Here is a 144,179-nt window from a genome sequence, read left to right on the forward strand (position 1 = left end):
CTAATAATAACATAATAAGGACTCACTATTAGTATTGCTTTCTACAAAAAGAAAACCAACAAACCATAAAGCTTATCATATTCCTTGGAGTCAGAAAATTATTCCCACTAGATGGATAAGTCTTGCGAGTACATTGTGTACTCAGGGTTTATTTACCCCTATTGCAGGTAACGCTTGAGGAGTACCATTGTGTGAAGGATTCTTCTGGTAGGCATAGACGGATCCTTATTCTTTATCGATAGATGTTTATTATCATTCCGTTGTTTAATGTTCCACACTCTGAATTTAGTAATGTAATAATGAATTTCTAAGAACTCTGGATGTATGAAATGTACTAAGTATTATAACTCGTTCTCATTATTGGATCCTTGGGGAAAAGGTGGATCTTTCGGGCTCTCCCTTAGGGTGTGCCCGATGAAAACCGTCTGCTGCAGCTTGCTTATGGGGTGCTTAGTGTCTGGTGGAAGACGAGCGTCTCTGTAAGTGCGTTATTTCGGGTAGTTCTGCCACACCCTTGCAACCATCTCACTAAATGAAGGCCTATCATTGAATAGCACAGTCATGCTTTGCATGTCAACAAACTCAACATATCCATAACGATCGCTTTCAACGGTGCCTCCATGATATATGGTCACTAGGTTGTTCATCTAGTTCAAACACATAACGAAACACATGTCCTTTAGTCCAAATTAGACGATAGATAGTACCTAACAAGTACTTTCTAACTACAAACTAAGTAAATAAGATAATAACTATGTATATATATACAGTGTACTTACTAAATAGCTAGATCCTATTTAGTTAACTAAATATATAACTATCTATCTAAGTAGTTATCTAACTATACCTATGTATCTATGTTTCTATCTATCTATATATCTATCTCACTAGATCACTAATTAAATCAATTACCTGAGTCATCACATTAACTAGTAAATAACAAATAATCGAACTACTACACTACAATCAAAGCTAACTAAGTACCTACATTGCATATTCACAATTTTTACCTGTTCGACGAGTTCAAGAGCTTGAGCAGGCGACGCTGTAGGCAAACAGCCCTATCCGAATTGTTCGGGCATGGCGGCTGCTGCGGCCTTCTAGGTGGACAACACCCCCTCCCCTCGGCCCTTGCCAAAGACCACCGACCTCGGCCCTAGGATGGCCGGCGGTAGGAACGTGGATGGGGTCACGGACGTCGACGGAGTCGCAGTGGACGCCGGGATCGATGGCCCTAGGACGGAGTTGCAGCGGACGCCTGGCGTGGGTGAGGACGACGAGCCAAACCGACGGTGGCGCGGTCGAGCGCTGCGGGGGCCGGGGCCGGCGGTGGCACGTGGCGGGCACGGGACGGTCGGCACTCAGCACGAGCGAGCTGGGGCCACGGGCGACCGGTACGGCAAGCATGGGCATGGGCGCGGGTGGGGACGGCCGGGGCAACGCACAGCGGCGGGCGCGGCAGTGCGACAGCGGTGGCTCGGGAGCGGTAGAGAGAGAGGAAGAGAGAAAGGAAGGGAGGGCCTATACGTAAGACAGGGCTTGGCGCCAATAATCACGGCGTCGAGCTGGCTGCCATGTCAGCGTCCACGCCACCAACGTGGCCCTGACCTAGACGCCAAAATCTATGGCGCCGAGACGTGTAAGCTCGGGACCATCAACGAAGGCACCGAGCTAAGGGTCTAGATTTTGAAATCATACCTCTAGGGGCATATTTGTGATTTTTTTTCAAAAAAATGATAAAAAATAAAAAATACCCCACGTCTCTCTTGTGCCCCGCCCACTGCACCGTCCGTGGCCGCGCACCCGCCCCGTACTCCCGTACGGGCCCTAGCTTCATCGAACTGGTCCGACCACGTCGGCCTCACTGGCTACGCGTGGGATAGGCCCACGGGCAACGGACAATTGCACGAGGCTTCAGCCTAGACCACGAACCACCGCCCACCCGCCCACAGGTAACCACCGACAAGCAACACATCACTACTCACTGTAGAAGAAGAGTAAATCTTATTTAGAGCGAGCCTAAAAATACAGCCGGCTTGCAGCTTTCTCTCGATCTACCCATATAATAGTTAGCTCTTTGCTATAAATGCATGGCCCACTTGTCTCTCTCATAGAGTTTCTTGATTCTTATGCTAAGCCAGCTGTAAGATTATAGCCCGCTTCTCTTCTCTCTCCTTTTCTCTCTCTTCCACCACAGCATTTAGCTAGTTTTACATCATGTTATTATACTTGCTCTTAGAACGTACCCACCTGACAGGGATGGTGGGGTGGTGTATTTTACATCCGCTCAGGCCCTGTTGTTAGAGAAAAATATTGTTCGTGGATTGTGTCAGATTACACGAGTCCACACAGCCATGATGAAGGAGATGCAGTTAAACAAACACACCTAATACAAGATTTGAACTTACATACTCCATCCATCCCATAAAAATAGTCATTATGGAATTCGTTCTGGTCAAACTTTCTTAAATTTAACTAGGTTTATAGAAATTCTTAGCAACATTTATATTTTTAAATAAGTTTATTATAAAAATTAAATAAGTTTATTATGAAAATATATTTAAATGGTACTAATTATGTACTAAAAATATTAAAATTTTCTTATATATATTTGGTTAAATTTGAAAATGTTTGATTCTCCGGGAAGTAAGAATGACATTTTTTATGGGACAGATGAATAGGCACGAATACACTCACCCCTATGAATGTACGCACACACATCATATTCTTGTAATCACTTTTAAAAGACTAAGCTGGTAGATCTTAAAATTAACGAATCATCATAGACATCTTATTGTCAACGGGTGCAACATCTATCATTGAAATAGCAAATGTTATTAAATTCTAGAATAGTTTAGGAAAAATGCAACCAAACCAAGTTAAAGGCATAAACTATGATGGATAGTTTTCACCCTAAGGATGCTAAGGAGTTAAGTTCCTCTTAGTTCACGACAATTTCATTACTCAATGGTGCCACAAAACTTTGATTGATGACATGTTGTGGTTCACTCGTTCCTATCTCGTCGTCTTATGAATGAAAATTTAGCTGATAATACTCTCTTCTTGGTTACGGCCACTAATTTTGGTTTAAGAAATTTTAAAAGACGACCAATAATAAATAGTCAGACCTTGTTTGGATGCACGTGTATCTATCTCAATTCATATAGGTTAAAGTAGATTGTGATGAAATTTAAATTAAATTTCACTCTAATTTACTCTAACATATATGGATTAAGTTAGATTCATGTGTGTCCAAACAAACCCAAACCCTGACAACGATGCATGGTACATGTGGGAAACCATTTCCCTCGTGTATAATCACCAAGAAATCAATTCAGCCGGCCGTTATACAGTATTTTGACAAATATATAAAACAGGTGGGCCATCTCGGAAAAGTACACCATCAGACAGAAGAAGCTACCAGGCCCACACGCAGCGGTCCAGGGTATAGATACAACCAAACTCTTCTCCCCCACAAAAGTTAAAAACTTTCGCAACACACCCCCTCCTAAAATAAAACAGGTGTGTCCCCGCTAGCCGCTAGCGAGCTAGTGCAGTGTCCCCCTCAACCTCTCCGCCAACCGCTTCGCCCCTCCTCTCCTTGGATTCTACTCCTCCCTCGTCCTCGGAACAGTTGCTGCAGCAGCTCCAGTCCCCCCCTGCGCCTCTCCCCTGCCCGCCCTGCCCCGCCCCTCCGCCGCCTAGGTCTTCCAAATCCCCTCAGCTTCCCCGGATTTCGCTTTCCCCCGGCGTTGTACGGCCCCGGGAGGTTCTAATCTCCTTTGAGCGCCGGCCGCCCGCCGTGGCCGTGTCTTGGTGTTTACCCGGTTCCTGCGCTCCTCCGTGCAATGCCGGGCCTAAGCGCGACTGGGGTTAGGGTTCTTGGCCCGCAGCTCGCTTCAATTTGAATATTTTTTTGAGGTTTTTAGGGACGGAAAAGAGTCCGGATTTGGAGGAGTTCTTGGTTGCGTGCTTGTCTCCGCGGAGGGGAATCTTAAGTTCGTGGGGGTTGGGGGGGGGGGGGGGGGGGGGCGGATTAGCTCGACGAGGCGGGTAATTTTCTACGGCCGTTTGGAATTCTTTGCTCGGTTCTTGAGGAGCGTCGAGTGGAAAACCCGGTAAATTTTGAATTTTTGGGCGGTAAAAACCTGCGGGCTAGGCTGTAGTGGTTTCCATGGCCAGGGCACCGAGGGTCCGGTCCCTGAACATCGCGGTTCCGGAGGCAGAGGCGAGGCCGGTGCTGGTACCGGGGGGCAACAAGGCCAGGTCGGGCCCGGCGAACGCCCGGAAACCGTCGCCGAAGCCCCTGAGGAAGGCGGCGGAGCCGGCGGCGGTGGGGACGCCAGAGAAGCCTGCGGCTGCCGCACCCAAGGCGGAGGAGGGCGCAAAGAGGAATGCAGTCAGCGGGGGCGGAGGTGGCGCGCCCAAGGGTGCGTCCCCTGTGCCGTCGCCGCGGCGCACACCGCCTGGGCCGCCGTCGAGGAAAAGCTACGCGCCGCAGCTCTTGCATCCGGGCTTGCCGCTCAGCGCGTCGTCTTGCTCCTCGGATGCCTCCGCGGAGTCGGTCCGCGTCCGGGCTTTCACTGGGAAAGTGGAGAAGGGCCGGTCGGGGCCGACGGCTGCGTCGAAGCAAGGCAAGGCTGTGGGTAAGGCGGCAGAGAGCAAGCCCGTCGTGGTGGAGTTTGTTGTTTCGGTGACACCAGAGGTTGTGGAAGGGAAGAGGAGGTGCGTGTGGGCGACTCCAACCACTGGTGAGCTTCTCTCTTCTGGAACTTGTTCTTTGCCAAAATCTTAGTTTGCTGTAAGAATTATTCTTCTTTCTTTTCTTCAGAAGAAGAATACAATTCTTGTTTCTTGATGTTTTGGTTACTGACTATATTTTAGAGTGCGTAATTTATGCCTGTTCGAATTATTGGCTAATCAGTCCATTCATGTGTCACAATTCATTATAACTTATACATTCTAGCATCCTTAACCAGGCACTTTTTATCACTCTTGTTCATATGATGTAGACATGTAGTAAAGCTATGCGAAACCCACAGGTTAATTAAGAATATATTCCCTTCTAGCCTTTCCTCAAGAGCAGCATGCTACTGAGTTGCTAACTGGAATGATGATATATCGTCTACTCCGTTAATAGCTTGTTAAACTCTAGCTGTTCTTGTTTGTCATGGGGTTGGATATTGGAACCATTTGAGATGGTAATTCTGCCTACATTAGATCTCTTGCAATTCCTCCTTTAGGTTGCCTATAAAGTGTAAAGAGCATATTCTCCTTTTTTTGTTTCCCTTTTGTTTTTATTTCCTTCATTCAACGGATTGGTTAGTCTCTTGCAATTTCACATCAACATCTGTAATTGACTATAGTTGCATATATAATTAACATTAGATATGCAATTTCATCTGAAGGATTGCCTTGTCATTGACACTTCCACAGAGTTACATATGTAGTTAGCTATAATATATAGTTTTGTCTCATCAACTAAATACCAGCCCGTTAGATCAATCTATGCTCTATTATGTACCATGTGCCCTTTGATTTTGATCCTGCTGCAGCAACCCACTGTAATTGCTTGAAACCATAAATTTGGTAAAAGGAATGGTTACATTACAACCTGAAAATAACACACTAGTAGTTTTAATAGCTCCATCTATACCGCCAATAAAACCAAACACCCCAAGCTTGAGGTACAGCTTTATTTGACAGCATCACATGCTATGGTTATCCTGTGCCTTTTTCTAGGCCTTACTGATGAAGTGTTTCTTAAGTTACGCATTTTTACGAACAAAGCTGATTTGTCATGTTTTCTACTGACCAGATCCTTGCTATGTCACTTTCCATGATGAGGAGTGGGGGGTTCCCGTGCACAATGACAGGTATGCAAAACTGAAAATTGCAAAATTCATCTTTGCTATTTATCTTCTGTGAATAGGAATCAGACTGCCCAAGGATATTTGACCATGATCGTTCTACAGGAGATTGTTTGAGCTACTTGTACTATCTGGTGCATTGGCTGAGCTTACATGGCCTGAAATTCTCAAGAGGAGGCAACTTTTCAGGTATAGGTCTTGCAATATTGAAAATAAGGCCCCTTTGGAATGCGGGATTGTTTCATGTTTTCTGTGTTTTTACTGTGAAAATAAACTGAATCCTGTGAAGTTCCTACATGATTCTTGTGTTCCAAAGGGGCCCTAAATAAAATTACTCTGCATGGTTTATTTTGTAAGATCCATGCTGAATCTTCCAGGGAAATTTTCATGGAGTTCGACCCTGCTGCTGTCTCTAAAATAAATGAGAAGAAGCTTGTGGCACCTGGAAGCACTGCCCATTCTCTTTTGTCAGAGCAAAAGCTCCGAGCTGTCCTTGAGAATGCTCGCCAGATACTAAAGGTTGGTAGTGCCTGCTTGATATACCGCCAATTTGGTACTTCCGTTGGTGTGGTTTTTTGCCTGGAACTATAAGTTTGTGCAAACTGATGCAGATTGTTGATGAATTTGGATCCTTTGATCGGTACTGCTGGGGTTTTCTGAACCACAAGCCTATAATGAGCAAGTTCCGATATCCAAGACAAGTTCCTGTCAAGAGCCCTAAGGCAGATACAATCAGCAAAGACATGATGAGAAGGGGATTCCGAGGTGTGGGCCCAACGGTCATATATTCCTTCATGCAGGCTGCAGGTCTAACAAATGATCACCTTGTCAGTTGCTTCCGGTTCGAACAATGCAATGCCATTCCAACTCTTTGCACGAGTGACATTGACAGGGTAAACATGAAGGCAGATCCGAAAAAAGATGAGATGGCAACGAAGATTTATTGTGAAGAGATTACCATAAACCCAGAGATGCCAAGGACGATTGATGCTCTTATCGTTTCGTAGCACCAAGTGGAAATTGGTATAGCAACGTGGCTACTGAACTTGTGTTATCTCTATGTAGACAGTGTGTTAGGTTATCCTTGAATTGAGGTCAGTAATCAAAATGCTTTTGTAAAAATCATTTATGTTGCTAATGCTTACTCTTTTGTAAATTGAATGGTTAGGGAAGCTAAGTATGATGACCTTTTCTTACTGATCTAGAAACTGAAATTATTGCTGTCAATCATCCAGCAGTTTTCTCTTGATCACTGCTGTTTATCAGAAAGATTTCCTTGGCATATTTAGCCTGTTCGCTTGTTGGTTTCAGTCAGGGTTTATCAGCCAGTCAACGGTGTTTTCCTCTCACAACAAACCAGCACCAGCCAGATTTATCAACCCAGAAAACAACCAGCGAACAGAGCCATTATGATTTGAGGTCACATTCATTATAACTGGATTCCCTGCGGCTGCTTGCTGCAGGGCTCATTTAAGCAGGTGACTGGGATTAATTTCTTGGGGGCTCAGGAACCTAACCATGGAGTCAGTTATGCATGACTACCGGATGCCTTCTTGTGAGGAGTGAGGACAACAGTCTTACTCTCACAAGGCTCGGAGGTCGATCTGCTTCATGCCAAAGATCTATGCTATTTATTCATTTTTAAAACAAGCAAGATTCACTTCTGCATAATTCAGAAGTAAACAAGCTGAGATTCTGGACTCTGGAGCAGTTTTTTTTTAAATAGATATAGAACATACTAGGTCACAAGCTGAGATTCTGGACTCTGGAGCATAGGTTTGCTTTTCAAAAAAATTCTGGAGTATACTCACTCCGTCCTAAATGTTAGTTGCCACGAATTGCATGCCGATAACTTTGACTCGATTAATAGAAAATACATGTAACATTTTTATCTCTAAATAAATTTATTAAAAAACTAGATTTAAATATCTATTTAATGATACTAATTATGTTTCATAAATATTAATATTTTTTTAATATATATTTAGTTAAAGTTATTTCTCGAAAAACGAAAACGATAACCATTTAGGGAGGGAGGAAGTAGTCACAAGGGGCCTACAGTGAAAACTGTCAGTTCAGCTTGTACATTGCTCTGTGCTGTCGTTTGTATGATGTGTAGTTATCCTGCCAATGTTTAGGCAGACAGATCGAGGCAACACGAATTACTATTATAACACTGTTGTATTTCAGTTTGCAATAGCATGCTCATGACTAATACGTTCTAAAAAGAATACAACTATAGGTTGCGTGTCACGAAAAGTGGTTCACATTTGACTAAATTTTTAGTGAATAATATTCACAGTTATGTCTTTAAATTAATTTATTATGAAAATACATTTCATAATTAATCTGATAGTATTTATTTAATATCATAAGCATGGATATTTTTTTACCTATAATTGATCAAACTTAAGGTACTAAAATGTGACACTGTGCTAAAATTGCATTCTTTTACAGACGGAGGTAGTACTAGTCTTCATTTAATTTAATCTTTAGTTATTTTTATGACTGGACAATCGTAATATTGTTTAGATGTTGTCATGGACATATATTAATTAATTATCTATCTTGTGGGTTAACGTTGATTGCTGTTGAATATTTGTGTCAAGGTATTTTATTTGTGTAACAAATATGAACAAAACACGTGCCCCTGTATTAAAAAACTATATCAGACAACCCAAAGGGCAAAATAGGCCATTCCAACCAAATCCTCGGTTTTGTGGATCTGGAGCTGCGGCAAGCCAAACAGTTCCCTGGTAGATCATGGTAAATTTTAGATCCAGATTCACTTTTTCTAGAGGTGGAGCTGTTCCAAACAGGACCTAGAAGATAAGAAAAGAATATAGTATAATGTATTATAATTTATAAACATCTTCAAAAGCTCCTTAAAATATGTGGAAAAATAGCTTTTGGCGTGGACAAAAGAAACACTTCCAATAGTTTCCCATATGGACTTCCAATTCTTGGGGCGCATTATAAAAGTGTCGTGTTTTTTATATAAATTTGATTAAACTTAGAAAGTTTGACTTTAGCCTAGAAGTTGATTTATTGGAGGCAGATTTAAGTACTATTCAAATCTAATGACATGACAGGATTTGACATAACACAGGGATACAGTGGAATGCACCCAACCTTTGGACATTGTCCCGGTAAGAAATACTCGAAACTTATACAGCATGTTCGTTTGCTCGTAAACGATCGTAAATTTTCAGTCGAGAACAGTGTTTTTCTCTCACACCAAACCAGCCAGCAGTAAATAATCCACGATACGATACGGCCTCCCGAACAGGCTGATAACCTTTGCCGATTCATCTTCCAAATTTGGAAGAGAAAGAAAGAGGATGAATATTTGCTTTCCTACGGAAAAGCGCCCCCGCCGCCCTCCCTACCCCACAACCGACACACACACACTCACAATGCAAGAATACAGTGAAAGGAGACGTATTTTCTTTAGTCTGATATGGAGTCTCTGATGTCACGAGTTGCACAACCAGACAAGTGCATTTACCGCCTAGTAAGCAGAAAGATTTGTCGTATTCATTATCCAAAATCACAGCCTCAACTATCAAAGGTGCTAGGTTGTACAAAACGTTAGCTCGCTATATTTTCTTCTAAGACCCATCATATCACAGGTGTGGAAACTCCAAAGTGGAGATTACATCTATTCATTCACTTAGCATTGAGGACAAGACTACATAGGTAAACACCCATCTTGTGTTGGAAGAAGGGGGCGGGGGGGGGGGGGGGGGGGGGGGGGGGGGGGGACCTCAAAGGAATCCCAGCCAAGAACAGTAATGGCTCTAAGAAACACAAAAAGAAAATAGAACGATTTATCAACTCTCGGACTCAACTGGAAACGACTTATCACAAATCCCCTAAATGTTTGGTTTTGCAGTATTTGCTGGAGCATTTGCACCACAGCTGATGTCCTTACTCTTGACTGTCACTGGCTGACTATCGTTTTTCGAATCAGAAGCCTTGCCCGGAGATGCTTTATCTTTCTTCGCAACCTCCGCTTTGGTCGGTAAATCAGGGGAAGAGTGTTTCCTTTTGTCATCCACAATTTCCTCAACGACAGCCTCTAGTGTATCTAGCCTGTCTAATACCTTCGAAAGCTTTGAATCAGCATCCTTCTTGGCACATTCTTCCTCAAGCTGTTTTTGTTTCTCAGGTTCCTCGTCTTTTTTTCCTTTTCTCTTCTGCTTCCTGAAATATGACATCAACTTTCAGTAAAATTACGTTTAATGGACATGCCTTCTATATTATCATAAGAAACTTCTTTCTTAGCGGATGTACTTTTTATGTTTGGGCATTGGCACATCTGAAAATTGGATACTTCATTTGAACTTGCTGTGGTTACAATGTAATAATAGACCATTATATTTGATAATTAGAGCAATTTGGTTGCAAAGCCACTTGAAGTCAAAAGCAAACATGAAAAATAAAGTTTTGTTTATCAAGAATTTTAAGATCATCATTGAGTACATTTTGAGAAACAAGAAAATATGGCATTCTACAGGGAAATGATCCATAATTGGTCGAGCAAGGGAAAAACTGCAAAACAACAACGTCATTCTGCATTTATACAATTATATACCACAGTGAAAGAGAAATCCAATATAGAATATATGGTTGCACGTTCTCCCAAGTAAATATAAGATGCAAATGCAAAAAGTCTAAAATGCATCAACTAACCATTTAACTGTCCTCATAAGCAGCATGGTTGATGCATATAGGATAGACTCCATGACAGCTCTATCCAAACAGACACGACAGACATAACCAACTCAAGTATGCTTTTCAAGTGAATGACAATGGTTAAACTCAATTAAATTAGCATTATTACCAAACAAATAACCTCTTTCAGTTTCAATTACTGTTGTTGCAGATAAATGCATCAGTTAAGTAGTATTTGGTCTATGGAAACAATTCGCACCACCATATTTTGGTGAGTACAGCTGAACATGCTTTAAGTAATTCATAGTTCAGCCCTTTGTTGTCAAATATCATATTTGTTCCAAAATAGATAATTTATTCCATTAAAATTGTTCATAAGAGGCCACAGTATATTACCCCCCTCCATCCTTTTGATCTCCCTCTGTTGTAGACGCTTTCATTGGGAAGCAATACAGCAGGAAGAAGAAGAAGGCGCCAACATCTAGTGGCTAGTTTTAGGCCATAGTTATCCTTTCCTATAAGTTAGGATCTGGGAGCCAGTTTGTTAGTGAGTTTGTTAGTGTATAGCCGGCCATTGGGAGATATAACAAAGGGCCGGCTGATTAGGGGAGTTAAGCAGAAATAGAGCGATTTATCAACTCTCGGACTCAACTGGAAACGACTTATCACAAATCCCCTAAATGTTTGGTTTTGCAGTATTTGCTGGAGCATTTGCACCACAGCTGATGTCCTTACTCTTGACTGTCACTGGCTGACTATCGTTTTTCGAATCAGAAGCCTTGCCCGGAGATGCTTTATCTTTCTTCGCAACCTCCGCTTTGGTCGGTAAATCAGGGGAAGAGTGTTTCCTTTTGTCATCCACAATTTCCTCAACGACAGCCTCTAGTGTATCTAGCCTGTCTAATACCTTCGAAAGCTTTGAATCAGCATCCTTCTTGGCACATTCTTCCTCAAGCTGTTTTTGTTTCTCAGGTTCCTCGTCTTTTTTTCCTTTTCTCTTCTGCTTCCTGAAATATGACATCAACTTTCAGTAAAATTACGTTTAATGGACATGCCTTCTATATTATCATAAGAAACTTCTTTCTTAGCGGATGTACTTTTTATGTTTGGGCATTGGCACATCTGAAAATTGGATACTTCATTTGAACTTGCTGTGGTTACAATGTAATAATAGACCATTATATTTGATAATTAGAGCAATTTGGTTGCAAAGCCACTTGAAAGTCAAAAGCAAACATGAAAAATAAAGTTTTGTTTATCAAGAATTTTAAGATCATCATTGAGTACATTTTGAGAAACAAGAAAATATGGCATTCTACAGGGAAATGATCCATAATTGGTCGAGCAAGGGAAAAACTGCAAAACAACAACGTCATTCTGCATTTATACAATTATATACCACAGTGAAAGAGAAATCCAATATAGAATATATGGTTGCACGTTCTCCCAAGTAAATATAAGATGCAAATGCAAAAAGTCTAAAATGCATCAACTAACCATTTAACTGTCCTCATAAGCAGCATGGTTGATGCATATAGGATAGACTCCATGACAGCTCTATCCAAACAGACACGACAGACATAACCAACTCAAGTATGCTTTTCAAGTGAATGACAATGGTTAAACTCAATTAAATTAGCATTATTACCAAACAAATAACCTCTTTCAGTTTCAATTACTGTTGTTGCAGATAAATGCATCAGTTAAGTAGTATTTGGTCTATGGAAACAATTCGCACCACCATATTTTGGTGAGTACAGCTGAACATGCTTTAAGTAATTCATAGTTCAGCCCTTTGTTGTCAAATATCATATTTGTTCCAAAATAGATAATTTATTCCATTAAAATTGTTCATAAGAGGCCACAGTATATTACCCCCTCCATCCTTTTGATCTCCCTCTGTTGTAGACGCTTTCATTGGGAAGCAATACAGCAGGAAGAAGAAGAAGGCGCCAACATCTAGTGGCTAGTTTTAGGCCATAGTTATCCTTTCCTATAAGTTAGGATCTGGGAGCCAGTTTGTTAGTGAGTTTGTTAGTGTATAGCCGGCCATTGGGAGATATAACAAAGGGCCGGCTGATTAGGGGAGTTAAGCAGAAATAGAGCGATTTATCAACTCTCGGACTCAACTGGAAACGACTTATCACAAATCCCCTAAATGTTTGGTTTTGCAGTATTTGCTGGAGCATTTGCACCACAGCTGATGTCCTTACTCTTGACTGTCACTGGCTGACTATCGTTTTTCGAATCAGAAGCCTTGCCCGGAGATGCTTTATCTTTCTTCGCAACCTCCGCTTTGGTCGGTAAATCAGGGGAAGAGTGTTTCCTTTTGTCATCCACAATTTCCTCAACGACAGCCTCTAGTGTATCTAGCCTGTCTAATACCTTCGAAAGCTTTGAATCAGCATCCTTCTTGGCACATTCTTCCTCAAGCTGTTTTTGTTTCTCAGGTTCCTCGTCTTTTTTTCCTTTTCTCTTCTGCTTCCTGAAATATGACATCAACTTTCAGTAAAATTACGTTTAATGGACATGCCTTCTATATTATCATAAGAAACTTCTTTCTTAGCGGATGTACTTTTTATGTTTGGGCATTGGCACATCTGAAAATTGGATACTTCATTTGAACTTGCTGTGGTTACAATGTAATAATAGACCATTATATTTGATAATTAGAGCAATTTGGTTGCAAAGCCACTTGAAAGTCAAAAGCAAACATGAAAAATAAAGTTTTGTTTATCAAGAATTTTAAGATCATCATTGAGTACATTTTGAGAAACAAGAAAATATGGCATTCTACAGGGAAATGATCCATAATTGGTCGAGCAAGGGAAAAACTGCAAAACAACAACGTCATTCTGCATTTATACAATTATATACCACAGTGAAAGAGAAATCCAATATAGAATATATGGTTGCACGTTCTCCCAAGTAAATATAAGATGCAAATGCAAAAAGTCTAAAATGCATCAACTAACCATTTAACTGTCCTCATAAGCAGCATGGTTGATGCATATAGGATAGACTCCATGACAGCTCTATCCAAACAGACACGACAGACATAACCAACTCAAGTATGCTTTTCAAGTGAATGACAATTGTTAAACTCAATTAAATTAGCATTATTACCAAACAAATAACCTCTTTCAGTTTCAATTACTGTTGTTGCAGATAAATGCATCAGTTAAGTAGTATTTGGTCTATGGAAACAATTCGCACCACCATATTTTGGTGAGTACAGCTGAACATGCTTTAAGTAATTCATAGTTCAGCCCTTTGTTGTCAAATATCATATTTGTTCCAAAATAGATAATTTATTCCATTAAAATTGTTCATAAGAGGCCACAGTATATTACCCCCTCCATCCTTTTGATCTCCCTCTGTTGTAGACGCTTTCATTGGGAAGCAATACAGCAGGAAGAAGAAGAAGGCGCCAACATCTAGTGGCTAGTTTTAGGCCATAGTTATCCTTTTCTATAAGTTAGGATCTGGGAGCCAGTTTGTTAGTGAGTTTGTTAGTGTCTAGCCGGCCATTGGGAGATATAACAAAGGGCCGGCTGATTAGGGGAGTTAAGAAGAAATAGAGCACCACGTTTGGAGCCTCCCAGGGAGGGCGAACCTGCTCTACCGTTGCTGATTATCTCTAGATTTAGCCATTGCTATTACCTCCAGTTCATCAATAAAGTTCAACCAGATTACTAGCTCTATCATCTGGTATCAGAGACCTCTCGATCCTCTCGCCTGTCATGGGTGACGAACTCAAGACCACTCTGGATGCCATCCTCGCCGATCTCTCCTCCATCAAGAACGAGGTGACGACGATCAAGGGCGACCAGAGCCATCTCAACGTGGCCGTCAACCGACTGCAATCGGACCACCACTCCTCCGGCGGCTCCCACAGTGGCAAGGACACGGAGCATGGCGCCCCTCCCCCACCACCCCCACGCGAGCACGGGAAGCACAAGCTCCGGTTTCCGCGCTACGACGGCAGCACCGATCCGGTCACATGGCTTCACAAGGTGGAGCAGTTTTTCCACGCCGATCGCACGGCGGATGACGAGCGCGTGTGGCTCGCCTCCTTCTACATGGAAGGCGCTGCCCAGGATTGGTACTACCGCCTGGAGCAGAACCACGGCGCTCCAACGTGGCCGGATTTCGTCGACAAGATGCAGCGGGCGTTCGGGACGCCGGCGCGCAGCAACCCGCTCGGCGCCCTCATGAAGCTTCGCCGCACAGGGACAGTCGAGGAGTACAAGGCGCAGTTCTTGCCCATGTTCGCGCGCTGCAGACCGCTTCAGGAGCAGGACCAAATCAACATCTTCACCGGTGGCCTCCGCGATCCACTACAGACGGACGTCGAGCTCCAACATCCGACCACGCTCGATGACGCCATGGCCCTCGCACGGGCTTTCGAACGGCGCCGCCCTGCCCGCGACTTCCGCACCGCACACGCCTCCTCCCGCAGCCAAAACTGTGCCGCCGACGCCGCCGGCTCCAACCAAAGGCCCACCTCCAGCAGGCCCGCGCTTCAAGCGGCTGACACCGCAAGAGATGGCCCAACGCAGAGCAGAGGGCCTCTGCTTCAACTGTCCAGAAAAATTCACGAAGGACCATGCCTGCATGAAGAAGGGCCTGTACCTGATGGAGCTCGATGATGATACACCATTTGAGGACGCTGCGGTGGAGTCTTCCCCTACCGACGACGTCGAGATCTCCATCCACGCCCTCACCGGCATCAAGACGGCGGACACCATGCACCTGGCCACATCCGTCGCAGGCACATCCATCCGGGCTCTGGTGGACTCGGGATCCACTCACTCCTTCATCGCCGCAGACACTGCACGTCGCCTCTGCCTCCAGCCCGCGCCGCGCCCTGGCCTCACCGTGGGCGTTGCCAACGGGGAACGCGTCCCATCTGCCGGGGTCTGCGCCGCCGTCCCCGTCACCATCGGCACCGAGGAGTTCCACATCGACCTCTTCATCTTGCCCCTCCACGACTACGAGCTCGTGTTGGGCTGCCACTGGCTCCGGTCCCTAGGCCCCATCCTCTAGGACCTCGCCCACCAGACCATGGCGTTCTGGCACCGGGATCGCCGCATTCACTAGACTGGCGTCACAGCCCCCAGGGCCCCTGCTCTCCACGCCGCCGAGCGCCTGGACCTCCTCCAACTGCTCTTGGTTGAGTTCGGCGATATCTTCGACACGCAGTCGTCACTGCCTCTAGTTCGTGCCTGCGATCATCGGATTCATCTCCTACCAGGCACGGCCCCGATCGCAGTACGGCCCTACCGCTACCCCCAGCTGCTCAAAGATGAGCTGGAGAGGCAATGCGCTGACATGCTCCAGCAGGGCATCATCCGCCCAAGCACCTCGGCGTTCTCATCGCCCGTCCTCCTCGTGCGCAAGAAGGACAACTCATGGAGGTTCTGCATCGACTATCGCGCGCTCAATGCAAAAACAGTGCGCGACGTCTTCCCCATTCCCGTCGTCGACGAGCTTCTTGACGAACTCCGCGGTGCCACCTACTTCACCAAGCTCGATCTTCGCAGCGGATATCACCAAGTCCGCATGCACGCCGATGACATCCACAAGACGGCGTTTCGAACTCATCATGGGCATTTTGAGTTCTTAGTAATGGCCTTCGGCTTGACCAATGCCCCGGCGACGTTCCAGTCCCTTATGAACGAGGTTCTCCGCCCCTTCCTTCGCCACTTTGTGCTCGAGTTCTTTGATGATATTCTCATCTACAGCACGTCGTTCGCTGCACACCTGCAACACATCCGTGCTGTCCTCTCCACACTGCGCGCCCACAGCCTATTCCTGAAGCGCTCCAAGTGCTCATTCGCGGAGCGTCGGGTGGAGTACCTGGGCCACTTCATCTCCGAGGCAGGGGTGGCCATGGACCCGGCCAAGATTGAAGCGGTGCAGAGCTGGCCCATGCCGCGAACCCTCCGCGCACTACGTGGCTTCCTCGGCCTCACGGGCTACTACCGCCGTTTCATCCACAACTACGGCGTCATCGCAGCCCCGCTCACGGCCCTCTTGAAGTGGGATGCTTTCCGCTGGAGTGACGCCGTCGCCGCCGCCTTCGACATGCTCAAGTCAGCACTGACCTCCGGTCCGGTGCTGCAGCTTCCCGACTTCACGGCGCCCTTCGTCATCGACTGCGACGCCTTGGGCTCTGGTTTCGGCGCTGTCCTCCACCAGAGCGTAGGACCAATCGCGTTCTTCAGCCGCGCCGTGGCGCCACAGCATGCCAAGTTGGCTGCCTACGAGCGCGAGCTCATCGGATTGGTGAAGGCCGTGCGGCACTAGCGGCCGTATGTTTGGGCACGACCATTCACGATCCGCACCGACCACTTCGCCCTCAAGTTCCTCTTGGACCAGCGCCTCTCCACCATCCCGCAGCACACATGGGTCAGCAAGCTATTTGGCTATGATTTCAAGGTGGAGTACAAGCCCGGCCGCCAAAACACGGCTGCTGATGCCCTGTCACGCCGTGATGAGGACACCGCAGCACTGACAACCTGCGCACTCTCCTGGCCGGACTTCGATCTATTCCACGAGTTCCGAGCGGAGGCCGAGACACTACCGGATATCATCGCCAAGCGCTAGGAAATTGACCAGGGCCTTGCTGGGGCGAACTGGACGTCCGTCGATGGCTTCGTCCTGCATCGTGGCCACATCTTCGTCCCCGACATGTCGGCTCTGTGGCCCCAGATCCTAGACACAGCTCACGGCGCCGGCCATGAAGGCGTACAGAAGACGCTGCACCGCCTGCGTGCCTCCTTCTACAGCCCGCACGCCGGCCGTCTTGTCCGCGACTTCGTGCAGGGCTGCACCGTCTGTCAGCGTAACAAGACGGAGCATCTCCATCCAGCCGGCCTGCTGCAGCTGCTGGACGTTCCCCACACCGTCTGGGCCGACATCGCCATGGATTTTGTGGAAGGCTTTCCCAAGGTCGGAGGCAAATCGGTGGTTCTCACGGTGATTGATCGCTTCTCCAAGTATGCACATTTCATCGCCCTCGGCCACCCCTACAGCGCCACCTCTGTTGCCTAGGCGTTCTTCGACCAGATTGTGCGGTTCCACGGGCTGCCATGCTCCATCGTCAGCGATAGGGACCCGGTCTTTACCAGCGCCTTCTGGACCGAGCTCTTTCGCCTGTCTGGCGTCACACTGCGCCTCAGCTCTGCCTTCCACCCCCAAACTGATGGTTAGTCAGAGGTCACCAACCATATTCTCGGCGTCTACCTTCGCTGCCTCGCCGACGATCGTCCGTGGAGCTGGCTGCGGTGGCTGCCCTAGGCAGAGTTCTGCTATAATTCATCCTTCCAGACAGCATTGAGGGCAACTCCGTTTGAAGTGGTGTATGGTCGACCACCGCCCACCCTAGCTTTGTATCAGCCAGGTCTCTCAAAGGTGGCGGCACTAGACAAGCAGCTGACGGCCAAGGATGAGTTCCTGGCTGCTGTCCGGGAACGGCTCCTCCAAGCCCAGAGTATCATGAAGCAGAGCCATGACTCGGCACACCGGGATGTGTCTTTCAGTGTGGGCGACTGGGTGTGGCTCCGCCTTCACCAACGTGCTGCGACAGCTATCAGGTCCACCCAGAATGCCAAGCTCGTGCCCCGCTACTTCGGCCCCTTCCAGGTGCTCGAGCGCATTGGCTCGGTGGCCTACCGCCTCCAGCTCCCTGCTAAGGCACGCATCCACAATGTGTTCCACGTGGTGTTCCTAAAGAAGTTCCATGGCAACACTCCTGCAGACATTGTTCCACTACCTACAGTTGTCCATGGCCATGCTGTTCCTGAGCCCAGTCACATTGCCCGCGCTCGCCTCAACCATGGTGTGTGGGAAGTTTTGGTGCAATGGCTCGGTCGAAGTCCAGCTGATTCAACCTAGGAGCCGCCGGAAGATTTCAAGGCCACCTATCCCAAATTCCAGCTCGAGGACGAGCTAATTCGAAAGGAGGTGGAAGTGTTGTAGACGCTTTCATTAGGAAGCAATACAGCAGGAAGAAGAAGAAGGCGCCAGCCTCTAGTGGCTAGTTTTATGCCATAGTTATCCTTTCCTATAAGTTAGGATCTGGGAGCCAGTTTATTAGTGAGTTTGTTAGTGTCTAGTCGGCCATTGGGAGATATAACAAAGGGCCGGCTGATTAGGGGAGTTAAGCAGAAATAGAGCACCACGTTCGGAGCCTCCCAGGGAGGGCGAACCTGCTCTACCGTTGCTGATTATCTCTAGATTTAGCCATTGCTATTACCTCTAGTTCATCAATAAAGTTCAACCAGATTACTAGCTCTATCACCCTCCATGCATATTGGGCCACTAAATAGACAGCTGCACAACAAAACAAAAGAACACAACATAAGATTCTCAAAAAGAAGAACCAAGATTCACAGTTGGCTTTCCAAAGCATGGCCAAGCATCAGAAAGGAATAGACTTTTCTCATGAAACAAACCTAGTGAGGGCATGCAGACAAAGAAGAGCTGCACAAGGTGGAAATCAAGCCTGAAATGGAACAAGAAAGACAGAAACCGGTGAAGCTTGTCACTGGAATTTGTTTCTTAATGGAAATCAACTCCAAAACCTACAATCCACGCAAATTCTACAGATTGAGTGGTACTCAGTTTGGAATGGTGGTCTAAATTTCAGACATCTTTGATAGAAGTATCAATGTATCACGTTAGATAACTAATACATACATCCCAAAGAGAATAATCAACAGAAACTAGAAACAAGTGGGATCAAGGCTTCTTTGGAGAGGAGCAAGTGACAATTTAAATACCATGAGGTGATATGAGATGCTAGTCTTAGGTATGCTAAATAGAAGGTTCTGAATGAATGTCTTCTCATTAAATGGATCTGGAGAATTGAAAGTAATTTTCAACACACATGGTATCAGTTGCTTTTTTTTCTCAAATACGCAAGAGAGTTGATATCATTGCATTAAGAAGAATAAATCAGAGAATACAATGCACCCAAGACTCACACCTCCACCCCTCGTACCAAGATTTTTTTTTAAAAAAAAGAAAACTCGACCCTAGGGGGAAAGACCTCCCGCGAGGCATTATAGTTAAGGTAGAAATTTTCTTGAACTGCAGGGTTGAGAAAAGCCCTGAAAACTAGCTGCCCAGGACACGCCTACAGCACACGCCTGCACAACGCGTATATCTGAAGACAGTTACACAACAAGGGGCCTTTTCTTCGTGCAAGCCAGGGCTCAAACCCTGACCGGCAGCCTACCGACTAGAGGTCCTACCGCTACGCTATCACTGAGTTTGCCACACCCCTCATACAGAAAAATCACATTTGTGCCTTTGATGAACTAAAACGACCCAACCAAACAGAACTGCCAGCCTCCTATCTAGCAATAACCTCTAGGTGAGCCAGATCCCAGGCAACCGCTAGGCACAAGTTGTATACTGGGACTGGGAGCAACTCCATTAAAGACAGCATCATTACAATGCTTCCACAAGGCCAAGCAGCCAAAGTCATCAATGAATTTAGGCCTCCCTTGATGTTGCCAGGGCCAAAACAAGTATTCTAAACCATCATTCCCATAAGATTTTTTTCATCAGGGAATGGTGATAAATCAGATAGTCCATATAAACAGAAGAGGAGTAACCACACTTGTCTTGCAAATACACAGACACAAAGGATGTGTCGGTGCACAAAGTGACCAACTAGTGAATATTTGTAGTTTTGCTGTACGTTGTGATCGGAGGTGGCCTAGCACTCAATGACATAGGATTTATACTGGTTCGGACAACATGACCTACGTCCAGTCGGGGTCGGTCGGTGACTTTATTCCTAAGCCCAGGTGCTCGAAGTCTGCAGTGGGGTTACAAACGAGAGGGAGAAAGATGGGGCGTACAAGAGGTCCGGTCGGCTCCGACCGGAAGGGCCGAGAGTGATAGGAACTTTGCTACGAGCTAAGTGTTCAAGCGGGTGCTTAAGGTCCGAACCTGGTGGTTCTGTGGTTGTGAGCTATCGATCTAAGGAACTCTGGCCTACTGGAATCGATCTCTTTGTTGGAGGAAGCTGTAGGATCTCCAGGAAGATAAAGGAGGCCTAGAGGGGGGGTGAATAGGCCTGTAAAAATTCAACTCAAAACTCTGTCAGAACAGAGGGCGGCAATGCCGGCCTGACAGGGCGGTACTGTCGCTCTACGAAAATAAATCTAACACAACTGAGATTTTACAGAGATGAACTTGACCCCTTTAGCTGCTTAATCCTGCAATAGAAAGATAAGATCCAGTTCGAAGACTGAATATCATAGAACCTCCACACAAGAGTGGATCGAGCAACCAAATCCTAACACCAGCTAGTAATGAGCTAAACCAGCAAGTAAACAAGATGAAGCACGCGAGACACAAGATTTATCCTATGGTTCAGCTCACCACAAAGGTTTGCCTAAGTCCACGTTGTTGAGGAAGCCATAACAGGCTTGGCTTGCCACAAAGGCTTGCCTTACCCTCGTTCTCAAATCAAGAGGATGAACTCTTGAAGTGAGGGGTGATTTCTTAGCTCTGAGAATGAGGTTACAAACCTCCCAAGGCTGCCACACGAGTTGGCAAGACCAAGGGCGACGCCTAGCCGGCTAGGAGCAAGCTTCAAGAGTAACAAACCCTAGAACCGCCGGCAAAACGTGAACCAAATGCTCTTAGACTTTGGGAATCAGTGGATCTTCTCTTCAATCGAGTTTTGCTGTCTTTTCTCTCTAGTTTTGATAGTTAGTATCAAGGATTTCCTTGAGGGATGAAGGAGCAACAATAGAGGAGAGAGGTGAGCTTTGGTTCTGTTCTGTTTCGAGCAGAATGACTGAGTGAAGAAGATGACCGTTGTGGGCTGGGCCAGAAGGGTATAAATACCCCTTGGGTCCAACGGTCAGTTAAGGGTGGCACTGCCGCTCTTAACAGGGCGGCACTGCCGCCCTAGGCAAAACAGGTAAGTTGAGGTGAAATTTGGCTGGCTGTTTTGACTAGGTGAGAGGATGTAAATCTAAGAATTTGAGCATCTGGTTCAACAGTTGACCAACTGTCCTAAAATTCCTCTTAATAGTACGGCTTTCCCTAAACTCAATTTCAAAACATAAAAGAATTTAAACCTCCTTTAAGCTAGGTCTAGCCACTTTTTGTAATTAGGACACCTGCAACCTGTACATCATCCTCATTTTTCGATTCCCTACTTGTTATCTCGATAAATCTCATTAGTTCTCTAATTTGGTGGTCATCAATGCCAAAACCCATAATAGGACTTAATTGCACTTACAATCTCTCACTTTTTGATGATTGATGACAACCCAATTAGAACTTACAAAAGATATGAAATCAAAACTGAGATTTTCAAACTATGGATGTAGGAGCCTCCCCCTAAATATGTGAATAGAGATTTGAATTCTCAATTTGGCCTGAAAGGCCATGATTCACATTTTAGGTGTGATGAGAACCTCCCCCTACATCCATGCCTGCTGTGGGGTGTTGAACAAAGTGTCACAGGAATAAACATGATGCATATGACAGGCTATATCAGTTCAAGCACACAAGACTCTGGCTGATACAGCACAAGGCGGCACTGCCGGCCCCAGAGGGCGGCATTGCCGTCCTGACTATATCGGTCAGGTAGCAATCAGGTTCCTACAGCAGATCATATGAATATAAAACAATCTAAACTCAGAATATGACAAGCTAAAACAGTAACCATGAATACATGTCTATATCCGAAGCAAATTAAGTCACAAAGCAACATATTTCTACTCTCATAGAATCTGGACATAAAGCGCAGCTGCAGAGAACTCATGGCGTCGAAAATTTGTTGACCCCTCTAATTTTCTCCCCCTTTGTCATCAAGTACCAAAAAGAGAAGAAAAAGAAGAAAAGTCACACGTCACTGTCGGAGTCGATGCGGGCACGTCCGGCGATGTGGGTGTGAGAAGTGAAGCGTGCTGAACGTCGTGGAGGAGATGCCCCAGCTGAAGTAGAAGGACCTGGCTGATCCGTCGAAGGACGCGGTCTCCTAGAATATGTGCGAAGCAAGACTGCCTGAACCTATGGATCTACCTCTGTGGAGTGAATCTCTACACCAAGGTCCTGCTACCGTGGGGGCTGCTCAAAATGCTACCCCTGTGGGTACCCGTAGTACTGACTGAATGCCTCATAAGAGTGCCCATACTGCTGATCATCTGGCTGTTCATAATGATGCTCATGTGGCTGATCCTGCTCTTCGTCCGAGGAAGAAAGACGAGGCAAGTTAGAAAACTGAGGTGCTGACTGCACTGGTGGAAGAGGTGGCAGCCCCGCCATCTCCCTAGCATGCCTCACTGCTTCCCTGTTTTCCATTCTATCCTCATAAGCAGTCGGTGACGCATATGCACAATGAGTAAAGATAGCCTTCATCCATGCACTCATCTTCCCTCACTTAGACTTCTTTTGTTCCCTAGCCCTAGACGGCTCAAGAATGTCTCTATGTTCAGCTCTAGAAGAGTGAAGGCCTGCTGCCCCACTATCTCCATGTCCTCTAGAACAAGTGCGCTGAGTGGCTGACCCAAGTCCCCCTAAGCCACCATGGGTCTTTTTCATCTTGTAAACAGTGTGCTCACAATCCTTAGGAAACCACATGCTAGTCACTCTCTCAATCACAAACATGAGGTAAGGAGCATAGAGCAAAGATCTCCTCCCATCATCCATGGCATATGCTAGCTCAACCCAAATAAACCTTGGAACATTAAACTTTTTACTACTGGGAAACCTAGACAATACATTGGTGATGTAGCCATTCAAATCTGTTGCATTGTCTTTGGAGTTAAGAGTGATCCTGAAAAGATTGTTCATGATATAATAGAAGCTCTTGAGATTGGTCCTTGACCAATCAGGAACTGCAAGATTTTGATTCTCCCATGTGAAGCTTACTTCCATTGGCTCAAGACGACGTTCATTATGAATCCTCTCATATCCCCTGTGGATATGTCCAAAACTAAGAATACGACAGAAGGTGACCAAATCAATGCGATAATGTCGCCCATCAGTCATCCAATGAAGCTCATCCACTTCCCTGTTCCAATAGTAAGTGGCATAGAACTGTGCAAGAATCTCCCTGTTCCAATCATACCTGAAACTCATGATATCTGTTATCTCAAAGCGGTCACAGGTCTTGATGGCTGCAGCAAACCCCTGATCATCCCTGCTCTTCAAGTCACCAAAATCAATGTACTGCATCTTGCTAATCTTGCCCTTTGACTTGGATAGGATGGCTATGGCATAAAAATCAGATTGGAAAGCATTCCAAAATCTATAATCAATGCCACTAGACCTATTAGAGGAGTAGGAATCAATCTCTCTAGCTTCACCTATCTTCTTCCAACTCATAGAATAATCAAGAACTGTATGATTGTCACTGTTTTGGGGAGGATTGGGGTTGAACCCATCAGTATTTTCTCTCATGTAGCTGCTATCAAACTCTGAAATGTGCAGAGGAGAATCATGCCACACACGAATAGTCATTCCCATCCTCTGAATTCTTTCTTCTTCAGCAAGGTCTTCATCAAGATTTCTGTCACTAGGAATATAGCTTGCCTGTCCCCTACCTCTCTTGACCTTTTGCTTAGTTGACATCACCTTTCTTTTTCCTCGGTTCATCTATGCAATTAAATGAGACTTGATAAGAAACTGTATAAGATAAAGAGTTAGAGACAGTTGCAAGCAGGCTTTAACAAGAAAAAGAATTTTGAAAATGACACAGGAAGCTTTGCTGGATTTGGAATCAGCATGAAAGGGCGGCACTGCCACCCTCAGTTGCTTCACTAGTTCATTTTCAACTTTCTCGTTCTGGCTAAATCCTACTACCAACAGTGTCTATCCATCATCACAATTTCATAATCATAGTCTAAACGAAAAATATATGAAACCCTAGCCATGGATTTGAAAGATTGAGTATGAAAAACTTTTAGAAACAATTTTTGATAAATGAATCCAATCCATTCTGAACTTCTAGATTAATGAGATTGAGTATAGCAGTTAGAATCTACTAGGGGTACCATTAATGGTCCCATGGGCGGCATTGCCGCTCTCCCCAAAATCATCCAACCGTTGAAACTCAAAATCATTTTGATTTACTCATCAAAAATCTTTCTAAACCCTTCATACTTCCCCTAGAAACAGAAATCCATGACTAAAACTTTCACATTGCATAGATCGAATGGGGTTAGGGTTTCACCTTGCTTCCAAAACGATGGAGTGGAGGGAGAAGAGGAGAAATGGCTCGGCCAGGAGCTTCCTGCAGGGGGCCTGCGACGAGGAGACTCGGCCAACTGCAGGGGCGGCACTGCCGGAGTGGCAGCCCGTAGGGAACGGCGACGGCGCGTGCTTGAGGGAGAAAGAAAGAGGAGCACGGGCGTTAGCGTCGGTTGAGAGAGAAGGAAAGAGTTGGGTCGAGGGCTAGGGAATGAAATAGATAGAAGAGAACGGGCCCCGTAACCCAGCCAAAATTGGCAGAAAACAGCCCAGTTTTCAGAGGGCGGCACTGCCGGCCATTATGAGCGGCACTGCCGCCCTGCCAATTTTGCAGGGATTACACTGAAACTTTATGACCTCCTTTACCTCAGATATGGATACATATTATCTAAATATCATGACCAATAAGCAATCAACAATACAGACAATGGTCATGACACTTAGTTGGCCTTTTTAAAAGGTTTTGAAACACAATATAACATCCTTTTTAAATCATTTTCCTATGTTGCTAGTGAAAGGTCCTAATGGTTAGAGGGGGGTGAATAGCCTAATAAAATTTCTACTACAACACTTAACAAAGTAGTTAGACAATTATGAGGCGAAGCCAGTGTTGCGCTAGCCTACTCAAAAAGCAAGCCACCTACCACAATTCTAGGTTGGATGGTATGATGCTACTCTATGTTAGTATGCTCTCAAAAGCTAACTAAAGAGCCACACCAACCAAGAAAGCAAGCTCTCACAACTAGGTACACTAAAGAGCTTGACAACTAGTTTGCGGTAATGTAATGAGAGTGATCAAGAAGGTTATACCACCGTGTAGATGAAGGAACCAATCAATCACAAGGATGAATAACAATGAAGACCAATCAAAGATGAACACAATGATTTTTACCGAGGTTCACTTGCTTGCCGGCAAGCTAGTCCTCGTTGTGGCGATTCACTCACTTGGAGGTTCACGCACTAATTGGCTTCACACACCAAGCCCTCAATAGGGTGCCGCACAACCAACACAAGATGAGGATCACACAAGACACGAGCAATCCACTATAGTACCTTTTGGCTCTTCGCCGGGGAAAGGTCAAGAACCCCTCACAATCATCACGATCGGAGCCAGAGACAATCACCCCTCTCTGCTCGATGATCCTTGCTGCTCCAAGCTGTCTAGGTGGCGGCAACTACCAAGAGTAACAAGCGAAATCTGCAGCGAAACATAAACACCAAGTGCCTCTAGATGCAATCACTCAAGCAATGCACTTGGATTTTCTCCCAATCTCACAAAGATGATGAATCAATGATGGAGATAAGTGGAAAGGCTTTGGCTAAGCTCACAAGGTTGCTATGTCAATGAAAATGGCCAAAGATCTTGGCTTCAACCGGCCATGTGGCTTAAATAGATGCCCCCACGAAATAGAGTCATTGTACCCCTTCATTGGGCACAGCGCGGGCTGACCAGACGCTCCGGTAAGTTGACCAAACGCTGAGCCCCCAGCGTCTGGTCGCTCGCAGTCAGCCATGTGTCCTGACTTCAACGGTCATTAGTCTTGACCGGACACTGCGCTTGAGTTGACCGGACGCTGAACACCAGCGTCCGGTCGTTTACAGTAAGGTTCCAAAACCGACTTTTGCCGACCGGACGCGTCCGATCATGCTTGACCGGACCCTTCCAGCGTCCGGTCACACTGTAACTTCTTACTATGCTAACCGACAACACGACCGAATGCAGCCCTGTAGCGTCCGGTCGCTGAGCGACCCAGCGTCCGGTCAGTTGACCGACGCCAGCATCTTTGCGACCAACTCCATTTCACCTCTAACTTCTTTACCCTTGCTCAATTGTGTCAACCACCAAATGTATCACCTTGTGTACATGTGTTAACATATTTTCACAAACATTTTCAAGGGTGTTAGCATTCCACTAGATCCTAAATGCATATGCAATGAGTTAGAGCATCTAATGGCACTTTGATAACCGCAATCCAACACGAGTTTCAACCCTCTTAATAGTACGGCTATCAAATCTAAATGTGATCACACTCTCTAAGTGTCTTGATCACCTAAACAAAATAGCTCCTATGGTTTATACCTTTGCCTTGAGCTTTTTATTTTTCTCTTTCTTCTTTCCAAGTCCAAGCACCTGATCATTACAATGGCATCATCATTGTCATGCTATGATCTTCGTTTGCTTCACTACTTGGAGTGTGCTACTTATCTCATGATCACTTGATAAACTAGGTTAGCACTTAGGGTTTTATCAATTCACTAAAACTAAACTAGAGCTTTCAGCTAGGTTGTCAAACAGAGGTATGTCATATTTCAAACCATGTTATAAGAATCAAGTATATTTAGCTCACTATGCAAAGCACAAAACCTTGACTCGTCGAGAGGCTTAGTGAAAATATCGGCTAGTTGTTTTTCGGTGCTCACATGACAAATTTCGATATCTCCTTTGGTTTCGTGGTCTCTCAGGAAGTGACGTCGGATGTCTATATGTTTGGTTCTTGAGTGGCTTACGGGATTGTTTACAAGCTTTATGGCACTTTCATTGTCACACAAAAGTGGGATTTTGGTGAATTGATATCCGAAATCATGAAGGGTTTGCCTCATCCAAAGTAGTTGAGCACAACATGCACTGGCTGCAACTTACTCGGCCTCGGCGGTGGAAAGAGCTACACAATTTTGCTTCTTTGAACTCCAAGACACTAGGGACCGTCAAAGAAATTGACATGTCCCCAAAGTGCTTTTTCTATCTACCATGCAACCGGCATAATCGGAATCCGAATAGCCAAGTAGATTGAACTTGGAGCCCTTGGGATACCACAAGCCAAGGTTAGGAGTGTGTACTAAATATCTCAAGATTCTCTTAACAGCCACTAAATGACACTCTTTCGGGTTGGCTTGAAATCTAGCACACATGCACACACTAAGCATTATGTCCAGCCTAGATACACATAAGTAAAGTAGAGAGCCGATCATGAAGCGATATACCTTGATGTCCACGGCTTTCCCTTCTTCATTTAGATCAAGATGTCCATTGGTTGGCATGAGAGTTTTGATAGGCTTGACATTCACCATGTCGAACTTTTTAAGCATATCATGGGTGTACTTGGTTTGGCTAATGAACGTCCCTTTCTTCATTTGCTTGATTTGAAATCCAAGGAAGAACTTCAGCTCACCCATCATGGAAATCTCAAATCTCTTAGTCATGATCCTACTAAACTCATCACAATACACATTGCTAGTACTACCAAATATTATGTCATCGACATATATTTGTCACACAAATATATCATTTCTAACTTTATGAGTAAAGGGTGTAGGGTCAGCTTTGCCTATTTCAAAGCCTTGTTTGAACAAGAATTCCTTAAGGCATTCATACCATGCTCTTGGTGCTTGCTTAAGCCCATAGAGCGCCTTTTGGAGTTTATAAACATGGTTGGGGAACTTGGATCTTCAAACCCCGGTGGCTGCTCCACATACACCAACTCTTGTATTGGGCCGTTGAGGAATGCACTCTTGACATCTATTTGGTATAGCTTGAAGTTATGATGGGCAGCAAAGGCTAGAAGCATTCGAATTGCTTCAAGTCTTGCCACCGGTGCATATGTTTCTTCAAAGTCCAAGCCCTCTACTTGAGTGAAGCCTTGGGCCACCAATCTTGTCTTGTTCCTTGTTACCACACCATTTTCATCTTGCTTGTTGCGGAAGACCCACTTTGTACCAATGACATTGGTATTTGGCCTTTCCACCAAGTTCCATACTTGATTTCTCTCAAAGTTGTTGGGCTCTTCTTGCATGGCCATGACCCAATCCGGATCTCCAAGTGCTTGTTCTACCTTGAGAGGTTCCAAAGAGGAAACAAACAAGTAATATTGATAAAAATTTGCTAAATGTGAGCGAGTTGTTACCCCCTTTCGAATGCTCCCAAGAATGTTGTCAATGGGGTGATCCCGTTGTATAGTTTGACGTAGCCTTGGATGCTCAACACCTCCTTGTTCTTCTTCTGAACCTTTAGCTTCTTCTTGTTCAAAGATAGGCTCCAAGTTGAGCTCTTGAAGTGGTGGAGTAGGAGTTGAAGGAGCTGCTGCTGAGGTGGATGGGGCGGCACTGCCGCCCTACTGATTTTCAGTAGGTGAGTGCTGCCCTTTTCGATAGAGTACGTCAATGGAAATTTATGCAGCCATTTGCTCATTATCAGTGGCTCGATCTTCTTGTGGCCTAATGTCGCCTATAGCCATTTGCTTGATTGTCTCACATGGTGGATCCTCCTTTTCTACAACACTTGAATCAACTTGCTCCACTTGAGAGCCATTAGATTCATCAAATGTCACATCTACCGTGACTTCAACTCTACCCATGGTTTTGTTGAAGACACGATTGGCATGCTCATTTGATCCATAACCAAGAAGAATGCCTTCATCAACTTTAGGTGCAAATTTAGAGGTTTTGGGTATTTTGTTAAGTATAAAACACTTGCACCCAAACACTCTAAAGTATGACACCTTTGGTTTGTTACCGGTTAGAAGCTCATATGAAGTCTTCTTGAGTTTCTTGTGTAAGTAGAGGCGGTTGATGGCATGGCAAGCGGTGTTGACGGCGTCACTCCAAAAGAGGTCCGACGTCTTGTACTCATCTAGCATTGTCCTTGCCATATCAAGAAGTGTATGGTTCTTCCTCTCTACTACACCATTTTGTTGAGAGGTGTAAGGAGTTGAAAACTCATGCTTGATGCCCTCATCATCAAGAAACTCTTCAACTAGAGTGTTCTTGAATTCAGTCTCATTGTCACTTCTTATCTTCTTGATAGAAAGATCGAACTCCCTTTGTGCTATTCTCACAAATATCTTGACTTTCTCTTGCACCGGGAACTTATCATAAACAAAGAACACCCAAGTGAAACGGGAATAATCATCAACAATAACTAGACCATATTTGTTACTCCTGATGTTTAGGTAGGCGACCGGCCCAAAGAGATCATGTGAATCAACTACAACGGTTGTGTGGTGGTCATGATGCTCTTTGGTAGGTGAGGTACACCTACTTGCTTTCTGGCTTGGCAAGCACTACAAATCCTGTCTTTCTCAAATTGAATATTGGTTAGTCCAAGGATGTGGTTGTCTTTTAGGAGTTTGGCCAAGTTTCTCATCCCAACATGAGCTAGTCGGCGATGCCATAGCCAACACATGCTAGATTTTGCCACTAAACATGTCTCAAGCTTAGCTTTACTTTTGCTGAAATCAACTAGGTAAAGCTTGTTCTTGAGGCGACCCATAAAGACAATAGAGGAATCCTCCCTCTTAGAGACTTCCACACCCATATCAGTGAAGAGACAATTATAGCCCATCTCACATAATTGAGAAACGGACAGCAAATTGTACTTCAAGGAATCAACATGTAAGACATTTGTAATTGAATGATCAAGTGTAATAGCTACTTTACCAAGTCCAATCACACCCCCTTTTGAATTGTCACCAAATATGATATTCTCATCTGAATTTGTAGTTGGGGAATATGATGAAAACATACTCCTTTCTCCGGTCATATGATTTGTACAGCCGCTGTCAAGCACCAACTTAACCCACCGGAGGAGTATGCCTGCAACACAAGTTTAGTTCCTAGTTTTGGGTCCCCAAATATTCTTGAGGCCTTGCATGTTAGTCACAAGAACTTTAGGAACCCAAATGAAAGCATTATGATAAACATTTCGACCATTGCCAACAAACTTGGCAAACACTTCGCCCTTGTTGTTGTGCTGCAAAACAAAATTAGAATTCAAACATTGTTGAGGTGTTTTTGCCTTTGGTTGATAAGCATATCTATTTGGAGTGACCCAGATAGATTTCTTTGGTTTTTGAATAACCTGCTCAGGATGAGACACCTTCTTCTTGGGCTTGACATGAGCAGAGGAGGAGGAGGTTGTCTTCCCTTTTCTGTGGGGGGCGGCACTGCCGCCCTTCACAGCGGCACTGCCGCCCGTAGGCTACGGTGCTGCTCTAGGTTGGCCTTGTGCCACCATCTATGCAGACCCATCTATACATTTCTTCCCTTTGCTCATGAACTGAACACACTCATATCCATTGATTACCTTTCTCCCATTGGTTTTACCTCCATGAGTGTGCCCAAGCCCATCCTTGATGCGTGGATTTCTTTCACCTTTGTATTGCAGCCTCTTTGGTTGTTCAACTTTACCACCAGCAGGTTTCTTGCCTTCCATGCATCTTTTGCCTAACATGGCATTGAGCCTAGCAATTTCCTTTTTCATAACCTCCATGTTTGCAAGGTTAGTGGAATAAACATTTAAGTCAAGATTATAGCATTTTTCACACCCTTGGCTAGTGGAGGGAATAGAAGTGTCATTTGTGTTAGAGGGCAGTGGGGTGCTCTCGCATAGAAGATTATATTGCTCCTCAAGTCTGTTGTGCTTTTCAACTAAGGCACAATACTTGTCATTGAGTGCAATATTTGCCTTCTTTGTGAGAGCATGTTCTATTTGTTCTTCGGCCAAGGCCTTATTCAAAGAGTCCACCTCACTTCTCTCTAACTCAAGAGCTTCCTTACAGCCAATATACATCTTTTCGGTTTCCTCAAGATTTTCATCTCTATCGGCTAGCTCGGCTTTGACACTTTATAATTCCTCCATTAGATTTATGATGAAGAGCTTAGTCTTAGGATCTAACTTTTTAGTTAATTTAGCATATTTCTCAACATCACTAGTTTAATCATCACTAGAATCACTAAGTTCACTACTAGAGATGTCACTAGGAGGTGGAGGAGATTTGGCTTTTCGTTTTACCTTCTCACCCTTTGCCATAAGATAAATGTGAGTGGAGTGGTGGTCATCATCATCGGACATGTTGTTGAAGAGCCTTGGTGTAGAGGATGGCTTTTGAATGGCCATGGTTGCTACCTTCACATCCTCATCACTTGACCCCTTAGTTGAGTCTCACTCATGCCCAATGTGTGCCTCTCCCATTTGCTTGTATCTCTTTTTGTATTCATGCTTGCCTTTATTGTTGTCCCTCTTGTATTTGTTGTCTTTTTTCTCATAAGGACACTTAGCAATGAAATGCTCGGTGCTGCCATAATTGTAGCAAGTCCTCTTCTTCTTGTCTGGGAACCTTCTTTGCACTGTTTTATACACATTCCTTTTCAGCCCCTTGTGATAGCTCTTCATGAACAAAGCCATATCATCAATCTTCATGTAATCAGCCCCATCATCTTCATCTTTACTTGAGGATGAACTTGAATCATCATTTTGTGGAGTTGACTTGATTTCCTTGGGCTGACTTGTTAATGCTTGCTTGCTGCCCTTCGCCTTGTTGGAGGTGCCTTGATTGCTTGATTTATTGGCCTTGAGAGCTACTTCCTTGATTTTCATGCCTTCTAGCTTGCCTTGCAACTCACTAAGTCTTCTCCTCTCATGGGCTTCTTCTCTTTGCATGTCAAATGTCAATAATCTTCCAAGCACATCATTTGGTGTGAAGTGCTCAAACTTCTTCTTATCTCTAATCAAGGTAACTACGGTCTCATTTCTTGGTGAGTAGGCTTTCAACATAACCTTCACCACTTTGTGATCATCAAGCTCATCACATCCATAGCCTCTAATCTTGCCCACCAAGGTCATTAATCTATCAAACATCTCTTGTGGCCCCTCTCCATCAACAATCACGAACCTATTGAGCTTAGCCATCAACAAATCAATCTTTGCTTTCCTCACTTTATCAACACCTTCACGTGCTAGATGCAAAGTGTCCCAAATCTGTTTTGCAACATTGACATTCATCACTCGGTTGTACTCATTTCCATCCAAGGCACTAAGAAGAATGCTTGTGGCTTAGCCATTGAGATGGACAGCAGCTAACTCTTCATTTGTTGGCGCTTTGGGATCTTCCGGTGGCTGCAATCCATTCACCACAATCTCCCAAATACCAGGGTGAAGACCTACAAGATAGGCACTCATCAAGTGCTTCCACTTGGCAAAGTTTGTCCCATCAAAATAAGGCAACTTGCTCACGGGTACATTGATAAAGGACCTTTTGTTATGGTTAGACAAATAAGAATAATTAAAGGATACGGCGACATATTTGTTCTTCTTGTTGTTGTTGCCCTTGTCATCGCTATCCTTCTTCTTGTCCTTGCTCTTCACCTTCTTACTATCTTTCGAAGCATGGTATGACACATCATCATCTCCATCATCCGAGCTACTAGAGAGCTCACTAGATGATTCATCATACTCATTCTTCTCTTGCTCTTGAGCTCTTGTTGCCCTTCTCTTGGCTCTTGTCTCTCTTGTGATTCTTCTAGCTTCTTTTCTTTTCTTCTTGTCTTTGAGCCGCTGCTCTTACTTCTTCTTTTCTCTAGCTTCTCTTGTTGCGATCTTGGCGGCTTTTCTTTCTTTTCTTGCCTTTCTTCTTTCGGCATCGGTGGTCTTAGGTTCTTTGATGGTGGCATCACTTGCTATTGACATGGACAGCTCGCTGCTGCTGCCGACATCCTCGATGTGCACACCACTTGCATCCGCATCGCGAATGGTCCTCGAACCTCCTCCTTCTTCCATACTTCATGCGGTGAAGCGTATACAAAGTAACCTTGCTCCGATACCACTTGTAAGATCTCCAGGAAGATAAAGGAGGAATAGAGGGGGTGAATAGGCTTGTAAAAATTCAACTCAAAACTCTGTCAGAACAGACGGCGGAACTACCGGCCTAATAGGGCGGCATTGCCGCTCTACGAAAATAAATCTAACACGGCTGAGATTTTACAGAGATGAACTTGACCCCTTTAGCTGCTAATCCCGCAATAGAAAGATAAGATCCAGTTCGAAGACTGAATATCACAGAACCTCCACACAAGAGTGGATCGAGCAACCAAACCCTAACACCAGCTAGTAATGATCTAAACCAGCAAGTAAACAAGATGAAGCATGAGAGACACAAGATTTATCCCGTGGTTCAACTCACCACAAAGGTTTGCCTAAGTCCATGTTGTTGAGGAAGACACAAAAGGCTTGGGCTTGCCACAAAGGCTTGCCTTACCCTCGTTCTCAAATCAAGAGGATGAACTCTTGAAGTGAGGAGTGATTTCTTAGCTTTGAGAATGAAGTTACAAACCTCCCAAGGTAGCCACACGAGTTGACAAGACCAAAGACGATGTTTAGCCAGCTAGGAGCAAGCTCCAAGAGTAACGAACCCTAGAACCACTGGCCAAATATGAACCAAATGCTCTTAGACTTTGGAAATCAGTGGATCTTCTCTTCAATTGAGTTTTGCTGCCTTTTCTCTCAAGTTTTGATGGTTAGTATCAAAGATTTGCTTGAGGGATGAAGGAGCAACAATGGAGGAGAGAGGTGAGCTTTGATTATGTTTTGTTTCGAGCAGAATGACTGAGTGAAGAAGATGACCGTTGTGGGCTGGGCCAGAAGGGTATAAATACCCCTTGGGTCCAACAGTCAGTTAAGGGTGGCACTGCCGCTCTTAATAGGGCGGCACTGCCGCCCTAGCCAAAACAGGTAAGTTGAGGTGAAATTTGGCTGGCTGTTTTGACTAGGTGAGAGGATTTAAATCTAAAAATTTAAGCATCTAGTTCAACAGTTGACCAACTGTCCTAAAATCCCTCTTAATAGTACGACTTTCCCTAAACTCAATTTAAAAACATAAAAGAATTTAAACCTTTTTTGAGCTAGGTCTAGCCACCTTTTGTAATTAGGACACCTACAACCTGTACGTCATCCTTATTTTTCGATTCCCTGTTTGTCATCTCGATAAATCTCATTAGTCCTCTAATTTGGTGGTCATCAATGCCAAAATTCACAATAGGACTTGATTGCACTTACAGAAGCGCACCCCTTTTATAGATGAAAGGGATGGCTTTACAAGTGAGAGGGTGAGGGTACGTATGCTGCCGAGCCTTGTTGCCCATGCCTACTGAGCCTTGTTGCCCACACCGGTGGATACAAGATAGTGGTAGGCGCCTACAACATTGTTGATGTTACTGTAGAATGTTAGATGCATGTGGGAGGTCGTGCTGCCTTCTTCAGGGACGGTGGACGTCGGTACCTACAAAATGCTGCTGGATGCCTAGAGGCATGTGAGGAGTCTTACCACGTTTTACCAGGTATGGTGAATCCCGGCGCCTACAACACTATTGATGCCCAGAGGCATGTGAGGGGCTTTTTGCCATACAGGAGTCTAGTGGCGCCTATAATACTGTACGGATAAATGTCGGCGCCTACAATACTTTTTATATCAGGTGGCTATAGAGTATTGTTCCGTGTAGGTTATGGTCCCTGGACAGTGGTTTTGACTTGTGAGCCTTGCCTTGCCTTTCTCCGCATGTCTTCTGGTTCCTACCGAGCGGACGTCCCCGGTCGGATGGCCCCAGTCGAAGAAGAGCGGTGAGCAGGGTCCTTACGTACCCCGGTCGGAGAGACGCGGGGTCGAGGTTGGAAGTAAGGCTCGGTGCAGGACTTCCGATCGGAGAGGCCGTCCGGAGACGGCTGGAGCCCAAATTGAGCGCTCCGGTCAGATAGGTGGGCCGAAGTAGCCGACGAGCGGGCGTTGCTCTTCTTGGGCCTGGCCTTCCAGTCGGTTGCTAGACCGCCCCTTTGCCCTGTTGTTTTTAGACTCTTGGGCCGAGTCTTGGCGCAGAAGTGGGTCTCCGAGGGACCCCGGGTTTATGAACCCAACAGGAGCCCCCGAGCCCTCAGGCGATTCGGCTAGAATCGTCCGGGGGATTTTAGTCTTGTCGACGGGTGTAGCCCCCAAGCCCCCGGGCGGTTCGGGCAGAACCGTCTAGGGGTGTTCTGTGTCATCAGGGGAAGTTTTCTGTTTTGTCGACGAGTGCGCGCGAGCGTACCCACGGGTGTAGCCCTCGAGCCCCCGAGCGGTTCGGGCAGAACCATCTGGGGGGTTTTGTTTTAGTGGGCGTGTGTGCGTGTTTTTAGTCTAAGATGGAATTTTGTCAACCAAGGTGTTGTTGTGCAGCCGAGACGTTTTTAGGCGCGAAGATTGGATTGAAACATAACTTACTGATCCCGGCGTCGATGCGCACCATGGATCGGGCGAGGAAGTTAGTTTGGACGCGAGAGAGCTCACTGATCCTGGTGTCGGTGCGCACCGTGGTTTTGAAATGGTTAGTTCCAAGGGCGGACGAGACTGAGCCCGTGGGTCCTGGTGTCGGTGCGCACCGTGGGATCGGATGGATCAGAGTCGTGGATCCTTGGCTTTGGCGCAGCCTGGGCAGCCGAGGTAGTTAGTTCAGTTAGTTTTCATGCGCGTTCGGAGTCGCGGTCCCTGGATTTTTGGAGCGCAGTCGAAAGTGAAGCCGTTACGCGAGTTCGGAGTCGCGGTCCCAAGCCGTAGCCGGATGTCGTAGATCCTGTCGACACGAGTTTGGGGTCACGGTCCCAGGGTTTTTTGGAGCGCAGTCGGAAGTGAAGCCGTTACGCGAGTTTGGAGTCGCGGTCCCAAGCCATAGCCGGATGTCGTAGATCCTATCGACGCGAGTTCGATGTCGCGGTCCCTAGATTTTTTGGAGTGCAGACGAAGCGTAGTTAGTTAGTTAAAGATCGGACGAGGCGGTGCTCGTGGATCCTGGCGTCGGTGCGCGCCGTGGGACCGAGCGAGTCGTAGTCGTGGATCTAGCGAGTTCGAGGTCGCTTCCTTGGCATTTGTCTTGAGCCCCCGAGCCCTATCGGGCCTTCGTGGGGGTCGATGTGAGTTGTGTGCGCTACCCCATCTGGTTCCTCACAAATCGGAGGGGCTGAGTTTCGTCGCTTGTCCCGATCGCTCGGGCTCGAAGACTAGCTCGGTGAGTTCGCTAACGGGTGTGATCGAGCGAAATCTGGGTTCGTCGTTTGTGATGGGGTCGGCATAGCCCCCTTGTGACATTCCACTACTCCTTTACCTACAACCCGGTAGATGCCTATGTCATTCTGGAGACCGACCCGGGTGGCCTAATGGCCTCCCCTCGATGGAGATTCTGTGGGTCTGGCGAGAGGTTCAGGATCAAACGAGAAGGTTGAGATGACCCGGTCTGCCAAACCGGGCTAGGGCCGCACGGTGCTCATCTACGGTTTTCTCCCCTGGCTCTGTTGGTTGCTCATGTCGAATGAGGCAACCGCCGCTTCGTGACACAACGTGGAGCGTTCTGATGCATTTCGCTGCACGTGCGATGCTTAGTTCCCGAGCCCCCGGGCGGTTCAGGGCCCTAATTGTCCGGGAGGCGTGGGCGTATGGAATGAATGCGCGTATGGATGTATGAAATGATTGTAAGGAAATAGAGGGGGTTGGTAGTGCTCAGTTTGATGGCTTAAGTGACGGGGTTCGGAGAGCTTCAGTCGGAAATGTCCGACCAGGACCTGCGCTCGTCAATCGTGGGTGAGCCCTTGTGTGAACAATTTTTGTATTAATGAACGCATGCTCACCTTGATGACCTGAGTGACGGGGTTCGGAGAGCTTCAGTTGGAAATGTCCGACCGGGACCTTGATGACCTGAGTGACGGGGTTCGGAGAGCTTCAGTCGGAAATGTCCGACTAGGACCCACGTTCGTGATAGAGTCGGTATGGCCGAGGGAGCGGAACCGAGCGGATCCTTTGCGGTCGTAGTAGTATTTGCAGTAGTAGAAAATGTAAAAGCTAAGTTTCTGGGGGAGCCCTGTGTAAATATTACTGTGTTTAATGACTACCGTCGGTTTTGTTTTCTATGATGGAATTGCTCCGTTCGGGGGAGCCTGTTCCCTTTCGTTCCTTAGTTTTTTATTAGCATAGTTTTGTTTTTTTATTCTTTCTTTCTCGTACCTGCCTGTTTGTCCCATAGACCGCGACCTTGGGAGCCCAAGGCGTGGCCCGCGAGGCTCGGTTGCTCGTAATCATAGGGAAAGGCGGGGTGTGATCGGTTGGAATGTTTTTCAAAGCAAAGCTATGTAAAGCAAAACTAAGGAACAAACTATCCCGTTGGTTGGGTAGGAAGGAATTCCACCATAAGTAAACAAAACAGGGAGGTAGTCATTAAGCATAATGATAGTAGTCTACCCTAGTGGAGCCCCCGAGCGACCCGGGCTAAAAGTGTTCGGGCCGGGGTGCTCTTAAAGGAGCATGTGTTTAACTAAAAAAAGGCGGTTAGACCAAATTTAGGGGAAAAACGACGTAGCTGTTCAATGTTCCAAGTGTTGGTGAGAGTATTGCCGTTGTTGTCCTCCAGTCAGTAGGTGCCCGGTCGGATTACTTCGATCACCGTATAGGGCCCTTCCCATGGCAGAGAGAGCTTGTGTTTTTTCTTCGTTGATTGGGTCCTCCGGAGTACGAGATCGCCAACTTCGAGTATCCTTCTCCTGATCTTCCTTTCATGGTACCTGTGGAGGGTTTGTTGGTAGCGAGCGGTGCGGATGACGGTCGTTTCACGGGCCTCTTTGAGTAGGTCGACCGCGTCTTGTTGAGCCTCCGCGGCTCGGTCGCGGTCGAAAGCCTTCACTCTTGGTGCGCCGTGGTCGAGGTCGGAGGGCAACATTGCCTCAGCTCTGTAGGCCAGGAAGAAGGGTGTGAATCCCATGGATCGGTTGGGGGTCGTTCTTAGGCTCCAGAGGATCACTGGAACCTCTACTACCCATCGCCCAGCATACTTATTGAGTCGGTTGAAGATGCGTGACTTAAGTCCTTGGACCATGCCATTGGCACATTCGACCTGACCGTTAGTTCGTGGATGTTCGACCGAAGCCCAGTCGATCCTGATACCGTATCTGTCGCTGAAGTCTATGAACTTTTTTTTGGTGAAGTTAGTCCCGTGGTCAGTGATGATATAGTTAGTAACACCGAACCAATAGATGATGTCGAGAAAGAATTTGACTGCCTCCTCCAACCAGATGTTGGTGATGGGTTTGGCCTCTATCCACTTGGTGAATTTGTCGACCACTACAAGTAGGTGAGTGAAGCCGCCTGGGCCCTTCTTGAGGGGTCCCACCACGTCGAGACCCTAGACCGCGAATGGCCAAGTGATCAGGATGGTTTGGAGCTCCTGCGTCGGTAAATGGGTTTGCCGAGCGTAGAACTGGCATCCTTCGCACCTGCGGACGACCTCCTCTGCATCTCGTAGCGTGGTGGGCCAGTAAAAACCTTGGCAAAAGGTTTTTCCAACAGAGATCTTGGGGTCGCGTGATGTTCGCAGATCCTGGCATGGACCTCGAGGAGGATCTACTTCCCCCGGCTGGCGGGGACGCACTTCATGAGTACCCCTGACGGACTTGTTTGTAGAGTTCATCACCGAGCATGATGAAGGTCTTGGCGCGTCAAGCGATTCATCGGGCTTCAGTCCTTTCAGGTGGGAGAACCTCCTCGAGGAGGTAGGCGAGTAGCGGTACTCGCCAGTCGGTTTGATCGAGTGCCAGTACGACGACGTTTGCGGGTGACGTAGAGGTACTGGGGTCGGAGCCCCCGGGCGCTGGCTGGGCATCGGGGTCGGAGCCCCCGAGCGCCGGCTGGGCATTGGGGTGTGTCCGGGTCAGACCTTCCAGGATGCGGGCGGACGGCTCATGGATGTCGTTGATGAAGACCCCGCTTGGGGATGGATCCCGCCTGGCGGCCAGTTTCGCGAGGAAATCGGCGGCATCGTTGTCCATTCGAGGGACGTGATGCAGTTCGATCCCCTAGAATTTATCCTCGAGCTTGCGCACCTCTTGGCAGTATGATGTCATGAGGGGGCTTTTGCAGGACTCCTTCATGACCTGGTCAACGACTAGTTCTGAGTCGTCGCGGACGTAGAGTCACGTAGCACCGAGCTCGATGGCGATGTGGAGCCCGTTGATAAGGGCCTCGTATTCCGCGGCATTGTTTGAAGCTGAGAAGTGGAGGTGGATGGCGTAGCGAAGCCTACTCCCGTCTGAGGAGATCAGAACCACTCCGGCCCCCGAGCCGGGCGCCATTACGGACCCGTCGAAGTACATTGTCCAGTACTCATGGGTGACGTCCGGGGTCGGTAGTTGGACCTCCGTCCATTCAGCGACAAAATCCACGAGAGCCTGAGAATTAATAGCGGTGCGGGGGCTATATCTGATGTCATGGCCCATGAGTTCAAGTGCCCACTTGGAGATTTGTCCCGTGGTGTCGCGGTTGCGGATGATGTCTCTGAGCGGGTATGAAGTGACGACTGTGACTTCGTGGTCGGTGAAGTAGTGTAGGAGCTTCCTGGTCGTCATTAGTACGGCATATAGGAGTTTCTGCACCTGGGGGTACCGGACCTTGGGGTCGGTAGGTATTTCTCCGACGAAGTATACGGGTCGCTGTACCTTGAGCTGGTGTCCCGGTTCCTCCCACTCGACGACCAGGGCGGCGCTCACCACATGGTTACTTGCCACGACGTAAAGGAGGAGGGGTTCTCCCCGTTCGGGAGCGACGAGGATTGGGGCTGATGTCAGAGACGTTTTGAGGCTTTCGAGAGCCTGCTGGGCTTCCTCAGTCCAGACGAAGGCGTCTGTCTTTTTGAGGAGCTTGTAGAGTGGCATCCCTAGTTCGCCGAGCTAGGAGATGAAGCGGCTTAGGGCAGCCAGGCAATCGGTGAGCCTCTGCACGCCCTTGACGTTGCGCATGGGACCCATGTTGGAGATGGCTGCGATCTTTTCGGGGTTGGCCTCGATGCCACGCTCGGATATGATGTATCCGAGCAGCTTCCCCTTTGGAACCCCAAAAACACATTTTTGGGATTCAGCTTGATGTTGAACCTTCGGAGGTTCGCGAACGTCGCGGCCAAGTTTGTGATCAGATCGCACGCTCGAGCTGTTTTGACCACTATGTCATCAACATAGACAGCGATTGTTGGTTTCGGCCATTCGGCCTGATCAGGCTGATCGGGCGGGTCGATTTGGTCGGTGAAGCATTGCTGCATGCACCTTTGGTAGGTGGTGCTAGTGTTCTTCAAGCCGAAAGGCATGATCACGTAGCAGTATGAACCATATGGGGTGATGAACGAGGTTGCGAGTTGATCGGACTCTTTCATTGCGATCTGGTGATAGCCTGAGTAGGCGTCTAGAAAGGAGAGGATCTCGCAACCTGAGGTGGAGTCGATTATCTGGTCTATGGGCGGCAAGGGAAAGTGATCCTTTGGACACGCCTTGTTGAGTCCAGTATAGTCGACGCACATTCTCCACTTCCCGGTCTTTTTTCTGACAAGGATGGGATTGGCGAGCCAGTCGGAGTGGAAAACCTCCCTAATGAATCCGGCTGCCAGGCGCTTGGCGATCTCTTCGCCTATGGCCCTGCGCCTCTCGTCGTCGAAACGATGCAGGCGTTGCTTGGCGGGTTTTGAGCCCAGGATAAGGCGTAGTGCGTGCTCGGTGACCTCATGTGGTATCCTCGACATGTCAGAAGGCTGCCATGCGAAGACAACGCGATTGTCGTGCAGGAAGTCGACAGGCTCGCATTCCTATTGGGTCGGGAGCTGGGTCCCGATTCGCACCATTTTGGCTGGGTTGGTGGGGTGAACACCCACCACCTTGGTTTACTCGAGCGGGTGGAAGGCTATCGAGGAGATCGGTTTGTTGCAGTCTGGGACTGCTGGGGTTAACGACTCCCCGAGCTGCAGGAGCTCGAATGAGTTGACGACCGTGGTGGTGAGCTCGTAGTGCTCGCGGTCGCACATGAAGGCGTGCGAGAAGGCTCTACTCACGGTGATGATGTCGTTTGGTACCGGCATCTTCAGCTTGAGGTAGGTGTAGTTGGGGATTGCCATGAATCTTGCGTAGCATGAACGCCCTAAGATGGTGTGGTAGGACCCTGGAAAGTCCACCACTTCGAAGGTGAGGACCTCCGAGCGGAAGTTGGCCCGGCTGCCAAACATGACGGGCAAATCGATCTATCCGAGTGGGTATGCCTACGCTCCCGGGATTACCCCATGGAAGAAGGAGCCCGCTGTACAGGATGTCGAGGTACAGGATGTTGAGGCCGCTGCCTCTGTCCATCAGCACCTTGGTGAGGCGCTTCTTGCGGACGATGGGGTCGACGACGAGCGGGTGGCGTCCCGGTCTTGCGACACAGGAGGGATGGTCCCTCTGATCAAACGTGATCGGGAATTCCAAACAGCTGAGGAAGGAGGGGATGGTCGTCTTGGCGGCGCATGCCTCCCTGTAGCGTACCTTATGCTGGCATTTAGTCCAGTTGGCGTCGGACCCGCCGAAGATCATGATGCACTCTTTAGGTTCAGGGAAACCATCTCCGTCCTTGCCTACCGTGCCTCCCTTCTTGGCTGTCGTCTCCCTCCTTTGACCCGCTGGCCTGCCAGAGGAAATGTTTGAGGAGCTCGCACTCCTTGTAGAGGTGCTTGACGGGGTAGACGTGGTTGGGGCATGGACCATCCATGAGTTTGTTGAAGTGGTCAGGCAGTCCCTGTTGGGGCTGCTTGGCCGCGCGATCGGCCACGGCGACCAGCGCGGGGCTGTCCGACCGGCGTCGATCTTTTTTGTTTTTCTTGCCCCTCTGCGTGGAGGGGCCTTCGCCCGAGTCCGTGCGCTTGGCTTTGAGCTTGTCTCGGCCTCCGCCGAAGACCGCTCTGACCGCCTCCTCGCCAGAGGTGTGGTTGGTGGCGACGTCGAGTAGGTCGCGGGTGGTACGGGGTTTCAAGCAGCCAAGCTTGTGGATCAGGGACTCGCAGTTCGTCCTAGAGAGGAACGCGCTAATGACGTCTGCGTCGACGACATCGGGGAGGGAGTTGCATCATTGGGAGAACCTACGGATGTAATCCCACAGGGACTCGTTGGGCTCCTGTTGACAGCTCTTGAGGTCCCAGGAGTTTCCTGGGCGGACATATGTCCCCTAGAAATTCCCGATGAAGACCCTCTTGAGGTCCGTCTAGTCGTGGATGCTGTCGTGCGGAAGAAATTCGAGCCATGCTCGAACATGTTCCCCCACGCAAATGGGAAGGTATTGAATGATGAAATAGTCATCATCCACTCCTCCGGCCCGACAGGCGAGCCAGAAGTCTTCGAGCCAAATGCCTAGATTGGTCTCCCAGTGTATTTGGTGATGTTGGTGGGCGGCCAGAAATGCTGCGGGAACGGTGCTCTCCGGATACGCCGGTTGAAGGCCCATGGCCCCGGGCCCTCAGGGTTGGGGCTCCGGTTGTCTGGCCTGCGACCGCGTCTGGGGCGTGTTTCTCCGCTTCCCTCAATGGTTTGGCCGGGGTCCGTGTCGCCTGCTGTCGTACGATGGACATCGTTATCGTGTCGAGCCCGACACCGGTTGTCGATGATGCTGCGAGCATCCTGGTGTGGATCGGGCCGCTCGTGTACCGGCGGTTGGTGTGGAGCAGGCGCCAGGTTGGACCGTGGCGCGGCTGCCGCATCCCGAGCTAGGCCTGACGGTTGTGGCGGCGAGCGAATGGAGCGATCCGTCTGGTGCGTCCTTGTCCCCCCGGTGGGGAGAGAGCGCGCGGCTCGGAGTCGCGACGCGGAGCTTTTCGCCTGGTGGACGGCGGCAGCTTCTACTAGAACCTGGAGGTTCCGATAGACTATCCGCTCCTGGGTGTCGGCGGGCTCGGGAACGCTACGCAGAAGCATTACCGCAGCGACGATGTTCTGGCCAGCCCGGGCAAATTGAGGGAGATCGTACCCCTCGTTCATGATGTCGTGTTGGACCTGACGGGCACGACCCTAGGCGCTGCCCACCGAGCCATGCGCATGGGGCGCAATGGGCTGTACTGACAGCGCCGGCGCAGGTGGCGGCTGGTTCTGCCATCGTTGTTGTAATTCCTCGGCGTGTGCTTGCGCAGATGCGAGGGCCTCCGCACGCGGGTCTGGAGGGATGTGAGTTTGCGCAGACTCCGCAACCACCGGCGGCTGTCCCGGAGCGTCCGCCATAGTGCACTCCTAGGACGGACGGTGGCGGGGCGTCACGTCACCGATGCTGGAACCATCGCTCTCGCCCTCACCATCCGGGAGTTCATGGGAAATGGCAGGAACACAGCCTGCCATTCCCACAAACTCGGACGTGAGGGGGGATGGTGCCAGCATCCTTCGGAGCCCCCGAGCATACACGTCCGCGGAGGACGCAAGGCCGTAGGGGAACCGATCGTACGGTGTTTGTGGCATGGGCGGTACATTCCCTCCGGGTGATTGGTGGGAGATAATAAATAAAGAGTAAATAGTAGTACGCATATTACTTACAGTGGGGTTTGAGCAGAGAGTTTGCTCGGAATGAAGCGCAGATGCCGTGCCGTCGAGGTCGTGCGTCTCGGAGTCGATGGAGGACGTCCCTCCGACGGGTGCCGGGTCGCGAGCCTCCTCGCGGAGGTGTAGCACGCTGAGCCGGTCGACGATGAAGTCTAGGCTTCCAAAGAGGAAGGCCTGGGATGGCTCGAAGACGGGTGGAACCTGCATCCCAGCGGGTGAGAGTGCGGGAAACTCCAGCGAGCCGAAGCGAATCGTATCGTCCGGGCCCGCCACGGCGAGGGTGGTGGAAAAGTGAGTCATCCGATGACCAAAAGGTGTTAAACGTACAGCGTCTTCCCCACGGACGGCGCCAACTGTCAGTGCAGAAAGTGACCAACTAGTGAATATTTGTAGTTTTGCTGTACGTTGTGATCGGAGGTGGCCTAGCACTCAATGACATAGGATTTATACTGGTTCGGGCAACGTGCCCTATGTCCAGTCGGGGTCGGTCGGTGACTTTATTCCTGAGCCCAGGTGTTCGAAGTCTGCAGTGGGGTTACAAATGAGAGGGAGAAAGATAGGGCGTACAAGAGATCCGGTTGGCTCCGACAGGAAGGGCCAAGAGTGACAGTAACTTCGCTATGAGCTGAGTGTTCAAGCGGGTGCTTGAGGTCCGAATCTGGTGGTTCTGTGGTTGTGATCTATCGATCTAAGAAACTCTGGCCTACTGGAATCGGTCTCTTTGTTGGAGGAAGCACACCCCTTTTATAGATGAAGGGGATGGCTTTACAAGTGAGAGGGTGATGGTACGTATGCTGCCGAGCCTTGTTGCCCACGCCTACCGAGCCTTGTTGCCCACACCGATGGGTACAAGATAGTGGTAGGCGCCTACAACACTGTTGATGTTACTGTAGAATGTCAGATGCATGTGGGAGGTCGTGCTGCCTTCTTCACGGACGGTGGACGTCGGTACCTGCAAAATGCTGCTGGATGCCTAGAGGCATGTGAGGAGTCTTACCACGTTTTACCAGGTATGGTAAATCCCGGTGCCTACAAAACTATTGATGCCCAGAGGCATGTGAGGGGCTTTTTGCCATACGGGAGTCCAGCGGCGCCTACAATACTGTAGGGATAAATGTCGGCGCCTACAATACTGTTTGTGTCAGGTGGCTGCAGAGTACTGTTCCGTGCAGGGTATGGTCCCTGAATAGTGGTTTGGACTTGTGAGCCTTGCCTTGCCTTTCTCCGCACGTCTTCTGGTTCCTACCGAGCGGACATCCCCGGTCGGATGGCCCCAGTCGACTTTGGTTGCGTCGGTCGGAGAAGAGCGGTGAGCAGGGTCCTTACGTACTACGGTCGGAGAGACGCGGGGTAGGGGTCGGAAGTAAGGCTCGGGGTAGGCCTTCCGATCGGAGAGGCCGTCCGGAGACGGCTGGAGCCCGAATCGAGCGCTCCGGTCGGATAGGTGGGCCGAAGTAGCCGACGAGCAGGCGTTGCTCTTCTTGGGCCTGGCCTTCCGGTCGGTTGCTGGACCGCCCCTTTGCCCTGTTGTTTTTAGACTCTTGGGCCGAGTCTTGGCGCAGAAGCGGGTCCCCGAGGGACCCCGGGTTTATGAACCCAACAGGATGTGTTGGATTATCATGTTCTCCTAGCCACATAGGGGGCAGTGAGCAGGGTGAGGCAAACCCCTACTGGCAAAAGTCCATCGGACGCCCAACATCTGTTATGCATTGTAAGCTAATCTTATGAAGGGACAGTGAGCAGGGTATCAGTTGCTGAGGAACAAATACATGCCAAATCGGGGTTCATTTTAGACACTGATCCTTATGGAGGGCCCATTTCTCGGTGGGGCTGTATCCCATATCTTGTTTGAAAAAGGGGTATCATATATTGTTCACAATAGCAGGTAGACAAGATCTTTGACTGATATTTGGACACATGATCTCTCTATTACAACCTTATTCTCCTTTGTCTTCTCAACTTGCAGGGATCAATTCACAAAACTAGTTCACTTTTACAAGGAGGGGGAATGAGAGATTGGGTTCTGGAGACATTTTGTCCAAAATAAATCTTCAGACAATGGGAACTACTTAATATGTTGAACTAAGTACCATATTATTAGCTGCGGATGGAAACAAGGGTTGAATGTGTTCAAGCAAAGTGCAGACAGTATAGAAACAGGGGCCAATCTATGTATAGATACTTGACTGTGAGGAATGTTTCAAGCTACAATGCACAGAAAATTTGGAACTGCAAAATGCCCTTGGAGGTAAATATTTTCCTATGGCAAGCATTGCATGAAAAGATCCAATCAGCTGCAGAAGAGAAGGGAAAAAATAACTGGCAGTGGGGTGAATTCTGTGCTCTATGTGGCAAGTTTGAAAGTGTAAATCACATATGTTTCATTGCTTCACAACATTCAAGTAGTCTTGCATCAAAGGAGAGTGCAACTTGGATGCAAACCCTAGGTCTCTGGTGGATTTTCTATATATTGGGAGTTACTTCTCTTTGGGGACAATTCAGTTTTGCAGAGGTTTTCTGGGCTATTTTGCACATCAGAAATAAAACAGGGTTAACAAATTCCCTAACAAATCTATACATATATTATTACTCATTTCTAGCTAATTTGGAGCGGTGGAAACTGCTTCTAGAAGGCTATTCAAAAGAGATTCCTAAATAACCTCATAGTACGTGCAAAACTAAACGACATACTTGCGACAACTCCTCAGCCAATGCTATAATTGTCAGGGTTGTAACTTGTATCATGAAGCAAAATCAAAACAAGCTAAAACATTCCCAGCGAAATGAGACTAGTCAACTTCCATCTCATCTCGTTGCCCTTATCCTACTCCCATTCCATCTAACCTCGCCTCGAGATGTAATTGCTACCGACACTAAAAAACCCATAAACCTTACGGCTTCATTTGGGAGGAGGGCCAGATATACCCAGGGTCCGGAAGCCCGCACGGGGATTTTAGTGGACCTCTGCTTTCCAGGGAGGCCTTCCCCCGTCCCCTCCCCCATCATTTGGAAGCAGGGCTGATTAGCCCAGGGTGTGTTTTGTCTATTGATTTGAACGAGGATACACAGCCTATCCTTGGGCTAATAAAGGCAAAGCACTTGTTTTCTCATAATTTTTTTCAACAAGGAAAGTGAATATGGGAGCAAGGAAAACAAGTGTACAAACATAAAAAAAAATTATATCAGAAAAATCGAAAAAAGATCAACGGAAGTTATGAGAAAAATAATACATCATTAGCACTGGTGATAGAAGGCTAATAATGCATCGACATGGACTTAAAAATACACATAGAAATATGCCAAAATCAAGGAAAAATGGAAAATTCAAAGAACGCAAGAGAGATAAAAAATCAGTTAACTTAGAAAATAATTACATGCTCTGTATCATCATTAGCACTTAAATAAAACTCAGTACTCTATACAGAACTTGACTCTGAACATAGGTTTCAACATGACATTCTTCAGTTTTTGTCTGAATAATGATGATGCGGTATTACTTCTGAAGCCAACTCAAATAGAGCATCAGACAAACTAACAAGTTGATTAAGGAGACACATCATGCGCCATCACAATACGTAATTAACAACTAGTATGTTCATCAAAATAAATGAGCTATGAATGCAATGTTGACCCAGTATTGTCCTCCTTTTGGGTGTTGGCCGACTCCATCTCTAATTTCCCTGCACCATGACAGCATACCTCAGTGCTTAGGATACACATACAAAGACAGAAACATACTTAGATCTTTAGACTCTTTATAAAATTGGAACTCTGTACAAGTAGAACATCTGGTCATGTTCTAACACTACACCAGGAGCTAAAAGCTAGGAGCCAGTGACCACTATGTACTTGCTGGTGATAGCACATTAACCAAACCTTACACCATTAAATTTAATACAAAAGTTACTACTAATTCTACCACTAGGCAGATCAAATCTTTCCCATGGAAATGCAGATAAGAATATAGATAACTCTATGTTGGTAGCACATCACCACTACAAGTCAGTCCAATGAAATCCAACAAGATATAATTGCACTGCAAGTACACTGCAGTTTCATAATAGATTAAAGCTTGCATCTTTCACTGGCCACACTGAAACAGGAAATATAGACAGTAGTGTACTCAAACGTGGGTTTACCTTTGAAACAGAATCGCACTTCTCCACCAGTTAGTCACTGGGACATCTGCAATTAATGAGGCAAGAATCATCTCAGAATACAAGTTTAGTTTAGATGATCTAATGCTACAAGAGAAGAACACTAAGACAACAAGCAAACATACCTGTGAAATTTTTTTCTTTAGCCAAACTAGTCGAACAGCTAGATTTTTTGTCATCATAAATATCTGTCGATTCATCTCAGATTGAAAGAGCTCATTAGCATCTGCCTTCTGCTCAATAGTTAGGTCTTCTATGGTATCCACGACAGCAATGCACTTTTCTACGGAATAGTCATCTTCTTTTTTCTTCTTCTCATCTAGTTTTTCCTGATTTTTCTCCATTTGGATCTTTCTCAAGTCTATGAATTCGCCGAGTTTAGCTGACATTTGACTTTGCTTGCGTTTTTTTCCACTAGCACTTGCTCCCTCCTCTAGATTGAGATAGGGTGGTGCAGATTGCACTTCTGGGCCCTCAATTTGAGAAAAAGGATTTGTACCAAAATTGATGCCAATAGAATCAGAGCCAGCAGCCGTGTTCTGTGTACTTTGCTCAGAGTGACTTCTTTCAATTGGAGGTTGTGCTGTCATGTTAGGTGGCTCGGTTGATGTAAAATTCAAATCTCCAGTGGCTATACTTCCTATCAATACACATCACAGATGCACTCTTAGGTATTATTCAAAGTTATTCAGCACCATAGGCACATGTTTATCAATTCAGATTTACGATACAGCTAGCTCATGAATACAGCACCACAAAAATTGTATTCATGAGGAAACAAAGGAAAATTACCTATAGGTGTTAGGATTCTAAAGACTGATGGGGCTCAATTACAGGTGCAGCAGTAAGACTTTGGTTTCACTGATTTCATAATGATATGTTAGCTGTTGATCCAATTGAAACCAGTAGCTTGATGCAGTGGTGGATTCTAAATATGACTATGTTGTGGCTTGCCTAGATCAGTGGTGGATATAAGAAAAAAAGAAAGCAAAAAGGGGGAAAACGAAATGACACTGTAGATCTACACTGCCGGCTTGGCATCAGGCTCGAACGTCCTCCGATGCGGCTGCAACTCTTGCTGGACGGCTAAAGTCGGTTCGGGCAGCGGCGAAGATTTGGTCAAGGCGTAACAGGGCGCCACTAGCCATTATACAAAACTGTAAATCCATCATTTTATTCTTTGACACGCTTGAAGAGAAGGAACAACATCGTGTTCAGGAATTATGCAGGGCTGGATTATGCAGGGCTCTGCACAAGGACAGATCACCTCCGGAGGGCCTCAACCAATATGTAGCTGGTTTCGAGGAGGCCACATTCGAGAAAGCCACAGACATGGTGAGCCATACTAATCTCCTCCTCACTTACACCAATCCAGTACCACGGACACAATGTGCTTCGGTTTCAGATTTCAGGCTAGTTTCCAGTGTTCTGCATTTGTTTACATGCTTCTGCTGATTAACATTATGCCCACTTGCAAGAAAGAAATGCTACGCAGCTGGGAGTCTTCTATATATAATCCACATCTTATTTCGGTTTGGATTTGATGGATTCAGCCTCACTTGCTTCCGGCCTAATTTAATATTTTGGTTTGTCAGATCGACTACATGAAAATGATATCTATCAGGGTCAGTTTTGGCCAGAAAGAGGCGGTACAACTAAAGGCTGCTGCTGCAGGCCGTCAACAAAAGATGCAAAAGGTGGACCAGATGCAGCGGGCTAACATGGTTCAAGCTATTCAGGGAGTCAATAATTCCCCGCTCATCACAACCCCTCAGGCAGTGCCCATGACGGCTAGTCCCTCATGGCCACCATTTCAGTCACCGAATCAGCCATACGCATCTACCAGTGTGACCTGCCTGCATGTGCCCAAACTCTCCATGTACTAGCTGCAACTATCAACAAGGAGTTCGTTGTGACATATAGCAGCGGCTAGCTCTCGTACTTGCTCCCTGCAGTGCCAATTGTAGCAGTGCCGGCCGAGACGACCGTAAGCTAGCTATAGCTTAAGCGAAGGTGCGAAGCTAGCTGTTCATCAGCTAGCTCGAAGCCGCTGATGCTAGCATCGATCTTGCATCATCAATAGATGCATGATTGCAGCAGCTTGCACCAACCACCGGTGTATGTATATGCATATATAGATTTTTATATACCTCCTAGTCGAACCAAATTAAGCTTGAGTCATCAAAGTACTATATGCTTATACAAAATTAGGTAGTGACGCCGCCGCGCATAAACAATTAGTACCAGCTAGTAGCATAAACTCCTATGTTAATTGAGATGTGATGACAGCAACGGGAAGAAGCAGGATTCTAAAAGGAACCCAATGGAATTTGGATTATGGTAATATGAAGTTTGAAGTTTGAGCAAATGTCACTGAGAAGCCTTACGCTATAGGCTAAGTAGTGTCCAGCACAATAAAAACTTAATGTATTCATGAGCAAACAAAGGAAAATTACCTGCATACAATGATGCCAGGTGTTCATAAAGAGGAAGTGGCTTCTTTTGGAACTTACTGACTTTGGGATACTTCTATTAAATGCAACAAAGCAACATTTTGGTTAGCTTCTTAAAATAGTGAAAACACAGTACTATATAATTGACAGAAAGTGACTAACCTCAATTAGGTCTTCCCATTTCTTTGGTTCGGCAATTATCATGCTTAATGTCTCATTCCAACCAACACCACTCTCTTTTCTGGCATCTCTAACTGTCCTATAGTTTCCTTTCAACTCCTTCTCCTTCTCTTGCATTTGTTGTTTTGAAAAATGAGCTAAAGGGAAGGTTTCATTGAAACGTTTAGCAATATTTCTCCAACCATCTGCTGTCCAGCCATTTTGTGCCCTATACATTGGGATATTGACATGCTCTTTCATTACATCCACCAGCCCTTTCTCATACGTGTAGGTCCATGCAGCCCTTGTACCCTGGGACGTTGACATTGCTGAAAAATGGTGAAAGATAAATATAAGCTAAAATTATAGAAATATAAATGTAAGGTAAAATGCTGAAAATGATGAACAATGCTCTAAATTACCATCTAATTATTATAGGCAGCCCACATCGCTTGCGCGATTTGATCTCGTAATGTGTTACCATCACTCGATTCTATCTCGCTTGGATAACTGTTATCCCCCTCCGGCATATCAACAAAAGTGGTTGGATTGATATATTGTGGTTGGTGATCTAGCCAATTATCTTGCCCACTGTGCGCTCTAATTATATTGTGAAATACCGCTGCTGCTGCAGGAATCTTGATCTGAGTCTCAATTGGATAGTGTGTTCCCACTTTCAGAATTGGAAACCGTTTTTTCAACACCCCAAATGCCCTTTCAATATGATTCCGAAGTTGTGCATGCCGATGATTAAACAACTCCTTGTAGTTTGCATACTCATTTCTCTGTGATGATCCACGCCTTCTAAACTCGCCAAGGTGGTACCTAACTCCTCGGTACGGTGCTATGAATGATGGAGTGTTAGCATATCCGCCATCTACAAGGTAGAATTTCCCTAGCGGTACATGAAAACCCTTCGTAAGAGCAGAACGTAGGACTCCTGCATCAGACGCAGATCCTTCCCACCCACAAGAGATGAAAGTGAATTTGAGATCAAAGTCACAAGCGAACATAACATTCTGGGACAATGTCCCTTTTCTGTTTCTAAAAGGAGGGGCCTTATCTTCATTGATAGTAATAGGGATATGTGTCCCATCAATGGCGCCAATGCAGTTCTGCACGTAAAAAGGAACCTAAGATTGTTGGAATAGTGTGTTTAGAATGATACAAGGGCAAGCAGCATATATGACTAACCTGGAAGAACGGCATGAACCGAGGGTTTGATAAAATCTTAGCATGTGTTTGGTTTGGATTTGGAAGCTTGATGAATCTATGAGTCAATGTTGGAATTATATCGAAGACCTCATTGACTTTCCTATGAATTGTCTCACCGCTGTGTTGGAATGCTTTCTTCAGCGTTTCAATGCTAGCATTATGGGAGAGCATGAACAAAAACATTCCTAATTGCTCCTCAATCTTAACACCGCGTGTGTCGCGTAATAAGTTTTCTGCTCTGAGAAGATTTGCTATAGCTCTAAAGATCTCAACCTCCATTCTAAACTCTGACTTGCACCAATTTTCGTGGCCTTCTAGGATTTCTTTGACCTTTGTGGCACCAGGAAGAGATGACGTGTGTTCTGGCATCTTTTCATCATAGAGACATGACATGACAGCAGGGACAATAACAAAGAAAAGTTCATCGTCCAATTCTTCCTCATCTAACATGAACTGCCTAACATCCTCCTCCCAAGAACCCATTATCTATTATATAGGGATAATATTATTAAATAGGATATAATATAACTAAAAACAAGAATTATAACTGATGTGCCAAACAGAAAAGAAGAGTTCTATGAACTGCAATACATAAAAGAAGAGTTCCCTGCAATACATCTCTGTAGCAAAATGTGATTCTTGTGTTAGGCATTTTCCTACTCATTTATTTCTTGTTTTGGTTCTTTGTATGTCCTAGTGAAATTCTTGCTTTCATCATCTTTGTCTGGTCTGCTATTATGTTTTTCTCTGTACAGAAATGAGGGGTTTTTTATACCAATATAATGAAATTTTGATAAATGTTAGCTGTTCATCCAGCATTTAGCCTGTTCCTGATGAACATATCAAGTACAGTAATGAACAAAGATTTGAGCAACCAAGAAGGCAAACATGGCTCGCTCATCCAGTCATCCTGTCATCCATCTTAATCAAAAAAGGGAGGGCAAAAGAAAACACAAAAGAATCTGCAAAAATGATGTGTGCAGGCACTGGGTACCGGTAGGAAAGCAAGAGCCCCCCCACATGCCCCTAGGCTGTTCCAGTCTTTGACCCCTTTCCTCTCCAGCTCAGGTGAGCTGCCTGTGCCTGTGCCCCTGCCCCTGCCCGGCCCCTTGCTTTCCTTTTTCTCACCCCTCTCTCTCTCATAGGTTCAGGATCAAAGTAGATGGGACAGGAACAGGAGGGTTGATATATTATTTGCATTGACTTGGCATATTCATAGGATTTGGGGTCAAGTAGATAAACGGGGTCTTAATCCTAACTAAATCTATCTATCCTTAGTTGTGATATATACTCTAACAATGTGGGCTGGTACTAGAATGAGCATACCAGATGTTTTTCTTTTGCCTTCTAGCAACTAGCAACTAGCAGCAGGTCTTTGCCAATGTTTTTCTTTTAACCATAATTCACAAATGTCATCAAAATATTACCAGATCCTCTGCTTTGTTGACAAATATTACCAGATGTCGTCCAAATATTACCAAAATTGAAACATATAACCAAAGCAGCAAATTCATGGAATCACAGCTCAAATGAACAAGGGAGAGGAATAAGTAACAGAGACAAACAAAAGTACCTAAGCTGCTAAGCAAGGAAGTGGAACTTGCTGGGTCACTTCTTGTCTTCACCCTGAAAACAATCTGTCAACTGAGAATTGTAGATGAAGCAAACTAAGATGACAAGCAAATATCTAATTTTAACTATAGGTAAATCTGTTGGTATTACAGCAATAAATAGAACAACATTCATTCACTGGTCAACCAGTACATTATAGCAAAAAATGGTAGATCCTTGATTTTTCTAGGATAATTTAACAGATCCAGATCCAGCTCCACTTTGAGTCTAGCTAGCCTAGCCTCGTTTACTCGTTATTAACTGCAGATTGCACGTAGAAACGATGATCCAGAAATAGTATGCAATTTAAATGGTCCTATTATGCCAAGATCAATCTTATTATTATGTAGTTTTTTTTTGGTGTGGGCAATATGAACTCCCATCAGAAATACACCCAATAGCCAGATAGTTCATCTCCTCCATTAGGTGATATAAAATTGATTTATTCTTTTTTTCTAAAAGTTTCATGTAACCTTTGATCATCCCCACTGCTGTTGAGATTCTCTGTTGTCAATGACAACCTTACTGATGTTGGAATTATTTCTAATGAGCTTGACATGCTCATCCCAAATTTTTATTGACCAACAATTTTAATTAGTTTACAAGCCTATTCACAGGTGTATCTAAAGGATACAGTTGCACAAAGAGATTGCAGGGAGAACATTCTGAGAGCACAAAGGTCATGCAGCAACAGTGGTTTCATTCTTGATGAACTAGTTTGGAGACGAGGGTCCAGCATCTATTGTTTTCCTACAATCCACACAACATGTCAAGCATCTGTACTTTTTGTAACGATTTCGAATGTTTGCATACTGTTTTCTGTTTTCCTGAAAGCATGTACATTTATGTAGCGATAATGAATAACTAATGTATATTTGAGTCTCTATAGACCAGTTCTTCACTCTGCTTTACATATGTAAATTAAATTAATGAATACTATCCCGTCGCTGCTGTTTACCTTGCCGTAGAGATGCAAGAGTATCACTTCAGACTTCACAAAGCACAAACAGCTATAGGCTTGTCTGTGCGAGTATGCAATTTAAATGGTATTGCGCTTTGGATCTGGCTAGTGCATCCATCGTGCACACTTCAATTCGAACTAGATCTAGGTGAGGAACTTGGACGGGTTCTTGGAGCTAACCTGGAGTAGATCTTTAAGCTCGGACGGTGGTGGTGGCAGTCGCGAGGCCGGCGACGGAGATAAGGAAGAAGCCGGCGGGGGCGAGCTCGGCGGCGGCGGGGACCGGGGGGGGGGGCGGTGGGGGGGGGGGGGGGGCGCGGCGAGCTCGGTGGTGGTGGCGGCGATGGGGGGTGAGCTCGGTGGCGGCGATGGGGGGTGAGCTCGGTGGCAGGAGGACGGCGGCGGCGGTGCTTCCTCTTCGTCGCCCTCGCTCGGGTCGGGGAAGAGCCGCCCGGACCCCTGGGTGCGGGACGAGCCACCCCGTGGAAAGTATGGGGCTCGGGTCGACCTCTCCCGGGTGACGGGCTTCCAAATACAAGGGGGCTTCTCCCCGTGGCCGAAATCCACGCGGGGGCCTGGCCCGGGGAAAACGCGGGGAAACCCCCGTGGATTGGGTCTCCCAAAGGAGCCCTACGAGAGGAAGATGGTCGTCTATTGATACTCACCCGAACTCCTTGCGCTTGGGGGGGACCGTGAAGAGGATGTTAGCGGTGGTCTTCCAGTCGGCGCCAGTGCTCCAATCGAAGTTTTCGACTTGCTTGTACGCCTCCGCCTGAGCCCGCGCTGCCGCCTCCGCCCGGGCCTTCGCTGCGGCCGCAGCCATCGCTGCTGCGTCGACGGGAAGATCGCTCTCGCCAGTACCAGAGGAGGAGGGGGTGCCGACTGCCGAGGAGGCGACGGAGGGATGCCACCGGGAGCCGGCAGCGAAGCCGCAGCGCCGGAAGCATCTGGTCGAACCGTGTAGTGGAGACGTGGAGTCAGGCCCAGTCGGCAGTATATATTTTTTTTTTCCGAATATGCAAAAGGTTTGTCTATATTGTATTAAGGGTAAAGTCCAATTTACAACCTCGAACTCTCGTCAAAGTCCGGACTTCAACCTCGAACTTCAAAACCGAATAACTTTGGCCCTCGAACTCTTAAAACCGTTCAATTTTCAACCTTGGGCTGGTTTCTAGACGGTTTTGGTGTATGAACAGTAACTTTTGATATTTTTGTGAGACGTCGAAATTTTATATTATTTTTTTTTAGTATCTTAACGTCCTCAAATGAAAAAACTCAAAACTACAAAGTTGTAGATCTCCTTGAGAGCTACAACTTTGGTATAAAAAGTATTTTCATTTAACTCCATATAAATAATATATTAGTGCTCTAATGCGGTAAGCGCCAGTAGACGATTATTATGGTGCTAAAATTTTATATTATTTTTTCGAGCATCTTACTGTCCTCAAATAAAAAAATATTAAAACTATAAAATTGTAGATCTCATCGAGGTTTACAATTTACATATAAAAATTATCTTCATCCGACGTCGTATTGAAGGGTTTTCTATTTTTTGAAATTTGAGTCTCATCACGCCATAGTATTATTTTGTGGCGTGACGAGACTCAAATTTTAAAAAATAGAAAACCCTTCAATACGATATCGGATGAAGATAATTTTTATATATAAATTGTAGACCTCGATAAGATCTACAATTTTATAATTTTAATTTTTTTCATTTGAGGACAGTAAGATGCTCGAAAAAATAATATAAAATTTCAGCATCATAATAATTGCCTACTCGCGCTTGCCGCATTAGAGCACTAATATATTATTTGTATGGAGTTAAATGAAAATACTTTTATACCAAAGTTGTAACTCTCAATGAGATCTACAACTTTATAGTTTTAAGTTTTTTCATTTGAGGATGTTAAGATGCTCAAAAAAAATAATATAAAATTTCGGCGCCTCTCAAAAATATCAAAAGTTACTGTTCATACACAAAAACCGCCCAGAAACCAGCCCAGGGTTGAAAATTGAACGGTTTCAAGAGTTTGAGGGCCAAATTTATCTGGTTTTGGAGTTCGAGGTTTAAATCCGAACTTTAGCGAGAGTTCAAGGTTGTAAATTGGACTTTACCCTTTTATTAAAGGTTAAGAATTTTTGTTACAACGACTAAATCGGCGCACTAGGGGGGCGGGCGCGCATGAGATATTGTAATAGCTTTCCCCCTCCTAGCGGACTTACGCTCACGTTACTACTCGCTCGCATACTCGATCCATTGGTCCGCTAAGGTTTTGATGTGCAGTAGGATCTGCGTGACCGTCGATGAAGCTTGGCGGAAACATCTTCCATTCCTCTCTTTCCATAGTTGTCAGGCAACCAAAAGCGAAGAGTGAGTTCGCCCCCATTGTCTTTGTGCCCGTCCATCTGGCTCGCCAAAAGTCCCACCAGGCCAGTAAGGTTTCATTGCCGACCTGGGAGTAGTCTGCCCCTAGGGCCTGCAGGATGCGGCACCAAACTTTCCCTTGAGTAGGAGCATGATGCAACGATGTGGTCCATGGTCTCGCTCTCCTGATCGCAGAGGAAGCAGTGTTCGTTGGCATCAAGTCCATGGCGTCGTCGTCGGTCGGCAGTCCATTGCCTTCTTCGCACCGCCAGCCATAAGAAGATCTTGACGCGAAGAGGTGCCCATGTGTCCCAAATCCTGCTGCAACCGTGATGCGGGTGCGAGCCAAGGTGCAGAGCGCGATATGCCGATCGCGACGAGAACTTGCCGTCGGCGGTCCAGCGCCAAACCAAGGTGTCCTCCGCGTTGCTGAGCTCGACACCACGGATCCGATCCCAAATGTCCAGGTATTCCTGCATGGCCGGTGCTGTGATTCCTCCGGCGATGTGCCTGACCCATGCTCTGTTCGGCAGAGCCTGTGCAACCGTTGCCGATTGTAGAATTCGACAGTGCACGAGGCTGGCCAAGGTTGGACCGTTGGAGCGAGCTCCTGGATGGAGCGTCCGTTGATCCATCGTCCCGTCCAGAAGAAAGTGGATCTCCCGTTTCCGAGGATGGTGAAAGTTGAGGCGTTGAAGAAGTCGGAGACCTCCCGTGAAGCTTGGATGGGGAGCTCAGCCCATGCCCGCTGAGAATCCGTGTGCTGCAACCAGAGCCACTTTGTCTGGAGCGCGATGGAGGTCAGCCTGAGGTCTGGCACCCCAAGACCGCCCAGCTCCTTGGGGCGACAGACTATAGGCCAAGCGACCATGCATTTACCGCGGCAAGATTGGTCCTTCCCGGTCCAAAGGAAACGGCGGCAGATGGCGTCGATCTCCTGGCGCGCCCAAGGTGGCAACCCGTCCGCGAGCATGGTGTAGATGGGCACGGCCGTGAGGACCGACTTCACCCAGACCAGACGCCCGCTGCGTGCCATCAAAGGTCCGTGGCAAGCCGGTAGCTTCCTGGCCACCGCGTCCACAGTTGTCTGTAGGCAGTTCTTGGGCAGCTTGCTCGTAGAAGGGGACCACGCTAGATTTTTCCCGTGCTGTACGATGGAACACCTTAACGGTCCAAATCGATGCTTCCGGATGAAAATCACATATTTATAAGGATCTACAGAAAGCAGGCCCAGAATCTGCTCCCGGCGAAATCCGCTTCAGGCATTCGTAGCCATCCGATGTAAAGATCAGACGGACAGTAAAATTTGGGACGACGTGGGTAGTGGTTCTGGGCGGAAGCTCTCACTTGTCTTCTAAACTTGCAGGGATCAATTCACAAAACTACTTCACTTTTACAAGGAGGGGGAATGAGGGATTGGGTTTTTGAGATATTTTGTCCAAAATAAATCTTCAGACAGTGGGAACTACTGAAGTACTGATCTGTGTGTCTGGCTGATTCGGCGGTGGCGGTGGATCTGACTCTGACCTGCTCTTTGCCGCTGTTGCTGTTGGCGAACACGTTGGTGGGCAGCGTGTACTGGCAGTACGGCTAGCCGCTCATGTTGCGCGCAGGAACTCGAGGTCGACCTCGTCGTGGACATCCATGGCCCCTCCAAAAAAAAACTGCACCATCATCAGAAACCCGTCATTAGGATCTAGAGGCGATACTCCATCGTGCATGCATCACTGAAAGGTGTGATCAATCGAGGAACGGAGTGAACGGACAATGCCGAGAAGCGTACGTAGAAGGTGATGACCGTGCCGGCGGAGTTGTTGGTGACGAGCTGCACGTCGACGCATGACCGTGCCGGCGAAGTTGTTGCTTGGAGCCTTGAATGTTTTTGGAGCGGCCGGGCAAGGAGTCCACGTACGGGCACCGAGTCGAGGCGTGGCGCGTGCGCAGTGACCGGTCAAGGCGGCGTGCACGGTGCCACGAGCGCCGATTTGGGACGATTCACGCATGCAGGCGCGGAGCTGCGGCGTACAGTGCTGCGATGCGCAGTGCCGCGAGCGCCGAGTTGCCGGGGACCTTGGGACCAGGCGTTCGGAATGCAGCAATTCAGTACACTGGGATAGGTGGAGGCCGGAGAGGATATTGGGTTTGGAAAGAATTAATTTGGATATATATATAGGGTAAGGCTATTCTGCAGCTGGCCATAGAATAATTTATTCTATAGTCATCTTGATTTACGATAATATTTATACCAATTTATGATAACATGAATATGCATTTACGATACTCGTGTTACTACAACTCACGGTGATATTTACGATAATGTTATAGTAAATCACTTAGTAAGGAGTTACTGTAATCTCATAAATTAGCATGGTAATTATCGTAACTCAAAGTGGCCACAGAATAAGTTATTATATGGCCAGCCGTACAACAGTATATATATATATATATATATATATATATATATATATATATATATATATATATATATATATATATATATATATATATATATATATATATATATAGGGTAAGGCTATTCTGCAGCTGGCCATAGAATAATTTATTCTATAGCCACCTTGATTTACGATAATATTTATACCAATTTATGATAATATGAATATGCATTTACGATACTCGTGTTACTACAACTCACGGTGATATTTACGATAAGGGTTAAGTCCAATTTACACCCTCCAACTTGCAGCAAAGTTTGGATTTCAACCTCGAACTTCAAAACCGGACAACTTTGGCCCTCCAACTCTCGAAAAAGTTCAACTTTCAACCTCGTGGGCGGTTTTGTGGGTGAACAGTAACTTTTGATATTTTCAGGAGCGCCAAAATTTTATATTATTTTTTCAAGCATCTTAACGTCCTCAAATGAAAAAACTCAAAACTACAAAGTTGTAGATCTCACCGAGGTCTACAATTTACATATAAAAATTATCTTCATCCGACATCGTATTGAAGGGTTTTCGATTTTTTGAAATTTGAGTCTCATCACGCGATAAAATATGGTGCTGAAATTTTATATTATTTTTTCGAGCATCTTACTGTCCTCAAATGAAAAAACTCAAAACTACAAAGTTGTAGATCTCATCGAGGTCTACAATTTACATATAAAAATTATCTTCATCCGATATCGTATTGAAGGGTTTTCTATTTTTTGAAATTTGAGTCTCATCACGCGTGAAACAATTTTGTCGCGTGATGAGACTCAAATTTCAAAAAATAGAAAACCCTTCAATACGATGTCGGATGAAGATAATTTTTATATGTAAATTGTAGACCTTGATGAGATCTACAACTTTGTAGTTTTGAGTTTTTTCATTTGAGGACAGTAAGACGTTCGAAAAAATAATATAAAATTTCAGCACCATATTTTATCGCGTGATGAGACTCAAATTTCAAAAAATAGAAAACCCTTCAATACGATGTCAGATGAAGATAATTTTTATATGTAAATTGTAGACCTCGGTGAGATCTACAACTTTGTAGTTTTGAGTTTTTTCATTTGAGGACGTTAAGATGCTCGAAAAAATAATATAAAATTTCGGCGCTCCTGAAAATATCAAAAGTTACTGTTCATCCGCAAAACCGCCCACGAGGTTGAAAGTTGAACTTTTTCGAGAGTTGGAGGGCCAAAGTTGTCCGGTTTTGAAGTTCGAGGTTGAAATCCGAACTTTGCTGCAAGTTGGAGGGTGTAAATTGGACTTTACCCTTACGATAATATTATAGTAAATCACTTAGTAAGGAGTTACTGTAATCTCGTAAATTAGCATGGTAATTATCGTAACTCAAAGTGGCCACAGAATAAGTTATTATATGGCCAGCCGTAGAACAGTAATATATATATATATAGATATATATATATATATATATATATATATATATATATATATATATATATATATATATATATATATATATATATCTATATATATATATATATATATATATATATATATATATATATACTATATATAGAGAGAGAGAGAGAGAGAGAGAGAGAGAGAGAGAGAGAGAGAGGGGAGGGGAGAGTAGTTAGATTGGATAAGCGGTAAAATGATGGGGAGCTATAACGCCGTTAGCTTAAAATGGATGGAATGACAATGAAGGGAGGAAAAAAAATCTATATAAATGGTAATGAAGGGATTGTTATAATTTCTAATGGTAATGAAGGATTTTTTTCCATCAAATTAGGCAGAAGGCCGGAGTGGACTCAGGCACTAAACAATCATGGTAGTCGACGAGATGATGATTTTAACGTCGCTTCGCTGAAAAAGACAAGCTAAAAAGTATTGCTCGCTGATTTGTTGTGAGAGAAAAATATTGTTTCTTCGTTGAAAAAGTAAGACCGATAAGACAAGCGCACAGAAAATGCAGGTTCCTTTCGTCAGCAAAAGTCAGGATCAGTAGAAAGCGTGGCTATGTCAAATATGCTAGGAATGGGTCCCGTCTAATGACAAATTAGATTTGGGGTAGGTTAACTATTTTGCCAGTCTAGGATGCAGAGGAAAAACTAGGAGCCAGTTTAGACCACCTAGAACTAAATTTGAGGTGGACTAAAGTATATACTTGGACTGAAGTTTAGGTGGCTAGAGTTTAGTCCAATGCTATTTAGATATAACAAATAGTTTTCCTAGACAAAGACTCATTTGCACCTCTTAGTCCACATTAGTTCACATTTACCAATTAATGAACAAATTGCTAGTCGGTTAAAAACTAAAAATTAGTCCACCTGTTTGGATACCTAGAACGAAAGTTTAATCCATAGTATCCAAACAAGCCCTAACATGTCAGTGTAAAACATTACAGTATATCTTAAGAAAATAAGGTTCAGAGTCGCCTGACCCCAACCCTGATTGCCTTTTATAATGACTGAAATACCGACTGTCTTTTCGTTTAGGACCATTTTACTGGCTCCTAAGACATACGTGTACAGTTGCTCTAGCTACAGGTGATCTGAGATTGAACTGTATTGTTGCCACTGATTCTAGGCTGACATACACAGTATTGTTCAAGCACGGAAGCCCATGGCTAAAAAGCCAGGCTGAAAAGTACTCTTCGCTGATTTGTTGTGAGAGAAAGAAAAATATTGTACCATGACTGATAAGCCAGGCTCATATGTTCAAAAGAACAGGGCAGGTCAGTCTAGAGAGTAGAGACCCAAACACTACCACTAAAAAATCACCAGTACGGCAGGTCAGCAACATCAACTTTCCTTTTGAGATTAGCTCCCCCGTCCCCTTCCCCCACCCCCACCCCCACCCCCACCCCCACCCCCCACACACACACAAAAAAAAACTCAGCAATGTACAACATGTTGGCCACTAGGCTTCACGGCAAAGACAAGGCCAGAGATTCTTATAAGAACAAATGGACTCATGTGGCATGCTGCTGATTTTGCACCTTCACCAGACATCACCTAACCTGGTTTCTTAACAAGGTGGCAAGCCAACCAACAAGTGATCCACATCTGACTGAGTGGCAACACCTAACATGCAGGTTTGAGGTCGATATCACCGAATCCAATATAATAGGAACACAACAGCAAAAGGGGAATAGTAAGTACTAAGTAGCGTACCTGGTCTATTTTGCTTGGAGCAGATGAGAGCCAACTCAATGGTTGTTGTGGATGATTTCCAGGGTCAACAAACTGCAGCACGTTAGTAGAAGACAAGTGGGCAACTACTTTCGCCTGCGTGTCACAACAGCAAAAAAGAAATCTGTTTTTTGCCGACAAAAGGCGGGTATGAATATGTAGTTTAGAAGTAAATGCATTTCTGATAATTTGGCAAGCAATATCATGGAATCAGTACATAGGTATACCAAGATGCAGATCAACCCAACATTGGACCCCTTTCAATTGGTACCAAACATGCCCCATTGCATCAGGTAGGCATAGATGGCCACTGGTTTTAATATTAAGTAGGCAAAAAATTAGCACAAAGGATAACTGTAGCCTACAGATAAAATGTGGATAGCTGATTTTACAAAATGAAGGAACACTGTGATTTCGTTGGACGGTTGTTTCTAGTTCCAAGTCACATATATATACACAACATATCACAAACAAATAATGTCAGATAGTAGCATATATGAAAATGCTTCAGAGTCGTGTGACATTTAAAGAAAAATGTGTATCCACTTTCCAGTCATTATAACTATACCAAAATTGTACAGATATACATACATTTTTGCTAAGAAGTTAGGAGATTAAAGAAGAGGACCTAAGCTCCAAAAGACAAAAGAAAAACCCATTCTATACCATGTGGTGTGATAGCCCTGTTCGCTTGACTGATAAGTCATGGCTGAAAGTACTGTTGGCTGATTTATTGTGAGAGAAAAATATTGTTCATTGGCTGAAAAAGTACGGCTTATAAGCCAAGCGAACGGGGCATACCTCTCGAGCAAGTCAAAGATGGAACTCTCACCAATCCTCCCTTTATATATCAACAAAAAATCTGAAACTTCTTTTATCCTGAGATGTATATGCCGCTTGTTCTATCTATAAAGAATTTTAGTTAGAATACTTTTATGTCCATAAGTATGCTGAAAATTTCGTCTCATCTTTTAAGTGGCTCAAGCTGTACTTCCATTGGTTCAGGTGACGAATTAGACTCCATTTTACTGACTACCCTGTCAGATTGCAAAAGATCGACTGTATCATCTTCCTCACTGCTGCCAAGCACCCATTTTCCTGAAGGACCATCAGCACCTGCTGTTCTTCGCTTAATCGCCATATACTCAAGGTAAGCGGTTACCAAAGTAACGCTTATAACCCATAAGATCAGCCCACATGTAAGTCCCTTGATGGTCTTACTGCCATATCTGTGCCCAAGATGCTGCAAACCAGTAAAGAGCGCCACGGTACCAGCAAGCGCAGCAGATCTCCCGGTCAGAACATGCAGATATTCCCAAACTACTCTGTTTCCAGGCGGAGACTCTCCATTCTCTGTTCTATGCGGTCGAAGATAGGCATTTATTGGCTGCATAGATGCGAATGTCAATGCTACTGCGCCAATTCGAGCATGTCTGGATTTAAAAGAAAAACCTCGGAGCTCAGCGACCGCAAACAGAACACCCAAGAACATGACAGCTATGCTTGAGTACTGCAGATAGGTGTGAGCCTGGAACCAGACCTCGCCTTTCAGATGTTTCAGGTATCTCGCAGCCATGATTCCCCCTGGCAGCAGAATAGCCCATGCCACAAACATCATAAACCCATGAACAGCAAGCACCGGGCGGAGGTCCTCCACTGCTTCAGCCAGGCCGCTCAGCAGAAGAATCCTGATAGGACGATTGCTTGTGTCCGAGTGCATGTTCTTCAAACTTAAGGGGCCCGGTGACCATTGAGCACCCATGGCCCAGATGACCTTCAGAGGAGTCGTCGGATCGATTATGTTCTTGCACTCCACCCTTCCGCTGCATGAAGGTGTTAATGGACGAGTGAACTCAAATACGACCGCACCATTTTCCGATCGGCATCGCTTATGTGTAACATTTTCATGTGTTTCATGCACACTCATCCCGTCCTTCCCGTCGATCCAATATGATTTGACATGCCCCTTGCCATTGCCATCGACCCACCCGACATAAGCATAGCTATTTACCATTGCGCTACCAAATCCAATTGCAAGGTATCCACTCTTCTTCTCACCCCGTGCAGCAATGTTAATGGAGTCACCAGAGAGAGTCCAGAAGAATGTCACCTGCTGATCATCCAGTAGCACGCTGTTGTTGTACATGTCGCTGAGGCCTCCATCGACTACCTGAATTTTCCAGCCCATCTTCGGATCGTACAAGGATTGGTAGTACACTTGGTCCGGCGTGTTCCGATCAGGCAGCCAGACGAGCTCTGTTGGTGTAGCAGGCACGCCCTCTGCCTTGGGTCCACCGGCGTAGATGATCTCTGACGCGTTCCTGAAAGTGGCATTGCCTCCGACGGGGTCAGACGTGATGTAGAGTGGCGCGTCGTGCCCGGCCTCGATGGAGAAGGTGACTGGCACGCCGCGCTCCACCTTGAGCAGAGGCGCCTCCTTCTTGTTGATGTAGAGCACCTTGTCGGGGTTGGGCGGATTGGGGTAATGCAGCGCCGGTCCAACCGTCACAACCAGCGGCGTGTTGCGCTCCGTCGTGATCCTGTCCTGATCCTCCTTGTCCTCAGCGTCCAGCGGCCCGACGCACCCGTTGCTCGCGTCCGACAAGTTGAGCTTGGCGAAGGTGAACGCCGTCCCCGGAGACCCGCTGCGGCGACTCATCAGCGGCAGGTAGTACGGCCGGAGCGAGTCCGGCGGCCGCAGCAGCCCGATCGCCCAGACCACCGTCATGTTCCTGGTGCCGTCCACGGAGACGTCGTACCTCTTGTCCTCGGACACCAGCGGGCGCGAGAAGCGCACGAAGGAGACGCCGTCGCGGCGGTGGCCGTAGACCAGCCGCGTGTTGTTGACGAGCCCGGTGGTGTTGTCGCGGTCGTAGATCGTGTCCGGGCAGACGCCCTCGACGAGGCCGTCCTTGCGCAGCAGGCACTCGCTGTACTTGGTGACGTAGTAGTCCTCGGCGAAGGGGAGGCCGTCCTCGGTGAAGCCGGAGACGGCGAGGTCGGCGCCGATCACGGACGGCTTGGCCGCGCCAGGCTTCGCCCACCCGAACGCCATGTAGTACTCTGATCCGACCGCCGCTTCGAGGGCGATGTCGATGGAATTGTTTGCCTCGTGGAGCGTCCACCGCACGCGGAAGCGCGGGGAGAGCTGGGCGCAGGAGTCGAGCATGGTGGGCGCCGACGCCGCGGACGAGGAGGATGAATCGGAGGCGTTGGCACCGGAGAGGCGCACGAAGCCGAAGAGGGAGGAAGTGACGGGGTCGAAGGCCGCGAGGACGGGGACGAGCGGCCAGGAAAGGCCCGGGAGGAGGCGGAACACAAGGGACTCGGACCGGAAGGTGCGGTCCAGCGGCTCGGCTGCCGCGGGCTCGCCGCGCGATAGGGAGTCGAGGTCGGTCCCATCCGCGCGCCACCACCGCGTGGAGGTGGAGCCTGGCAGGAGGTCGAGCGCAGCGACGCGGAACGAGCAGCCGTCGAGCACCTCCACGCGGCCGCGAAGCTGGTGCTGCGACATGCGCAGGTCCGCCTTGTACCCCGCTAGGCTCGTGTTCGATCCGCACCCCGCCGCTGCCGCCCTGGCGAGACGCGAGCCGAGGCAGAGGATGGCGAGGAGGAGGCGGAGGGCCGCGGGCGCCATGGCTGCGCGGCGCGGTCGGCGTGGGCGCGCGGTCAGGGAAATAGGGTGGCGAGGCGGGGACGATCACGCGGCGCGCAGGCGGCGGCGAGTTCGTCGGGGTCGGGGTGAGGGAGGAGGACGGGGAGGGAAAGGAAGCGGCTCCTCCTTCCGGTCCGGGCGGGTTCGATTTTGTTCCGTGCGCGGTTTATACTCTTGGTGCATGGTGGGACCCATGCTCATTTTTCTGGGTGTGATGAGTGGTGACTGTTTGAAAATCAGATGAGTGGTGACTTGTGTCATGGAGCATGTGGCTGACACCGTTCTTTTGTTACATAACCTTGAGATTTGCTGGCTCAATCATTTAAATGTGCTTATAGAAGTGGAGTTTCCAAGCATATTTTTGTGTGTTTGCATATGCTGAAATTCACAAAAAAATATAAGTTCTAACAGTGTTGATTTGATACATATGCTCTGAACTTTTGATGTGTATATGCAGACCTCGTTCGACACATGGTACCAATAAGCCAGTGAACAAGATATCCACAATGGTTCCTAACAATTTTGATAGGGATGATGAGATGATAGAGGGGCTAATCTAGGGCAGATGACCATCGGGGTCTTCTCTGAAAATGGTGGGTCCGCTCGGCTGCACTTTAATGCAGTGCTGCCACAGCTGCAGCTGGATGCGTAGTGAGAGTACAACACTGTAGAATGGCTGCCCAGTCGCTCCCCACGCAGCAGCTAAACGGGCCCGGTGTAGCCATTAGGAACTAATTAGCACTATATATATTCAGTAATATTGCAATAGAATTTCCAAAAGTTCGGGGTCAGTTGACCCTGATGACAAGCCATAGCTTCTTACCCTGTGGGGTGAAGAGGGGTTCAAAGAGCAACAGTTGTGTTTCATCATCAAAGAGCTAGGATGTCCAATAAAGCTAAATCTCACCGAAAGTCTTAGACAATTGAATTTTTTGTATATCATATTTGTGCTTTACAGATGGTGAATATATATGATAAGAAAAATTAAGTTCACAACTGCCTCCTAAGCACATGTGGCTTTCTTACTTATCCCTTGTTAAATGTGGTCACTGAAATCATATAATAACTTTATTTACACATGGTTATATATAGTCACTTTGAGGTGTGTAACCTTTTAGTGATGTAATAAAAAAATAGTTTTATCGTCTTCGAGAACACCTAATTTCTATAGTACTTTCTCTACTCCAAATTATAAGTCCTCGCTTTTCTTGTTATATAATGTTTGTTATGCATCCAAACATTTGGCAAGAAAAAACATGAGGAACGCTTGCTAGCGCAGGACCCGAAGGTAAACGCGAGCTAGAGATCCAAACTTGCTGCTTGCTCCAACTTCTACAGGATCCAAGCATGCCCATGTGTGTGTGTATGATAATAATAAGTGGATGCTTATTTTTATAGGAATGACGATCATGGATAGTACTAGTACCTCAGTACGTTTAGTCGTTTACTACACTAGTGCTAATAGTACAAGTGTACTAGAACTAGTGTTCTCTAATCTCTAGGCATTAGGTTGCTGAATTGGACCTGACGGAACTGTGCAGCTGGTTGTTTGAACATATTGTCTGGTATAAGCACTCTCGCTCCATGACTTGGATGCGACGTACCTCCAAAAAGGCTAGTCGCAACTGATCGTATAACGACATTTCATGGTTCAGTGGGTAACCATCGTGAAAGTGACTCCTTAATAGTCAATCTAGGACAAGGATGCAACAAAACTGTGTGAGTGTGACTTTGGACTATTGGAGTGGTTGGATCCAGAGAACACCAAACTCCTCTGGCTGAAACAGAAGATTGACAAGTCATCATCACTAGCAAATTTTCACCTCCAGAATGTGCCAAATGAGCTGGAAAAACAAGAACCAACCAAGGCTCTGATAACCAAGTTCAGCACCAATTGTTTATTTCCTTTTTCCGAAATCCATGCCCCACCAAACTCCAAAGGCACCAGACTCATTTGACAACCTGACGGAGTAAGAAAGGAATAGATCAATATGCATTACAGAGTTTGTGGTAATGACACTACACCATAATAATTGCTTGATGCGAGAGGATCCTCTGACTTAAACATGCATTAGGGTGACGTTTCGAGTCACTAGAATGTGAAATGTTCAAATCGCTGTCGTCAGTCGCGGCGACAATTTCTTACCTAACACGAACGGCCGATCGTTGGCTTCTGCCAAAGACCGAACAAAGATGATTGATCGGCACGAGAACGATTTCCAAACAAGGGCCGCCGCCCAAACAGCTACAGTGTACACGCTTGGTAGGAATGCAAGTTGGCTTGTCCGCAAACCGGTAACCCACATGGTTAAGCTTATTTGCAGGGGTTTGATGACAGACCCGCTTGCATCTCACTTTGACCTAAATCTCACCGAATCCCTAATTTGGCAAAAATCCAACACCACAACCGTCCGTCCGTCGACGTGCTAAGGGAAGGTGTTGTGGCCAATGGCGTCACGTGAAGAGAAAAATGAAGCTGTGATCAAGGTGAAGGGCACAACCAGGTTTCAGCAAATCGTGGATTGAACTACTACATAAATGTTTTTTTAGTAACGGGCCATTTTTAGTACAGCAGGCAGCTTTATCAAAACCCGCCTCTAAAAATAGTTCCCCAGTAGACCCATTTCTAGAAATTGATTTTTAGAGACGGCTAGAATTTACAACCACCTCTAAAAATGCACCTATCTCTATAGGCAACTAAATCTAGAGTGCCTTTAGAAATCGATTTATAGAGACGGTTGGATCTAAAGTCATCTCTATAAATCATTTTCTAGAGGTGTCCACTTCTAGGTCAGGGGGCGGGCAGGGGCCTGCCCCCCTAATGTTGCATAAAATAGACTAGTAATATTTATTAGTTCTACTAATCCTTGATATTATAGGTAAAAAGCCTACTTAAGTAAGTAACAAAAGTCCAATTAGAAATAACACATCTCCCTATTATATTTTTCTCAAGTTATATCTTCTAATTGTATAATTTTACGTGGCTAGATGGAATAAATATGATGTGAATTGTTGGTTTTACGAACAATGTCTCCTTTTATTTTCAATTTAAACAATTAGCACTTGTGTAAGATAAAGAAAAAAAAGAGACTAAAGATGATTTATAGATTTTAAGACAATATCAAGATCAATAATTTTTTTAAACCGACATCAATGCTTGACACTAATATCCTTTTTTTTTTGGTCTAGCATCAATGTCGAACTGCCCCCTATATCTGAATTTTGGCTTCGCCCATGTTGTAGAGCCGTTTCTAAAAATAGGTGCAATACAATAACATTTATATATATTTTTCAAACAAAGTCAGATGAAGACAAACTTACGAAGAAACCTACAGCTTTATAGTTGACAACCTTTTCATTTTAAGTCATTTAAAATCCCAAAAATTCTGGTTGAAGTTCTCACATTTTCAAGTTCATTTTTTTGAATGTTTCATACGACTCGGATGGAGAAATGACTAAAATCAAAGTTATAGATCTCGAAAATATCTAGAACAACACAAAATTCAGTGCTAGAACTCAAACATCAGAATAATTTGTGGTTCCATGGACAATATAATGAACATACTCACACTAGTATGCACCAATATATTTGCTTTTTTTCGGGAACGTGCTTAGCACGTGTTTCATTAAGGAGGAGTTAGAACGTTTTAATACACGCCCAGCACCGCTAGTTGGCGAGTTGATGCCTAACGATGGGGTGAACACACGACACAAAAGCACCGTGAAGACAATGGGGCGCACTTAGGTGTACTAGCTAAGGAAACCGTTTTGCGACTTAAGCGGAAGAGGATCCATGTGCACGGATGCTAGCATGCTGCACACAGATACAATGCAAGCTCCCAAGCTCCTATCGTCTATCGACCAAGCTCCTAGATCGTCAAGTGTTTGTTTTGAAATCTGTGCAGAGTTCAGCGCCAAGTGCACAATGCTAGCTTCAACCTATGCTTGCAGGGCTTCGCAACAAGTTCTATTTTCTCCACTTATTATTTCTGTTGCATCGACGTCCACCAAGTTATTTACTATGACATGGATTAACTTAATTGAGCGGTTCACAAGGTCGCTGCTACTCCTTTAGTAATGAATTAGTTGGAATAGGATCCTGCGCAGAAGATAATATCAAAGAAGCACCCAATGACTAGAACAAAATTGTGACACCCCAGTTATTTACTAAACTGGAGGCTACCATACAACTCCTAACAATCTACTAAGATAGGGATTTATTGAAAATTCCGACAGAGTTTGCGTTGTAAATTAGAGGTCCAAAACAAGAAATGCATAAGATGAACATAGTAATATCAAATGAACTAGAATTTAATCATCACAGCCCATTCCAAGAACTAGAATATATCGACCAAACCCTTTGCAAGATCGTCTTTACCAAAGCACAGTTAAAGCAACAAAATTTAAATTATTACATGTAAAGACTGGATTTTAGCAAGCTAAGAACATGAAATTTAAATGCGTGTGCTCAAGATGCCACTATCAATAGGTACCTAAAAACCAAATAAACATAAAGCATGAGTACTCAGCAAGTACAATCGGAACCAGAAGAGAAAATACAACATGTGAATCATAACAAAGGTCGAATAAATCATCAATGGAGCAGTAATTTTCATCTGAAACGGACAACACCTAAATACATCCTTAACACTTACCGATAAAGCCGAACAAGTAGGGCCAACACTTACTCACAGGAACATGAATATGAGAACCAAATTGCATATCCAGATCCACCGGAACATGAATGGAATGTAAGGGAATAAATTGGAACTTCAATCCTGATATATTCATGAATATATACCAAGAACATGAATGTTGAATAACACATTCAGAGAGCTTGAATAAACACGATCAACCAAACATGCCATTGCACAAGTTCATCATGCATTGCCTTAATTACGAAGAGAATCCGGTGCTTCCCAAACTTGTGAAGCAACACTATCTTAAACTACTCCACAATGATCACAACTCTATTTCACGAATACCAGAATAAATCCCTCACTAAAACCCTAAATTGCAAATTATCACGGTTTCTGAAAAATTGACTAGATTTCCATGTTGCTCATTGTTTCGGCCATATTTTTTAATCTACTACTCGACTAATCGCATCACAAAAATACATCTCGGACATCTACATAGAATTTCCAGCATGTTTCATTCAGGTTCCATGTCTAACTTTGGATCTGACTTGGTCAAAAATAAATGAAAATATTTCTGCACAGAAAATTCCTAACCTGACAGCAGCACTGTTTTAACTGTTACTCCTAGACTGCCTATCGGGTTTGAGTGAAACCAGCACCGTGGGAAAGATAAATGAGACCTACAATTTTTGTATCAACACTGTTGAAATTCAGCACCAATAATTCTTAGAAATTAAAATAATGTTGCTGTACATATTTACAGACTACCAATGACAAATTTGACAACCAATTGAAACACCCAAACCAATCTAGAACCGTTTAGGACCTAACTACTCCATCAGTCCTGACATAAGGTATGAGACATATTACGGGGTAAAACAAATTATGCATATGGAACAGAGGCACAGAGGGGCACAAGGCGGCATAGAGTCCGGAGGCGGTGTGAATAGGAGCGTCAGACAGAAGTAGCAGGAACAGTGCATGTATGGATACAATAGTACTTTTTCGTCTTTAATGACAAGAAGCCAGCCTTCCTTTCCTACTGATTTTTAATAAATTAAATGGCCTAACTTGAAATAAAAAAAAACTAGCATCCCATGGAGAAAAATCACTACCGAATACAGGAGGTTTGCCGAGTGCCAGGGGCACTCAGCGAAGCCCAAAAAACACTCGGCAAAGGGTTTGCCTGAGTGTTACACTTGGTAAACAACACTCGGCAAACCCTGTATCGGCAAACGCTAGTTTGCCGAGTGTTTTTTGTCGGGCACTCGGTAAAGGCGTTGCCGAGTGCCCAAAAAACACTTGACAAACTTTTTTTTCAAAAAAAATAAAAAAAGACACGTCGACACCACGCCCGCACCACCAGCACCGTCGCCGCCACCACGTCGGGGAAGAAGGGAGGGCCCCACCCAGGCCACCGCAAGACGCCCGCCACCACCACCACGCCCATCGCCGCCGGATCTGGAGAGGGAGGGCCGGGAGGGGGGGCGGTGCCGCCGGATCTGGAAGGGGGAGGAGGGGAGGGCGGGGCTGCGCCGGAGAGAGAGGAGGAGGGGGGCGCGCCGGATCCAGGAGTGGGAGGAGGAGGGGGGGGGGGGCGCCGGATCCGGGAGAGGGAGGAGAGGAGGAAGGCGCGCTGGATCCGAGAGAGGGAGGAGGGCGGGGCCGCGCTGGATCCTAGAGAGGGAGGAGGAGGGGGGCGCGCAGGATCCGGGAGAGGGAGGAGGAGGGGGGCGCGCCGGAGAGGGAGGAGGAGGGCGGCGCCGGAGGAGGAGTGAGAGGGAAGCTGGGAGGGGAGGGACGGAGGGGCGCACGGCGTGCGGGGTGACGGAGGGGGCGGTGTGCGAGGCAGTGCGGCTTTTATTTCCACGAATTTTTTTTGCCGAGTGTTGTAGATCTAGCGCTCGACAAAGGTTTTTTTATTGTTTTTCTTCTCCTTTTTTTCAGAAAAAAGATTTTATATTTCTTTGCCGAGTGTTGTATATCTAGCACTCGGCAAAGGTTTTTTTTATTTTTTTCTCCTTCTTTTCCAGAAAAAATATTTTATTTCTTTGCCAAGTGTTTTTTTGACACTCGGAAACCCGGTCTTTGCTGAGTGTTTTTTTACATTCGGCAAACCCCCTATTTTGCCGAGTGTTTTTTTTGTCGAGTGTTTTTAGCGCAGCACTCGGCAAGTCACTTATTCGCCAAGTGCCCGAGGGAATACACCCGGCAAACAAAAAACACTCGGCAAATTTGAGGATTCCGGTAGTAAATAGAACTATTTGATACAAAATTAGCTTGCATGGTCTTAAATTCAGTTCTTAATATTCTAAGACAACCAATTCCATACACTTGCAACTGCACACAAACTATGGTTGTGCATTCTCATGTAATGGTTTCATTGTCTACAAATACCGTGTACTCCACTAGCTAACACGGAGAGCAAATTGTTGTAAATCTTGGTTACATGCTAGAATTATCTCAATTTCATAAGACACGGTGGTTAGCGAAAATAAAACCAACCAAGCTGTATATTCTACAAATCGGCACCTCATTTTACCAACAGAGGTAGCCTCAGATGACAGTACTTGAAAGCAGGCAATCCATTCTATGTACTCAACGACAAATGCTAACAAATGGGCTTCTCTCATGAAATGGTCTTTCTACGCTCAAATAACTTAATTTCCAGCCATGTTTTGAGTAGAACGAGTGAACTTTTAAACGAAATGTTGCAACATATCAACATCCAAAGCTCCATCGTAACTTCGTCCATATCAAAATTCAGTAAACACTTTCCTAAAAAAAATCAGTAAACACATGCAACCACTGTAACAAGTTACAATCTACTAATTTATATTGAACCACAGAACTTTATATATATCCTCAGAGATAGCATTAGAGCTCATGCCAGTTAGCTAGTAGAAAGAAAAGGGTCTGTGCATGCATACCTTGGTCAAGTAAAATTTGCAAATGATCCCCATTAATTCATGATGCTCAAATCCATATCCTGGGAAAGAAGAAGACGACGATGGAAGCAGAAACAGCAGAAGAGTCAGCGAATAGCCATGGACCACAAGAAATGCATTGTGAATAGGTAGGTCACTCACTGTGAAGTGAAGCCATGAAACCAATGAAACAAAAGGGCAGTGACTCTTACCAACAACCCTCTTCATCAGTAACGAGCAGCAGCGTTGTTCTCTCTACCCCTGCGTACGTGCATCTGAGAGGTCGAGGAAGAGAGGCGAGGATATGTTATGAGTGGTAGAGAGAGGAGATGAAAATTCATGCAGAGTGGGGCAGCCCAAACCATGAATGAAAAGACCAAATGTGTGGACGGTGTGTAGACAGAGAGACAAGAAGAAGAAGGTACTCAGTCCTACTCCTACCTTAGATGCAAACCAGATCTGGCAGAAGCAAGTCGAGCCCAGGGTCTTTGCCAAATTTGGGTCATCACATGGTGCCCTCCACGCTCCATTTATGAGCCAACATGAGGTTATTAGCAAAGGCGCAACCACCACCTGGATCGCCATGGCCGCAGGAGGACCTAGCAAAGCAAGAACTCGAGACGAAGAAGAAGCCGAGCAAGCAAGAGCAGAAACAGCGCGAGCTAGCTAGAATAATGGCTACAGTGTCCAAAGACGACCTGCGCACCATGAGAAAGAAAGGAGAGGGAGAGTGAGAAATGATGCGGTCTTTGTTCTGTTAAATCCTTACAGTGCCGCAGTGTACTGTCGGCATGTGATGATTCAGCTCCCAAGGTGAGGTGAGGCAGCAAGACCGGAGAGTGAGGAAGTGGGAGAGAAAAAAATCTTGCATCAGGAGCATGCAAGCAAAAAAATAAACGGCAAATAAAACTAGTAGTACCAATCATTTTTCAGTGTACCACAAAACCTACCACGAACTGGCTCCTTCCTTGGAAGTGATTTTCAGTGTACTGCGAAACCTACCGCATGAGAGGCGTGGAAGTGGAATCCAAGTCTACACTCTTGGCTTGGCTGCTCGCTCCTGCTCCTCTCCATGGGCGGACGGCCTCATCCTCTTCCTCGGTAGTAGCCCCCCGACAGCCTGACCGAAAGGAATCAAATTGAGAGCAAAAAATATGGGAAATCTAGAAGATAATGAGGTGACATGTCCTTGGTGCCTGCAAAAGCCGTCGTCCCCTCGCAGCATGCGTGTCGTCCATCTCTGCGACTGCGTGGCACAGTTTTCACCGCGCGAGCCCGTGCCAATTCCTCCCCCCCTCACCCTCGTTGCTTCCTTCCAGCCTCGGTGGTGGCGTCTCAGCGTCTGCCGCCCCACTGGCACCAGTAGCCACTAGCCAGGCAGCAGCGGCTGCTGCCCAGATCAGAGCAAGGTAGCTAGCCTGCTAGAGTCACCCAGACCCAGCACCCCCTCGGCGGCGTCGGCCCAGGACGAGAGAGAGGCTGACAGAAAGAGAAGCGAGCACGCGGCGGGGACGGCATGCGCTCATGCCGGCCGCCACGCCGGGTGCTCGCTCTCTTCTGTCAATCTCTTCAGGGCCTAATCCACCGCTGCTATTTCTGCAACTAAATACAGTACAGCACGTACGAGCAATAAACACACAATCAAAGCATGGAGCAGTTCGTCGTCTTGGATAGGAGACCGATCGAATCCATCGGCCGTTCTTCTTGGATCCGGTGAGCGGCGGTGGCCGTACTTGGAGCAGGAGGAGGAAGCTAGAACGGAAAGAGTGGATGTGTGTGGGTGATGGCCTGAGGCCGCTCCGGTCGAAGATTATTTATTAAGCACGTACTAGGCTGACTGGATCAGCAGCAGAATCAGCGGGAGATTGGAGCAGTGCTTTGGGGCATGCAGTGGACGGCGTGCTAATCAATCTGAGCCGAGCTGCCAGAGGAGCAGTAACACACCCATCCAGAACCCACCCCCCCCCCCCCCCCCCCCCCCCCCCCCCCCCCCCGCCAGTGCTCCAAGGACGGCGAGGGGGGGCAGGAGCATCGTCCTCTCAACCTGAGCCGATGACGTTTCGGCCGTTGGTTTGCCCGCCCGTCGCTTGTGCTTGTGCTTGTGGCATCCAACTGCGTTCTTGCGGCACGTCGGCGTTCTCACTTCTCAGTCACTGCTGTAAAGCCGCCTGTAACTCGTCACCATTGGACTTTCCAAAAACTCAACACCATTGGTCCAGGAGAGCATTTTTAATGTTATCGGACTATTTTCTTCCTTCCTGTCAAAATCTGATACCGAAGACTCCCTCGGTCACCAAATAAATGTCGTTAGGGTATTTGTGTCGGACAATTTTTTTAAATTTAATCGAGTTTGTAGAAAATATTAGTAATGTTTGTATCTCTAAATAAATTTATTATGAAAATAGATTTACAACGATCTATCTAACGATACTATTTATGTACTATAAATATTAATATTTTATTGTATACATTTGGTCAAAGTTAAAAACGTTCGATTCTTCGAGAAGCGAGAACAACACCTATTTAGGGACAGAGGAAGTATTGCCTTCGTTTCAAATTATAAGTCGTTTTAATTTTTTTTTGTACATCAATTTATATGTATCTAGATATAATGTATGCTTAGATAAATAGCAAAATAGATATACCAAAAAAGTTAAAGCTACTTATAATTTGAAATGGAGGGAGTATTTCATTATAACGAATATACGTTACCATAATAACTTTATCACTGCCAGTTTTGCTCGTCGATAGAAAAAGTAAACGGTCACAATAGTGTTCATAACCCAGGGGTCGAGCGTGATGGAGTGCGGACCCAAGCGCCGGGCATGGCTGAGGGGTTGGTCTAGTTTCATGCGTTACCCCATCCATGGTTTCCACAACCGGAGAGACTGAGCTAACGTCGCTTACCTCGATGGCTCGAGTGACGCGCTTGGTGAGCTCTCTAACGAGTATGTCTGAGTGGAATCCGGGTTCGTCGTTCGTAACGGGGTTGGCATAGCCCTCATGTGGCATTCCACTGCTCCTTAACCTGCCTCCCAGCAGATGCATGAGCCGTTTCGAAGATTGACTCAGGTGGCCCGCTGGCCTCCCCACGATGAAGATTCCATGGGCATGGCTCGAGGATAGTATTGAACGAGAAGGTCGAGATGACCCTATCTGCTGAAAGCTCTAGTTTGATTTTGGTGAATTGATAAAACCCTAAGTGCTAACCTAGTTTATCAAGTGATCATGACATAGGTAGCACACTTCAAATAGAGAAGCTAATGAAGATCATAGCATGACAATGGTGATGGCATGGCGATGATCAAGGGCTTAAACTTGAAATGAAGAAAGAGAAAAACAAAAAGCTCAAGGCAAAGGTATAAACCATAGGAGCTATTTTGTTTTGGTGATCAAGACACTTAGAGAGTGTGATCACATTTAGGTTTGATAGCCGTACTATTAAGAGGGGTGAAACTCGTATCGGAATGCGGTTATCAAAGTGCCACTAGATGCTCTAACTCATTGCATATGCATTTAGGATCTAGTGGAGTGCTAACACCCTTGATAATATTTGTGAAAATATGCTAACACATGTGCACAAGGTGGTTGTAGGGTTGAGATGGGTTTGTGAAAATATGCTAACTCATTGCATATGCATTCGGCGCTTTCGGGAAAATGAAATGTCTATTTTCTATTGCGCCGGATGCAAAATTCTTGGTGATTGGCACATTCGAGCAAGGGTGAAGAAGTTAGAGTTGAAATGGAGTTGGTCGAAATGATGCTGGCGTCGGTCTACTGACCGGACGCTGGGTCACTCAGCGACCGGACGCTGAAAGGCTGCGTCCGGTCGAGCTGTCAGACGGCACAGTAGGCTAGGGTTGAGCACCGGACGCTGGCTGCGTCCGGTCAAGGTGGACCGGACGCGTCCGGTCGGAAAAACATGCCTCGGGGAGCTTACTGGAAACGACCGGACGCTGGGGCTTCAGCGTCCGGTCAGTTTGACCGGAGCGTCCGGTCAGCGTCATAACCGTTGGGATCTGACGAACAGTGTTTGAAGGGGATGACACGTGGCGTCCATCGGGCGACCGGACGCTGAGGGCCAGCGTCCGATCAGTTTGACCGGAGCGTCCAGTCAGAGCGCGTTTTGCCCAGTGAAGGGGTATAACGGCTCTATTTGATGGGGGCTCTATTTATAGCCCCATGGCCGGCTCAAAAGACGACTCTTGCACATTTTCATTGACATAGCAACCTTGTGAGCCTAGCCAAAGAACTCCCACTCATCTACATCATTGATTCATCATCATAGTGAGTTTGGGAGTGATCCAAGTGCATTGCTTGAGTGATTGCATCTAGAGGCACTTAGTGATCGTGTTTCGCTGTGGATTTCGCTTGTTACTCTTGGTGGTTGCCGCCACTTAGACGGCTTGGAGCAGCGAGGATCGTCGAGCGGAGGTGGTGATTGTCTCCGGCTCCGATCGTGGTGATTGTGAGGGGTTCTTGACCTTTCCCCGGCGGAGCGCCAAAAGGTACTCTAGTGGATTGCTCGTGGCTTCTGTGATCCTCATCTTGTGTTGGTTGTGTGGCACCCTATTGAGGGTTTGGCGTGTGAAGCCAATTAGCGCGTGAACCTCCAAGTGAGTGAATCGCCACAACGAGGACTAGCTTGCCGGTAAGCAAGTGAACCTCGGTAAAAAATCATTGTCTTCATCATTGATTCTGAGGTGATTGGTCTTCATTGTTATTCATCTTTGTGATTGATTGGTTCTTCATCTACACGGCAGTATAACTATCCTAACCACTCTCTTTACTTTACCGCAAACTAGTTGACAAGCTCTTTAGTGTAGCTAGTTGTGAGAGCTTGCTTGCTTGGTTGGTGTGGCTCTTTAGTTAGTCTTTGAGAGCACACTAACATAGGATAGTGTCTTTGCTATTGTGTGAATAGACACTATCTAAACTAGAATTGTGGTAGGTGGCTTGCATTTTAAGTAGGCTAGTGCAACACTCGCTTCGCCTCATAATTGTCTAACCATTTGGTTAAGTGTTGTTGTAGAAATTTTTATTAGGCTATTCACCCCCCCTCTAGCCATTAGGACCTTTCATCTGCTTCTAAGCAGATCAGGCGAGGAACACTAGGGCTCATCTTTGTTTTCTCCCCTAACTCTGTTTGACGTGTGGCGGCCTCGAGCCCTTCATGGGCCGGCCTTTGAACCCCGGTCGGTCGTCGCTCATGTCAAATGAGGCGACTACCGCTTCGTGACGCAACTCGAATGAGGCGACTACTGCTTCGTGACGCAACACGAAGCATTGTGATGCATCAATTGCATATGCAATGCTTTGGATGTATGGGATGAATGTGTGAATGCATGTATGAGGAAGGATGAATGAATGATTATGCATTAGAAAATAAAATAAAGTATGAAGGTTTGGTAAAGATACCTTGATGACTCAAGTGGTGGGTTTGAGGAGCTCTTTATCAGATACGTCTGAATGGGATCCCTATCCGTCATTCGTGACGGAGTTGGCGTAGCCCGTATAGGGCATCCCACTGCTCCTTACCTGTCTCTTGGTAGTCACCTGAGCCGTCCGATCGACTCAGGTAGCCCATTGGTCTTTCCTCGATAGAGATCCTATTGGTGGGCCCTTCCAAACCCTACCTAGGAAGGCGGAGGGTCATTTTGCATGCGGTTGCGCCTTGTTTCCTGTGCCTAGGTTGTGGTAGTGGTGGGCCCTATCCAGGCCACATCCCATTTTAACCGGGTGACGTTTCGTTGGGTAGGGCACGTGCCATCAGTCAGGACGTGTCCCACCACATGCCTATCCGCATTAAATAGGGGAAGGGAGAGGGTTTTCGTCCCATTCCTTCGCCTTTCTCCACCTATCGCCTCTCGTCCTTCTTCCTTCTCGCCAAGCCCATTCGTGTGGCTTGGCGGTTTCTAGGAGAGAGAGGGTAAAGCGAGGGAGAGGAGAACTCACAGATTCATTCGTGAATCCGGAGCACGATGTTGAACTGGAGGCCATCCAATGTAGACGAGGCGGTGCTGGCCGCCTTCACCGAGAAGTGGTTGCTCCCACCAAAGGAGGTGGTGCATTGGAGGGCTCCTATGCTAGGGGAAGCTGTTCCGCGACCACGGGCCGATGAGGTTGTCTCCTTCCTTGCCTTCCATGAGCATGGGCTTGGATATCCCACGCACTGGTTCTTGTGCGGGCTCCTCAATAAGTGGGGCCTGGAGCTACAACACCTCAATCCAACTGGGCTACTGCACATTGCCAGTTTCATCACCGTCTACGAGGCCTTCCTCGGGATGGATCCGCACATGGTCCTCTTCCAGTGGATCTTCACCGGGCGAGCCTTGTCTAAGGGGAAGCCACCTAGAACCACACCGATTGGGGGCTTTGCCTTGTAGAAGAAGCCGAGGCCGTTGGGCTCCTACCCCACGTACTCCCCCTGTGACTCCAATCAGGGGTGGCATGGCGAGTGGTTCTACATCAGGAACCTAGTGGAGGTGCCATTCCCGACGTTCAATGGAAGAAGGCCGGAGAGGCGGGAGAGCTGGTAGTGGGGTCCCTCTAGTCAGTAGAACAAGCTGGAGGTCATTGAGGCAGAGCTTCAGAAGCTAGTGCAGCACGACCTCGATGAGCTATGGGTCTTCCACACCTTCTTTCACCGTCGAGTCGCCCTACTGGCGGAGAGGAGGTGGCCAATGTGGGCGTACTCCGGCCCAATGGATCCCGACCATGCATCATCGGAGGAGTTGCCGAAGGATGAAGTATGGAGTCGACTCGACCGGGTGTTGCAACTAAAGGACAAAGAGTCCCTTGAAGGAAAGCCCAAACCTCTTCAGGCCGTGAAGCTGTCCAATTTGGTATGCTCCCCTCTTCTTATTCTATGTCCTTTTCCCTCTTGCTTTCCCATATTTCAATTTTGAGTTGTCCGTTTCGTTGGGACTCGTGGGTTATAGATCCTGGCCACATCTTTCGAGGGGGCCAGAGGGCGTATCTCAACAAGCTGCTCTGAAGGAGGCAGTGCTTGCCAAAAAGAAGAAGAGAGCTAAGAAGGCCTAGAGGAGGTTCAAGAAGGAGAAGAAGATCGGCTGACGGGTCTAGGTGGGCAAAAGTAGGAGCGACGTGGAGGTAGAGCTCGAGTCGGAGGAGCCCACAGAGATGGGTGGCAACACGAGTACCTCCAAGGATGAAGGAGATAGGGGCATCGCCGCGACCTCGGTGGAATGTCGTGAGCTTGCGGCTACGTCTGTCGGTGGTGGGCGGGATGCGGAGAAGCGCAGCGACGTTCCCGAGTCGAGGAAGCACGCCACGAGCAAAGATGATGCCATTGAGCGAGAGGTGAAGCGAGCGTGGTCGCCGTGCCCTTCAGAGGCATCGTTGGCTTCGCACCCCCCTACTCTAAGCGTGGCGGGGCACTCAGGCCGGTCAGAGGAGCGCGCTCGTACCCCCACATCTTTGGGGTCGGTGCGTGTGCGTGACCAATAGCAGGTAGATGCCCTGTTAGTTGCTTCGGTGGGTGCACCATGAGCCGACGGTCATGGCCATTCACGGGCCGATCAGGAACCGGCCGGGTCGGCTCCTCCCTCGGCTGATATGAGGGGACGCGGGTCATGACCCATGAGCAGTCCGCATCCAATGGTTTCGTCGCCAGCGGGTTGGGGCTTCAGGGCCCTGCCGCTTTCGTCTAGGTATGTATCTATGTTCCTTTTTAATCTCACAGTTGAGTTTTTTGAGTGTGGCTGACCTGTACTCATTTAACAGCGGCCACGGACTGGCAAGACTAGGCATCCCCCCACCTCCCATGTGGGAGGAGTGGAGACCCAGCCTATAGCGAGTCATGATGAGCGGCGGGGAAAGCCGATTGGTGGTGGTGCGAGCTTCCCTTCTGGGGGTGGCGTCCTCCTAGCCAGTCACGAGTACAGTGGCAGCGGCAGCCGCGGTGATGGCAGCGATCCTCGTGGCGACGATGGAGGTTGGGTCAGAGGTGACCCTTGCGATCCCTCCCCCAACAGCTACGATGGAAGAGAGGAGGGAGATCAGGCTCCCTGTCTCGCTCGGGGGAGGAACGCATGGTTCACCCTCCTAGTCGGAGCTAGAGGGGTCGAGAGAAGATGTGGCCAGGCCAGAGGTAGAACATCTGCCAGCAAGCCACGGAGTCTAGATAGTGGAGATCCCCTGCTTCGGCGAGGCAAGCACTTAGGTGGAGCTGCCAGCCATCCCGCCATCGTAGGAGTTGGTGATGATCCGGTCGTCACATGATATTACGATGGTTGGATCTTCCAGCGGGTCGAGGGCGACCATGAGCTGATGTGGCCCTACCCTAGCGACCCGAGGAAGGCTCGGTTCGTCCTTCTCAATGAGGAGGAGGTGGGGCTCTGGCACTTGCTTGAGGAGAGAGGAATGTCGATGGAGTCCGATCTCGCCCAAACCAAGGCGAGGCTCAAGGAGGCCTTGGTGTGGGTTGAGCTCATCCATCAGGTGGTCTTAGTCGACCTACCACATGTTGCAAAGGTAAGCTTTTTGCATTTTTAGCATTTGTCCTTGACTCCTTGGTCTTTCACTTTTCAGCATGTTTGCTTCTCGCTATACAGGATTTAGAGGCGATGTCGATCCGCAAGTCATGTTTCCTTCGGGAGGAAAACGATTGAATGGGGCAGGAAGCCATGATGTCATGGTGGGTTGATGAGCTTCAACGCCAACTAGAATCCACCTATCGTGAGTCCTAAGACTGGGCAGCTGAGGCGACAGGAGCACAGGCGGCGAAACTGCTCATGGCAGAATGGGCGACTGCTGCCGAGCGGGGACTCGACGCAGTGAAGGTCCACCTGGCAGAGACCAAGGCAACGCTCCAAAAGTCCTTGGAGGCTCTGGAGATGAAGCGGAGGGCTCGATCAGAGGCTGATCAAGAAGTGCTCATGCTCGAGGAAAGGTGCTTGGGGTGGAGGAGTCAAATGCTCGACTGCTCGAGAAGGTGACCCAGCAAGAGGAAGGACTCTCCATCCTTGAAACCACCTGCCTTAGTATGTATCTATTCTACCTTTGGTTGATGCCTTGGTTTTTCCTTTGCTTTACTTCTGAACTTGTAGTCCTTTTTCCAAAACTGGGTGGAAAAATTGGTTCTCTAGATCGTGAGGTGAAGACAGCCAAGGCGGCGATCGGTCAGAGCATGGAGGCGCTAGACAAGTCCCTTGAAGAGCCTATCGATGGGGAGCTTGACCAGATTCACAACATCGCCCAGGTGGTCATTTCTAAGGTGTTCGGGTCGGCGTCAAGCACCAGTACGCCCGTTGTCTAGCTGGTGGAGGTCCTGAATGAAGTTTGGGCACTCATCTCCGATGGCATGTTCTACGGGACGTCAGGGGTGCTGACCTTAATGGCAACGCACCACTTAGATCTAGACTTCGCTGCCATCTATAGAGGGTACGCTAACAACTAGAGTGCGGATGCAATCCATGTGCTTAAGGAGAGCTTGGTGCCATACACACAGATGGTTGCCGAGCAAGTCTCCATGTAGTGGGTGATGGAGGCTCGCTGTTCGAGCGTGGCTAAAGGCGTGCGCCAGGAAGATGTTATCTAGCCTACAGATAGAGTGGAGACCGAGTTGGAAGCGAGCGTCATCCCACCTCAGACTGAGCCGAACATCATCCCATCGGAAAGCGAGCAGCCCTTATCCTCGTCGGTCGTGCCGTCAGCCAATGCCGCCGGGTGGCCACAATAGAATTTAGAGTAGAAGCAGTCAGTATATGTAAAAGATAAGTTCATGGGGGAGCCCCCGTGTGAACAGTTTTTTGTATTCATGAATACTTCAATTTTGCTTTGTGATGGAATCACTTGTAAGGGGAAGCTTGTCCCATCCGTCCTTGTTTTTTACCCTAGCATAGCTTTGTTTTTTATCCTTTCTTTTTCGCACCTACCCATTTGACCCATAGGCTGCAAACTTAAGAGCTCGAGCATGGCTCATGAGGCTTAGCTGCTTGTAACCATAGGTCATGGCGGGGTGTAATCGGTCAGGAGTTTAAAACATAAGTTACATAGGGTAAATAAAGGAACGGACTACCCTTTTGTTTGGGGGAAAAGTATTACTATATGATAGTAAAAAAGAGGGGTGGTATCACACCCTTGTGGAGCCCCTGAGCGAACTAGGCCAAGAGTGTTTGGGCTAGGGTGCTTGTAGGAACAAACATTGATTGAAAGAAAGCGGTAAGACCGAGTTTTAGGGAAAGAAACGACATAACTGTTCAATGTTCCATATGTTGGTAAGAACATTGCTGTTGTCATCCTTTAGTTTGTAGGTGCCCGGTCAGATCAACTCGGTCACCGTATAGGGTCCTTCTCATGGTGGAGAGAGTTTATGTTTGTCCTTGGTTGATTGGGTTCTTCAGAGCATGAGGTCTCCGACCTCGAGGAACCTCCCCCTAATTTTTCTTTCATGGTACCTACAGAGAGTTTGCTGGTAGCGAGTGGAGTGGATGACGATCATCTCACGAGCCTCCTTGAGCAGGTCAACCACATCCTACTGAGCCTCCGTGGCTTAGTCTTGGTCGAAGGCCTTCACTCTTGGGGTGTCATGGTCGAGGTCAGAGGGCAACACTGCTTTAGCTCTGTAGGCCAGGAAGAAAGGTGTGAACCCTGTGGATCGGTTTGGGGTCGTTCTCAGGCTCTAGAGGATCATTGGGACCTCTGCAACCCATCGCCCGGCATTGCTCGGCGGGCTTTGAGCCTGGGACGAGGCATAATGCGTGCTCGGTGACCTCTTGTAGTATGCCCGGCATGTCAGAAGGTTTCCATGTGAAGACATCACGATTGGCGCATAGAAAGTTGGCGAGCTCACATTCCTATTTGGCCGAGAGCTTGGCCCCGACCCACACCGTCTTTGTTGGGTCGATGGGGTTGATTTCCACCACCTTAGTTTCCTCGATTGGGTGGAAAGCAGTCGAGGAGGTTGGCTTGTTGCAGTCCAGGACTGCTGAAGTCAATGAATTTTCTAGCGAAGGGAGCTTGACTGAGTTGATAACGGCAGTGGCGAGCTTGTAATGCTTGCGGTTGCACATGTAGGCATGCGAAAAGGTGCTACCCACAGTGATGACGTCGTTCGGTACTAGCATCTTCAACTTGAGGTAGGTGTAGTTGGGGATCGCCATGAACTTGACATAGCATGGCCACCCCAAGATGGCATGGTAGGACCCTAGGAAGTCCACCACCTTGAAGGTGAGGACCTCCGAGCAGAAGTTGGCTTGGTCACCGAACATGACGGGCAGGTCGATCTGCCCGAGCGGGTATGCCTGTGTCCCTGGGATCACGCTGTGGAAGGGATAGCTCACTAGGCATAGCTCTGACCAGGGGATGCGCATGGGCTTCTTGAGGCCGCTGCCTCTGTCTATCAGCACCTTGGTGAGGCACTTCTTGTAGACAATGGGGTCAACGATGAGCGGGTAGCAACCGGGTCTAGCAACATGGGAAGGATGGTCCCTCTGATCAAAAGTGATCGGAGATTCTGACCAGCTAATGAAAGAGGGGACGACCATTTTGGCGATGCATGCCTCTCTATAGTGCACCTTGTGCTGGTGCTTAGAGTAGATGGCATCGGATCCCCCAAAGATCATGAGGCATTCCTCGGGGTCAGGAAAGCTATCATCATCCTTGCCTGCTGCCTCCTTGTCCTTTCCTTCCTTTGGACTGCCAACCTATTGTAGAAAGCACTTGAGGAGTTCATAGTCCTTGTAGAGGTGCTTGATGGGGTAGGCGTGGTTGGTGCATGGGCTCTCCATGAGCTTGTCGAAGTGGTCGGGTTGACCCTATTGGGGCTGCTTGCTCGCACGATCGGTCATGGCAACCAAAGCGGAGTTGGCCGGTCGGCGCCGATCCTTCTTTTTTTTGGCCCTTTGCGTGGAGGGGCCCTCGTCTTGGTCCTCATGCTTGGCCTTGCCCTTGTCCTGGCCTCCACTAAATACAGCCCCGACTGCCTCCTCACCGGAGGCGTGGTTCGTGGCAATGTTGAGCAAGTTGTGGGTGGCACAGGGCTTCAGACAGCTAAGCTTGTGGATCAAGGACTCACAGGTTGTCCTAGAGAGGAACGTGCTGATGATGTCCGCGTTAACGACATCAGGAAGGGAGTTGCATCATTTTGAGAACCTATGGATGTAATCCTGCAGGGACTCATCGGGCTCCTGCTGGCAGCTCTTGAGGTCCCTGGAATTCCCAGGAAGGACATATGTCCCTTAGAAATTCGCAATGAAGATCCTCTTGAGATCCACCCAGCCGAGGATGCTGTCAGGCGGGAGGAATTTGAGCCATGCTCGAACATGTTCCCCCACGCATATGGGGAGGTATTGAGTGATGAAGTGGTCATCATCCACTCCTCCGGCTCAGTAGGTGAGCCGGAAGTCTTCAAGCCATATACCGGGATTCGTTTTCCCGTTGTATTTGGCAATGTTGGTAGGTGGTCGAAAGCGCTGTGGGAACGACACTTTTTGGATGCGACGGCCAAAGGCTCGTAGTCCTAGGATGTCTGGGCTAGGACTCCAGTGATCTGGTTGGCCACCATGCCTTGGGTATGTTTCCCCGCTCCCCTTGATGGTCCAGCCAGGGCCCATGCCGCCTGCTCTCACTGCCCCTTGATGGATGTCATCATCACGCTGGGCTTGACACTGATTGTTGATGATGCTGCAAGCGTCTCGGTTTGGCCTGAGCCATTCATGCACATGTGGTCAATGTGGAGCGGGCACTAGGTCAGGCCATGGTGCAACTACGGCCTCCTGTTCCATGCCCTATGACTATAGTGGTGAGCGGATGGGGTGATTTGACTGGTGCACCCCATTCCCCCGATAGGGAAAGAGGTTGCAAGCCGGTGTCGCGACGCGGAGCTCTCCGCCTTTTGAACGGCGATGGTTTCCACCAGCGCTTAGAGGTTTTGGTGAATCTCCTGCTCCTAGGTGTCGATAGGCTTAGGAAGGCCACGCAGAAGTATGGCCACAGCGGTGATGTTCTGGCCAGCTCAAGTGAACTATGGGGGGTCGTTTCCTCCTTCCATGATGTTGCACTAGACCTAACGAGTGCGACCCAGGCATCGCTCGTTGGGTTAAGCACATGTGGCGTAGTGTGCTGCGCTAAGCGTGCTAGCGCAGGTGGTAGTTGGCTCTGCCACCTTTGTTGCAACTCTTCGCCATGTTCCTATGCACGAGCGAGGGTCTCCGCATGAGGGTCCAGAGAGGTGTGAGTATGTAGAGACTACGCTACCACCAGCGGCTATCCTAGGGCGTCTGCCATAGCACACTCCCGAGACAGAGGGTGGCTAGGTGCCACGACATCGCTGATGCTGGAGCTATCGCTTTCAACCTAGTCATCCATGAGGTTGTGGAAAGAGGCGGGAGCATAGCCCGCCATCCCCACAAATTTGGATGTGAGAGATGGCGTGTCAGCATCTTTCAGAGCCCCCGTGCATACGCGTTTGCAGGGGATGTGAGGCCATAGGGGAACCGGTCACAACAGGGGCAACGGGGCCCCTTTGGAGAATCGGTGGAAGGTATTCAACAGTGAGTAAAGAATAATATGTACGTTACTCACAGTGGGGTTTGAGCCTAGCGTGGGCTCGAAGCGAAGCGTAGGTGCCTCATCATTGACATCACCGGGTGGCTCAGAGCCGATAAAGGGCGCTCCTCCTCCGACGGGCGCTGGGACAAGTGCCTCCTCATGGAGGCAAAGCATGCCGAGCTGGTCAGCGACGAAGTCTAGGCTTCCAAAGAGGAAGGTCTGGAGTGGCTCGAAGATGGGAGGGACCCACATTCTAACAGGCAGGAGCATGGGAAACACTAGCGAGCCAAAGTGAATCGTATCGCTTGAGCCCGTCATGCCAAAGATGGTGGAAAGGTGGGCCATCCGATGACCAAAAGTGCGAACGTACGGCGTCCTCTCCACGGACGGTGCCAATTGTCGGTGCGAAACATGACCAACAAGTAAATATTTGAAGTTTTTTTGTACGTTGTGATAGGATGTGGCCTAGCACTCAATGACACAGGGTTTATACTGGTTCAGGCAATGTGTCCTATGTCTAGTTCCAATCGGTCGAAGACTTTATTCTTGAGCCTAGGTGCTCAAAGTTTGCTGTGGGGTTACAAATGAATAGGAATAAGAAGGGGGTGTCGAAGCTCCGGTCGGGCTCTGAACCGAAGGGTCAAGAGTGACGGGAGCTCCAACATGCGCTAAGTATTGGAACATATGCTCTGTGTAGCTTTAGATTTCTAGAGCTATGGAGCTGTTTGAGTGCTCAAAATGTCTAAAGCTTAGCAGAGAGAGAGTCGGAATGGGGCCCTTTTGTTGGGAGAGAGCGTATCCCCTTTTATAGGTGAAGGGATTGATGAGGACATGGCACCTTCGGATACGAACAATGATTATAAGGTGCGCTCATTCCTACATTTGCATAGTGGCTTTGGTTATAATTCACTTGGTTCCACATGTACATGTCACTATTTGATTGTAGGTTCAAATGTGTTTCATAATGGAAGTTCATCAAAGTTGAACTTTTGGTTCGTCGGTAGCCCGACAGTGCCTCATTGGGAAGGCCATAACTCATCCATTCGGAGTGCGATCGAGGTCAATGAGCACTTGATGGAAAGCTTGTTTGATAAGATTTCAAATAGATCTGGTCCCATCTCAATATCACGTCGGCAAGGCCTTCAAATCACCAATATATTCTGTCACTATTTCTGGCGGGAGCTACACTGTCGTCATGGGCTTGTTAGACATCCTTGGGACCCAGGCCCAAGTTGGAGCACGCCCCAAGAAGATGGAGAACACCTAAAAGATGGCCTTGGACGTCCTCCTCCTTGGCCACCACCTTAGGAGGCCAGCAAGGACATCCAAGCCAAGCCAGAGGCCCAGTCCAATCCGAGTTCGAGTCTGCCTCGGCAGTCAGGACCAGTCTACAATAAAACGGACGCTCAGGACGCATCCGAACTCCGTTTTCGATGATCCACATATGGATGGAAAGATAATTTGATAAGGAAGCCAATCCAAATGGTTTCACATCAAAACCTCTTTGGAATCAATGGGAATCATCAAAACAAGTTGACATCCAAAATCTGTCACGGCGCTGCGTCGTCGTCTTTTGGGCCGTTGGGCCTTGTAACGTGTTGGGGCACCTTTAGGACGTGAAGAGGGATCCTTGGACATCCCTTAGGCTATATAATCAGTAGCCACCACCTACATTAGGTTTGGGGTTTTGTTTTAGATCAATCTGTCATTGAACAGTCGCCGTTATCGGTTTGCAAGACCCCAACTTCGAGTGCTTAATCATTCATCTGCAATTGTCACTTTAATTGAGTTGCTCTTTATCTTGTTCTTGCTTGTGTTCTTCGATTCGCAGCAGGGATTAGCCTTCTTGGCGAGGTCAACCGGATTGTGACACGGTTGATAACCAGAGGAGACGTGGTGCTAAGGTTGTAGGGTTTGGGTCTTTGTGATCTGAAGCCGGATCGGTGTGTCGCTCTCCGAACAAATCGTTGTTTATCTTGAACCTGATGGAAGATCGGGATCCCCGTCTACATTAAGTGGTAATCAGATCTAAGGTATACCGTCAGATTCACTTTTATTCCCTAGTTTGAGAGTTTCGAATTCGTCCTATAGTCCAGTGCCATACTTTTATTTCCTATCCTAGAACCTTCCGCGCCATAGCCTTTGCATATTTTAGTTTTAGAGTTCGCTTTGTTGAGTTTATGTCCTAGGTCAAAGTCTTGTTGCTGGTTTAGATTGTGTTCTTTTCTAGTTTGTGTTGATCCCTTCACCCGCCGTTATTCCATATCACCATCGGTTTGCATCTTGTGTCCACTAAATCCCTGATTCGAGCAGCTTCCTTAAAACAGTCATAACAATTGCATCCGAACTCGAAACGGAGAAAATTTTATATCTACGGAGAACGCCAGAAAATTTTAGATCTATTTCATCCCAGCATAGCTGGGTTCGCAAAAATTAGATTTGCGAAATTCGATTAGGAAAATTGAGTTTCTGGGCCCACAAGTTTTGGTATGCTTTTTAGAGCACAGTCCTAATTTTCTGTAGGCCACATCTTTTATTCAATTGAGCTCAAATTTTTTGTGGTTTATTCTTGTGTGCTCCTTGCTGAGAAAAAAATATCAAAAGAGCAAAAGCAAGAAAAAAAGATTGGACAAAAAAAATAAAAGAAAAAAATAGTAAAAGAGAATAGAAGATATCGAAAAGGAGCACATAATGAACACTCAATAGCTCTATTGTTTGTGGTATCTTTTGCCTTGTTCATATCCGTTGCTACCTTTAATACTTGTTTCCTTTCATCCTTGTTTCCTCTCTTGTTTATCACAACTGGTGATAGAAACACGTATAGGCCAGCAACTAGGACAAGTGCTCTGGACATTTATTCAATATTGCTGTCTGTCACTGACTTGTGTGCCACATATACATATTTGTTCTTTTGCGTGCCTCCCAAGCTCCACATATACTTTAGATCGGTACAGAAAAAGACCCTTGCAATCTCGGTACCACTGCCTCACAGGTATCACGAACCAGCCGCCGGTTGTACCGCCACTACTTGCGTTGGTAAGAACTTTGTAAGAGCTTGGTAAGACATTTCCACTTGCTGTGAAAAGTGACACCACTGCAACCACATAGTCATTTGGTAGGGATAACTTTCACCGTTTGTTCCTTGTTTTTGTGTTTACAATGACAGGTTGTTCGTATCCACCGACTTATGATGGCATAGGTGCTGATGAGTACATGGAGTGGGAAATTGCCATCGATAACATATTTGCTACTCGCTTTATGTGTCCAAGGAGAAAGGTAAAAAATGCAGCTAGTGTTTTGCGACATTCTGCTTTATCTTGGTGGGAGTCTTTAGATCCTTCTGATAAGCCTCAAACTTGGAATGATATGAAACTTCTTATGCGAGAAACCTTTGTTAATCCACCTCCTATTTTGACTTCATATGATGAGGTGCACCATTTAGAGAAAGAGTCAGTTGTTATTCCTCCTGCTATGCCTAACCTTTTGCAGGACAATGTAGAAAAGAGCAAGGATGACGTGACAGAAAATGAGAAGCTCACAGCCTCATGTGAAAATTCAGAACCATCAACTATTACCCCTGCTGAACATGAGAGCAAAGGTAATGCCCATGATGCTAAACTCACAGAAGGTGAGAGTTCTCTTGATGTGCTGAATTTTTCCACCAATCATGCTATGATAGAGCAAATTTTAGTGGAGCATTCGCTTGATTTACCTTTGTCACAAGATGATTTGCTTGATGTTTCTTGTGACGAAGATGACTTGCATAATGATATTTATGTTATACCCATGCAATCATTGAAGAATGATCACGCTATATGTGTGCTGAAAATGAGCACTTGTGCTGAAAATAGACTTGTTATTCATAATGCTAGTGAAGTTGACGAGCTGAAATTATTGTCTTCTTTAAATACTTTGGGTTACATTGAATTTGATGTTCCGTGTAATCTTAGTTCTTTAGAGGAGAAACTTTATACCTATGCTGATTTGCCATGGTTCTCTAGACATACATATCATTTTATTGGAAAATATAATTGTAAAGGAGAGTATATGGTGCATAGTGTCTATATTTGTTCAAATCTGAAATCTCCTTATATTGTGCAAAAGTATGATCAACTAAAGGATTGCAATTGCTATAATCTTGTCATGTCGAGTTTCCCTAGTTTTGTTATAAAGAAATATGTTAAATTTCAAGAAGGGGAGCAATGTTGGCTACTACCAACAATGTTTTCTTCATCTAATCCCAAACCGAGGACGGTTTGTTGTCAAGAAGGGGAGGATGATGAGGACATGGCACCTTCGGATACGAACAATGATTATAAGGTGCGCTCGTTCCTACATTTGCATAGTGGCTTTGGTTATAATTCACTTGGTTCCACATGTACATGTCACTATTTGATTGTAGGTTCAAATGTGTTTCATAATGGAAGTTCATCAAAGTTGAACTTTTGGTTCGTCGGCAGCCCGACAGTGCCTCATTAGGAAGGCCATAACTCATCCATCCGGAGTGCGATCGAGGTCAATAAGCACTTGATGGAAAGCTTGTTTGATAAGCTTTCAAATAGATTTGGTCCCATCTCAATATCACGTTGGCAAGGCCTTCAAATCACCAATATATTCTGTCACTATTTCTGGCGGGAGCTACACTGTCGTCATGGGCTTGTTAGACATCCTTGGGACCCAGGCCCAAGTTGGAGCACGCCCCAAGAAGATGGAGAACACCTAAGAGATGGCCTTGGATGTCCTCCTCCTTGGCCTCCACCTTAGGAGGCCAGCAAGGACATCCAAGCCAAGCCAGAGGCCCAGTCCAATCCGAGTTCGAGTCTGCCTCGGCAGTCAGGACCAGTCTGCAATAAAACAGACGCTCAGGACGCATTCGAACTCCGTTTTCAATGATACACATATGGATGGAAAGCTAATTTGATAAGGAAGCCAATACAAGTGGTTTCACATCAAAACCTCTTCGGAATCAACGGGAATCATTGAAACAAGTTGACATCCAAAATCTGTCACGGCGCTGCGTCGTCGTCTTTTGGGCCGTTGGGCCTTGTAACATGTTGGGGCACCTTTAGGACGTGAAGAGGGATCCTTGGACGTCCCTTAGGCTATATAATCAGTAGCCACCACCTACATTAGGTTTGGGGTTTTGTTTTAGATCAATCTGTCATTGAACAGTCGCCGTTATCGGTTTGCAAGACCCCAACTTCGAGTGCTTAATCATTCATCTGCAATTGTCACTTTAATTGAGTTGCTCTTTATCTTGTTCTTGCTTGTGTTCTTCGATTTGCAGCAGGGATTAGCCTTCTTGGCGAGGTCAACTGGATTGTGACACGGTTGATAACCAGAGGTGACGTGGTGCTATGGTTGCAGGGTTTGGGTCTTTGTGATCTGAAGCCGGATCGATGTGTCGCTCTCCGAACAAATCGTTGTTTATCTTGAACCTGACGGAAGATTGGGATCCCCGTCTACATTAAGTTGTCCAAGGAGGAGGACGTCCAAGGCCATCTCTTAGGTGTTCTCCATCTTCTTGGGGCATGCTCCAACTTGGGCCTGGGTCCCAAGGATGTCTAACAAGCCCATGACGACAGTGTAGCTCCCGCCAGAAATAGCAACATAATATATTGGTGATTTGAAGGCCTTGCCGACGTGATATTGAGATGGGACTAGATTTATTTGAAAGTTTATCAAACAAGCTTTCCATCAAGTACTCATTGACCTCGATCGCACTCCGGATGGATGAGTTATGGCCTTCCCAATGAGGCACTGTCGGGCTGCCGACGAACCAAAAGTTCAACTTTGATGAACTTCCATTATGAAACACATTTGAACCTACAATCAAATAGTGACATGTACATGTGGAACCAAGTGAATTATAACCAAAGCCACTATGCAAATGTAGGAACGAGCGCACCTTATAATCATTGTTCGTATCCGAAGGTGCCATGTCCACATCAGGGATGGCCTTACAAGTGAGAGAGAGAGAGAGTGTGTGTGTGGGCTCGTGTTTTACTAAGTCTTGTTGCCCACGCTATCAGGTACAAGACGGTCATCGGTGCCCACAATACAGTTTATGTCAGACGCGTGTGGTAGGCTTTACCATGTTCGCCTGGTATGGAAAATGATGGTGCCCACAACACTATAAGGCAAATGCCGTTTCCCACAACATTGTTCGGGTTCTGACATGCTTGGAAGGTTACAAAGCACCCTTCTGGCATGGCCTAGCGGAACTGTCCTGCAGGTGTGCAGGATATGGTCCTTGGTATTGTGGTTGACTTGAGCGTCTTGCCTTATCTGCTCTACCTATTTCTTGGGTCCCCTTCGAGCGGGCGTCTCCGGTCGGTCATTCCTAGTTGGCTCCTACCGCATCGGTCGGAGAAGAGCTATTAGCAGAGGTTCGGTGTATTCCCGGTTGGAAAAGAAGGTCGGAGTCAGAAGCGAGTGTTGTCCCCTCCTTGGCCAGGCCTTCTGGTCGGAGACTAGATCGCTCTTCCGGCCTATCGTTAGGTATCTGGGCCGGCCCAGGAGTCGTACGTTTGTTGTAATGCCGTCTACTGGGCTGAGCTTTTGCTGGAAAGTGGGCCCATCGGGGACCCTGGGTTTATGAACCCATCCATTGGTGTCTTGTCAGGGACCATAGGATAAACAATACTATGCGCCACCAAGACTGTGGCACCGGTATTTCCTAAGGGAATGTGCAGCTCACATGGCTCAAAGGCACGGTGATGTCATCCACGGGGAATCGCTGCAATGCTTCATCTTAATTTGGGAGCTCAGTGGAAGGGCAGCTGCTTCTTAGCTTAGAGGGGCTAATATTGACTGCATGCTATGATGTTTGATGACTGCCTTTGGCTACTTAACTGTAGTGCCACTCACCATTTGATTTCCTCTTGCATTCTCGCCTCCATGCTTAGTTCTCGCTCCCACAATTGAAACACCGCCTCCTCTAACCTATGGATCAGCTCTGCCTCCTTATCCTTCCTTCGCTAGCAGCTTCTATAGGTAGCGGAGTCCTTATGAAAGCCATGCTGCCATGAAATCAACCCTTTGCCTCATGTTCGCCTAGGGTGTTCAGGAGTCTGTAGGGCGTACGTGAGCTCTTGCTTCTCTCGGTTGGCCACAAAGGCAGCATTGGTAGAAGCATCTACAATATGGAAAAGTCTTTGTGTTGCTGTTCCAATTTGCTCACCAACAACCGGCTCCCCGATCTCTGGGTCCAGTGATCCCCCATGCAAGAAAAACCAATTCTTGGAACGTTCGGCGAATCGATTGAAAATAGATTGATCCTTTTGGCAAGCAGGTCTTCTTCCATTCTTTGCCACTTTGGAATGTCACTCCTATAACCACCTAATCCTGTTTTGTGATGGTATCACTTCTGTCATGCATTCTATTGGTTCCTTCTCACCCGTTCCTCACCCCCTTTCGAGGTTTTGTACCTCATAAATTTAGGCCAGTCGTCCCTCAACTTTTTGTATGGGCTATTTTCACTGAAATCTAGAGTCAGATTCTTCTTGACAAATTTAGTGTACAGCTACTTCTTCTAGGTTTGGAATTGTGTGGCCATCTTCTTGAAAGCCCAACTTTTAACTAGATTTCTTAAATCTTCACCTGTTGGTAGAGTGAAATGTGCAGTGACTGAATCTCAAAGAATGTCCTTTTCTTGCTCAGAGACAAAACTGATCAGAGGATCGTCCTTCCTCTTTTTCCATTCATGGACGTTGATCGAGACCCTATCCCTAACAAGAACCCCACAGTGGTTTACAAACTTCTTTGCATTATTTTTTGGCAGGAGCGATTCACTGGTTTTAGGATCGACTTCTGTGATTATGTAGTGGCCCTCCAATGGTTTTGTCGGGCCTTGTACACTTTTCGTCGACATCATCGATCTAGAGGGCTATGTACGTAGAAACACAAAGATTCAATAATACACACACACACACACACATATATATATATATATATATATATATATATACAAATTAATGGAATTATGTTTAATTTCATATATATAAGAGATGCAAGATTATTAACAAATATACCTCGCCAGCATTTTCTTGCACAGGATTTTCTTGCACAAGAGGTTCTTGCTCATCTTCAAAATTTAGTAAGTATTGAGATCCGTCATCAAACTCTGGGTCAGCCTCGTTCTGGTTGTTGGGGTCATATTGAGTGCCAACATTGATAATGTTCATCATGGCCTCATTCTGGTCGTAGTCGTCTTGCAGCTCGGCCATCTTAATTACCACAACTATATATAAATGAAAACCATACACTAGTCATGCAAATGCTTATTAATGGATAGAGCCAGGGGCTTAAACTTAAATAACTATAGAATTCAGGGTTAGCTTTGGTTAGAGTTTGCATGCATGGAACTCGATCGGGATATATAAAGGGTTTGGAGCGCAGCTCAGCCGTGTTAGGGTTAGGAGCGAGTTCAAGATATTAGGATATATACATATATCATGATCTACATTGGTGTATATAAATATATCAACATTCATGTCACACTAATTATGAAGAATCAAATTCAAATATATATAACTATAGAATTTAGGGTTATTATTTACACCTTCCTTAGGGTTTGGAGTGGAGCTCGGCTGGCTTAGGGTTTGGAGCGGAGCTTAGGATATTAGGATATATATCAACATTAATGTGAATATATCAAAATTCATATATATATATACCGAAAAATTCATAGCACTAATAAAAACAATCTTTTCAATTGTGACGAAGATTGTAATATATTTCTACAACTATATATTGTAGTACACTACTACATTTTTTCTACAATTCATACCACTCAACATTTTTCTATATATATATTATATTTAAGTAAACTACTATAGTTTTTCAATTTTGTCTACAAATAAAATCTATCTAGTGTTTCTATATTTTTCTAAGCCAAAAAAATAATATGCACACACACATCACACACACACACACACACTCATACACACACATTGTTGCTCACATATAGCACGATGACGAGCACGAGCATGAGCCCGAGCATAGCGAGGAGATCGAGGATGATGAGCATGGAGGACGATGAGTGCGTGCGCGCATGGAGCCGGCCGGGACGAGGCACGCATGTGCGTAGGGCTAGCCGCCAGGGACGAAGGACGAGCTCGAGGCGGTGCTGGCCGGAGGTGATCTTGATGATTAGGACGACGCACGCGTGGCGACGGTGATGACGACGAGCGATCCGATGAAGGGGACGATGACAGCATGGTGAGGCGTGCATACATGTGGAGCCAGGGACAAAGCTGGTGAAAGGTCCTAATGCCTAGAGGGGGCTGAATAGCCTATTAAAAATTTCTACAACAACACTTAGAAAACCGGGTAGACAAATATGAGGAGAAGCGAGTGTTGTGCTAGCCTACTAAAAATGCAAGCCACCTACCACAATTCTAGTTTCTATAGTCTCTATCCACACAATGGCTTTGTCACTACACTAATTTAGTGTGCTCTCAAAGGCTAACTAAAGAGCTACACTAACCAAACTAACAGGCTCTCACGACTAGCTACACTAAAGAGCTTGACAACTAGTTTGCGGTAATATAAAGAGAGAGCAAGATGGTTATACCACCGAGTCAAGGAATCAACCAATCAATCACAGGAATGAATATAAATGAAGATCAATCACCTTAGAATCAAATGATGACACAATGATTTTTTACTGAGGTTCACTTGCTTGTCGACAAGCTAGTCCTCGTTGTGGTGATTCACTTACTTGGAGGTTCACGCACTAATTGCCATCAAACGCCAAATCCTCAATAGGGTGCCACACAACCAACACAAGATGAGGATCACACAAGCCACGAGCAATTCACTAGAGTACCTTTTGGCTCTCAACCTGTGTTCATCTTGTTCCTAGCTCGACGATCCTCGCAATCACCACGATCGGAGGCGAAGACAATCACCAACCTACACTTGACAATCCTTGCTGCTCCAAGCCATCTAGGTGGTGGCAACCACCAAAAGTAACAAGCAAATCCCACAGCGAAACACGAACACCAAGTTCCTCTAGATGCAAACACTCAAGCAATGCACTTGGATTCACTCCCAATCTCACAAAAATGATGAATCAATGATGGAGATGAGTGGGAGGGCTTTGGCTAAGCTCACAAGGTTGCTATGTCAATGCAAATGGCCAAGAGAGTCAGCTTGAGCTAGCCATGGGGCTTAAATAGAGAGCACCCACGAATAGAGCCATTGGGTCCTCTGTCCAGTGAAACATGGGCTTACCGGACGCGCTGGTCAGGTTGACCAGATGTAGGACCCTAGCATCCGGTCGCCCGATGCTCACCACGTGTCATCAGCCTCAAATGCTAAGCGTCTGATCTTAACAGCTAGTCTGCTTCACGCCACATGTTAAGTTGTAACCGAACGCACTGCTCAAAGTGACCGGACGCTCCATCACTGGAGTCCAGTCATTTCTAGTAATGCTACCTATCTCATGTCCACTTAGATGAACTAGGTTAGCACTTAGGTTTTCATCAATTCACTAAAACCAAACTAGAGCTTTCAATCTCTCCTTTTTGGTAATTGATAACAACCCTTACACAAATATATGAATTAAAATTTAATTGAATCCATGTTGCTTGCCTAAGCATATTTGCCATATGTAAAAGGATATGGACAAGTTTCATGAACCCTGAATGGTAGCAATTGCTCTTACATATGTGCTAAGAGTTTGGATTGTAGCTTACACATATGCTTAGATAGGAAATATAGGAGACAATATCTACCAAATGATGCTAAGGTATAAGAGATGGACCTTTAAAGTGTGATACCAATTGAAGTGCACCAATATACCATCCTTAGCACCATTAGTAACTACACATACACAAAAACTAGAATATCCATGAGATCAACATTAGAAGCAAGGGTCTAGTTTCCATAAAATGAACATAAGTCTAGTTTCTTAACCTATGCATGCTAGTTTTTCATTTCATCATTCAATCCTACAACTAGCATATACCACACAAGCATGGATATTGAAATTTAAAACCTGTGCCATGCAAGCAAATATTTGAAATGCACATTCAAATGCACCATACAAGTTTATGAGCTTGCCCCCTATTTGTGTGCTTAAAATTTTAATTGATCTTCTTCCTTTGTCATTTCTCTCCCCCTATGTCAAATTTTCTCCATATCACTTACATCTTTGTTTCTCTCCCCCTTTGTTGTCTTTTCACTATCTTTGTACACTATTTCTCCCCCTTTATCATCAATGACCACAAAGGTTCAAAATGTAGATAGGTTGAGATTACCAATGTCAATCAATGGGCTGAGGACCATTTTCCCAAATTTGGTTCAATCTAGAACATTTGCCAAAGATATTTAACTTGGTTTGATCCAAGGATAAGCTTCTTCACACCTCCAAATAAGGGTTATCTTGTACCACGTTGAGTTAAACACTTATAGCTCATTTTCTAGATCAAACACTAGGTTTACAAACCCACAAGCATGTCATATGCTACCACTAGACCAAATTAAGCATAGAAGCAATAGTGGTACCATACACACATCAAAATTATTTGATTTTCATGAATGAGCCTATTAAATGTGAAAGATGACTAGATGCCATGCCAATCAACTTTTACCTTGGATTGCTCGAAGGAGAGGCATGTCATATAAGTGGGGGTGCATCAACACATATTTGAGAAATCCAATATGTTCAACTCATTCCTTAGTTTGCAAAACCTTTTCTCATCCAATGGCTTGGTGAATATATCAGCAAGTTGATTTTCGGTGCCTACACTCTCAATGCAAAAATCCCCTTTTTATTGGTGATCTCTTATGAAATGGTGGCGGACATTAATGTGTTTTGTTCTTGCATGTTGAACTGGATTGTTGGTTAACTTGATTGTACTCTCATTGTCACATAGCAATGGAACTTTCTTGAACTTGATTCTAAAGTCACTCCAAGTGGCCTTTATCCAAAGTATTTGTGCACAACAACTACCGGCGGATATGTATTCAGCTTCGGTGGTTGATAATGCAACACTATTTTGCTTCTTTGATGACCATGAAACTAGTGATCTTCCCAACAATTGACATGTGCCCAAGGTGCTCTTCCTTTCAACCTTGCATCCCGCATAATCCAAGTTAGAGTAACCAACTAGCTCAAACTTTGCTCCTTTGGGATACCATAAATCAACATTTTGTGTAAGCTTCAAGTACCTCAATATTCTCTTTATAGCCTTCAAATGACTTTCTCTTAGCGAGGTTTGAAATCTTGCACACATGCATACACTAAACATGACATCTAACCTTGATGTGGTCACATGGAGTAGGCTTCCAATCATAGACCGATATAATTTTTGGTCCGCCATAATACCACTTGCATCACTATCCAAATTACCATTTGTCCCCATTGGTGTGCTAATGGCTTTGCCATCACTCATGCCAAACTTCTTGAGCATGTCTTTGATGTACTTGCCTTAACTCATGAATGTACCATTCTTCAATTGCTTGATTTGAAGACCAAGGAAGTAACTTAACTCTCCAATCATGGATATTTCAAACTCATTAGCCATCATCTTTCCAAATTCTTCACAAAAGTCTTGATTGGTTGATCCAAATATGATGTCATCAATATAGATTTGCAACACAAATAAGTCTTTGCCAATCTTCTTGGTAAAAAGAGTGGTGTCAACCTTGCCCATCACGAACCCTTTAGAGAGTAGGAAGTCCCTCAATCTCTCATACCATGCTCTAGGTGCTTGCTTCAAGCCATACAATGCCTTCTTCAACTTGTACACATGGTCGGGCTTCTTGTCATCTTCAAAACTGGGAGGTTGCTCAACATATACTTTTTCATTGATGTAGCCATTGAAAAATGCACTCTTGATATCCACTTGATAGAGCTTGATGTTGTGGGCACAAGCATAGGCTAATAAGATTCTAATTGCTTCCAATCTAGCAATTGGAGCATATGTTTCTCCAAAGTCAAGACCTTCAACTTGTGTATATCCTTGTGCTACCAATCTTGCTTTGTTCCTTACTACTATCCCATTTTGATCTTGTTTGTTTCTAAAGACCCATTTGGTTCCAATCACATTGTGTCCCTTTGGTCTTTCTACTAATTCCCATACTTGATTTCTTATGAAGTTATTTAATTCTTCATGCATAGCATTCACCCAATCGATATCCTTCAATGCTTCATCTATCTTCTTTGGTTCATTGGATGACACAAATAAGAAATGCTCACAAAATAAAGCCAATCTTGATCTAGTTTGCGCACCTCTTGGAATTTCACCAATGATAGTGTCCAATGGATGATCCCTTGCAATATTGGTTGGTTGGAGTATTGGAACTTGATTGCTTGCACTTGCTTGATCATTGGATTGAGATGATGTGCTAGCCACTTGATTTTGTTCATTTTCATGAGAGCCATTTGTACTAGCTTGATTTGTATCATCTTGCAAATTTATGTTAGAGAGCACTTGCACTTGATCATCTTCATCGTCATTTATTTGCCTAGGCTTCAATTCACCAACATCCATGTTCTTCATGGCTTTTGAAAGTTGAATGCCTCTAACATCTTCTAAGTTCTCATTCTCATCTTGGAAACCCTTGGTTTCATCAAATTCAACATCATGAACTTTCTCAAGAGTACCACTATCCAAATTCCAAACTCTATATGCTTTGCTAGTAGTTGAGTATCCAAGTAGGAATCCTTCATCACATTTCTTGTTAAACTTACCCAATCGAGTGGCTTTCTTCAAGATATAGCATTTACAACCAAAGACCTGAAAATATACAATGTTGGGCTTTCTACCATTCAAGAGCTCATATGGTGTCTTCTCTTTTAATGGGTGACAATAGAGGCGGTTGCTACAATAGCAAGCTATGTTGATAGCTTCGGCCCAAAAAGATTGACTCACATTGTACTCACTAAGCATAGACCTTGCCATATCAATGAGTATTCTATTCTTCTTCTCAACAAGGCCATTTAATTATAGAGTGTACTTGGCTGAGAATTGATGTCTAATTCTAAATTCATCACACAACTCATTAATTCTAGTGTTCTTAAACTCACTACCATTGTCACTTCTAACTCTCTTGATGGTTGTTTCAAACCCATTGTGAATGCCCTTGATAAATGATTTGAATGTTGCAAACACATCACTTTTGTCCACTAGAAAGAATACCCAAGTGTATCTAGTATAATCATCCACTATCATAAAGCCATATTTTTTACCACAAATGCTAGTGTATTGAGTTGGCCCAAACAAGTCCATGTGCAATAACTCAAATGTTTTACTAGTGCTCATCATGCTTTTCTTAGGATGGGTGTTTCTAACTTGTTTTCTGGCTTGACAAGAGCTACAAAGCTTATCTTTCTCAAACACTACATCTTTCAAGCCTTTAACCAAGTCATGCTTGACCAATCTATTCAATTGTTTTATTCCAACATGACAAAGCCTTCTATGCCATAATCAACCTATGCTAGACTTAATGAACAAGCATCTTGACAATTGAGCTTCACATTGAAGGCATCACATTGACAATTGTTTTATTCCAACATGACAAAGCCTTCTATGCCATAATCAACTTGCTCATATAGAAGGCATCACATTGAACAAATTCACTTGATTTTTGTATAAATAATATATTAGATCTTCCATACGTACACCAACTTGATATATATATATAGCAGGTCAAGTGAATCAACGTATAGTCAGACTCCAATATTGGCTGAGCTTTTCAATGAAAATCGAAGACCCACTAATGTTTTACATCATTAATGCTATGTATACAAAGACTGAGCTTGTTTTACACTACCAGCCTTTCAATACTTGAATCAGCATGGTTCTTCCACTTCAACAAAACCTGTAGTGGAATATTCTGCTGTTAGAGATCTTGCAAATGTCATGGGACTTTAAGCAAAACTGATTTACTTCTTCATATAAATAAAGCATGTTAGGACAATCACTAAGAAATGCATTGTTGCCATGTGCCATAGTATTTGGGAACATAACCTCATTGTTTTCAAAATAGCAAATGAAATTTGGAGCTAGACTACGAATTTAATTATTTAGGACAAATTTCTACCAAGCAGGAACAAAAAAATCATTCAGAACAGAAAAGTATTAAACTGAACATGTTGTCATTCACCATCTCAAACTAGGTACGTCATAGCACTAGGGATCATGACCTAATCACCTCATGGTGTTTAAAATAAGCGAAGGGAAACCATTATACCTTCAATTGCTTCCCTGGGAGTCTTTGAAGCCAAGGCCAATGCTCTTCCAGAATCGGTTGCCACCCTTACCTGGCTTCTTACCCTTGCCAGATTTCTTTGTGCTATAAAATATAGAAATCTGCTTGAGGAAAGCCTTCTCAATCTAGAACATGGATAGATAGAAAACATTAGAACTACTTTACAACTAGAAGGAACCTAGCTACTGAAATTGCTTATACAGAAGAACAAATAAAAAAGATTGCTAAATCCCTCACTAATGCAGTGTGACAATACTGCTATAAATGCATTACATCAGAAGTGCACAAAACTAGAACTGGCACTGTACCATCATAAGGGATATTTAGGAATCCTAAAACCGCGTGCAATGGATCTACAACGATAAAATTTACACCAAAATGTCTCAAATCCATTGCTGGTCACAAATTACAATTCCTAGTACCACAATAATAATGTCCCCCTAATTACCAAGTACCGCAGAAGGATAGAAAGAGTGTAAGTTTCTATTCTTAAGCTGGCCAAATTAGCTAACTAGATAGACAATTACCAGATTACACAATTATCAGATCACTGGATGGAAATAAGAAATGGTTGACAAAGCAACCATTAGTAGTGTCCCAATGATCACTTTAGACAGAAGCAGTGTAAGTTTCTATTCTGGAGCTGTATAGATTTATTGCTTAAGAAACATTTTTTAATGGGACATTGACATGGTAGCATGGTGGAAATTTAAAGAGTACAAGTTATACTAACAGAACGGCAAACTAGACTATGCTTAAAATAGAGAAAAAATAGTTCATGGGGCCATTGAGCTCCGGTTGTCACTAAGGCATTGAAAAGAAAATTAGTTCAGCACAAACCTTGGTTCAAGGGTCAGGTATAGAAAGGAAGAACTTGCACTTCTTCCTCTCTGCAAGTCACTCAACCAGGTATCTACCAAACAAGAACCACCGTTAAGAGTTCCTGGTGTCATTAAATTCTGTGTATTGTTTGATTGCAACATTATCATGGTCAAAGAATTATTGGAGTAAATATTATTGGTCTACATTTGTGAGAATTGTATTGTTCTAGTGTACATCTGTTGAGCCATTTTTTTGTCACGACAACATGGGTGATAATGATAAACTGTTTGCCACAACATCTATTGTCCACACAATTGAGACTTATCTTGCGGCAAAACTTATCATAACTAATATTTTCACACAAATGTTATGTTTTTTGTGATGAAATTATTGATATAACCCTTTGCTTTTGTGATGAATTTTTTTGCCACAAAAACCCTTTGCCATTGTGGTGATAAGGTAGATCCAAGTAATATAAAATTAAATCAATGTCCTTACCTCCTTGTTGACCTTAAGACACTGAACAACTTTTGATAGAACATTTGCTCTCCCTATATTGAAATTTTATACTAGACATCAGCATCACTGTTGCTCCTTCGATTGTTCCTAAAATTAAAAATTCCAAACCCATGAGAATCTGGTCTAAGTATTCTAGAAAAAAGGGCTAATATGAGCCAACAAAGTCGAACAACTCCAAAATGAATCAGTTTGCACTTCTCCTGATTTCTAAAGCCTGGTTGTCAATGGTTAATTGGAAAAGAAAAACAAGAATTCACAATTGCACAGAACAACTAGTTGCATATATAAATAGCATACATGTTAATGGGTTAAGCCTGCTTCTCGAGCAGTTTTTAGTCAGCACCGATTCTACAAAGAATTGAAGTTGCTTGAATACACTTCATGCAACCATGTTTATAACTTCAGGAAATATACAGAAGTTGCTATTTGATGTATCCGCACATGCTTGTATCTGTATGGCAACTATGAAAGAGCGGGTCCATGAGTTATGATGCCAATAAAGATGCTCTTATGAAAAAATAAGGCACCTATTCAGAATGATAAGCACTTAAAAACATGAGCCCCATAGTTATTATTAACTATAGGAGAAGTTGTAGGAGCATCAGAAATTCAGAATTGAGAGCAGAGGTGGAACTGAATGCTAGACAAAACGTCAAGATGCAAATACACTATAGCAGCAAGAATAAAAGAGGCATTAATCTACCTTTCAAGCAGAACCCCTCCTCCTTTGTGTGCCCATTTCACTATTGTAGCCTCCTACACTGCTATCAAAACTAAGCATAAGCACTGTGATGCACCAAAACAACAAACATAAACCAAAGAGGAATGGACTACACTGTAATGGCCTAGTGGGTGAGGCAACGAAACAAACACATGGCATGCACAGCATCACAATACGCACGGCCGCACCAATGGCATCAGGGGGACCCCAAATCGAATGGCTACTTGCTCATGGACACTCATATGCGGCTCAGAGACAATCTCAGATAAAAAAGAGAGCAAGGGATACATCAATCGAAGAAGAAAGCATGGACTGAGGTCTAAGACTGCCACCCACATTGTCCTCACCTCAAGGGGGTGACACGGGCGAATGGGCCAACGAGTCAGACCCGCCGCCGGCCCCCTCGTGCCCCTCTCTCCTACCTTGTTGCCACTGGAGAAGGCCATCAGACATTCATGCAGTTGCCAGTTAGGCGGCGGTGGGGCCTTCTCCTCTGGGTTGAGAGAGGTTTGGCTGGATCTGGCTCAGCAAGCCACGCATGAAGCTCTGGCGGCAGTGATATGCTGGTGCATCATTGGCTATAGCATCCCACGTCTGACGAGCTCGGTCACGACGCGGCCAAGGTGAGGGAGGCACTGCCAGATCTGGTGCAGGCAGCCACATAGGTGAGCTCCGCTTAGGGTGTGGCCCCGGCAAGCAGCCCTAGCAGCGGACGGTGTGGGGGCGGCACTTTGGCGCGGTGGACAGTGGGGACAGCGGCATCGGGGGCAGTAGGCGTGTTTTTTTCTTCTTTTTGGGATTTGACTGAGGGGCATGGAAGTGGAACCGAGAGGGTGGGAAGGTAGCGACGTTTTTAGCGCGCGACTCAAATATTTCGCTCCCGATCAGGTCTTCTTTGGGGTGAGATGATATTTTAACTTCTGTCCCACACACACATTGTACTCTTGGCGAACACTACACCGACACTTATTAAGTCTAGAAAAGTTTCATCAACAGTTTTTATGTCAGCAAGGAAATGCCAACAGATAACTTGTTGTCCTATAGTCCTTTTACCGACAGATGAATTGACGTCAAAAACTCATAGAATTGCCAACACATAAAGTGTAGCTGAAACCCGCCTTTTGCCAACAGATAAGTGTTGGCACATGTGTGTCATGGTGTAATGCAACCAAGTATAGATTCTCATATCTAAAGCCTTTGAAGATCAAGTTAGAGCCATCTACACTTATGATTTCTACATCATCTACCCCAAATATGCATTTGAATCCAAGATCACACCATTGAGCTACGGATAGCAAATTGTAGTTCAAGCTCTCAACAAGCAACACATTGGAAATGCTCATGTCATTGGATATTGCAATCTTACCAAGCTCCTTGACCTTGTCTTTGCCGTTGTCACCAAATGTAATACTATCATAACCATCATTGCCATTGGTGTTGATTGAGTTGAACATGCATCACCAATTATGTGTTGAGTGCACCCACTATCAAGAACCCAATGCCTACCTTCGACTTTGTAATTGGCCTACAAAAGAAGATTAATTCTTTTTAGGTACCCAAACATGCTTGGGTCCTTGAAGGTTAGTGATCAAGCTCTTTGGCACCCAAATGGCTTTCTTCTTTGAGCCCATCTATGGTGTACCAATGAACTTAGCTTTCACACCATTTGTACTACATGACCAACTTGCTTGCAACTAGTGTAGAACCAACCATTATTCTTCACAAAGCTAGTCTTGTGAGGAGCAAAGGCCGTCTTGCCTTTCTTGGGGGTATAGCCTAATCCCTCTTTGTAGAGAGAAGCTCTTTGGCTACCCAAGCACATAAGCAAGCAGTCCTCACCACCATAGGCTTTGCCTAAGGCGCAAGTGAGCTCATTGACCTTCTTCTTGAGGGTCTAATTCTCAACCATTAGTGAGGCATCACAAGTGAAACCATCACTACTAGATAAGGTAGAAGTATATGTACTACAAGAAGGGTTAGTGGGAGCAACAATGATAGGCTTATAGAATGATTCATCAATTATATCACAAGTTAAGCCTTTGTCACATGTTACAACATGCTCCTTCTCATTTTGCTCATTAAGTAAAGAGGAATGAGCTTTTTCAAACTTTTTGTGAGCCTTGCCAAGCTTCTTATGGGCTTCTTTTAGCCTCTCATGAGATGCATTGATCTCACCAAAGGCTTGCTTAAGGGCTTTTAGTTCCTTACGCAAGCTTTTGCATTCCCTTCTCTTAATGTCAAAGTGTTTTTAGCATCATCTAGCATGTCAAGTAGTTCATCCTTAGTTGGTTCATCATCATCACTATCACTTTCATTTTTATTTTCATTATCATGTTCCTCATCACTTCCATCATTACAAGTTTGTACCTTAGTGGCCTTAACCATGAAGCATGATAGAGTGTCGAAGAGAGAAGGCTTCTCATTGATAGCAATGCTTGCAAGAGCCTTCTTCTTAGTGGTCATGTCATCATCACTATCATCATCATCACTTGAGGAAGCATCACTATCCCAAGTGACCACATATGAACCACCCTTCTTCTTCTTCTTCTTGATGGTCATATTGTCCTTCTTCATGCTCTTCTTGTTGTCATCATCATTGTCACTATTGTATGGGCATTGAGCAACAAGATGATCCATGCTTCCACAATTGAAGCACCTTCTTGACTCTTCCTTGTTCTTGGATGAAGACTTATTTCTTCTAGCATGGTAGCCCTTCTTCATCATAAACTTGCCAAATATCTTGACAAAGAGAGCCATCTTCTCATTAGCCATCTCATCAAAGCTCAAGTCTTCATCTTCACTTGATGATTCTTGCTTTGCCTTGCCCTTGGATGATGTGGCCTTGAATGCCACACTCTTCTTCTTATCATCCTTCTTGTTATCTTTCTTCTCCCTCTTTTCTTCCTTCTCATCATCATCTCTATAAGCATCATCAGTCATGATATCTCCTAAGATTTTGTTTGGTGTCATTGTGTCCAAACCGGTCCTCACTAGCAAGGTGACCCACATGCTAAATCTTGCGGGTAAGCATCTCAAGAACTTATGAGAGAAGTCATTGTCCTCCACCTTCTCACCAAGTGCTTTGAGATCATTGACAAGCACGTCCATTCGATGGAACATGTCTGGCACACTCTCATCTTCCTTCATCTTAAAGCCAGCAAATTTCTCCTTGAGAATGTATACCTTTGCACCCTTTATTGCCTTGGTGCCCCCAAATGATTCTTCCAACTTCTTACAAGCCTCATGAACCATCTTAATGTTCTTGATTTGCTCAAATGTTCTCTCATCAATTGCATCATGAATGGCACTTATAGCAGTATCATTGTTTTGGAGAAACACTTCTTTGGCCATGGTGGAATTCTCTGGATTGACAATCTCAATTTTGGTTTCTACCACCTTCCACACCCTTCTATTGACTGACTTAATATGTGTGGTCATCTTTGACTTCCAATATGGATAATTTGTGCCATCAAATTGGGGTGGCTTCTTGGTGTTGTTGATTTTAGCCATTTTGACACCGAAGGTTGTTAAGCCTCAAATCACGATGACCTCGGCTCCGATACCACTTGAAAGGTCCTAATGGCTAGAGGGGGGTGAATAGCCTATTAAAAATTTCAACAACAACACTTAACAGACCGGTTAGACAAATATGGGGCAAAGCGAGTGTTGCGCAAGCCTACTAAAAATGCAAGCCACCTACCACAATTGTAGTTTCTATAGTCTCTATCCACACAATGGCTATATCACTACACTAAGTTAGTGTGCTCTCAAAGGCTAACTAAAGAGCCACACTAACTAAACTAACAGGCTCTCACGACTAGCTACACTAAAGAGCTTGACAACTAGTTTGCGGTAATGTAAAGGGAGAGAGCAAAATAGTTATACCGCCGAGTCGAGGAATGAACCAATCAATCACAAGAATGAATACCAATCAAGACCAATCACCTTGGAATCAAATGATGACACAATGAATTTTTACCGAGGTTCACTAGCTTGCCGGCAAGCTAGCCCTCGTTGTGGCGATTCACTCATTTGGAGGTTCACGCGCTAATTGGCATCACACGCCAGACCCTTAATAGGATGCCGCACAACCAACACAAGATAAGGATCACACAAGCCATGAGCAATCCACTAGAGTACCTTTTGGCTCTCCACCAAGGAAAGGTCAAGAACCCCTCACAATCGCCACGATCGAAGCCGGAGATAATCACCAACCTCCACTCGATGATCCTCACTACTCCAAGCCATCTAGGTGGCGGCAACCACCAAGAGTAACAAGAAAATCTCACAGCAAAACATGAACACCAAGTGCCTCTAGATGCAAACACTTAAGCAATGCACTTGGATTCACTTCCAATCTCATAAAGATGATGAATCAAAGATGGAGATAAGTGAGAGGGCTTTGGCTAAGCTCACAAGGTTGCTATGTCAATGCAAATGGCCAAGAGAGTGAGCTTGAGCCGGCTATGGGGCTTAAATAGAGAGCCACCACGAATAGAACCATTGGCTCTTCTATCTAGTGAAACATGGGTTGACCAGATGCGCCCGTCAGGTTGACCGGACGTAGGACTCCAGCATCCGGTCGCCCGATGCTCGTCATGTGTCATCAGCCTCAAATGTTGAGCGCTCAATCTTAACAGCTAGTCTGCTTTGTGCCACCTGTTAAGTTGCGACCGGACGCATTGCTCAAAGTGACCAGACGCTCCATCATTGGAGTCAGGTTGTTTCCAGTACGGCATCAGAGTCGGGTTTTTCTACCGGACGCGTTTGGTCCACCATAACTGGACGCACCAGTGCATCCGCTCCTCCTCCTCTTCTCTACACGCCGCCATGTCAGTAGGACCGAATGCTAAACAGTGTTCAGCCTGAGTCTAGTCACCTGTGTCCGGTCTCAGGCCGAGAGTAGCCCGAGCACACCACTAACTTTATAAATGATCGGACACTGCTCCCCCGAGTCTGGTCACCACGTGACTGGCGTCCGGTCAATGTTTTTTAGTGACTATCAGCTCCTTCACTTTGCCAACTTCTCCACCCTTGCTCAAATGTGCCAACCACGAAGTGCATCACCTTGTGCACATGTGTTAGCATATTTTCACAAATGTTTTCATGGGTGTTAGCACTCCACTAGATCCTAAATGCATATGCAATCAGTTAGAGCATCTAGTGGCACTTTGATAACCGCATTTTGATATGAGTTTCACCCTTGTTAATAGTATGGCTATCGATCCTAAATGTGATTACACTTGCTAAGTGTCTCGATCACTAAACCAAAAGGCTCCTATCAATTTCTTTTATATAAATATGTAGAGAGTTGTTAATTATCTAGTAAATAAAATATTAGCCAAAAAATTACAAAAAAATCTTGGACCTAGTTGCATTATTATACACAACAAAAATCTGTAACCTAAACTCTTTTGTTTTATCGTATAAATATTTAACATAGTGTAAATAATAATCACAATTTGCACCATGCAAAAATGTACTACTTGATTAAAATCATTAAAACTATTATTTTTTGATAGGAAATTAGTTTTCATATCTTATTAACGTTGATCATTTGGTTTTTCATCACACATTCTCCACAAGAAATCCATCGTCAAGCAGAAAATTCATTTAAACTGTAGAAAATATGAAAACACGACAAAAAAAATCTGAAGTCACAATTACATAATAGGTCTAATACATCACCATATCAAGAGGGAACATCAATGAACTTCTTAACATATGTCCCTTGGTTATGATCGCACTGTAACCATAGAGTGTTCTCATTATTTAGAAGGATGCTTGGGTCACTATTTACTATGAAGGGTGGAATTCCATTATTCTTTTCATAATCTTCTGACATGTCAGACCTATCCTCGATTCCCATGATGTTTCTTTTCCCTAAAAGAAGTATATAGCGCTTTGGCTCATTGTCTGAGCCATTGTTGTTGGTTTTCCCTTTCTTAGGTTTGATAGACATGTCCTTCACATAGAAAACTTGATTCATATCCTTGGTTAAGACGAATGGTTTGTCTCTATACATGTTGATAGAATATCATCGACAGTCCTCCAAGGGGTATCCCACGAAGGTAGATTGATCGATAGAGATGCGTGTAATTGAGAACAAGAAGGCAACAGAGACATAAGAGTTAGATAGGTTCGGGTCGTCAGCGCGATGTAATACCCTACTCATGTGGTCTATTGGATTGTATTGGCTTCATATGATGTTTTGTGTATTTGGAGGGGGTCCCTGCCTGCTTTATATAGTCTAGAGGGCAGGGTTACAAGTCGTTTAGATCTAGGAGATAACCAGAAAGTAATAACAGATTACATGAATCATGGGATCAAGCGTATCCTAACAGATCTCATAGTATCTTCAGGATATCTTCCTGGTGTCTTATGGGGCACACCGAGCAGCACCATACTCTGCAAGGCTTCATCTTGTGGGCTAGACCGCCCCTAGGAGCGTAGCCCATGTAGTCTGCCATGGATATCCAGGGTCGTACCCCCACAACTAGTCCTCGAGCACCTTGTATCCGCTGTGCAACGTCGTCTTGAACTTGTCCGAGCAGGTGTGAGCCAGGCTAAGCAGTTAGACTCATGGTCCGACCACCATGATGAGTCACCAAGCAGTTGTGAACCGTCGTCGAGCAGTGTATCCCAAGTAAGGCTTGCCATAAGGATGTAAGGAACTCAAGTTCAAAATAAAAAATTTCCTCATAGTGGACCAAGTGTGCCCACTTAGAGTCCGACCATGAGAAAGGGAGATAGTCTTCTTCAACTTTAGGAGGTGCGGAGTATTCTAGATTAAAGCAAACACACTCACTGCAAGGTGAAGTGTGTCCACTTAGTCTCCGAGCCTAACAGTAGGTGACGTAGTCACGTGGTGCCAGGGTCCAAAGTAGAAGAAAAGTAGAAGACCAGCCGGGTAGGTAGCTAGTCCTTGGGTGAAGCCCTGAAATGAGAAAAACACATTCTCTATAAGGTGAAGTGTGCCCACTTAGTCTCCAAGCCTGACAGTAGGTGACGTGGTCACATGGTGCTAGGGTCAGAAACAACAGTAACTAGGAGAAAAGTCCCTAGTATGGTGAAGAACCAAGTCGTAGTGATGATGTAGTCCCCAAGCCACAAGTGGAAATCTTGGAGGAATCAAATCATAGAGAAAAATCTAGAGTAACGGCTGTACAGTAGGAGTTACTAAGCCTTAATGGTATTGCGGAGAAGCCAATGAATATTCGGTGTGTAGTGACAAGTTAAGACAAAAAGTGGGTGATATGGGCTGCAGTTATGTGGAAGCCTAGGTAACGGCCCACCATGCCGCTTTGGAGAATTCGGAGAGGCACAAATAGTGGAGCGGTTTCCCAAAAACTCTTGAATGCAAAAAGTGGGGAGGGTGCTTTATAACTGCGTTGCTGCACTCTGCGCTCCCACCTTTACCACTTTGCCACTTTGTCTTCCTCCTTAGCCCTCGTGCTTCCCAATTCACATCCACACGCACTTCTGCCGCCAGTCCCAATCCAAATCTGAGAGATGGTGCTGAAGAGGGGAGTTGGTAACCCAAAGAAAGCACCCGTCGGAGCAAGCCATGATAATGAATGGGTGCCATCACTCATGGGGGAGGCGGAGCTCAATGGGATGGTGTAGGTGGGAGTTCTTCCTGACCATGTCACCACCAGATGGCGTCCGGTCGATGGTGAGCCCTACCCGATGCCGTATATCGATGAAGTCATAGTATTTGAAGATTATTTCTGGCGTGGATTAGGATTTCCTGTTCATCCTTTCTTGCAAGATCTGTTGGAGTTCTAGGGAGTGAGTCTGTGTAATCTGCATCCCAACACCATCTTGCACATCTCCATTTTTGTCCATTTCTACGAGGCGTATCTCAGAATTCTTCCCCACTTCAACCTCTTCTGACACCTGTTCTGGCTGAAGAAGGGCGGTGGTTCCAGAGTGGTCGGCGGCATGTATCTACAACTCCACGATGGGATGGTAGGCAAGTACATCATTGTGCCACTGAACACCTTGCTAAAGGGGTGGAACGTCAAGTGGTTCTACATGAAGTAGAGTCATCCTGCCATCCACTACGACATCGACCACATTCTAGAGAACCAGAGGAGTTGGTCAGAGAAGCCAAGCAGTGCTAATATGGATTAGGTGAGGGAGCTCCTTGGCCTAATAAAGACCATAAAGATGAACAACGTACTGGTGGTGGCGAGCTTCATAGTGTGCCATGTTCAGCCCTATAAGGAGAGGGCCCATGCGGGTTTTGACTTCAAGGGGACACTGACGGCACCCAGAAGAGGACAGAGAGGCTATCTAAGGAGGTTGTGCTACGCTGAGCAGCTAAACTATTTGCTCCAAACACGCCGTTCAACATGCCAGGATAGACGAGAGCCTTCAACTACATGAACCCACCTCCTCAGGTAAAAATCTCAAATGTTGTTCCTCATGCTTTTTATCCTGTACCGGTGCTGAGCAGTGAACTGATTCACTTGTGGAAAGATCCATTCATAGGAACAAGCAGAGTACTTCTTAGGCATGCCGAGGAGCGACTGGCTGAAGGCAGTGGATGCCCGACTGACCACTCAGCCAGAGAAAGGTGTCGTCAGCACCTCATCGGAGTCCAAAGGCGAAGGTGCTAGTCGGAAGGTGAGTCTCCCCCTAGGTGTCGGAGAAGGTTTAGGGGAAAAGGACGGTGGCAGATGAGCTGGCCCACAAGAAGAGGAAGACAGTGGGTGTAGCCCCCCTCAAGCTAGGTGGCATCTCGCTTGGTGGCAATCAGACCACTCAGATGCGGAGTGCGGCGATGTCTGAGTGGTCGAACGACTACGGGGCTTTGGTAGCTCCTACTCTGAGCACTGAGGCGCCACCGCGCAACATGCATGCGGAGGTGCAGTTGAAGGGAGGAGAGGGAGTCCCCGAGCAGCAGGTGGAGGAGAGGTCGATGGTGGGTGCCACAAGACCTCCAACCTAGGGCACGCGGGTGGATCCCAGAGCCACACCTGGGTGCTCGAGGAGGCAACGCCGATTTAGAACTATCTACTGGGAAGCCACCATGTAAGTATCCTTACCTTGGAATTATTTGTTGTCTGGTCTTTTTAGTTGTGGTGATTGATGAGCTGATCTGATGTAGATCGGGGCGCACGGAGGATCTAAATCCTCCTAGCTAGACTGGTGAGTAGCTAGGGGCTACTCCCAACATGGAGACCATGCCGATAGGCTCCATCCTGTAGTCCCCGAGTGCTCAGTAATTTGTGGAGGAGTCGACCATCGCTGTTGATGGAGTTGAAGGCAAAGAGTAGGTGGCGATGACGGCGGACGAGTCGGTGGTGATGCCAGGGACAATAGCGGGAGCCACCGGGTCTTCAGAGGTGGAGGCTAGAGTTGTCGATGCCATGTTAGAGTCTAGGGCAGAGAGGTTGGTGGTGCCAGAGGAGTAGGCGACACTCCCTAAGATGTCAGAGGGCATGGTCGAACACGTTGTGTGGCCACCGAGCCCCTAGGTGGCACCACTAGCTACGGAGGAAGAGGACAAGGTGGAGGAGATTGAGCATGAGGAATCATGACCTCGGCCGTCTAGATCCTCCACAAGCGAGGAGACGAAGTGGTGGTCATGGAAGAGGAGTACACCACCACGGAGGTGAGGAGGCTAGAGTCCTCCCTTTCCATAGCTATGAAGCAGATCAAGGTTAGTATTGCGTTAGCAATGTCTATCTTTGGCGTTGGAGAACAGGGTTCTTTAAAATCTTGATGCTGTTGCAGGGCATAGCATGAACTACCAAACAACGGTGGCATGTAATCAAGAGAATGGAGCCCCTCGCTGAGGAGAACATGAAGCTGAAGGAGGCTATGAAGCTGATGGAGAAAAACGTCTAGCGGGCCTAGCGTGAACGAGATCTTGCTGAATCAAACGTGAGGGACCTAGAGTACCAGAATGGGGCTTTATCTGAGTAGTTGAGGCACAACTCCGAGCAACTAGAGTGTAGCTTCGAGTAGCTAAGAAGTGTCTCTGAGTAGAAGAAAGGTACGGTAGATCGGTGAACTTATTCTATATTGCCAAACAGCTTTAATGTTGCAGATGATCATCACTTTTGTAGAGCAAGATGTGGAGCTTAGCCAGTTGCATTAGATCATCAGTCAGCTCTAGAAGGAGAAAAGGAAAGCGTCTGGGCAAGCGGAGAAACTGGATGAGGAGCTGAAAGGTGAGTAGTTCATGGTCGGAGTTATTGCTGAAGTGACTTCTTCGTTTGACGGATCCTTTTGGTGCCTGTAGAATACCGCCAAAGGACCAGGGCATAGTTCAACATGCTAGAGCTAGAGTCGCAAACCCAGAGGAGAAAGATTGACATCGTGGTGGCTAGAGTTAGGCTGGTGCTTCACTGCATCGACTTGGAGGCAGCCCCTCAGCCCGATGATAGGCCACCTCGTCCGGACACCATCATCGATAGATGCAAGGCGGCGTGGGAGAACTTCAAAATATTCAACCATGATGCCATTGTCTCCGTCGTGATGCTCACCCTGGTGGTGGTTCGGTCCAACTACCCTATGATCAACCTTCAAGTATAGGGGCCAGATTTGCCAGAGGGACAGGTGCGACAAGATAGGAGCAACTGAAGGACAAGGTGCAAGACGCGGTGAAGAAGGTGGCCGGCAACATCGACTTGTTCGGCAAAGTGGATGGTGACGACCAAGCCCAGTGACCTGAGTGGAGAGTACCTATATGTAACACCAGGAGAGGAGGGTTAGATGCGTGAGGGCATATGCAAACACTTATGTTTTTGTATAAATGTTGTATGTAGACATGTGCATGTTTATGTGTCTTGCTAACCCTTTCAGCGAAAAATAGATGTATTGTTAACCCTAACGCATTTATACGTGGTATAAGTAGTGTCTGAGTAGTTAGTTCATTACTAGGATCTTGGCCTTGGCTAGCCTGTATTCCATAACGTTGAGCGCAGACCCCGTGCATGTGTAGGAGGAACAGACATGACCAAGGAACCACAGCCGACCACCCATAACGCAAAGCATGAAGCTTGTAGCACGTCTAGGGAGAGATCAGAGATTGGGTTTTCTCCAAAGAACACAGAGTGGAATGTGTGCTGCTCGATGGTTGGCGAAATATCTTAGAGATATTTTAATATGGAGAAACGTGGTGGAGTATTTGTGGAGATCTCGTATAATTGTTGGAGTTTGTTAAGGAGTAGCTTAGAGCTGGCGACTACAAATGGAGATTAAACCATAGTGGAGAAATAATGGAGACAAATTATAGTGACAAAAACTTCATTCATTATGGAGTGGAGAGTACATATCTAGAGCGTTTCAAGGATAGATACGTATAAGGTGCTCGATGTGCCACGAATTAGGGATATCGATTCTATCCAAGTCACATAGCTAGTAAGACCCTAGTCGGGTAACCTCTTTGACATGTAAGGCCCTTTCCAGGGGTAGGAGAGCTTGTGCATCCCTTCTGTTTTCTATTTTCAGTGAAGAACGAGGTCACCGACAACAAATGAACGACCTTTGATGTTGCGATTGTAGTATCTTCGCAAGCCTTCTAGGTATCTGGCTGTGTGGATGCAAGTGATCAGGTGTTCTTCTTCAGCCCTGTCATCATCCTTTGTCTAGATAGCTGTGGCTTGCTCTTCATTATAATGTTCCACCCTAGGTGCTCGAAAGGAAATGTTCGTTGGAAGTATGGCTTCTGAGCCGGAGACTAAAAAGTATGGAGACACACCAATGCTGTGACTAGCTTGAGTGCGCAGTCCAGACCATAGCTAGGAGCCCTTTGAGCCATCTACCCAGATGCTTTTCCTCTTTCTGATATAGCCTCTTTTTTAGGGCATCGAGGATCTTGCCATTCGCCCGTTCGATCTGGCCATTGGCTCTAGGATGGGCAACAGAGACGTATTTGATGGAGATGCATCGGTCTTCATAGAAGTCCCAAAAATGATGACTAGTGAATGTAGTTCCGAGGTCGATGATAATGCTATTCAGGAGACCAAATCTGTGGGTGATATCTTCGAAGAGCTCGACTGCCTTCTTTGCAGTAGCCGAAACAAGCGGTTTGTATTCAATCTACTTGGAGAACTTGTCAATGGCGACATATACATACTAAAAACCGCCTGGCATAGGCTTGAAAGGCTTGATCATGTCCAGTCCCCAGCATGCAAAAGGCCAAGAAGCTGGGATGGTCTGCAATTTCTGCGCCGGCACGTGAATTTGCTTGGCGAAAAACTAACATCCTTCACAACGTCGGACGAGGTCTTCTACATCGGCGATGGTCATGGGCCAATAAAAACTAGCTTGGAAAGCTTTGCCGACCAAGTTTCTCAAAGCTGCGTGATTGCCGCAAGAACCAGAGTGAATTTCAAGAAGTAGTTTCACTCTGTCTTCTTGGGTGATGCATTTCTACAGTATCCCTTCCTTGACACTTTTCCACATTAAGTTCCCATCTACCAACACGTAATGCTTGCTATAACAGATTAGGCATTCAGTTTTGGTCTTGTCGGTGGGTACGTCAGCGTTGGTGAGGTACTTAATGAACTGTTCCCTCCAATCGGCGACCAACGAAGGTACTATAAGTACTAGCTGCTCGACGGGGGAGATTTCTTGAACTTCCTTCTCTTCCTTAATAGATGGTGTAAAGAGATCTTGAATGAAGACCCAAGGTGGAATCGCAGCGCGAGAGGATCCTATCTTAGATTTGGGGTCGGTGAGCTGATTTTGATCTCGTACCACAGGTACTCGATATCGTAGAACTCACCCTCGAGTTTCCTAATTTTGGCGCAATATGCGTCCATCTTCTCACTAGAATAGGACCAATCTTTGTTGAGCTGGTTGATGACCAGCGTAGAGTCTCCGTATACCATGAGGCATTTAACGCTGAGCTTGATGGCTATACGGAGTCTGTGGAGACATGCTTCATATTCGGCAGCATTGTTGGAGGCTAGAAAATGAATTTGGAGAACGTATCAGAGCTTGTCCTTGGTCGGCGTAATGAATAAAATGATAGCACCAGCACCGTTGATGTTGAGGGCATAGTCGAAGTACATCACCCAGTGCTCAGGGCAAGTAGCGGGGATGGGCTCTTGGATCTCAGTCCACTCAGCAACGAAGTCAGCGAGCGCCTGTGACTTGATGGTGAGCCTTCTTCTAAAATCAATGGAGTAAGTTTCAAGCTTGATAGCCCACTTGATGATGCGGCCATTGGCCTCTTTGTTATGGAGGATGTCCCCTAGAGGGAACTCGGTGACCATGGTGATCTTGTAGTACTCGAAGTAATGGTGGAGCTTGCGCAACGTGACCAGAATGGCATATAATAGCTTCTGAACCAGAGGGTAATGAGTTTTGGACTCATTAAGAACGTTGCTGATGAAGTAGACTGGACATTGCACATTATAGGTGTGTCCTGCTTCCCCATGCTCGACAATGATAGATATGCTAACGACGCAAGAAGTGGCTACGATGTAGATCAGTAGGGCTTCGTCTGGTTGAGGCGTCGTCATGATCGGAGGCTTTGTTAGAAACAACTTGAGCTGCTCGAAAGCTATATCTACCTCCTCTGACCAAGAGAAGCACTTGGAGGCCTTGAGGAGTTTGAAAAATGGTAGACCCTTTTGACCGAGGTGCGATATAAAGTGGCTGAGAGCAGCCATGCACCCTATAAACTTCTGTATATCCTTTACACAGGTTGGCCGTTTCATGTTGGTGATGGTGGTTACCTTGTCGGGGTTGGGTTCGATGCCATGGGAGTTGACCATGTAGCCTAGGATTGTGCCGGATAGAACTCCAAAGATGCACTTTGAAGGGTTCAACTTTCATCTGTATCTTTTTAGGTTGGCAAACATTTCTTTGAGGTCGGCGATAAGATTGTCGGCGGTTTTGGATTTGACGACCACATCGTCGATGTAAGCTTCGACATTATGGCCTATCTGTTGATCTAGGCACATCTAGATGGCCCTTTGGTAGGTCGCCTCGGCATTCTTGAGTCTGAAGGACATGGTGGAATAGCAATATGCACCAAAAGGCATGATGAACGACGTTTTGATCTGGTCATCCTCTTTTAGGGATATCTGGTGATAGCCAGAGTAACAATCGAGGAAGGAGAGAAGTTCATAGCTGGCGGTGGAGTCTACAACCTCATCTATCTGAGGTAGTCTGAAGGGGTCTTTAGGGTAGTGTTTGTTGAGATCAGTGTAATCAACGCACATTCTCCATTCTTTATTCTTTTTTGAACAAGAACAAGATTTGCTAACCACTAAGGATAATATACTTCTTTAATAAATCCGGCAGCTAGGAGCCATTTTATTTCCACACTAATAGCCTCCTTCTTGTCTAGCGTGAATCATCGGAGTTTCTGCTTGATCGGTTTGGCGGTCGATGAGACATTCAAGGACTGCTCGATCTTCTCCCTCGGTACCCCCGACATGTCTGCAGGTTTCTAAGCAAACACGTCGGTGTTGGCATATAGGAAGGAGACGAGTGTGCTTTTCCTATTTGGGGTTGAGGTGAGCCCCAATCTTCACGGTCTTGGTGGGGTCGTCGAGGCCAAGGCCGACCTCCTTCGTTTCCTTGGACTTGGTGGAGGCACATGGAGGCTCTAGCGCTAGGATCTCCAGGTCATCGGTGGGCACCGTCTTAGCGTCGGTGACCACGCTAGCCATCTAGATGGAGAGGTCGGTGGCTTCAGTGAGGGTGAGACTCTCTATCTCGTAGGTGTAGGCGATGGAGAGGTTGGCCCATAGGGCTAGAACTCCTATAGTCAAAGGCATCTTCAACACCAGATAGGCATAGTGTAGTATGGCCATGAACTTGGCCAGAGCTGGCCGACCAAGTATGGCGTGGTAGGCGGTGTTGAAGTCGAAGACGTAGAAATTGATGTGCTCGATGCAGTAGTTGCTGGCCGTGTTGAATTGTACTAGGAGGGTGATCTCTCCAAGCGGCTTGGATGCCCTGCTAGGTACCACACCCCAGAAGGAGGAATTAGAGGGTGTGAGGTCTCCTATCCCAAGGCCTAGCTCCTTTAGGGCTCCGACGAAGAGGAGGTTCAGAGCACTTCCACCGTCGATGAGTACTTTCCTGAAAAGCACTTTCCTAACAGTTGCATCAAGAACGAGGGGGAAACGCCCTATGTAAGGGATGTCCGCCCACTGGTCGGCCCTGCTGAAGGTGATAGGAACCTCAGACCAGGGACAATAGATAGGGTTGGCGATGGTGTCTTCTATGTTGACGGCGAGCACCCTGCGGTGGTAAGCTTCCGATCTCTTCTGCTCTCAGCGGCGGCGAGGCCCCTGAAAATGGTGGTGACCACTTTGTTGTGATCCTAGACGGCATTGTCGTTGTCCCTAGGTGGTCTACGGCCTCTTGCCCCATCATTATTGTCGTCATTCGGCTTTTTAGCCTAGAACTCTTTAGCCAAGCTGAGGTAGTCCTTCATCTTATGCTTGTTGTTCTTGTGGAGAGGGCATAGGTCCTCAAGGATCTTCTTGTACTGCTTGTCATAGTTGCACTTGGTGTGAGGTTCATCAATGGCGGAAATGAAGAGGTCTGGTCGCCGGTGACGATATTGACTAGATTTGGACCCTTTTGGTGACTGCGGTCGTCGTAGCGGTGGTCGCTGTGGCATCGGTCGTTGGGTCGCTCGTCACTGTGACAAGTTGGGCGATGAGTGCCCGCATCCTCGTTGAAGCATACTTTGGCCTCTTCGGCATCGGCGTACTGATTGGCGGTCGTAATAATCTCGCCAATCCCCTTTGGTGGCTTGCGATTAAACTTGGAGTGGAGGTCACGGTGATGGAGTCCTCGGACGAAGGCGGTGATGACTTCTGCTTCCGTGATGTTGGGAATAGAATTCCTCATCTCAGAAAACATCTAATATACCTACGGAGGAGTTCAGACGGTTTCTGGTAGATGCGATTCAGATCATGCTTGGTGCCCGGTCGAGTACACGTAGCCATACTATTGACGGTGAAGACTTTCTTTAGCTCTTCCTAGGATCCGATGGAGTCCAGGGCGAGGCTTGTGAACTAGTTCATCGCAGTTGACATGAGCATGATAGGAAGATAGTTCACTATGATGCTGGTATCTCCCCTGGTGGCGCGCACAGCAGTGGCATAAGCGTGTAGCCACTATGTGGGGTTCATCCGTCCCTCGTACAGCTTGACCCCAGTGATTTTGAAACCACGGGGCCACTAGAGTGTTCAGAGTGCCCTCGTGAATGCTCGAGGACCTTCGGGATCATCGCCGTCATGATCTACGACGTTGCCGATGTTGAGTGACTGGAGGGCTGAGTCTAGATTACTGAACACTTGCTCATATTCTTGACGCTGGTGTACTTCTTCATGGTGAGAGAAATGACACCCGTCGATATGACGTCACGTGTCTCTGAGATTGTTGATGTGCGCTCGGACGTCTTGGTTGACTTCTTGGTCGTGTTGGCGAGGGTAGTCGATGCGGTTCCCCCTAGCTCCCCCCTAGAGGGGTTGTCCATCATCGCGGTGCTAGTCGGTGAAACAACTTCTGCTAGGGTGGTGATTAGATCTTGGCACGGTAGATCGGTGAATTGAGCTCGTCGAGTAGAAAGGTCTCTGATCTTGGTGGATCTCGTTTTCCTAGCAGTGTGCAGCTTTGAGCATTGTGGCGACCTCTGGTGTTTGCTCGAGCTAGGAGAGCTCATTAGCAGCCACGACCAAGTTGGCATTTGGGTCTTGTAGATGTCATGGCCATCAACATGGATAAATTTGTCATCGAGGTTGTGTTGGAGTGGGTGTGGCCTCCCTTGCGAGTCGAGCTATTCATTGCAAGCAGCTTCGGCTAGCACAATGGTGGCCTCATTTGCTTGGTGCTACGCATGGTTGGCATTTCTATTGACATGAGCGGTGCGGTCCTCACTGATTTCTCCATCCTGTGGAGGGCTATCGACGCTGACGTTTAAAATCCCACCTCCTTGGAAGGGTGGGAAAGGAGTTTGTACGGCGGTAGTTTCGGCAACAGTCTCCGTAGAGCCCTGAGACTTGGAGTCTAGATTTTCCTCTATGATGGTTTGGAGGGATGCTTCGGGGTGTCAGCCGATGTGCAGCATGTTGACAGTCGATGGGAACTAGTCGACGATCTGGCCGGTGAGAGGATAGATGTCTCCTACCTGGTCGGCGAATTTGCCCCTTAGGGCATCTTGATAGGTGGCGGCGATGTTGGTCAGCCCAAAGGGTAGGGCCGAAACCCCTAGAGTTTACTGATTAGCCTCTGATAGATCTAAATCGGAGGGAGGTCAGCGTTGAACCAGAGTGGTCAAAGCTGATTCCACGATGGAGAGATAGTCGGTGAGTTTCTGGACAACCTGATCGATGGATGCGATCAAATCGTCATTGTTGATCTACCTCCTCGGGTAGCTTGGGAGCGAGCAGTGAATTGTCGATGAAGACAACCTCAAAGGCAGTTTCGAGATCAGATCTGCAGTCGGAGGTGTTGGGCTGGTCGGCACAGAATTGATCTGCACTGGCTCGATGAGCTCTCCGTCTCTATCAGCGTTGATGACCTAGGAGATCGATCCGACCGTAAAGATCTAGCTAGGCTATGGGAGGGATAAAGAGCCTACAAAATATACCATCTTGTTCGACATGGAAACAGCATGCACACCCCTACCTAGCGCGTGAACTATCGATAGAATATCGTCGGTAGTCCTCCAAGGGGTATCCCACGAACATAGATTGATCGGCAGAGATGCATGTAATCGAGAACAAGAAGGCAATAGAGACACAAGAGTTAGACAGGTTCGGGCCATCAGTGCGACTAATACCCTACTCCTGTGGTCTATTGGATTGTATTGGCTTCGTATGATGTTTCATGTGTTTGGAGGGGGTCCCGCCCGCCTTATATAGTCTAGGGGGTAGGGTTATAAGTCGGTTAGATCTAGAAGATAACCGAAAAGTAATAACAGATTATAGGAATCATGGGATCGAGTGTATCCTAACAGATCTCATAGTATCTTTAGGATGTCTTCCTAGTGTCTTACGAGGCACGCCGAGCAGCACCGTACTCTACAAGGCTTCATCTTATGGGCTGGACCACCCTTGGGAGCGCAGCCCATGTAGTCTACCATGGGTATCCAGGGTCGTACCCCCACAATACCCAAGATTGTTGAGGTCCACTGATGTTATTCCATACTGATGGTCCACTGTTACCCCACCTTTGGTCACCTTCACCCATTGGCACCGAAACAAAGGGAGCTTAAAATAAGGTCCATAGTCTAATTCTCATATCTCCTGTATGTGGCCATAATATGTTTCCTTATTCCTATTTGGGTCTATGGCATCTATGTGGACACCACTGTTTTGGTTGGTGCCCCTTTTATCTTGGGCTATCATGTAATATGTATTGCCGTTGATCTCATACCCTTTAAATGTCAGGATATGCCAAGATGGTTCCCTAGACAACAAGTACAGTTGGTCATCCAGACTCTCGTCACCCTGACATCATTTTCACAACCAACCACCAAGATATTCCATGTGCTGACGCATAATCCAAGCTTCAGTCCTCCCCAGGAATTCGGATCGTACAATGTCCTTGTGTACCTTGATATATGGATCCACCAAGGATGAGTTTTATAGAACTATGTAGTGTGCTTTAGAGAAATAATCATCCTCCTTGCCAATGTATGCTTTCTTTCCTAGTGTTCCCTTTCCACTTAGTCTTCCCTCATGCAGTGATTCAGGAACATCAATCAGGTTGAGGTCAGGAATAAAATCAACATAGAACTCAATGACCTCCTCTGTTCCGTAGCCCTTGGTGATACTTCCTTCTGGCCAGCATAGTTGTGAACATATTTCTTCAGGACTCCCATGAAACTCTCAAAGGGGAACATGTTGTGTAGGAACGCAGGACCAAAAATAATAATCTCTTTGATCAAGTGAACTAGGAGGTGCGTCATAATATTAAAGAAGGATGGCGGGAACACCAACTCAAAGCTGACAAGATATTGGACCACATCATTCTATAGCTTTGCTAGATGCATTGGATTGATCGCCTTATGAGAAATTGCGTTGAGGAATGCACATAGTTTTATGGTGGCTAATCGTACATTTGGAGATAGAATCCCTCTCAATGCAACCGGAAGCAATTACGTCATAAGCACGCGACAGTCCTGAGACTTTAAGTTTAGGAATTTCTTCTCTGCCACATTTATTATCCCCTTTACATTCAAGGAGAAGCCAGATGGGACGTTGATGCTATTTAGGCATTCAAACATACTTTCCTTCTCTTCTTTGCTAAGAGTGTAGCTGGCAGGACTTAAGTACTGGCATCCATCATCTACCTTCTCTGGATGCAGGTTCTCTCATTCCTTCATACGCTACAGTTCCTGTCTTGCTTCTAGTGTGTCCTTAGACTTCCCATACATACCTATGAATCCTAGTAGGTTCACACAAATATTCTTCATCGGGTGCATCATGTTGATCACGCTACGGACCTCTAGGACTTGCTGTAGGGCAGCTCCCAAAATATGAACTTCTTCTTCCGCATGGGTGCATGTCCGTTAGCATCATTCAGAACAGGTTGACTGCCAGGTCCCTTCCCAAAGACTACTTGTACATCCTTGACCATATTGAATACATCCTCACCACTATGGTTGTCAAGCTTTGTTTGGTGCTTTGCCTTACCTTTAAAATGCTTGCCTCTCTTTCTTAGGGAATGATTCAATGGAAGAAATCGATGATGGCCCATGTACACGACCTTTTGACATTTTTTCAAAAATATACCTTCCATGTCATGAAAACAGTGCGTGCATGCATTATATCCCTAGTTTGACTCTCTTGAAAGATTACTAAGAGCAGGCCAATCATTGATTGTTACGAACAATAATGCTTGTAGGTCAAAGTGTTCCTGTTTGTACTCATCCCACACCCGTACGCCTGTGCTGCCCCATAAAAGTAGAATTTCCTCAACTAATGGCCTTAGGTATACATCAATGTTGTTTCCAGGTTGCTTTGGGCCTTGGATGAGCATTGGCATCATAATGAACTTCTGTTTCATGCACAACTATGGAAGAAGGTTGTAGATACATAGAATAACAAGCCAAGTGTTATGACTGTTGCTCTGCTCCTTGAAAGGATTCATGCCATCCGTATTTAAAGCAAACCTTAAGTTTCCTGCGTCATCTACAAACTTTAGGAATTCTCTATCGATTGCTCTCCACTGGGACCCATCAGCGAGGTGTCTCAACATATCGTCTACCTTACGGTCTTGTTTGTGCCATCACAACAACTTTACATGCTCTTTGTTTCTGAACAAATGTTTCAAGCTTGGTATTATAGGAGCATACCACATCACCTTGGCAGGGATTCTCTTCCTAGGACATTCATTGTCGCCCTCAACATCACTAGGGTCATCTCGCCTGATCTTATACCGAGATGCATGGCATACCAGGCATGCATCCAAATTCTCGTACTCCTTGCTGCGATAGAGGATGCAGTCATTAGGACACACATGTATCTTCTGGATTTCTAATCCCAGAGGGCAAACAACCTGTTTTGTTGCATATGTAGTGGCGGGCAATTCATTTGCCTTTGAAAGCATCTTCTTTGTGATAGTTAGTAACTCCCCAAATCTCTTGTTGGATACACCATTCTTTGCCTTCCATTGCAGCAATTCTAGCGTGGTACCCAACTTTTTTACCCCTCTTCGGCAGTCGGGTATAGCAATTTCTTGTGATCCTCTAGCATGCACTCGAACTTGATCTTCTCTTTATCGCTTTTGCATTCTCTTTGTGCATCACGAATGGCCTAACCAAGATCATCATCGGGCTCATCTTCTGCCGCTACCTCTTCTTCAGCAGCTATCTCTTCTTCAGCAGCTACCTCTTCTTTAGCTTCCCCCATTGCAGTATCATCAAAGGCACCGTATTTAGCAAAACCACGAATAATCATGTTGCCATCATTCCCTTCTTCTTCTTCATCATCTTCTTCTGTTATAACACCTCTTTCTCTGTGTTAGTCCAACAAATATAGTTTGGCATAAAACCCGACGTAAACAAGTGTCCGTGAATTTTCCTTGAGCAAGAATAATTCTTATCATTCTTACATAGAACACATGGGCAACACATTAAACCATTCCACGTGTTTGCCTTGTCCACATTTAAGAAATCATGCACACCCCTCATGAACTCTGGGGAGCGGCGGTCAGCGTTGTACATCCATTGCCAATTCATCTGCATTACATGACGTACACCATATCAAAAACTTGTAATAACCCATATTATACAACATGCATGGTTAGTAGTTAATTACAAGATCCAAAATATCCATCAATCAATCTGATTAATTAATATCCTATACCACATAGTTGTTTCACTTACTCTTGAACATTAATTTATTAAAGCCTTGATACAATGTAGACAATCCCAAATAGCACTAAACAAACTAAACCAAGAATGCACTTCAGTAGAATAAGAATTTTGCGACCAATTCTAACTAAAACAGACAGATCATTCTTCTGCTGGTTCACTGCCTCATCATACACTAGTGCACTCTCATCAGCCGCCTCAGTCTCCTTTGCAAGAGATTTTTGGACGTGTTTAACATACTCTTCCTCCTAGTACCAACCGTCATATGATCCAGTGCCATCCCACTAAAATTACAACAACAAATCAAGAACTTTAATTAAAATCATCATGAAAAATAGCTACAAACCATAGCAAAACGTGACAAAAAAAATTACTCACTTCGCGATCCGAACACGTGTAGGAGATGCGCCCTTGGTTGGGACCCTTCTTCTTCACCCTCTACTCCCTCACAATCTTCTACCCACACTTGCCACACGCAATGAGAGGGAGGTCCAGCCTCAGTCGCTTATGGACCCCATGCGAGGCCGAGGACCCAGAAGCAGTCACCATCTATGACTCTCTATACTCATTTTCAACAACTACTATAAGTTTCTCATTTTGTGAACCATAAAATTAAATGAGCTATATACTAAAAAAATCTTTTATTTCTCAATTTCTAAACCATGCATGAAATGAGGCAATGAAAGGTGCATACTAGTTTTGATGAGCTACTATAAGATTCCTTCATCTACATATGCAAACTATCAAGTGATTTTGAGCTCAAACGTCATATAAATAAAAAATATCCACCATTATTCCCAATCTAGAAAAGTAAAAAATTCTCTATTCTAGACTATGAAATGAGGCAATGAAAGGTGCATACTAGTTTTGATGAACTGCTATAAGCTTCCTTCAACTTCATATTCAAACTATCAAGTGATTTCGAGCTTAAATGGTATATAAATAAAAAAATCCACCATCATTCCCAACCTAAAAATCCATAAATTTTTCTATTTCTAGACCAAGAAATGAGCCATGCTAGTGATGAAACATGGAAGGATGAAGTTGGTAACCTTTAGAACCGAAGAATGCGTGGAGGAATGAAGTCTTCATCAATCCCGCAAGCATGAACTCCTTCTACGAGCAAGAATAGAGAGCAGGCAGAGAGCTTGAAATGGCTTGGGCTGGAGGAGGAAGAAGGAGAAAGTATATAGCCCGGGACATTTAGTTCTGGTTTGTGGTATAAACTCGGACTACAGGTAGAGTTTTAGTCCCGGTTGGAGCCACCAATCGGGATTAAAGGTTTAGTCACGGCTGGTAGCTCCAACCAGGACTGGAGGGTGACCTTTAGTCCCGATTTGAACCACGAACCGGGACTAAAAGGTCCCTTCCTGCAAAAGTTGTGTCTCTAGCTGTTGGGCAGGGAACTTTAGTCCCGGTTGGTTGCTTCAACCGGGACTAATCATGTTTGTAGTTCTGAGCCCAAAAATGGCTATGACTAAAGCCTAGAACTGAAAGTTTGTTCTCTACTAGTGTTATATACTCATGACTGGTTTTTACTGTCAGTTTGTGTATTGAACCGACATCGAAAACCAATCCAGCAAACTGGTGGTCAAAATTATTTTCACGACCGATTCTATTATAATAAACTGATGTACATAATGATTTTCATTGTGGATTTGTAATGAACCAACGGTGATAATATATCATTGTTGATTTTAATACAACCGATGTGAAAATAGCATTCTAAAAATGATTTTGTACTAGTGATACGTCTTGATACAATTTTTTTTTGGTACTTACAAATGTTTGCACATGTTGTTCTCTCTCCGTGCACTAATGTACCCTAAACAGGATACAAAAGGACTCAACTACCTCTTGTTAAAGCTAGGTGCCAGATTCTTATTGATCCACTAAATGGAAATTAGCTGAGCATATCAGTGCTTGAAGCTAGAGGATACAGAGTTCTTATATGTAGGTCCTCTTAGACATAGCTCTTTGCAGCCGGATATTTTATTGTTCATATATTTGTAGCAGACACTGTTTATGAACCTAATTTTCTCTCTTTTCTTCCAAACAACTAAAAGCTGGTGAAGCTACTTTTTAAGCTCTCTTTGGTGCACCTCACAGTGGTTTTAGCCTCTCCTGAAAAAATATTGTAGCAACCCAGTTGCGCAGCCATCGTCTCTCAACGTGTGCAACAGGACGAGTGGACGGGCCAGGCCAAGGGCTTAGGAGTCAGGATCACGTTAGTACTGTAGAGCACGGGAAGGTTCGTCGTCGTTTTTTTAGTTACTAAGTTACTCCTCTGTCAAAAAAATAAATAGATTTCCGAGTTGTCTTAAGTCGAAGTTTTAAAATTTTAACTGAATTTTTTGAAAAATCCATCAAAATTTATGACATTAAATTAGTATCATTAGATATATCATAAAATATATTTTCATAATATGCTCATTTTATGTCACAGATGTTGCTACTCTTTTCTATAAATTTAGTCAAACTTATGCAGCCTGTTCGCTTGCTCGTAAACGATCGTAAATTTCCAGCCGGGAACAGTGTTTTTCTCTCACACCAAACCAGCCAGCAGTAAATAATCCACGATACGATACGGCCTCCCGAACAGGCTGATGATAATTTGACTTTCACAAATTCCTTTTTCCACGCGAAGGCCACCCCTATTTCCATTTACAGAGAAAACAGAAATACATGAGTTCCTTTAGAAAGACAAAGAAGAAATTACACAGAACCAAGACTCTTAGCAAATCTGCCCTCTGTCTCAGAGTTAGAAATAAAGCTAAAGGAGATAAGAAACCAACGAAACAGTTCTAATAAAAGAAGCAAAATGCATGGAGACTCTTATTAGACTATCTCCAAAAGGCATCTATATAGATATCCAAAATTAAAATGGGTAGCGAGAGATCCAAAATCAGCCTCCAACAGATTACCTATACGGGAGACCTATTTTTGGTTGCCTGAGAGACATAACCTCTCTCCTGAAAACTCATTTGCAGAAATGATTCTCTTTTGAGTCTTGTTGTTGGAGAAGATGTCAAATAGATATTGAATATTTTATCTGTAGTGCTACCCAAAAAACGAATGAATCTTGTATTTTGAGTGGTGGTGTCGAAGATAGCCTTACAGTGCTACCCAAAAAACGAATGAATCTTGTATTTTGAGTGGTGGTGTCGAAGATAGCCTTACAGTCCATTCCCAGCCGACCAAGTATGGTCGCTCAGCACAGAAAATGAAGACAGGCAGCAACAGATTCTTGTAGCCCGCATCCTCCTCTCTTCAGGCGCTTCTGAGCATGTTTAGTTCCGACCCTAATTTTTAAAAAGTGCTACAGTACCCATCACATCAAATTTTGCGGCACATATATGGAGCATTAAATATAGACGAAAAAAAACTAATTACACAGTTTGGTTGGAAATTACGAGACGAACGTTTTGAGCCTAATTAGTCCACGATTGAACACTATTTGCCAAATAAAAATAAAATGCTACAGTAACCCAAATTCCAAAGTTTGGGCAACTAAACGCGCTCTCTGTCTGTCTTTATTAGATGATCCTTAGGGAGAAGTAGTCTTGCCGCCACTTTGACTTTTACGGATTTCATGAATTGATTTATGTTGGAACACACTGAGTAATTAGTACAGCGTTACACGGTAGTCATGTGGCGATACCACATTGGACGGGAGCTGGGTGGCCTCTACATAAGCGAATGCTCCCGCATGTAAAATCTTTACTAAATTTTTGAAATTTAACTAAATATATAATAGAAACTAATGTTTAAATTTTTTTAATAAATGTCAATACATTAATTATGACATATTTTTATAATAATTTATTTGGAGATATAATGGTAGATATTACTTTTTATAAAGTTAGTAAAGCATAGAAAAAATAACTTCTCAAGAATTAATATGCGTAGTAATTTTAGAATGAGAAGATTAACATTGTAAACGCATGCAAATGCAGAAGCGCAAACAAGCCAAACCACGGCTTTCGAGGTTCTCGGCTGGAGGCTGGGAGCTAGCAGAGATTCTTTTACATGGAAAATAGCCACCTGCCGAGTTGCGGCGCTTGCTCCACCGCGGCCTGCGTGAACAGTGCCTGACAAGTGACAAGAGAAGGCCAGAGGCTGCAGAATTGTTTGCATCTTTCAGCCAACCAAAATACTCCGTCCGCAATCAAAAGAAAACAATTCCAAATATATTCTATGTTAAAAGATTTAAACTTTGACAACATATATAAATAAAAATATTAACGTTTATGAGAGTATACTATAAAAATACATCATATAACAAATCTAATGATATTTATTTGATATTAATACATTTATATATAGTTAGTTAAACTCAAGATTTTCTTTAACTAGTACTACGCTAAAATAGCATTTTACTTTTTCTTTTTAATTGTATTCTTTTCTAGAGAGAGAGTAGAATATGAGGTACAAGAGCAACTTTAAGAGACTCTTTATATCCTTCCGTATGTATACAAAATAAAGATTTTGGTAAAAAAACGCCAGCAACTTTTTTAACTAGTTCTCTAAATATTGTCATCCTCAGTTAAATCGTAGCTTCTCGCTCGCTAAACTTGGTGAGCAGGGTTGGCTCTCCAAAGTATACACAAGATATTTGACCAAGAAGTATACACAAGATATAAAGAAGTTGTTGGAGGGTGGAGAGATATAGAGAGCGTTTTTATTAGAATGACTTCAAATTAGGATTTAGAGAGTGTGTTTAAGAAAGATTGTTGGAGATGCTCTAACAACATGTCTACCAACTTTTCCAACAACTAGTAAAGAAGAGGATTGAAGATAAACAAAAAACAAGCTCCGCTAGAAGCCCTTTCAAATCTCCTTCCCTAAAAAAATTCCCCAAACTCTTACATCCTTCCCTCAATCTCTCAAAGAAATGAGAAGAATCAAATATTTTCTTAACCTCCCTTTCTTCCATCGACTCACACGACCACCGTCAAATCCCCGAATACACGGCCAGCGCTCGTTCGCTTGCAAAGGACCACCGCTGAGGTCGGCACGTTGGGAAGTCGGGGTGGCGCTGCATGCATGGAGGAATGAAGTCTTCACCAATCCCGCAAGCATGAACTCCTTCCACGAGTAAGAACAGAGAGCAAGCAGAGAGCTTGAAATGGCTCGGGCTGGGGAGGAAGAAGGAGAAAGTATATAGTCCGGGACATGTAGTCCTGATTTGTGGTATAAACCCGGACTACAGGTAGAGTTCTAGTTTCGGTTGGAGCCACCAACCGGGATTAAAGGTTTAGTCACGGCTAGTAGCTCCAACCAGGACTGGAGGGTGACATTTAGTTCTGGTTTGAGCTACGAACCAGGACTAAATGTCCCCTCCTGCCTCCTCCTGCAAAAGCTACGCCTCTAGTCATTAGGCAGGAGACTTTAGTCCCGGTTGGTTGCTCCAACCGGGACTAATCCTGTCTTTAGTCCCGAGCCAAAAAATGGTCAGGATTAAAACCTAGAACCGAAAGTCTATTCTTTATTAGTGTTATATACTCGCGACTGGTTTTTATAATAATTTATTTGAAGATATAATGGTAGATATTACTTTTTATAAAGTTAGTAAAGCATAGAAAAAATAACTTCTCAAGAATTAATATGCGTATTAATTTTAGAATGAGAAGAGTAACATTGTAAACGCATGCGAATGCAGAAGCGCAAACAAGCCAAACCACAGCTTTCGAGGTTCTCAGCTGGAGGCTGGGAGCTAGCAGAGATTCTTTTACATGGAAAATAGCCACCTGCCGAGTTGCCAGCCTGTTGATTTGAACGAGGCTAGTTGTAAACGATCATAAATTTTTTATTAAAATAATATTTTTCTCTCACATAAACTAAACATCAGTATTTCTTTACGAACCAACGACGATATGATCGAGGCAACCAAACAGTCTGCCAACTGCGTCGCTTGCTCCACCGCGTCCTGCATGAATAGTGCCTGACAAGTGACAAGAGAAGGCCAGAGGTTGCAGAATTGTTTGCATCTTTCAGCCAACCAAAATACTCCGTCCGCAATCAAAAGAAAACAATTCCAAATATATTCTATGTTAAAAGATTTAAACTTTGACAATATATATAAATAAAAATATTAACGTTTATGAGAATATACTATAAAATACATCCTATAACAAATCTAATGATATTTATTTGATATTAATACATTTATATATAGTTAGTTAAACTCAAGATTTTCTTTAACTAGTACTATGCTAAAATTGCATTTTACCTTTTCTTTTTAATTGTATTCTTTTCTAGAGAGAGTAGAATATAAGGTACAAGAGCAGAGACTCTTTATATCCTTCCGTATGGATACAAAATAAAGATTTTGGTAAAAAAAAACTCCAGCAACTTTTTTAACTAGTTCTCTAAATATTATCATCCTCTATTAATTTGTAGCTTCTCGCTCGCTAAACTTGGTGAGCAGAGTTGGCTCTCCAAAGTATACACAAAGATATTTGACCAAGAAGTATATAAGATATAGAGAAGTTTTTCTATACTCAAGAGGGTACATAGGGCTACCAAACTAAGCCAAAACATCTTACCACTACTTAACCTGTTTTCCTATAAAAATTCCAAAACTGAGCTTCGTCGAACCATTTTTCGACTTAGGAATTTCGACCAAAACGCGATCGGATTCACGTCGAATTTGGTTTTCAAGCTATTCGATACACTAGCTAGCGGATCCCGCTCTCAACCTCAAGTATTTCACCGTTACCTACGAAACCCATACTACAAACTGTACTAAAGTTTCGCATATGCGTTCTAACATTTTCGTTCAATAGAAATTCATTTAGAATACTAAGTGATACAACGCGACATGAAATGTAACACTCGTTTCGTGTTTTCGGTGAACGTTTCAAGTTCCGAATATTGCTTTACACCCTATATTACACACATTTACACATAAGTATGATGCTCATGTAGTGTTTAAGCAAAAAGTTATACCGTGTAACACCGAGGATGTTACAAGATGATGGCTGCTTATCGCAAGTCAGCCCGTGCCATTGACCACTAGCACTGGCTATCGGTGGCTTCGGCCGTGGAAGCCACGGGGGCAATGGTGGGTACGGGGTGGTGCCTGTGGTCCTGAGGGACCCTGCTTTTACTAGGATTTCTTAAAGACGCACCTACCCACATTCACGCCGATAGCTAAGCCACTTGATGCAGAGCATTGGCTTCGTATTTTGGAGCAAAAGTTTCTGCTGCTCACCGTCACTGATGAGCAGAAGGTGCGCTTTGCAGTGCAACAGTTGTTGGGATCCGTGAGTGCATGGTGGGATACGTTCAATGCCATGCAGCAGGCGAATCATCGGGTGACCTGGCAGGAGTTCACTGTGGCTTTCAGAGAGTATTATATTCCCGTTGGTGTTCTAAACATGAAGTTGACAGAGTTTCTAGACCTTCGACAAGGGTGTACGTCCGTGATGGACTACGTCAACAAGTTCAACCACTTGTCACAATATGCTGGGACTCATGTTGATACAGATGAGAAGAAGAGGGATCGCTTCTATCATGGCCTCTCTTACAGCCTATAGAAAGAGTTATATACTAGAAACTATCACACCTTTGGGGCGATGATGAACACTACTATTGCCATGGAGGGCTTGCAGCGTGACTCTTAGGCAGAATGAAAGCACAAGTGGGTGGCTATTGGGTCTTCTAGTCACCCCCAGGCGCAGAAGGTATAGGTTGCCAGGCGAGTGTCCTATCAGTCCTTGAGTAGGCATTCGTTTCGATAGCCTCAGCAGACCTTTCAGGCACCTTCTACTCAGTACCGTGCACCTACTCAGCAGGTGCAACATCAGCAGCCCCAGGAACAGCAGGTCCCACCTTCTCTGGGACTGGGGAACAAGCCTAGTGCTTGTTTTAAGTGTGGCAAGGAAGGCCACTATGCCCGAGAGTGTCCGCAAAACCAGCCGACCCAGTCTGCTCAGCCTTTAGCTAACTCTAGGCTAATCAAGTGGACAGTTATCAAGAAGAAAGTGCCAGTGAGCCGATCTGGACAGGTTAATTTCACGGAGGCTGAGGAAATATTACAAAATGAACCGGTGATGGCTGGTATGTTCACTATTATGTTTACACCAAAATTTGGAAGAAGAGTCACAGGGACTCAAAAGTTTCCAAGATCATGTCATTAAGGAATCAATTATGTGTAGATCGGAACCAGCTGATTCAGATGCAAAACTAGAATCGGCTTTCTTCAGATAGCGCCAGCGGATAACGACAAAGGCTATGATCGATGCCAGGACGAGGCATGTTGGACTCTACAAAAAGGGAAAAATTCGAGTTCAAGTTATCTTAAATTAGGAATGTTTTCTCTAGGGTCAAAAATTATGATGAGTCGTGCTTAGACAGGAGTCATGCACAGGTCCCGGGTATAAATATCAAACCCCGGCTATTGTAAAAGACACAATCAATCCAATATACAAGTCATTTACTTTTTCGGCTCTGGCCACCCCTTAGGAGTAGAAGTAGAGTAGATCTCAGCGAGTTCTTCAGCAAGTATGGCTGCATCGATCCGGTCGACCTCCACTGCTTGTTGTAAGTACCGTTATGGCTTATACCTCTGTTCGTACGGCTACATCGATCCGGTCGACCTCCACTGCGACTCTGGTATAAGTTAGTTATCGATTCTTGCCTAGTTCAAGTATGGCTGCATCGATCCGATCGACCCCCACTGCATGAACTAGATCAAGGTCAAGTTATCCGCTCTATCTAAGGGTGGCGTTCCTTCAGATAGATTCATTAAGTTATCGATATTGCTTATTGCTTCCATTATTTATTTGATTACAGCAATATCACTTCGCCCGATTGGGATTGATCTAGATCGGCCTTATATCCTTTTTAACCCATCGTTTGTTAATCTAAAATTGATCTAATCTATACTTTAAATGATGAGTTATGTTTTATCGGCTATTTTACATCAATCTTGATCGTGCATAGCGTGCGGTTAAGGTGTGTTTGATCTTGAGTAGATCTATTGGTTAGTGAAAATTGTTCCATGGCCCGTTATCATGGACTGTGTGATTCTGCCTCATACCTCACTATTAGCACCGTGGAGTAGGGATTGTTATTTGGTAGATCTGTTCTTGAGAGGGCATGACCTTAACTATGCGCTATGTCTGAATCGGTTGTTTTAGCTGATATCGAGCGCCTTCATGAATAGTTTGCATCACAAGATCATTGAAGTAGCGATAGGTTGAAAGATATGTTAGCTCCATGATCTTATTATTGTATTACGGCCTACATGATTCTGCCTCATGCCCCACTGATATTAGTAATAAGTTAGGATCGTCGAGTCTATTGTTGTTTCTATAGCCTGCATGATTCTACCTCATGTCCCACTGGTCATAGCGATAGATGAGATCTAATATGTTCATTAGATTTATTTCTATTAAATGATTGAATGATGATGAACAGTTTCTTTTATAAAGGAGTTCGGTTACTTGTAGTCATTGGCTTAGCATGAACTAATTATTATTAATATCTTTTTGCTAGTGACCAGTATTTGTTTAAACAACGATATTCATAATGATAACCGATTCTTCTTACATAACCCCATGAGGTTTAACCGATTTATTCTTATGAATACGCTAGAATCGACTATTTAGTCGATCTCCTTTCATATCGGCTCTCAAAGCCGCACATTCGGGACTGTCTGGCAACACCGGCATATTCCGCCCTTAATTACTGATAAGCTTTCTCTCCTTGTCAATTATAGGGTAAAATTGACTGGCATGTCTCGGGATGAGTGCGCAGGATCGACCACCCTTGCGCTGAAGCTAGGCGGATCTCCAGCTCTATCGAGCGGACCCTTTCGGCTTGCTACGTGTGTCCTCGGCACGGGACAAAATTCTGTGTCGACACATTGATTCCCATCCAGCTTATGTGTTGTTTGATTCTGGTGCATCACATTCATTCAGGAGCATGGGATTTGCACACTAGCACAATATACCTCTTATGGCTATACCTTTTGCCTATAGAATCAGTACTCCGGGTGCGTAGTTGTGCGTTAATACTCGGACGGACATAGTGGGCTTAGTGTTAGCCACTCACACTAACCGTCTTCAGTTCATGGTACTGCCTGGGCAAGGCATTGATGTAATTCTAGGGATGAACTAGTTGCAGGTATATGGGATAGTCTTGGATCTAAAGCAGAGAGTTGTTGAGCTATGGCTTTCTTCTTCTGAGGATAGGATGTCTCTTCTGATGTCCTCAGATCTAGTCTTACTTGTTGTTGTTGATGCTGAAGCTTCTCCTGATCTTGCCTCTATTCCTCTAGTATGTGAGGTTTGGGATGTTTTTCCTAAAGATCTACCTGGGTTGCCACCGAATAGAGATGTGGAGTTCTCTATTAAGTTAGAGCCTGATACTGCTCCTATCTTCTGATGCCCGTATTGTATGGCCCCGAAGGATTTGGCTAAAATGAAGAAGCAGTTAGAAGAGTTGTTGAGAAAGGGATTCATCCGTTCTAGCTCTTCACCATGGGGTTGTCCAGCCATTTTTGTGAAGAAAAAGGATGGCACTCTCCGGAAGTGTGTGGATTACCGCCCTCTCAATGCGGTAACTATTAAGAACAAGTATCATTTACCTCTTATTGATACTTTGTTTGATCAACTAGCTGGTGCCAAGGTGTTCTCTAAGATTGATCTCCGTTCAGGCTATCATCAAATCAATATTAGACCACAAGATATACCAAAGGCAGCTTTTTCTACTAGGTATCGGTTGTATGAATACCTAGTCATGTCTTTTGGTCTCATCAATGCTCCTACCATCTTCATTTACCTGGTGAATTTAGTCTTTATGTCAAAGTTGGACAAATTTGTTGTGGTATTCATTAATGATATCTTGATATATTCTAAGAACAAGGAAGAGCATGCCCAACACCTTCGGATAGTACTGACTCGATTGAGGGAACACAAGTTGTATGCTAAATTCAGCAAGTGTGAATTTTAGTTAGATCGAGTGCAGTTTTTGGGGCATGTCCTGACACCGGAGGGTATTTCTGTAGATCCAAGCAAGGTGTAAGATGTGCTAAATTGGAATTCTCCTAAGTCTGTGCATCAGATTCATCAGTTCCTTGGTCTCGCTGGATATTATCGGCATTTCATTTCAGACTTCTCCAAGATAGCTTAGCCGATGACCAAGCTGCTCTAGAAAGAGGCCAAGTTTGTTTGGAGTCTGGCCTGTGAAGAAGCCATCCAAGCTTTGAAGAACTTTCTTACCACTGCTCCTGTCTTGGCCCAACTGGATATTGACAGACCTTTTGATGTATATTGTGATACCTCAAAGACGGGGTTGGGATGTGTGCTTATGTAGGAAGGGCGTGTGATAGCCTATGCTTCACGCCAACTAAAAAAGCATGAAGTGAATTACCCCACCCATGATTTAGAGCTGGCTGTTGTGGTCCATGCTCTAAAAATTTAGAGGCATTATTTGTTGGGCAATAAAGTACACATTTTTACATATCACAAGAGCCTCAAATATATATTCACTCAGTCTAAGTTAAATATGAGGCAAAGAAGATGGTTGGAATTGATCAAGGATTATAACTTGGAAGTTCATTACCACCCTAGAAAGGATAATGTGGTAGCTGATGCTTTGAGCCAGAAGTCATATTAGGATGAAGAAACACCTTTGTCTCTCAACCACGCTAAGGTGCTGGCTCACATTGCCTTGGTCTCAGAATTACTTGAGCAGATTATTATAGAACAAAGGCATGACACTTTAGAAATTCAATTCCACACATCAAGAAATTGATTACCGAAGGGCGTGGTCCTTAGTTTAGTATTGATAAGCAAGGTGTAGTGAGGTACAAGGATAGATTGGTGGTTCCATCAAATGAGGAGTTGAGAAGGAAGATTTTGAATGAAGCTCACCATTCCAAATTGTCTATTCATCCTAGCAGTAATAAGATGTACCATGATTTGCGCCACTTGTATTTGTGGTCCAACATGAAACAAGACATCACCAAGTATGTCACGGAGTGCGACACTTGTGGGAGAGTTAAGGCAGACCACATGCATACCCCAGGATATTTGCAGCCCTTGCCCATTCCTGTTTGGAAATGGGAAGATATTTCCATGGATTTCGTTGTGGGTTTACCCCGCACATCCAAGGGCTATGACTCTATTTGAGTCTTTGTGGACCGTCTCACTAAGTCTGCTCATTTTCTTCCGATGGACACTAGATATACAGCCAAGAAGTATGCCTAGATATATGTTGACCGGGTTGTGACCCTACACGGAGTTCCCCTTACTATCATCTTTGATAGAGGGTCAGTTTTTGTCTCTCATTTCTGGGAGCAACTACAACAATGTCTTGGTACTCGTCTCCTTAGAAGCTCAGCTTATCATCCACAAATGAATGGCCAAACTAAAAGGGTGAACCATATGCTCGAGGATATGTTGAGAGCTTGTGTCATTTCTTTCCCTGAAAAGTGGGATGAATGCCTGAAGTTAGCCGAGTTTTCTTACAATAATAGCTATCAAGAGAGTATTCATATGGCATAATTTGAAGCTCTGTATGGAAAGAAATGTAGGACACCACTTAACTAGGTTGAAGTGGGAGACCATGGATATTTTGGGCCTGATTTCATCAAAGAAGCTCGAGAGCAAGTCAGCATTATTCAGAGTCACTTGAAGGCAGCTTAAAGCCGACATAAAGTATATGCAGACAAGCGAAGAAGGCCTTTGTAGTTTGCAGTTAGGGATTATGTATACCTCAAGGTGTCTCCTATGAGAGAGGTGCATCGGTTTGGTGTCCATGGTAAGCTAGCCCCTCGATATGTGGGTCCTTACAAGGTTTTGGAATAGTGTGACCCAATTCCTTATCGTCTCTAGCTCCTAGATATTTTATCTGTGGTACACAATGTGTTTCACATATGGCAATTGAAAAAATGTTTGCGGGTCTCTGATGAAGCTGTGGAAATTGAAGGACTTCCTCTTCAGCCTGACTTGACAGATATTGAGCACCCTATCAAGATCTTGGACAAAAAGGAAAGAGTGACAAGGAACAATGTGGTGAAATTCTACAAGGTTCAGTGGCAAAACCACTCGGAGGAGGAAGCCACATGGGAGCAGGAAAGCTATATATTGAAGCATTACCCCCATCTTCTTTCTGGTTCACCGAGGTAGTTGTCTACATTGAAGTGTAATTCTTATCTCTTTTTCCACACTAGATGCATGAAATCTCGGGACAAGATTTTGTTTTAGGGGGGATAGATTTGTGACACCCTCGGTGTTACACTGTAAATTTTTGCTAAAACACTACATGGACATCATGTTTATGTGATAGTGTATGTAAAATAGTGTGTAAATCAAATCATGTAACTTGAAACGATCGACAAAAATGTGAAACGAAAGTTACATTTCAATGTCGCGTTACATCACTTAGGGTTTTAAACTAATTTTTATTGAGCAAGAATACTATAGAACGCATATGTGGAACTTTAATAAAGTTGTAGTACAAGCCATGTACGTGACGATGAAATACTTGAGGTCACGAAAGGAATACACTAGCTAGCATATCGGATAGCTTGGAAATCGAATTCGACGCGAATCTGATAGAGACTTAGTCGAATTTCCTAAGTCGAAAAACGCTTTGATGAAGCTAAGTTTGACACTTTTTGTAGGGGAATCAGGTTAAGTAGTGGCATGGTCTTAGGGCTTGTTTTAGTAGCCTAACATGCCATCTCGAGTATAAAATAGGTGGTTTAGCAATTGAAGCATCGAGTTGGATTTTGGGGCGCTTTAAAAATCGTGCATGGCACGTTACCCGCCGGTTTCAGCATCTGGGCGCGGTCACCGTGCCTTGGCCTGGCGTCGCCGCTCGTCCACACGCACACTCACATGCACTGTCGTGCGGGCTCCGCATCACCGCACGCGACTCACGTATGCCTTCACACGTATGCCGCGCTCGGCGGGACGCTGGGGGCCGACAAGCCTGGCCACTCTGCCACCGCCATCGCCGTCCACTCGGGTGTAGTAGCATCCTAGGGCCATAGCCACCATCGCCAGCAAGCGCACATTCTCTACGTCACGTTCACCCAAGCCGCTGCATCGGCACATGGCCGTGTCATCGTCGGCTTGCTAATTAAGGCGCTGCGGCCGCACGAGCCGTGCTGACTCGTTTGCACATGTGTAACCTTCCCTGTGTGCCCTTGTTAGTTTCACTTGAGTGGCGAGCATCGCTCAACGCCCCCGATCACCTCTGCCTTTAATGGTGCCGCGCCGGCATCATCGAGCCGCACCAAGGCTAGCTCGCAGCGCCGGTCTAATCCGAGTAATTACATGCGCTAGAGGATTGAGTAGGAACCTAGCTACATGTTGAACCCTCCCACTACTGCTGCTAGCCGGTGTCGAGCCCCAATTTGAAGCTTCCTTCGCCGTCGGCCATCTTAAGACCCCACGGTAGCGCCCATCCAATTCACCTCGCACCGTCCATCTCCATTCAATTCATTGGCACTATGTCTTCGCCTTGTTCCCCTCTATCCCGTCACACCCCTAATTGCCCTGCTACCGCCTGCCCAGCGCCGCTGACGCAATCGCGCCACCACGACCGTCGTCGTGTTTACCGTGTGTGCATGGCCAGACTCACTTGGCCCATCTCCAGTCAAGCCATCACGTCTGGTAGGTTCAGGGTGAGTTGCTGATGCCCAGCCTCTAGTCCTATCATTTCGGTTGCGCCTTGTCTCACGGGAACACGACCGCCGCCACTGCAGGAGGTCCGCCGCCGTGGAGGGAGCTCAGGACAGCGTCTCCATTCACCGCTTTGCCACCCACCGCTTTGAGTTGGCATCTAGGTGAGCATTGGCTCGCTACTGGTGGCGAGGAGGGGCTGGTCTGGCCGACGTGACCGCCCGGTGCCAGCGCCGCCGCGCTGGTGCCCAAGGGACCCGGCCATGGTAAAGAAGGAAAGGAGGAGGGGAGTATTTGTAAGATAGTTGACTGAAGGAATAGTGTTGTGGGCGTCAGTTGGATTCAGTAGTAAAGCAAGGACATTTTAGCAAATGTACCGACGCGCGAGGGCCTCCCCGTCGTGGCCCGTCGTCGCGTGGACGGGCCACATCCGCGTGGGCCATGCTGGTCACAGTGCGCGCGCGCGAGGCACCGAAGTGGGTCGAGCCGCTCACGCAGTGGGCCGCGCAGGTGTGTTCGGGTTTCCTTTTTTCCAGTGAATTAGTAAATGTTTATTCAATTTAGTTTTGAGCTGATTTTTGTAAAATTATAGTAAATTATATAGGCATCCAATAATAGTGAAATAAAATTTGTTAGGTTTACAAAAATGCTATCTATCTATTGGTGTAATTAGTTTACAGTTAGCTGTGATAATGATAGATTCATAAATTGACTTTAGAAAGCTTAGTATTATTTAGCTTAATATTTGTATGAATTCTTGTGGCAAATTAGTGATAGCTTGAGCCATGAAATTTTTACAGTAGGCTCATTAGATTATTATGTGTTCACTGTAATTTTTGTAGCCCTGGAGTAGATTGATAAATAGAATAGTTAGTACTCCTTGTTTTATCATATATAGAGTAAATCGATATTAAGAATAAGGATTCCTTTAGTTGCTAAGTTAATACATGAAATGTTTGATGCCAGTTTAGTGGGAATGATAGGTAATGTAGCGTCTTAGTCGGTAGAGCTAGTTTAGTAGCTTGACAGAGGTATTTTATTTCAAGAGTTGTTGTTGCCGTATTACTAAGTGTTGCATTATCATTTTATGCATGTAGATAACGAATTGGTAGAGTTCGTTCCTGCGGGCGAACAGGAGTTCGAGGAGATCATTAAGGAGTACGAGAAAGAGATTCTCATATAGGAGGAAGCCCTGAAGCCATTCGTTGCTAACTTTGTTGACACCCCGCCTGCCCAAGGCAAACCTCGGTGCATAACCCCTATTTTTAAATGATCATTGAATATATATATGATGCGCATTTACATTATAGGCATTTTATGAAAACTACATGCATAGATATACTTACCTATGAGTCCTACTAGTATAGATCGAGTAGCTGCTATGCTTAGGATTTCGGTAGCATGGGTAACCTATCGTTACTCACAATAGGTGATAATTATGATCACTCATGATAAAATGGTGGAAAGAAAAAATGGAGACCAGGTGGGGATGTGGTTTGGGTATTGGTGGGTGTAAGAGGTTGTTTGCATTGGGTTCTAGGCAAGTCACAAACTTATTATCCCAAGCACATACTTGGGTATGGACCCAGGTAAGGCTTGTTGCTCTCTTGTTGTGGGTTCCGGCTCTTTCCAAACCGATTGATTGGAGGCGGGGATAGTGGAGGTCTAAACATCGCACTGAGTCTGGGACTCAGGAGCGGGGGCTTAGAGTCCAAGTTTGGATGGAGACCTATGCCCTATGATAGGAGACTAGTGGGCTGGTCCTGCTTGTGCCTAGGGTACAAGCGGGGCATGTGTTTTCAGGGTATTCAGCTGGGCATATTGATTTGTGAATAGCCGGATAATCCGGTATGGCTTGTCTATAGTCTAGCACCATACTAAGAACTGAAAGATCAAAGGTGATGAAATAGATCTAATTGCACAACCTTTGCTTGAAAGTAGGACATGTGCTTACATAGAATGGCTAGATAATGAATTAATCATGACTGCTAATAATAACATAAATAAGGATTCACTATTAGCATTGCTTTCTGTAAAAAAGGAACCCAGCAAACCATAAAGCATATCATATCCCTTGGAGTCGGGAAAGTATTCCCACTAGTCAGATAAGTCTTGCAAGTACATTGTGTACTCAGGGTTTATTTACCCCTATTGCAGGTAATGCTTGAGGAGTAGTCGTTGTGTGAAGGATTCTTCTGGTGGGCACAGACGGATCTTTGTCGATTATCGATAGATGTGTATTTTCATTCCGCTGTTTAATATTCCGCACTCTGAATTTGGTAATGTAATAATACATTTCTAAGAACTCTGGATATATGAAATGGACTAAGTATTGTAACTCGTTCTTATTATTAAATCCTTGGGGAAATATGTGGATTATTCGGGCTCTCCCTTGGGGTGTGCTCGACGGAACCTGCCCGACGTAGCTCACTCTCGGGGTGCTTAGTGTCAGTGGAAGACAAGCGCCTCAGTAAGTGCGTTATTTCGAGCGGTTCTGCCACAGATATAGAAAGTGTTTTTATTAGAATGACTCCAAATTATGATTTAGAGAGTGTGTTTAAGAAAGATTGTTGGAGATGCTCTAACAACTTGTCTACCAACTTTTCCAATAACTAGTCTACCAACTTTTCCAATAACATGTCTACCAATAAAAAACAAGCTCCGCTAGAAGCCCTTTCAAATCTCCTTCCCTAAAAAAATTCCCCAAACTCTCACATCCTTCCCTCAATCTCTCAAAGAAATGATAAGAATCAAATATTTTCTTCATCCCCTTTCTTCCATCAACTCACACGACCACCGTCAAATCCTCAAATACACGGCCAGCGCTCGTTCGCTTGCAAAGGACCACCGCTGAGGTCGTCACGTTGGGAAGTAGTGGTGGCGCTGCATGCCAGGGCCCCGCATGGGCGAGTGCATAGATCGCCCATGCCATTGCATCGGGGCATTTCATGGGCGAGCAAGGCAAGTATCTGGGTGCTAGGGATCCACACGGACGCGAAAGGGAGGAAGAGAAAAGAGAGATGTGAGAGGAAAGAGTTTTTTATCCATGGACAAGTAGGTCCTACTTAATAAAGGGGTCGAGGTTTTCTTAATCAGCTACAACAGCACTCCCCTATAACCTGAAACTCTATTTTCTCAAATTTCTATAGCAAATTCTAAGGTAAAAAAAGGATATGGTAGAGATGCTCTAAGATCTTGTTTAAAAGAGCTCTAACTATGCAAAAACAGCTCCAGAGCACCAAGTTCACAATAGAGAAACACTAGTCTGAAGTTGGTCTCCCACCATAGAGAAGTAGAGTCTAAACATCACATCATGGGATAGAGATAGTTGTGTGTGTGTGTGTGTCTCTATATATATATATATATATATATATATATATATATATATATATATATATATATACACACACACACACTAGAAAAAGATCTCATCAACAATAGGACGACATCATAAAGAGTTCTAAGGCTAAGACATGTCAAGGGAATAGGATGGCACCACTAAAGAGTGGATGTACATCTATAAGGTGGAGGTAAGGTACGGTGAGAAAGATATTGATAATTATTGGGTGACGGTCTAAATTCTAAGGTAGAATGACAAATAGTTTCAAACATCAATTAGTGCACTATTCCATCACACCTCTTATTCTTCAAATGCCTGCAATCTCCAACGGATTTAGGCCACGGAAGAATACCAGAATGTCACCAATAGAGTTGTTAAGATTAGAGAGGTGCTGAGATTAGAGTT

At 45.6% G+C, this 144,179-nt stretch overlaps 3 protein-coding genes, 1 long non-coding RNA gene and 1 pseudogene across 11 annotated transcripts; 1 reads left to right on the forward strand and 4 right to left on the reverse strand.

Moving 5' to 3' along the window:
- Positions 1–4,037: 4,037 nt before the first annotated feature.
- LOC136520539 (uncharacterized) lies at positions 4,038–7,119 on the forward strand. The gene is made up of 5 exons (XM_066514095.1): positions 4,038–4,751; positions 5,819–5,876; positions 5,976–6,059; positions 6,248–6,389; positions 6,482–7,119. Exons 1-5 carry the CDS (start codon positions 4,175–4,177, stop codon positions 6,875–6,877), a joined length of 1,257 nt encoding a protein of 418 aa, XP_066370192.1. The 5' UTR covers positions 4,038–4,174; the 3' UTR covers positions 6,878–7,119.
- Positions 7,120–12,659: 5,540 nt separating this feature from the next.
- On the reverse strand, positions 12,660–55,426 carry LOC136523049 (uncharacterized; annotated as a pseudogene).
- On the reverse strand, positions 46,997–54,620 carry LOC136522439 (uncharacterized). The gene is made up of 6 exons (XM_066516259.1): positions 53,481–54,620; positions 50,696–51,021; positions 50,537–50,609; positions 48,206–48,720; positions 48,063–48,108; positions 46,997–47,603 (listed from the first exon to the last, which is right to left on the reverse strand). The coding sequence occupies exons 2-5, from the start codon at positions 51,017–51,019 to the stop codon at positions 48,097–48,099; spliced, it is 924 nt and encodes a 307-aa protein (XP_066372356.1). The 5' UTR covers positions 51,020–51,021; positions 53,481–54,620; the 3' UTR covers positions 46,997–47,603; positions 48,063–48,096.
- Positions 55,427–58,275: 2,849 nt separating the features above from the next.
- Positions 58,276–66,296, reverse strand: LOC136520799 (cytochrome b561, DM13 and DOMON domain-containing protein At5g54830-like). Of its 3 annotated transcripts, XM_066514449.1 has the most exons (5): positions 63,251–66,296; positions 62,677–62,759; positions 62,432–62,545; positions 58,631–58,917; positions 58,276–58,511 (listed from the first exon to the last, which is right to left on the reverse strand). In XM_066514449.1, the coding sequence occupies exon 1, from the start codon at positions 66,084–66,086 to the stop codon at positions 63,414–63,416; it is 2,673 nt and encodes an 890-aa protein (XP_066370546.1). In that variant the 5' UTR covers positions 66,087–66,296; the 3' UTR covers positions 58,276–58,511; positions 58,631–58,917; positions 62,432–62,545; positions 62,677–62,759; positions 63,251–63,413. The 3 variants fall into 3 exon arrangements, with proteins under 3 accessions (XP_066370546.1, XP_066370545.1, XP_066370547.1); XM_066514448.1 differs by lacking the exon at positions 62,677–62,759; XM_066514450.1 differs by lacking the exons at positions 58,276–58,511; positions 58,631–58,917; positions 62,677–62,759 and adding an exon at positions 62,160–62,341.
- A 1,121-nt stretch (positions 66,297–67,417) lies between these two features.
- LOC136522627 (uncharacterized) lies at positions 67,418–75,618 on the reverse strand. Of its 6 annotated transcripts, none has more exons than XR_010775949.1 (5): positions 74,868–75,618; positions 74,113–74,791; positions 73,884–73,946; positions 73,675–73,733; positions 67,418–68,066 (listed from the first exon to the last, which is right to left on the reverse strand). It is a non-coding gene; the product is annotated as an uncharacterized lncRNA (long non-coding RNA). The 6 variants fall into 6 exon arrangements; XR_010775948.1 differs by having other exon boundaries at positions 67,418–67,797; positions 67,928–68,066; positions 74,113–75,618; XR_010775947.1 differs by having other exon boundaries at positions 74,113–75,618.
- Between the last annotated feature and the right edge of the window lie 68,561 nt (positions 75,619–144,179).

Source organism: Miscanthus floridulus, chromosome 18, assembly GCF_019320115.1.
Source record: "Miscanthus floridulus cultivar M001 chromosome 18, ASM1932011v1, whole genome shotgun sequence".
NCBI classification, from domain to species: domain Eukaryota; kingdom Viridiplantae; phylum Streptophyta; class Magnoliopsida; order Poales; family Poaceae; genus Miscanthus; species Miscanthus floridulus.

Coding starts and splice junctions, on each gene's coding strand:
- LOC136522439 (XM_066516259.1), bottom strand. CDS start 51,019: ATGTCAACGTCCCAGGGTACAAGGGCTGCATGGACCTACACGTATGAG. Junction 50,610..50,695: donor AATGGGAAGACCTAATTGAG/GTTAGTCACTTT, acceptor TGCATTTAATAG/AAGTATCCCAAAGTCAGTAA. Junction 48,721..50,536: donor CCTGGCATCATTGTATGCAG/GTAATTTTCCTT, acceptor GTGTATTGATAG/GAAGTATAGCCACTGGAGAT.
- LOC136520539 (XM_066514095.1), top strand. CDS start 4,175: ATGGCCAGGGCACCGAGGGTCCGGTCCCTGAACATCGCGGTTCCGGAG. Junction 5,877..5,975: donor GTTCCCGTGCACAATGACAG/GTATGCAAAACT, acceptor ATCGTTCTACAG/GAGATTGTTTGAGCTACTTG. Junction 6,060..6,247: donor AAGAGGAGGCAACTTTTCAG/GTATAGGTCTTG, acceptor TGAATCTTCCAG/GGAAATTTTCATGGAGTTCG.
- LOC136520799 (XM_066514448.1), bottom strand. CDS start 66,086: ATGGCGCCCGCGGCCCTCCGCCTCCTCCTCGCCATCCTCTGCCTCGGC.